General features: G+C 36.5%; 2 protein-coding genes across 7 annotated transcripts; both read right to left on the minus strand.

The window, feature by feature from the left end:
- Positions 1-2,046: 2,046 nt before the first annotated feature.
- On the minus strand, positions 2,047-53,770 carry SCFD1 (sec1 family domain containing 1). 2 transcript variants are annotated; one of them, XM_085061966.1, is made up of 25 exons: positions 53,680-53,770; positions 48,551-48,621; positions 47,766-47,854; positions 46,778-46,868; positions 45,909-46,031; positions 44,922-45,009; positions 41,285-41,374; positions 40,268-40,323; positions 39,214-39,299; positions 37,393-37,492; positions 34,245-34,384; positions 33,140-33,230; positions 32,722-32,795; positions 30,600-30,681; positions 22,886-22,982; positions 19,046-19,116; positions 18,020-18,099; positions 17,389-17,451; positions 16,284-16,359; positions 14,047-14,100; positions 9,402-9,454; positions 7,214-7,247; positions 5,865-5,930; positions 3,199-3,267; positions 2,047-2,261 (listed from the first exon to the last, which is right to left on the minus strand). In XM_085061966.1, exons 1-25 carry the CDS (start codon positions 53,708-53,710, stop codon positions 2,238-2,240), a joined length of 1,899 nt encoding a protein of 632 aa, XP_084918092.1. In that variant the 5' UTR covers positions 53,711-53,770; the 3' UTR covers positions 2,047-2,237. The 2 variants fall into 2 exon arrangements, with proteins under 2 accessions (XP_084918092.1, XP_084918093.1); XM_085061967.1 differs by lacking the exons at positions 2,047-2,261; positions 3,199-3,267; positions 5,865-5,930; positions 7,214-7,247; positions 9,402-9,454 and adding an exon at positions 9,461-12,741.
- Positions 53,771-54,269: 499 nt separating this feature from the next.
- G2E3 (G2/M-phase specific E3 ubiquitin protein ligase) lies at positions 54,270-76,895 on the minus strand. 5 transcript variants are annotated; one of them, XM_085061971.1, is made up of 17 exons: positions 74,944-75,736; positions 74,728-74,799; positions 73,986-74,041; positions 72,397-72,494; positions 70,356-70,457; positions 68,677-68,801; positions 67,421-67,586; positions 66,650-66,756; positions 65,990-66,106; positions 64,406-64,530; positions 64,169-64,301; positions 63,360-63,485; positions 61,907-62,217; positions 61,077-61,258; positions 60,755-60,927; positions 58,800-58,999; positions 54,270-58,226 (listed from the first exon to the last, which is right to left on the minus strand). In XM_085061971.1, exons 3-17 carry the CDS (start codon positions 74,020-74,022, stop codon positions 57,994-57,996), a joined length of 2,235 nt encoding a protein of 744 aa, XP_084918097.1. In that variant the 5' UTR covers positions 74,023-74,041; positions 74,728-74,799; positions 74,944-75,736; the 3' UTR covers positions 54,270-57,993. The 5 variants fall into 5 exon arrangements, with proteins under 5 accessions (XP_084918097.1, XP_084918098.1, XP_084918096.1 ...); XM_085061972.1 differs by lacking the exons at positions 74,728-74,799; positions 74,944-75,736 and adding an exon at positions 76,822-76,895; XM_085061970.1 differs by lacking the exons at positions 74,728-74,799; positions 74,944-75,736 and adding an exon at positions 76,827-76,874.
- Between the last annotated feature and the right edge of the window lie 67,284 nt (positions 76,896-144,179).

Raw genomic sequence — 144,179 nt, forward strand, 5'->3', positions numbered from 1 at the left:
TTTGAGGGACCTCTGAGGATATGAAGGGCACAGTGACACCTATAAACTGAACAAGCTTACCAAAGAGACAACTTGTTTCTGACATGGTTTGCCTCTAGATTAACCAAAGACTTCTTGCACAACCTTCCATGTTCCTAAATCCACAGAGGTACTTGGGAAAAAGGGCCATGCAACAAAAACTAGCACGCCATAATTCAGGTTACATTAGCAAGGAAGAAACATGAGGTATGGACACTGTTAAGAGAGACAGAGCAGTACATGCATAACTTCATGGTAACAGAGAGCTTCAGAACTACTCCTGCAACAAAACCAGAAAACTATTTTGGAGATGAAGGAGAAGAATGTTAGAAGCATAAAAACTGTATTCATTTTTCTTTTCAAAATCCAACCCCCAAACTGACCAGTGCCTGACCAAACAGCAGACCTGAAGATCCAATTAGAAAACTGGGCACAAGAAAAACCTGTCTCCAGAGATATAGTAAAGATAGAAAACAGATTTTTGAATGTAGCCAGCAAAGTAAACTCTGCTGTCTTTACACAATTTACTTCAAGAGCAAATTCTGTAAGCTCGGATTTAGGAGTGCTTCTGGTTCAAGTGAGCAGTGCCAAGATCTGGACAAAACCCAACCGGCAGATTTTTTCATAAGCTGGTTGTCAGCCGCAAGGTTAAAACCCTTTGCACAGGAAGCACAGTTGAGGAGGGATTATTTCAAGTGCCTGGAACAAACTCCCACAAGAAGTAATAAACACTTTAAACGTAATTTTCTTTTCCTGACACACTTTGACCTTGCTTTTGCTAACAAATATAGCATATATATGTATATTTAGATAGGGAATTAGACTAACAAACTGCATTTGACAGTGAGTCCTTGCTTATTGAAATCTTGGAGAGTGCTCACATGCAACAACTACAATGAACACCATAGTAAATATTATTGACTTGGCAAAATTAGAAGTTTATAGCAGTATCATGGAGTCGCTTACAACACTTCGCTGAGATAATTAATTTACATTATTACTTTTTGATAACATGGTCTAGATTATGTATATTCTTCTTGTGATATTTTTAAGGAATAGATCAACTGCATTTCTTGCACAGATGTTCTGGAAAACAATCTAGCTGGAGAAAGGGCATAGGGTTTAGTGCAAAACTAACATTCAACATTGAAAAACAGTGCAAAAAGCACTACTGAACAATTTACAGTAAGTCAGTAATTCTCACAGTTTGCTACTAAACCCACAAGAATTGTTTTCACTTTTTGAGTGTGTTAGACCTCAGTTTGAAGTCATGTTATTGCTTCACCAGTAGCAGAGCTGCTTCTAGAGAGGAAATTTCTAAAGGCAGAGACCTCCATCTGTAAAAAAGAATTTTGTTGCTTTTTCTCAATTCCTGTATGCGTTCTCCAGAGCTATCATTACTGGATTCTTTAAACTACTAAATTGCTCCTACCTAATGGAATTGTTAAAAACTGTATTTTGAATATGTGCTTATAAAACAGCTAAGAGCTGTTTTGTGAGTATGACTTGGGTTCTTCCCAAACATAATAGTCAAAGTAGTTACAATAAAAAGTGCAAAGAAAATTATTTAAGAGTTCAGTTTTACAGTTTGAAACTGTGACTGTGTTGGCAAGCAATTTTCTCTTAACCTTAAGAGAAAGGCTAAATTACTGTACCAGAAACTTGCACTGGAGGTATCTTCCAGTACATCTTTCGACCATAATGCAAAGACTGCACAAACCAAATAATGACTTTGGTAAAGTAAAAGGGTAAGAACTAGAAGTAGTTCTCTTGCACTAAGGCTATTTGTCTGTGGCCCTGAAAAGCAGTTCTGTTCTTTTGAATTTTGTTAAATAAAGATATTCTGGCTTTCAAGAAGAGCATAACTCCTAAAGACAGATTTGACCGTTTCTTAAAGCTATTGCCCTGTCCATTGTATCAGAAACTTACATATAAGAACTTGAAAATGCCATACTTTTCAGCCATGTCCCATAGCTAATACTGCAATTAAAATGTAATAATGTGAAACTGACCCCCACCAAAAACACAGCAGGTTTTAAGTTTTATTTCTGAAATGCTGATATACACCGTATTAATTACAGATTTTTTAAAAAAAGTTATCATATTAATGAAATGAGTTTAAGTTTTAATATAATGACAAAATTAAAGATATGAAGGTATCTGAATGTTGTAACAATTCTCTGTTGTCACGTTGCCATCCAGGTAATAGTGTTTCAGTCTTATTTCTGGCCAAGTTGGGACAGCTAAACATGAAGAGACAAAAGATCATTACATTGCTAATTTCATTTTTTCAGTCACTAATAGCCACTTCATACAGAAAATATTTCTGTCATATAAGCTTTGTTTGTCTCTGAGAACCAAAAGTATGCTGTAAGAGAATATTTAATGCATACTCTCAGAGGAGAGAACCTGAGCTTCAAATCTTCAGATTTGAATGTATCTCATGAAATAAAGGTACAGTGTACACAGTCAAGACAAAAAACAAACGTAAATTAAGCTGAGTGAGGAGTTAAAAGCTAGCCAGTACCATTTCTTCCCTTCAACTGCAACAAGAATTAATTTAGTTAAAATGTAGTTTTGAATAGCAACTTACTCTCATCTTGGACATAATACCATAAGTGGTGACAGCTACTGAAGGGCTGCTATTTGCTCAGCACCATGCATAATTTTTATATTTGTATTGGAATGAGGTGTAGAGAAGTAATGATGTTTTTAACAGCACTAAATGACAGATTTTAGTATAGGTATGGACATCAAGCTCCCACTAGCCCAGTATTTTTACATCTGCATGTCTATAGATATTTATAAACCAGGACAAAGGTTTAAAGATCTTGTAACTTGAAAAAGTTGCAAGAATACCCTGGAAAGACACGCTGTTTGTGAAAGTTCCAAGAACTGACTGAGATTTTTTCAGTAGGATTTATGTAAAAAAATTATTATGAACTTGTTCACGTGCATTACCTGTGAACTCACATTGATAACAGGCCTTCAAGAGCTAATTAAAAATAATTACTTCAGAACTCCGCTTCAAGCAAATGAAAATAGGTAACAAGAACATGTATTAGTCTTTCACAGATTAATTTGGGTTTTTCATAAAAATCCATGGAGATATAGAGTTATATAAATCAACTTACAGATAAAGAAGTAATAATTATTATAGAGGTTATCAAAGTTATCTACCTGTTTTATAAACTGTGTAGCATTAAAAAGTTCACTGCAGCCATACAGGACATGTTTACCTTGTTTACCCTAAAAAAGAAAAGTCTGTAAGAAATCAAGTGTTTAACAGAGTAGCAGAAGATTAACAAGCAGTATCTTTTTAAGCATCTTCAAAAGGAAATTAAAGGATATACTAAATTCTTTTGCACAAAACAGTATGCTAGCCTCCTCTTGGAGGCTCCCTATGCTTGCAATTTTGATGACACATTTTGAACATGTTGAATTGCACTTGGACAATACGTTTATTTTAAGGCACAATCTACCTTAATGACATTAAAAATATTGGCTTTTTGACATTGTGAGATAGTCCATTCTAGCACAGAACTGAAAATAATTGGATTTGAAGGTTCCCCTTAATTCTTCTACAAAAAAACTCCAGAATGTCAAAGCTGAATGAACATTGCTTCCTGTTTTAGAAAGTTTCAAAATACTTTCTCTGTGCTTTCAGAGGCATACTGGCAAAACGAATAGTGCTTAGAAAAATAAAGCAGTGAATAAAATCTCTGTGGTATCTGCTTGCAAGAACAGAGCTGTTGATTCTTCTCTTTTTTATTCTGGAGGAAGACTGATTGAATTTGAGAATAATTAATAAGCCACATCTGTGGAAACAATAGATGCTGGAAGTCTACCACATGGAAAAGCAAATTTTATTGGGTAAGACTGTAGGAGTCACCTGGGAGAGGCACACAAGCTTCCAGGTGGTGGGAGGTAGAATGAAGATTTTCATTAACCTCATTTTTTCAAGAGCAAAGGGCTAAGGGGAATAAAGGTGAGGGAATCTTCCCCCTTGGGAGGTCCATCTCCTACTGCACTAGTACACAGCCTGAGTGGAGAAACATACAGCACCTTTCAGCTGCGACAACTGTGATGAAAAACCTTTGTTCACAGGTTCCAGAAGAAAAAGTACATCCAACTTCTGACTCTGTAAGATCTAACATTACCATTTCCATAATTTTCAGTTCCTTCTGTCCTCTCCATCTGTTTATCAAGTGACCTTGTTTTCCCTCTTACTCCTCTGAAACTTCAGCTTCCTGCCACTTTGTATGAAGTGCTGAGTGTTTGTTATCTCACAAATGCCTTGTATATACACATACACAGCAAACCTCAGCTGCATCAGCATGCAACTACAATCAGAGAAGTGAACTAATCTCTAGGGAATTCAGAGATTGTTTTAGTAGGAATTAACAAATACTCATGTTGCTGGGCATCTTTCGGATTGATATGGTACCTAAAGTGGCTTTGGGTAGACTATGGAGCAAGCTAAACATTTGACAACACACTCTGCTACAGGCAGATGCCTCACTCAATTAATTACTGAGGATAGTGATGAGTGCTAAGCCAAACATACATGATTTCTTTAATTTACATTCCTCTTCCTATCCTTTCCCGTACCCAGACTAGCTCTGTTCCAAAATGCCTCCCTGTTACAGGGAGAAACTCAGCACACACATTCTGACTTCACATTCTTCAAGATCTACCTGGACATAAAACTGTAATGTGCTTTGTAGAAGAAGTGTTTTTCAGTGACTAATGCTCTGTATTTATTCTTTTGTGTGAAAAGCTCAATCCAATCTACCACAGGACAGGACAACCGTACCATGAACAAGATTGAGATCAGGAAGAAAGAATGGCATGCTGCTGTTCTTAAACAATTACCTTCTTCAAAATTTTACTAAGATTACTTCTGAATTTTTTTTAGTTCCTGGAAAGTGCTTGAATACCTCCCCTCCCTCCCAGGGACTGTAATGATTTAGTCATGGCTCTTCATCCACTGATTTTTGGTATACATGTGCTCTGCTAGTCTGGCCAGCTGGAACCAGAGACATTAAATATGCTACATAGTTGGTTACATATTTTCTTCCTTGTGCATATTACACTTTGTAGGATTTCTACACAGAATCAAATGATGCAGTTTAACAAAAATGAACTTCTATGAAATCAGCAGTGAAAACTTTTAAATGTGGGTAATAAATGCTTGGATATTGATGCCAATCTGATATTTGCTTTGACAGATAGCATAGTTTTCACATTATGTAGGCTTCGGAAACAACATAGTTTATGACCAAGTAAGATTGTTATAAAATAAGATGCTGTTATCTGCAGGTCTGACTTTGAACTGAATTCATACTGCATATGAATTCAAAGCTGCAATATGAAAAAGCACTGTGGTATCTCTTTGGCAAAATTTACGAAAACTAGAGAATTCTGAGCAGTTCCTTACTTTCAAGGTTATGATATTCTACAGCTGCTTTATTTAATACCAGCACATGAAAACTACTAACAAAACTCTAAAACAGGTTAATTCTGTTTGCTGCATCTGCTGACAGTTTTCAACCATGCTGGTGTGTATGAACACAAAATAAAACAGAATGCAGTTTATTTACTCAACTCCAAAAAGCAACATGAGCAAAATACCAGAAACAGTAAGTCTTTGTTGGTCTGAATTAGTAATCCACAATTTCTACTGATTTCTTACATTCCTTTTTTTTCCCAGACTCTGTATAGAATAAGGATGTTAAGGCTAATTTCATAGACTTTATCTTCCAAATACTAAATATTACAGAAAATATGCTCTATCTGGTTTTTATCAGTAAGTTAAGGAATACAACTGACAGAAGTGTACATACCTTAATGTAGTCAATAAGATTTTGATATTCAATATAATTGCCTCCTCCAACTACAAACACTATGGCCTAAAAGGCAATAGACACACTATTAGAATATGCATTCAAGTTCTTAAAATTTCAGTAATGAAATACCAAATTGTTAAACCCACAACAAAAATCATCACAACCACGCTGCAGTCTTAGAAGAACTGGATACAGAACCACTGCTTCTTATTTGAAAGAAGATATTTGAAGTTTTGGTAGGATGCAAATTAGCAAGCTGAGAGCTTTTAACATGTCACTCTCTTCTATTCACACATACCTGATACATATACAGTTTCAACATGTTTCTTTTTTTTGTCCAGAAATGCCTTCAGGGACCATAGGAACAGTTAAAATATTTCCATGGATGCTTAAGAATTCATTTGGGCCATAAATAAAATACTTCTGTCATAAAGAAATACACTTTTCCATTATTTTTTCCTTTCCCACCTACTACTGCTAATTATTTACGGTATTACAGGTAAAGGCCATCAGTATTTTCTGGGCTGTGTTCAAAAGAGAACAATTCATGACTAGAAAAAGGAGATTTAACAGTCGTAATATTGTTGTTAACATTCATTATCCAAAATTGTTTGACCATTATAAAATTATATTAATTTTATATAGCCTTTATGTTACTACTGATATTTTTGTTATGACCATCTGAAGCCATATATATATATATATATATATATATATATATGATACCACATGGTATTTATTTTGTTCTGGAGGATAATTAGGACATTTCATGAGAAACCTGAGACATTTCTATATTGCCAAGGCAAATATTTTGCTTATGAAACTTGGTAGTAAGATCAGATAAGACTTTTACTATTTACAAATATTTATGTAGAAAAATACTGAAAGTTACAGGCATTCGTATGAAATGACAATATTCATTATTTTGCTTTTTTCTTTTAATTGCAGAGACTCTTTAAAATAGTCCTTTACATCAGTGGTCAACCCTGTTGTTTAAGGTTGGACAAAGGATTAAATCTAGAGAGCATTCTGAAAATCTGGTGTAAAAAGAGGGGGTTTAAATTGCTCACCCAATTATGGCATTAGTAAATCCCCGTAAGTACCTTCAGAAGAATTTTCTACATTTTTTCCCCAGTATTGGTTAATGCTTACATAGTCCTTTGAAGATGAAAAGCCTTCTTCAGAAAAACAGCTAATTATAATTAGACTAGATATAATTAGTCTAAGTGCTTTTTTGCAAATAAGACCTCTCATTTTCTTAATCATGATCATCAAAAATGACTGTTCTTCAGCATTTATTTATTTTTAACACATGAACATTGAAAAGTAATTTCGATGTGACTTACCTCCTGGAATGGATTTTTATTTCTTGGAACTGAGCTATAAAAAGAAACACAAAAAATATACAACTCAAATTTTAATACACATTAATAGAATTATGCAAAATAAGCATCACATACCCATCATATTTATGGACTGCTATATAACATTAGGCCAAAATATAAAATAGAACAATAACTGCCTTTTTGCATTCATTCTGTGCATTCCATGCAAAGGCAGGTAGCAGGGAGAGGGGGAGAAACCTCTTTTCCTGCATCACCCTGCACCGTCAGGAGGAAGGGGAAAGTGAAGAAAAAGCTGTGAAGGGTCAATCTGCTCTCCTGCCCTTTGCTCACACACTACCACTGCCTTCCTGCCCTGTAGTCAAATACATCTAATGGTCTACCATAGATTAAAAGCACTGCATTTCCCCCTTCAATTTACCTTTTCTCCTATTTCAAGGTGTTTTCTCTGAGTGACTAAGAACAACTGACTCAACACAGACACCACTGTATTAGAAAAATAGGCTTTAAAAGGGAATGGCTATCTCTAATGTGCTGCTTTGTCTGTCATGAATACTACAGACTCTCCGTAAGTAGAACTGTTACTCCAGTTCTTTCATCTTTTGAGTATAATATAACAAATCCACATATATTTTGTGTTACTCTTTCAGAGGACAAGGCCTGTTTGCAGCTGACATAGGCTTTACACAGGATAGAAAGATGCTGTTTTGCTAAGACTGAATTAGTAACAACGCAGTTCCTACTCTATTTAAAACATAGTAAGTAGAAATGCCAGTATTTCTTAAAATTGGAGTAGACTAGAAAATAGAATTAGTCACTTTGAATCAAATCCATTAATTATACTATTCAATATCACTGTTTTGTCAAGACTTTTATTGTCTACATAAATATTTGAAGGGAGAATGAGAAAAACTGCTATATGGCTATATTAGAGTTTTGCTCTTATGCTTAAATATGATTTATGGAATATAACTTGAGTTCATGTACAAATTCCAAACAAGAAATTAAAAGCTCTTCCCTGTGATGATTATTATAGCTACACAGATTGGCACATTTATGAACTGCTGTAAATGAAGATTTTTACATTGCTTAGAGCAACGTAAGAACTATACACAGTGGGGAAAAAGGCACATTTACATGAGAAAGTCCTTTGGTTTGAGGTACATAAATCTTTGCACTGTTGCACAAAATCCACCAAAAATGCTATAAAAGCATCACAAAACAGTCACAGTTGAAATCAAAATGAAACATAAAATACTAGCACTTTTCTCTTTTGATCATTTAAAAATTTGCTTATCTTTGAAATTATCTAATCTGTAATACCTTCAATAAAACACACACATTATCTGAAATTTATGACCTCTTACTTTCCCTGTTTCAAGAACAGACAAAGCAGAGACAAGATTTTTCACGCAAATAATTAAAACCAAGCCTGGATCTACTTTATCCACATGGATCCTGTAACAAACTGGAACAATTAAATGAGATGATTCTTCTCCCACAGGTTTGATGAGAGTTATTTTTAGAAGGTATATAAAAATTAAGTATCTTCTCTGTTTCTAGGATATTCAGTGAGACTATCAGCCAGTTATTGGTCAAAGATACAAAGCAAAAGATAAAGGTTTATAAATTCAAGTGTAATTCCTCTTCCTCTCTTTTACTGGCAAAATAAACTATATCCAAGACTCTCTTCATATGCACATGAACAGAAAATGTGCACCTACCTATACAAAAGTGAATGCAGTCAACTTTTAATAATTTTTCTTAAAAGCTTATTAACAAACTACTAAAGAAGGGTTGTAATCAAATCAAAATTATAACTGTTTAAAAAGTAGCAAAGAAATTTTGGTGCTCTATCCAATGACTATTTAACAGTGAAAACCCACAAAGTTTCTAAGAAACCACAGAGTACAGCTATGAAGAACTCTAACATGTATGATTGCTAAATATTAATGCACATTCCTGTGACTAAATTGATGTACATGTTAGCATTTGTTTTTTTGGATTTTTTTTGCAGTGTTGTAAAAAGTTATCTGGTTGATCCAAGTTCTCATTGTGAATTCCTTCAACACCAACTGTCTTGACTTAGAATTAGTGATTAAAATTAATAACTTGTAGTCAGCAAGTAAAATAAAAATATATTTCCTGAGTTAGTCTTTTCACAGACTACAAGGAAAGAAGCAAAACTCACCTGTCACTGCCTCGTAGCATCTTGGGGTCAAAATAGCGGTAGTCATCTGTCTCCTATTAAAAAGTAGGTTTTTATCTCAAAAGATCGGAATTTTGGCTTATGTATTTTTGCTTGTATATATTACACTAAACATTGCTCAAATCAGTATCATTTCCCATCACATCATTCAACATTAATTGTGGTGCCCACTAATATTTATAAAGTTAGTATATAACTGAACCAGTACAGAATAAACAACAGTGAGAAGCTATGAAGGGTGCTATTGAGCTTTTTATTTCTGGTTCATCTAAAACTGACTATCATACACTTTCCAAAAAATACACTGGTTGTATAATAAATCCCAATAGAAAGACAGAATGCAGAAAGAAAAATTAAGTAGTTACCAGCTTTAGAAGAACACCAATGGTTAGTTACAAACACTAAAATTTTCCAGGTTATGGAGATCTGCTATTGATTTTACATTATAAAACAAAACACTTCTGCGGCAGAGTGCTAAAGACAAGACAGATCAAAATCTGCTACTGTTATGTAACTTATCCTTCTTATTTCATGATTTATGACTACTATTAAACCAAAATTAAGCTCTTGAAGAAGAAATGAGTTCCACAAGAATTTGAAAAGTCTGACTGTCTAAACTCTACAAAAAAAAAGTTTTTCTTCACACAGAACACTGAGACACTTCCAATATTTTTACTGGCAACAAGCAGGATTTTTGCCAGTTATTACAGATGAAAAACAAAACTTCTTAGTAACTCCTTCTGACAACTTCTTGGCTTTCTCCTGTTTCTATACTACATTTTCATCCAGGTACTGTGAAGTTAAGTTTGTTGATAAACTGCATGCAGAACTACAGTTGATTTCATCTGTGTGCTTACATGCAAAGACCTCCAAGTTTTGATGATTCTGTAGAGCAGAAATAATACTTCTTGAGTAGTAGACAAATTATCTGGGGAATTTACTAGAGCTCACAAAGCATAACTACCTCTAGTACTAAAAAGTATTTAATATGCATGTGGTGGTTACACACAGAGAAAAGAAATCTATTTGATATTACAGACTTTTATGTAATTACCTAAAATAAATCTCTTATCCTGCAGTTTGGCTTAAAAAAAAAGAGATCTAATTTCACACTGAATCTCTGTAAAATGCTTTTATATGCTCCACTGGGAATTTCAGCTACTGGAGTCTGCCAGGATGCATGATTGTGCAGCTTCATACCTGAAGGTGGTATAGTGACTTTGGGGTAATGAGGGAGCTGGGAATGGACAGATACTGAGAGACTAACACTGAGAGGTCTTTGAGAAACCTTCACCTGGGATAAAGAGCTGCACTTTCTCTGCTTATTAGAACGAATTACAGATTAATGCCAGAACTAAAAATCAGAGTTAATAAACACATTATAAACATTTACTCCTGAATGTATTACTGCTATGTTTTTTCACTGTGGGTTTGTGTAAGTAGACACATGAAAAGAGGTAAAGCAATAGAAATGTGATAACCTAGGGGTTTTTTTGTTGCTGTTTAAATACACTATTCCTGCTGAAATCAGTGCTGAGGGTGCAGGGAAAAGATACCCTACTAGATTTGTTTCCTTTAATAAATAGCTAGTCTGCCAATAAAAACACCTGTACAGCACTTTCCTTAACACACAACTGAATTTGTGACTTACCTAAGCAATTCCAGAAGAAAATGAATACTTCTGAAATTATAAACTTAGTTTTCAATATTTCAAATTAAAATGGATGAAGACCCATAGAAATGTCACTGACTTTCAGTCTATATTTGTTTTTCTGCAGAATCTAACAGGACTAATTTGAGTTAAGGAAACCTTCTACTTTCAGAATTTTTCTTTGTAATGCATGAGAGGTAATCCTACAATATATCCCAAGCCTGAAAGGTACCATATACACTGAAAGGACAGCATTAACCAAAATATAGTTTCATTAATATATATCACAAATAAGATCTATCTACCTCTTAAGCCAATACAAATGTACACAGTGTGCTGACAGAGGCCAAACCACTTAGTAAACCTTTACTAATCAAAGATTGTCCTCACTCAGTAATCAAACCATTTTCTAGAAGATCCTTAAAAGAATCTCGATAACTCCATAGGAAATGGTAGTCGATTTCGTAAATAAGGATTAAAATTTGTGTCTACTTGACAGTAAGATTTTTTTTTTATTTGTTTGTTTAGGAAGATTAAAGGTTTCAATCAAACTCTGTTTAATGATACCAAAACAAAGCAAGTATTAGTTCTATGACCAGAACACTCCTTCATTAAAATACAACCTCAAAAACAATTGCTTAAAAATGTGCTTTTAACAATAAATATTATTATTTAAAGTACCCACAAGGAACTGATTACTTTTAAGGTCATCAAGGAATGTTTCTGAATATGTATTTCAATAAAAGGTGTAACTATAGGTAAACAATCTTGACAAATTAAAAACATTACAAGATGGTATTATGGCTCATAAGAACTGTTCTAGCTGTTCCTGCTTCTAAAAAACTTGGAAAACAAAAGAAACAGCAGAGACAAGCACCACAGAATGTGATTTACAGACAACCCTACAGAGTTTTGCATAGGATATCATACTAAATAGGTTTAAGATTTCAACTGACAATAATACATGTGAATGTTTGTGGTACAAGCTGTATGCACATTTCATGTATTTCCTTTATTGTTGCAGTTAATATCTAGAAACTAATTTAAATGATTTACATTCATTGTAATAATTGCTTGACATCTCAATAATCTGCTCTAATTTTGATCACACTGTTCATCTGTGTGTACATTTCATACACTGATTACTGTGGTTAATAAGATTTCTTGAACTATAAAGAAGATTTTTTTTCTGTGTTGTAAAAAATAAAATCTTGAACTTTTCTTCCTCTCCCTTCGTGTTTTGCCTGCAGTGCAGTAGTTTTCTATTCTGGGGAACAGAAAAGGATCTCACACATCAGAAGATGAACAGAAGCCACAATGGTGTATTTCCACGCATTGACCTTTTCCAGATACAATTTCACTTCCGTTGATGGTACAGCAAGTCTAAACATATTCCACAATGGCTCTCTGGCTTGCTTCTTTTAGCTGAAACTTACTCCCACACTTGCTGTCCCTTTCCCTGCAGGTTAGGAGCATCGGTCTTTAGGGATTGCCTGGTCTCCTATGACTTGAAAAGTGGGACTCCCTGTTTTCTGTCATGAGTATCAGCCTCTGCCATGGCAGTGGAACAGGCCTGCTGACTGACAGACTGGCTCAAACGCTGCTTTTTTTAAGGGAGAAGATCAGTGTTTTGTCCAAATCATCAAAGTGCTGGTAGCTGCTTTCTACTAACTAAAATGCAAAAAAATGAAGTCAGAGAAAACCCTCATATGACCTGTAAACTTTTCTAAATAAACTCCTAAACTTGTAGCCTGAGAAAGCTAATGTTTATTAAAAAAAAAAAAATTTCACCTGCTTGTAAGTTATCTGTAGTTTTAATTTCAGCTTTCTGTGCTAAGTGCTCTGGGTGACCTCTGCTGGTTGACTAAATAAAGCTAGCCCTGTACATCTTTTCCAAGCCTTTCAAACAGGAACAGCAATCCACTGATATTAGAAACAGTGTCAATTCCTTTCTTTGTTAAGAGAAAGCAAATTATCTACTAAGAATCATGACATGTATCATCTATGAAGTACAGTTTAGGAAAATAGGATTACTTGCATGTTAATAATTTTCATATTTTACCATTATTTTTCTCCTGGTATATACAGTTAATACCTGAAGGTGAAAGTGGACTAAGAAAAATGTTTTAAATCTACTAACCAGTGTGAGATATTCCAATTGTATCTCTCTGACTAACGCTGATGGCATTAAAAATTGGAAGACTGATACAATGTGGCAAACATATTAAAGCTTTCTAAATTACTTTTAACAGGTGATTTTTTCAGGACAAGTATGTGCACAGGTTGGTCATAAATAAGGAACAAAATACATGGGAAGAAGAATGACTTTATGCATAAACAGACTCAGGGATACTTTTAGTTGTAAATTCTAGCAAATGCCTTGATTGTGTAGCTAACATGTCAGCATTTCAAAAGTTTGTAAAATAAAAATTTAAAATAGTCTGAGTAAATTTTCAGAGAAACAAGGCAAAAAGAGGACTTTTCTGACAAAAACCACCCTGCTTGCATACAGAATGACTGAATCAGTAAGAACTAAAATATTTTCCTCTACATAGCAAAGTTTAAAGATGAGGGAAATGTAATTTTCCCTAATACACCTCTCTCTAAATACTTCACTTCTGAAATTGTGCTCTTTAAGAAAACCTAAACACCTTGATGCAAAGAAAATTTCAGTCCACAGTTTAATGTAGAAATTTAGGAGCAACAGTAGTTCAGTAAAGCACAAATATAATAGAAGCTCAGAACAGGAAGAAACTAAAATTATTAGTTCCAGTAAGACACAATAAAGCGTCATTTTTAGAGACAATTTTAATGAAAAAAGTCTTGTTAGATATAAAAATGGTTCCATTCCTGAAGAACAGCATAATTGGATTTAGCTGCATTATCATGAAAAAAAATAGCCCTAGCATATCACATATCACAGCCTCAAGATTTCATTTTCTCTATCTATTTCTGTGTGAAGGCAGTTGTACTCACAGGGTTTGACTTCATCTCCATAAGGTTGTCCAAAATACGTGTGACTGGCAGATTCTGTAAAACAATGTGAAATTAATGGAATGCTGAAATGCTTACTAAGAACTATTCCCAGGCACATTATTACTTATGGAAGTGTTTACAAAGCATTTGAAATACTATTTGAAACAGTTTTATTTTATGTTTTGTAAAGGTTAAGCTTATTTATTATCACCTAAATTACTTTTCTGACCAAAAAATGCAAACATCTGGGGTGCATATAGCTAGGGGATGAACATGAAGTGCAAAAAAAAAGTGTGAAGACAGGAACAGAGCTGTATTTAGGTATTACCAACATATGCAGATGTGATCAAATATGGATTCTTATTTAAAAAGATAGTTTGCAGTTAAGCAAAGAATTTTAAAGCTGATGATGACAATTAAGGGTGTGATTCTAAAAAAGAACTAATGTTGTCAAAGAAATGTATGAAAAAGCAAACCTGGCAATAAATGTTTGGATGAACTGCCAAGGAATAAACTATGGTGAAATTCAAGATTACTGTTCCTTATTTAACATGGGAAATGTCAGCTTGGAAAAAAGATGTGAATATTAAAGAGTTAAACTACAGTTATAATAAACTGAGGGGCAGTTTACACAGCAGCAGGACTGGAATTGTGTCTTGTTGACAGAATGTATCAAAAGAGGACATTCCAAAGGATGATCTACATATTACACTGAAAAACCTACGTGAATCCCTGAATTACTGAAGGAAAAATAAAAAGTTAGCTTTAACTGAAATACCACAGACCTACACTAGGCTTACAGAAATGAAGAAGAAAGGCTTTTTATTTAGCTACCCTGAAATACCTGGAGAAGAAATCAAAGGCCAGAAAAGGCATATTCTGAAAACATTAGCAAATTGCTCTCTTGCTCTCTCAGAATGCAAAACAATGCAAGCCATTTTGTAAAGAGTAACATTAACTCTTCAAAGCCACACATATACAGACACAACAAAATGTTTAATGCAACAAGAAGAGAAAGTCTCCTTTAGAATATAATTATTTTCTATTATTACCAGTTAGTTTATCTGAAGAGGTCTGTATAAAATATAACACACAGGCATGCTGTATATTTAAATTTTCCTCAATCATATTTCATGATATACCACTGAGTTGTAACTGTGCAATGGAGCTTATAATATCTAGTCATAGTAAAATTCCTGCAGAATTAACTTCATTAACTACCTTACAAAAGTGAGACCCCATTTTTAAACTTTTGTGCGACAGCTGATACTTTTCATGTATAAATTATGTATAGAACAGGCTGAATAAACAAAGAATGACAATGATAAGATTAAGCAGGTCAAAAAGGTAAACTTTTAATTAAGATTTCATTTTATTTGGTTCTGATATGTCGTATTTGTAAGTCAAATTCTGGCTCTTCAACTAAGAATTATAATAAAATGAATGATCTTTTTCTTAGAAATCGTTACATCAAAATATTACAGAATTAAGATTTTAAACTGTAAATAAATATTTATTTATTGTCATCTGATGAAAGTACATATATTGGGAAAATAAAGTGTCCTCTACAGAGAAGCCGGTTTCTGGGAACCATAATTCAAAATTCCAGCTACAAGTTATACAACCAGTTTCTTTTTTGTTGCTGTTAGTTGTTTTACTTGGGGGGTGTACATTGAAATTTACATGCAAGTTATGCTCAGAAATATTTTATAAAGTTAAGTGAGTATTTGAAGGTAGTCATGACATTATAAACATACTTGCATGATGCACATTACAAGATTATGGTTGCTGTACTTTACCCTTATATGGGAAAACAAGAAATGCTTGAATTGCAATTGAACAGAGAACTAACACTTTCGGTCTTTTAATCACTCTAGAATAGATTCACTTAATACATACAGTTCTAAAGATACAGATAGTTAAAGTTTTTTGTTTATGAAGGTCTAGTCTACTTTGAGTATTCCACAGATGCTCTTTTTATAATGCTGGAATCAGTCTTAGTTGCGCATACTGGAATCTAATTCCTTACAAAGAGGTATTTAAGAAAATGTGAACATTATTTGTTACTTATCTGAAAACTGGAAGTTACAAAGTGATAGATCTGTCCATCATCAGTGATTTATGTTTACTTTTTTACTGTACAATGAATTCTATTAATATGACAAAGGTACTGAAATTTGTTTTTCCAAATGTTCACAATACTCATGACAGACTTTAAATTTTTTTTTTAAACTTACTTGTTGTTTCAGTACCAAGTTCTTCACTCCTTCCATTACAAACTGTGATCCTGTATTCATAACACGTGAAAATAGACTGAAAAAACAAAATAAAGATTATGTGTAAGACCTTTTTCTTTTTATTTGCATTCTTAAGCTTTATACTGACATCCAATTCCCACTAATGCTGATGGGACCTAAGTACCAAGTAATTCAGTTTGCCATAAAATATATTCTTCATATCACATGGCAAGCAAGCGTATGGGAATACACCTATAATCTACCAGATAGATCCTCACCTATCAATGGGAGTCTTGAATTCTAGTCTTTAATCCACTGAACAGTTTATTTTACACCTTCAGTAATGCAAGGATTTCAGTGTTTCTTTCAAGTGGGTTATCTGATCACCAGAGTTAACAGAGATGCTGAGCATCTCCAACAAATCAAACAGCAATTTTTCCAAGTGAAACAGCACTGGAATTCTCTCTAACCATACTGTGCCACGGATTCCTTACGTCAGTGACTGGGCACTCCTAGAAGTAAAGTTGGGAATGAGGACTCAAATCCTCTGAAGAATGGAAAGACCCAAGTCCTATATCCTGTATGGGATATATGGAACCGTAGCACAGTAACTTTTTTCTCATGTCTTGAAATAAATAACTACACGTTTCAACAAGCAGACAGACACCCAGTCCAGAGCATTCCAATGAAATAGCAGTGTGTTCTTGCATCCCTGACAGTCTCCAAACCCTGGAGAGAACTAATTTTGAATATACAGCACTGCTCTTATCTTCTGCCATTGACTACTTAAGGCTCAAAGTGATGGCTGTCATAGATTCAGTTCCTGGTGCTGAATTCTTCTCCCGTGAGAGTGCACTTAATGGGAAGGTGCAGATAGCACTGTATTAAGATAATTTGAGAATTTAGTCACAGATGCTTTTATTTTCCTCTCTGTATTATGCACTGTTAAGGGGAGATGAGCGCTTGTAATCATCTGTAACTTAAAAGTTTTACAAATAGGGAGATGTTTTGTTTTGGGCTGTGTATACCACTAACCACATTTTCAGCACTACTAAAATAAGATAAAAGAACCCAAAGGCTTACAAAAAATTAATTAAAAGCATACCCCAATGGTTTAGGTGCAGTGTTTCCATAGCTGGTTGGAGCTGAAGCCATCTTAGTGAAAGCCCTGTGAAAGCAGGGATAGAAATCAAATATTTATCTCATGGCACATACTGCTGCAGAATGTTCCACTCTAGTCATCTGAAAGTGAAAAAACTTCTGCATTTCAAACGCCTTCAGGAAGTTACTATTTATCAAATGCATTCCTCTTGTCTACCAATACAATAGGAATTAGATTTTACACATAAAAAACAAAGATTTCAATTGGATACCATATAAAACTAGAATAACTGATACGCAACATGACCCTTTGGTATGAACCAAAAACAAACTTTGTAGTCTGAACTAGAACAACTTTTCATTTAATTCAGTAAGTTGTTTCTGTCCTGGATCATTAAGGGCACTACTACATGTTATGTTCTATAGTGTTCTGGCACTACTGGAGTTTAGTTTTAAGATAAGATTTGCATGTATTACCATAACAATGACAGTAAAAATTTATACCAAATGAATGTTCAAGGATAATTTACAATGTAGAAGTAACACATAACTCCAGAATACAATAGTGGGTTCTGTAAAATTACCCAGGACCCAGGTAATTTCTCCTCATATAGGAGAAAAAAGAAATTACTTACTTCCATTGTTTTATGTAGCTCAAAGGAGCAAGATTACAACCTGCATCCATCAATGCTTTTTTATACTGCTCCAAATCAATCTGAAATCATAAAGTGGAGAGTTACAAAAGGTTTTGTTTTGTAACAAAAGTTACAAAAGTTCTTACAAAAGAAGCTATTCTTAACTCCATGTGAAAAGACAAGATATCCTTATCTAAACGCTAAATAAGCAGCGCAAAGTTATAGCATTAACCCAAGTTAAAAAGTAATTATGAATCTTAATCCCATTTCCTACCAAGTAGGGAAAAATAACTTGAAATAAAATTTGCCATGAGTAAATCTCATTAAGCTTAACAATGTTGGGGAAATTCAATCCTGTGCACTTTCAGATATGGGACCAATCATCTATACTAGCACCTTTAACAACAAACCTAACAGGATGCTGGTTTCTGTAGAATGTCAAAACAGTAGATAATAAACAATGAGGAGCTAATATATATTTATACAAATGTTTTCTATTTGCCTAACCAAACATTTTTTCCATCAGGTAATATTTCTACACAGTAAGAATTTTCCTTGAAATTAATCATCCTAAATTTAAAAGAAATATGAAGAAATTGTTTCCTGAATTATTCAGATATTGGCATTTGTCCTTTATTTACCTGCTAGTCATCTGACTCAATTACACTTGAACATATAGAGATAGAGTGAAATGAGTCATATTTATGTTTTGCTTTATCTACTCCTATTGAGCAGTGAGCAGAATAATAAAGGCCATGCTAAGATGTGTCTTGTAATAACTCTGATCTAAATATTTCACAATATAATATTCCTTCTTATTAGTCATTCATATCCTTTGAAATGGTGGCTGAAGAGTTGTGAGCAGATTTCCTGGTAATACGACAAAATTTATTTAAAATTTTAGTATTTCCTGGGTGTGTCATACTTCCCTTTGCAAAGAAGCAGAAATATCTACTCAGTGCTGAAAAAACAGAAAAATCCTTTGTGGTGTAATCTGGTGTTGGAGGCTGTAAAGAACATAGGTACCTCTGAAGGTGCCTGAGCTGAGCTTATGTAATAGATGAGAAATAACCGCATTTTGTCTTCTGGAGTTCCTGCTGCAGAAAAAAAAAAAAAATTAAAAACTACAATTGTAGCTATGGTGGTACATTAATTGCTCTTCAGCAGCCGTATATATGTACATGCAGACCTTTAGTTATGACAAGAAATGTTACCTATAACCATGGCCTTCTATGCTTTCCCCTTTTGTTTGTACTAAATATTATTCTTGACATAACATACTAAATAAGCTATGTAGAGAAATTATAGCTTATTTTACATGGAGATGGCAAGCATTATCTGGAAGTAAGTCCATGAAAAAGCAGACTAAAGAAAAATCACAGAAGTAAAACCCACAGCACATTATTTTTTAGCTCTACAACCTGCTTATACAGCTCTGTGGTTCACTGTACTGAAATACTCAAGGACTGCAAAAGCACTTTATGAACTTCTGGTCAGGAAAAAAACCCCTGAACTTCCAACTCGCCTTCAGAAAGGATTTCACCTCCTGAATACTCTTTTGTTGGAGAAAAACACTTCCCATTCTGGGGAAGCATTATTAAAATGCAATCAAAATTCATCTCTCCAGGTCAAAAGGTTGATGTAACCATTACTTAGAATACAAACTACTACAGCGGATTTTGAACACCATCTTTTTTTTCTAGAAGAAAATCACTGTTAGTAAAGACAATAGTTTCAAAAGAAGTTTTCAGAAGTACAACTTCTCAAAACTAACACTTCAAATTAAAATTCATTATAAAAGCCTGATACCTTTAGTACAATATTTTGTAAGAATGCACTTTCTTGTATTTGTGGGTAAGAAAATGACCTTTTTTTTCTGTTTTTCTTCTTCTGTTTTGTTTGTTTTGGGTTTTTTTCCGTACTATGGAATGTGGATCATGTCAGCAGGAGACCATCTGATCTAATCTGCAACTTTCATTTATAAGTGAGCATATATTTAGTTTGGCAGAAGTTAAGAGTAAGTGCTGTCATAATGAACATTTATGACTTGGTACAATCGTCTCTGGAAAGTAGGTTTCACTAACCTTTACCAAATACCAGTAAGTCAGAAGATCAAGAACTGAAGAAACTTTGTATTATCTAAACCAAAAGCCAGCTTACAAGGTAGAGATCCACCTGGAATTCACTTGGGCAAAAAAAGCTGTGATGAACAGCTATAAGACTCAGGTCAATTGCCTGTCAAATATTCACTGCTTTTTTCTAGACTACAATCTGTGACAACAAAAAGAGAAAAACTGCTAAACATTCTGAAGAAAACTTAGAAAACCTGGAACAAACAAATTCTATTTTCAATTGAAAAACCATTAGGCAGCCTTTAGCTCCCATTTTATCACTACTCCAGGATACAATAATATCCACTAAACTGGGAGGCAGCTAATAGTCTTGAGTGGTAGATTCGTACAACACAGTAACAAAAGGGAGGCTGGAGCCTGAAGCTGTTAAGTGGTCACATCTAAGTGCTTTCATAAAGAGCTCTGCAGATCTCATAGTCCACAAGACAAATATCCCCACACATAATGCCAATAAATAGTTCACCAGTGGAAGCACTGCAAGACTTGATGTATTATTCCTTCAAAATGTTTTCTGCTGGTATTTCTCAGTGAATCACACAATATGAGGCTGGACAGTTTTACAAGACAGCTTGCCTGGAAATAATCACTGTGATTTAACTTAAATCTTTTTCTTATATAAACTTAAACTTAGTCAATGCATGTAAAATGCTAACATACGACTATGAAAACCTGAATACTTAGCTTATGAAGAAAAATTCTAGCTTGCAAATCTAATCTTTCCCTTGTGGAACCTTGCTAATAGGAATGTTGATATGATACATCAGGCTTGGAAAACAATTTGCTTTACACTGCAATCTAAAAAGGCATAGAAAATGTGGATTCAAGTAAAAAGTAACTGATCCAGCAGGATATACAAGCAAGCAAAAAAATTTGTTTTCCTATCTAAGTTCATGCAAACATAAAAGCTGAAATCAAAATAGTATATGAAATATTAATTCTGAACATGGATGTCCTAGGTTGCAATATAGATGTAGTTAAGTATTCTATTACCACCAGCTGTGGGCCGTTAGCTGCTATCACCTGCTAATGACCCACTCTGGATGACAGGCAATGGGCCATCAGGGACCCACCGTGTGACTCATGGACTTATCTCATCCCATGGTGGGATGCTCTGCCCAGGAGGGAGGAGCCAGGTGTTCCCACCTGGATATAACCTGGCCTTGGAACTGCCTGAGCTAGCCCTGTCTACTGGGTTCCCAGAGGACAAGAGCTACCACTGGATCTTCAGCTGCAGACCAGACCTTCACAGGATCACTGCTTCAACTGGACTACTTCAGTTGGACTGCTACTACCACCCTAACAGGGTGTTACGTTGTATCTGACTTTGTCAGTGCTTTTCCTTGTATTATTTCACTTATTTTTAATTTCAAGCCTGACTTGTGATCTCCCACTGGTTTGTTTTCAAACCAATACAATGGAAAATGACTAGTTTGTATTGATGCTTAATAAAAGTACAGATTATACATATTCTTATTAACATCATATAAAAAATGAATGTACCTACTGAATTAGAGATTGATGCCTGACACTAGATTTTCTGAAAGTTTATTAGTTTCTAGCCTTGACCCACTATGAGATCTTTAAAATTTGAGCTCAGATTTCTACTAACTGTGCACTATTTCTTCTACTGCCTTTTATAGCAGGGACACTATTAAAAGTTTTTGTAAAAAGTCAGCAGGATGTATATATACTCTTTCTACAAATATGAATCATTATACGAACTCCAAGCAGGCATTAAGCCCAGTATGTAGCTATAAGAGTGCACTATAATCATGCAGCAACAAAACATTTTCTTAAAGAGCACATTGGGAAAAGAGCAGGAACCCTGCATCTCTAAGTGCTTAGGGTTTGCCAACATAATTGCCAGTATGCAGACAAGTCAAAGATCATAATTTAAGCTTTACAATTTTGCTCTGCATGTTACTTTGTTCCAGCCAACTGGTATCACATCACACTGAAATCTGTCAGAGGGTTCTGACACATGGTTGTGACAGATTGAAAGGAGAGTTGATGCCACAATACTACAAAAAGCTGAGAAGTCATTTGGGCCTCAGCCTTTCACAAAAGGATCCCTGGTGACTCCTGCTAATAGAGAACCTGAGCACACCTGGTGTGCTAGGCTCTGATATATATGACCCCTTTCTGGAACACAAGCTGGGATGCATTGCTCTTGCTCTTAGATGATGAAAACAGACATGTCACAGCTGCATCAATGTATGCAAAGCTTCAAGTGAGTCCCAGTGAACTGGCCAATTTACATCTTGTGTCTCTTCTCTCCACCTTGTCCCATTCATCTTTTCCCTCACACAAGCAGGAGCTACCTACATTACAGCCCCTTGATCTAATCAAATTCTATGAATTTTTCATTGTGTTAGTGAGGTATGTATATATTATAAATTATGCAGCAGGATTTTAAAGAATTAGCATTGTTCAGACCACAGAATGCTATGCTATACTACTAAATACTGGAAAAACAGAAAAAATAAAATATTTTGACTTTCAAAAATAAGGAGTTAGGAAAGGATTTTAGTGGAGCTGCAAAAGTTTCTAATATTTTGGATATTCACCAACTGAAGTACTAAACTCTCTAGACTGCTACTGAAGATCAAACAAAAGCTGTTTTCTTTACAAGTCTTGCGCAGGGTGCTCTTTACCAACCCTGAAATCCAAGCAGATATAGATTTATTGTGTATCTTAAAAATTTTTATACCAAGTTCAGATTTAAAGTACTCACCATCTGGGTCAGAAATCATGTCCAGAAGAGATTTATCCAGAGTGGATTTGCTCATTATTTTTTCCTCATATTCAAAATACACATCCAGCTTTCGACTCTGTTTAAGAGTAAGTGTTAGGGTTAACATCTTAAAACTGTGAAAGAATATTCATTTCCTCTTTTAAAAGGCATGTAGTTTTAGTTATAAAGACTGTTTAAAAAAATTTATTTTAAAATAAATTATCAGTAAAAGTAACTAATGCTTGTATTATAATATGCTTTCATTAACTCTCAGAAAGTTGATGTGTATTTAATTATCATACTAAAAGTGAAAATGCAAGTTAGGCAAGGATGTCTGATGTGAATATTGAACTGGAAGAGAACCTTTGTTTTCAACTATGGCTTTACCCCAGCTGAGAACTACATGCCGTCATATACAGTGTTATGTTGCAAAAAGAAAAAATAATGGTCAAGTGAATATTATGTCAAATTAATTCTGAACCTTCAGGCGCTCAGACCACAAGACAATTATTCAATGCAGATAAATGTGGGAAATTCCTTCATACATTAAGGCATCACCCCAAAGAGAAGTTGGCAACTGCCAGCTTGGGCTGGTACTGAAACACCACCTCAGATCAAAGGCTTGCATCCACTCACACCAAAGATGGAGAAGTTTATAATTAGATTATCTTGCTAACACTGGAAAAGAAGTTTCTCATTATACAATGACACATCTAAATGTTGTGAAAATCCTCTTTTTGGAAGGATGGCACTGGGACTATACAAAATTATTGAGGCAAAAGCTTTATGGAAGACGTCATGTGGCCATGCAAGTAATGACTGCATTGCAGCACATCTGCACAAACAGACAAGCTTTGCACTTATTGATCATGAGCTTACAATCTAAAAATAGAAAAATGCAGTCCAGAACTTATTTTAAAATGCAGTCCAGAACTTATTTTAAAATGTTCCATTACAATGCAGATCATTATGATTGTGTGAACATTAAAAGGTAGCATCACAACAAATGTTACAGCTACTCAGCTTACAAAAATTTGGTATCTGGTAACTAACTGAATCCTAATGCTTGAACACATTCAGCTCTGTATTGGCTCAAAAAGGAGACTGGCAGAGTCAATCTCCATCTCTCTGCTTTGGAAGTGTGTCAGCTCCACATCATACCCGCTGTGAGACTGAATTGATATTGCCAGAGTAAGGCAAGAGTCACCTGTGCTTTGCTGGGGTTAAGTGATTTGAGAAATTTTGCCTGATAATGCCAAAGCATTTAAAACTGATATAACACCTTTTATCCAGTACAGTGGTTGTTGTAATGACAGTACATAAAAATTTTATAAGTCTGATTTTCACATATTTCGGAATTCTACAATTATTCCTGAGATCACAAGTAAGAAAATTAATTTTAAGAAAGTTATTTTACCACCCCTCAAAAAAAACCCCATACTTCTCTAGCCTAAGAATATTAGGATATTTCACCTTCTGAGTACTGTAAGTGCCTCAAAAAAAGAGCTAGAGAGAAGAAAACAAAGTAAAAAAGATATGAATTACAAGAATAATTTTATATTGAAAGCATTTTGTGAACAGTTATGATGCAGGTAGCTATACAATGCTTCATTTCTCACTCACCACTTACTGAACTCCTTGAGAAGAGCAGTTACTTGCAAAGCAACAACTTAATTTAAAGCTTTTGTGGATACTTGCAATTACAGCTTATAAAGTAAATTACCATGAAGAGTGCTCAAAAATGACCCCCTGCTACTTTTAGGGGCAGAAGAATATCTTCTGTTGATTGTCATAGTAACTATGACTACATAGAAGGTGCATGAAATGAAAGAAAAAAAAAAGAGCTAGAGCTTCTTTCAAGCTATTATTTACCTTGAGCTTCTGTTAGAAGAGTAGTTTCAAGTCTGAACAGAACTGAACTACCAGCCTTTTTCAAGGACTTTAGATCAGATGCAATTTGATATCTGGTAAACCATCTGAAATCTCAATTCTACAGCATGTTGGAGATTATCTGTGTTATAGTTTCCTTAAATCTCTCTAGAGACATAAAGCAATGGCAAAGAAACTACAACAATTTTTTGAGTCTTTCTATTACAGTCCCTTGCTTTTTGTGTCTTAACTACATTTGTATCTTGTTATGTGAAGCTAAATTCAATGTTTTTAAGTTTAAAATATTTTTCCCACACAAAAGGCTTCCAATAAAAAAGGGATTGTCTTGAAATGTGGAAACTTGATCTTATAAAGTTAAATATATTACTGTTGAATTTGGCAAAGCCCGTATTATCTTAGCTGGTGATCTGTCTAACACAAATTTATTCAGATGGCATGTAAAAATGTACAACATAAAAAGATTCACTAATTGTCTGTATTTGTTTATAGATCAACTTCAAAATAAAATTATGTAATCCAAAAATTAATTACTTTCAATTTTAAGAACAGATTCACAATTGTTAACTTGGAGAACAAGCTAGGTAAAATTCCTCTCAGCTATGTGCAACTTTATGACTGTTTGACTAAGATTGCTGAACAAAACATTAACAGCAGCAAAGAAAATTCACTGGTTACATGTATGTGCTATACTTCGAGGTAAACTGAAACATTAATGATAAATGTACACTCACTCTCTTCAAAAATTTTGCACAATTACTTTTGAAGTGTAAAAGAGTGTTAGCACTCTTTGGGGAAAATCCCCGAACTGAAAATGCTAAAACTTCAGGTCCACATTTTTTTTCTGCTATCCACTTTTTTTTTCTATCCACAATAGGGACATCACAGGAAAGCAGCAATATAAAAAATTTGAGACTCTTTCTGATGTGACAAAACTAAAGAGATGGGTCAGTATGGTAGGTCTATTCAGCTTCTTCTTCACTAGACAACTAATGGAAGTTACCAGCAAAGATGCTAATTAGGGCAATATTTTTCTTACACTGGTTCAGCAATTAGATGGACACCTAATCAAATTTTGTATGGGTTACTGAATAGCCTTAAACACTACTAGTTACCTTTTGCCAGATATCCCAGATATGCCACATCAATGAGACAGTTACTTCCCAAAGAGCCAACTTGTCTAAGAGGTGCTGATAAGGAGCAGATCTCACATTTAATTTAAGTAAGTGCAATTTTGCTGACTCAATAGCAAACTCACAGACATGCCAAGAGGAAAAGCTAGGGAATAGGAGCTAAACAATCCTGTAGATTCAATAAAAAACACAGCAAAGAAGAGGTTCTTATGGGTGCCAAACTGGCAAACAATGTGAAGAAAATAAATAAAAATAAAAATAATAAAATAAAGATGCATTTACATTTACAGTTATTCCTTTTCTGTGTCCTGCTCTTGACTTTCTCCTACGACATCTTATTCCACACCATCTCATTCAAGAGACCTTTCTGGCTGCCATTTCATGGACAGGATTCTCTATTGCAGGTAAAGTGCCACACTTCAGCTTGCTTTTAAAAAAAAAAAAAAATATATATATATATCCGTGTGTGGCAGGACGACCCCCCTCCCCCTTCCCTCTCTCCCTGATAGCTGGCTAGAGATCATGCCTAAGATTAAGCTGATAGCTTAATCTGGGCTATCGAATACTGGCGCCTGGAAGCCAAGGTGAGACACTGAGAGAATGTGAAGAATTTTCGAGTAACCGCAAATACACACACTCTTTTCCCTATAAAACACCACGAAACCTCGGAAAGGTAGAAGCTTTTCTACATGGACATTGGAGCGTGAAGTAAAGTCTTCTCCCCTGGGCTTGGACGCAAGCTCTGTGGTTACTTCCCGAGGGATTGACAGAGGGCCTGATGCACCCACAGCTCCAGAAACTGGATTTCGTAAGAAGCATTAGTTTCCTAAATTGTATTCTTCTTTGCTAGCTACAATAATATTAATAGGTACCTTTTTCATTTTTAGCACTGTATTGTTTTTAATCTCCCTATATTGGGCAACATATATATATGTTTGTTTTAGCTATGAATAGCTTTTCATGTTTTGTGTAGTAAAAATTGTCTAGTTCTTTGTTCTGTTCTCACCTGTGTCTAATAAACCATAATCTATTTTACATTAGACATAAATCGGCTGTCTTTATAAGGACTTGTGAGTGAGACTGGGTTTTGGGGTGCTGGTTACTCTGAGTAGGTTTGGTCATTAGTTGTCATAGGCCTGGGCAACTGTAAAATCTATCCACCCTCTGTCTCCACTCGTGACACTGTGAAAGCTTTCAACTTATCATCTTTAGAAACAGTCTGTTTGTAAGCCAAAACTTATTTTAGGGAAAATTACTGAAGTGCATGGGAAAGTCTACTTGAGCACTGTACTCCAAAATGAACACCAAGTTCCTTCTTTTTAAAGCAAATAAGTGGAAGCAGGACCCATTAAAATCTCTTAGCAGGTCATTTTTGTAAAGACTTGCTGGAAGCTCTTCTATCCTGTTTCCACTACAAAAGTTCTTAATTTTAGAGAGAGACGAATATGCAGAAGAGAGAAGACTTTTCTAAGAAACTATTTGAGGTATTTCTCAAGGATGCTGACAGAAAACAACCAGAAATAACTGCCCCCAAAATGAGGGAAGCTGGTCAGGTAATTATAGTGTTAATACTATCAAGAGGAAGAGAAGTTCTCTGGAAGAAGGCTGGAAGTGGCAGCCATAACCAATTCCCTTTCACTGAACTGCACAGAATGATGATAAGAAGGTCACTATAACTGAATTCAGAAAAAGCTGTTTTTTCTAGAAGGTTACTGAATTATCAGTTCTGAACTACAGAAAAACAGCCTGGGCCACTGTGACGTATGTATTTCACAAACATTTCGCATTGTGTAAGATAAAAATGTACCCTTATTTGAAACAGAGTAGTTAAAATAGTGGAATTCCTTTACAAAGTATGAATTTGAAAATTTGAAAGGCTATTGTCAGTCCCAATAAAGGAGTCATTCAATGTATCAGACCTTGAGATCAAGCAAAAGTACATGTACATAATAAAATTATATATTAATTATAAAACCCCCCAAACCAAACAAATGTAAGTAATTTAAGAGAGCCAATATTCACATAAAAATCTGCCACTTAAATTCACATGTGTAGAATTCTAGCAGGAGGTTATTTAATCCAGCCTCCCCCAACTGTCATTTTAGACAAGTGTATGTGTACACCTTTTTATATTCATGATCTAACATATGCCAGTAATCCTATTCATATTAGAATGACATGCAAAGATAAGCGTTACTTGAAGCTCTAAAGCAGCTAGATAGGTAATTCTAGCCCTAAATCTGTTATCTGTTGGGTCCAGTCCTCCAGCAACTTCAACAGAGGAAAAACCAATAAATGCAAAACAAGGATGCATTTGTTCCAAGCACTGACAATAAATACTTGATGGTTTGCTTCATGAAAAAGTGATGCATACTTTCCATTATTTCACCAAACACTTAAGCCAAAAAACTGCCAGAACCCCTAAGTATGTGATTAATTTCTGGTTTCCTCTTGCTGTGTCTTAGAAAATGATCCAAGAGAATGTGGAAAGCAGCTGTAAACTGAACATTAAAATATGACCATAAAAAGATTTAAATTCACTTAGTATATCTAAAGCAGGTATTGTTGCATTCTTTGCATTGATTCTTATATATGTAGTGAAGAAAAATGTTCAAATAATTAATACAGTAAAAAACCATAACAGATAATTCAAATAGTCTATTTTAAAGTATGAATGCACTTCCTGATTATTTTAGAAGTGAAAATATAGTAACCTGAAAAAGAGCATGGTGCCTCACTAGCTCCTCATGACCTCAGCACTTGCAAAAAAATTTCTGTTTTATCCTAATCTGGTTTCATTATTTAACTGTTTATAAAACCTATTAACCAGAGTCAATGTGTCATCAGAATTTCTTTTAAAAGTACTGGCTGAGACACTATTTCTTTGGAGAGTATTTTTGAAGAATCCATTATGTAGCATTAACATCCTGCTTACTAAAATTCCACGGCTCAAGATAGAAAGATACTTTTTGTAACATTGGAGGGTGAAAAGAGAGGAGAAAATGCAGAGGAAGTAAGCAGTTGGAATAAACTTTACATTCATTCAGTTAAAAGGCTCTACCACAAGTCAATTCCAACAGAAAAAACATGTGTGTCTGCATTTGTTTAAGGCAGTTTCCTACATATCTGGAGATGAACTGATGCTTTCTAAATCAAAAGAAAAGATGATAGAGATGCACACATCAATATACTGAAGAAACTGCGGGGCCATTTGTCTCACAATTTTCTTTGACAGTTATACAGTAAGAAGGTAAAGAGCCTGAGCACTTTGCAGTACCAGAATTAAGAATCATGGACGAATGGATCACCACTCCTAGGGAATTCCTTAATAGCAGGCTCCTTGTCAGGGCAGAAAGCCAAGGGTAGTTGAGTGCCTATATAAGGCAATTCCTTCCACCTCTAGGTAACCAAGTGTGTTGCTATCATCTAATGCATCTTACTCCAGCCCAGTGCCAATAGGACACTGGAAAGCAAAACTGATGTTACTGCCATTCTACATTCTACATTCTTGCTCTGAAACTTGTTTTCCAACCTACAAACCATATATAAAATACTACTGGTCTATGCCTGCCATTATCATGCCAGTATCTTTCTTAGAAAAGTGAATTTACAGACATGGCATCAAAATATCAATATTGTTGGCTTCAATATTTTTCAGTGGTATTAATGTACTGCTTTTAAATTGTCAGATAAGAAAATTGACATGCCTAATAGTGCAAAAGACCATAAACTAGCCCCTACAGTAATGAGCTAAACATAGAGAGACACTTATATCTCTTCTCCAACTTTACAAATATGTAAAATTAATTTATTCATTACATTTCAGAATTAATCCTTTGTTGATATATAGTACTTTAAGAAGTTCAGTAGCAATAATAATGGAGGACAGATCTTACATCCTTTACAAATGTTAAAGCTAGCTTCAAAACACAGTGCCCTCCATGAATTATAAGTAGCTTGGGGTAAAACTTTTTAAGTATTTCTTTTCAGTGAAACTTGGTGCTTGAACCACTTTCCAAAACTGAAAAGAATGCCAGTGTGTCTGAAAGCCTCATCTACAATTTCTGTTTACATACTGTGAAAACTAACCCATTTTCCAAGTTATCCCAGCAGTAACCATGGCCTTCACTTGATACTAACTAACCCTCTGCAAGAGCTCTGACACAAGAGCAGCAGACTTAAAACAGAAAAAAGGACAAACACCCTTCTGAAGTGCTTAAACTATGCACGAGACATCTAACATAGACCTTGCTGGAAATACCACTTCAGGAACTTGAATTATTATTGCCACATCTCTGGGTATGAGTTTTGTTGGTGAGCAGTCTCTTGATAAACACATACAGAACAGAAGATTGATTAGACTGAAATAATGAATTGCCATGACACATCTCTAAAATAAATGAAACATTTCCATCATGGACTTATTTTAGAAAGACTTCAACCCACAATAACAGTTGTGGCTACCATTAAAAAAAATGAGTGTATACTAGTAAATTCTCATTAAAAAAATGGTGTTCTTTGCTTTCCATGCAGAGGCATTCAAAATTCATTCTCTCTCACCCTCCAACACTAAGTAATGCTACACAGTAAATTCTGAAAAAGTAGAACTACTGAGAAGGCTCACTTTCTTATCTTCACTGCCTCAAATCAATTACAGAGTACTACCGAAAACTCAAGTTAAAGAGCAATTGTACCTTTATGTGCTCCAGAACAGCTGTTGCAACATTTGTATGAAGATCAATGAGCCTCTTCTTTTCCAGAAGCTCTGGAAGAGAGCTGAAGAGATTAAATACAAACTAACCTGCTGATTTGCACTGTTAGTTGAAGTGTGTATTGTATGCAGTAGGTACTAAAACATTTATAGAATTATAGAACAGTCTGGGTTGGAAAGGACCTTTAAAGGCTATTAAAATCTAAAATTACAGAATAGGATTGGAACTAAAAAATGACAACATATAGATGTCATGATTCTCATAACCATAACAGAATAACATAACAAAACATTAGTCACATGGAATGTAGTAAACCAGGTTTCGACCTTGACTCTCAAAAAATATATATTATGTGGGCAATTCAATATTCCCATTGAAAGCTTGTGATCAAGAAAAGATATGTGCCCTGCTAACACGAACAAATTATCTATTACATTTAGTTTATTTCTGATTTACACAAAAGTGTCAATATCTGTCAAATAATACCTGTCAAAGAACATCAAATTATTATAAAATTACATTAAATAACAGTATCTGTAAAATAAATACAGAACCTCTGGATGTCCTGGAATTTGTCACAGGTGCTTCTGCATAAAACACAATTTTCCACACAGGATTTGTGATTGAAATCTTATCTTTTGTGACATAGGAAACTGAATGTTTAAGTTTACTTTATAGAAAAAATGTTAGTGTTGTGAACTACATGATTTTCACTGATGGCACTTAGGAATCATATTTATAAAAGACTTCTCAGCATCTATACATATTCACAACCAAAAGCACCCTGGACAGTCAGTGTTGTACTCAGTTTAATAAGGCACAGATGATCAGGCACTTAATGACAATGACTGCATGTCCTGAAGAACCAGGAAGTTAAGCAGCCATAGTTTCTTTCCTTCTTTAAGCAATTATAAAATCAATGTTACCTATGATGATTAACCATTAATGACCTTACAGCTGGAAGGTGACTAGTGCTGCCTTTGTAAAGGACTGCATTTAGAAAAAATAAAAAAAAGGAAAACCAAAACACGGGAGATCCTCAATATTAGAACCTCTGATTTCTAATTGCCAAGATAAACCAAATTTTTCTAGTAGCTGTAAATCCAGGAAAAGGATAACATTCCGAAAATGGGCAACAGAACAGCAACCTAACCTAGTTCAATTCTTCCAGTACAAACCTGCCTAAATGGAAGATCTTAATGGTTTCTAGACTTCTCAGCAAAATTCTAAAAACTAGAGCCAAAAACCAATGCCTTGACTTGAAGTACATCTTGAGAAGTACAAAACTTGAAAACCTTATAGGGGGAGCTTGAAAATACCTGCTTGCTTTTTGGAAAAACTGCCTGACCACACACCCTCTGTAATTCCAGTGCAATTCTAACTAGGGCGTAGCATACAATACAACTTTTCAAACTCACTAAGAGATAACTAACTAATGCAGGCATGCTGGATTTCACAGGACACTGGGCATACCACCCCATCCATCCTCAGAATAATTAACGTTTCTTCTTCCTTCTGACTGGGTCTTAGTGACTAAGGCAGCAAACTATATACCTCCCTTCCTGAAGGCATCAGTGGCATGAAAAACAAATTTACAATGAGAAAGAAGGTAAATCTCAGACTTTCACTGTCATCCATGGTGGTTACGTCTCCAAAAGCAGGGGAGTAAATTTCTCAGTGTTCTTAATGACTATAATCTTGCCAACAGATTTTACAGTAACTACATGAATCAAAATGTAATTAATAACACACTGTGCAAAGCAAGCAGCTAACTGAAGAAGTGGATTTCACTATATTTTTTATAAAAGAATGCAGAGGTTGGAGGTTTTGGAAGAGTGCAAGCAAATCTATGATGCACTTATATTACTTGTTGTTGCTGAGGAAACACTCCTAAGCCACACACATTGTGGAAGCTACATATGCAAGCATTGGTTTAGGACATTGCATTTAACTTTATCAGAATTATAAAGCATTTAAACTATACTATAGAGCTGAATAGCCTACATTTAAAGGTCTTTATGTCAAAAAATACTGAAAATGCAATGACAGAAAGGATTAGAAATTGTTCAGTTAATTTAACAATAGTGCATTATTAACTACTTACCTGACAGCCGAAGTTAGTTTAGCTGTATTATCTGAAAGCATACTTATTGCTCCTTCATCCTCCCCTTCTATACCCTGGGTTTTGAGGAAGGGTTTGAAAACAGGAATAAAAATAGTAATAATAAATACAAGTATCACACTTGCAGATACAATCAGTACATATAGAATCTATTTTCTCATAATGGTATTAATGTCTGGATTGCATTTTTCAGCTAGTATGGAAGTTATATAATTGCAACACCAATGAACAAGAAATTGAAACTTCCCATGAAATATGGTACTTCTACTTTTAAGATTGTATTATGCCTAAAATTCAGCATGCATTGATAATTTTTGTCCATGGGATGACAGAATGGGCTAAGCATCTCCACAAGCCCTATTACACTTTACATAAAGCCCATACAGGTGATAAAACTTACCATAATACTTTTAAGTCTTTTGACTTCATCTTCTTGGGCTCTGTAAGATTCCAGTTCTTGCTGAACAGACTCAGCCACCTCTGGAAAAGGACTAACGCAATAGTCTGCATTAGGTTCAGTTAAATCAACAAACTGAAATACTAGAACCAGACAATGAAAACTTTTTTGGAAGTAACAACACACAAATCATGCAGCATTATCAAATCACTGAAAAGAATGACATCTTGCTGTAGGTTTACTTAAACTTTCTACAATATATACACTGCTTTCAACAATTTTATGTAATTTTGGAAAGAAAAATTTTGAGCTCTGTTAGAAAAAGTTAATAGACAATTATCATGGACAATGAATACTGACAATGATCATTCCCTACGTAGTGGGTTGACCCTGGATGGATGGCCAGGTGCTCACCAAGCAACTCTATCACTTCTCTCCTCAGCAAGACTGGGTGGGGAGAAAGCAAGCTGGAACAAATCCCCAAACTCATGGGTCAAGAAACAGGCACTTGAAAAAGGCAAAGCTTATGTGTGAAAGCAAAGGAAAACAAAAGGTTTTATCCACTACTTCCCACCACCAGACAATGTCTGGCCACTTCCCAGGAAGCACGGCTTCAGCAGCCAGAGCAGTTGCTCCAGAAGACAAACATTTAAAAAAAAACCCATTGAATGGTCCACCCTTCCTCCTCCTTTCTCTCAGCTTTTATTGCTGAACAGTGGTATGGAATGGCATGGCATGGCAAGGTATGGAGTATCTCTTTGGTCAGTTTGGGTGAGCTGTCTGGCTATGCCCCTCCAAGCTCTTGTCCACCCTCAGGCTGCTGGTGAGGGGGAATGTTGGGGAGACAGTGCTGATGCTGTGCCAGCCCTGCTCAGCAGGAGCCAAAACACTAGTGTGTAACCAACACCTTTATTGCTACCAATGGTAGCACTGTGATGGCTGCTGTGGGGAAATGAACTCCATTTCAGCCAGACCTAATACACCTTACAAAAAAACTCCCAGATGTAGAAAATATTTTCAAATAATCTTAAAAATAGAACTACCATATATGAATACTTAGAATTTATATTGACTAAATTAATATAAAATGTGTACTTTTACAGCTTACCTGCCCTTATGCTTTTGCCAGAATTTATCAGATGTAGTTAAATCATAGGACTTCTTATTTTTTTTCTTAGGTCTAGCACCTGCTGGAGAACTTTCTGTTCCTGCTGATTCTTCCAAGTTAACTCTATTCAAATGGAAATCCTAAAATAAAGAGGAATCTTATGTAAATATTTGACAGTTTAATTGTTTATTCAGTCTTTTATACTCAACAAATTATCTTCTAGAATATATTCTAAAAAAATATTAAGACAGTATTTATTAGAACTTCTTGAGAAGACAGAAAACAGTTTACTAGTTAACTAGGTAATAACCACAGCAATATATGGACTCCAAAATTACTTACTGCGACCAGTTCAGTACTAAACATGGCAACAAATGTTAAGCAAAGACATTTGATTATCTTAGATGCAAGAAGTGACACTAAACTTTTAGCACTGTTTCCTGCACAGAAAATAAAGTATTTAGCACAAACTGTGCTCTAACAACTCTCCAAAACTCTGAAGTAGAAAAGTTTCCATGTTGCAGACAAAAAGTGTTTCTAAGGCTGAAGCTCACTTACACAACTACAACATATGTATCAAAGCTGTGAAGAAACTCATGACAACAGGAACAGAATTATTCACTGTGAGGACTACTTAGCTACACCTTCACAGATCTTTCTCTACTTTTTTAAACACTAGTAAAATAGTGAATGCATGCTGAAGCACAACTTTGCAATAAAGCTGCTGTTTTTCCATATAGTTTTTCTTCTTCCACAAATGCACGAACATAGAAACTACATCGCTTTGCTAGAGAACACAAATATGCTCACACGTCACCACACTGCTCCCTGTAGGTCTTCTAGTTCTTCCCCCATTGCCAAGGACTGCTCTGTATTTCTACAGCTTACTTATTCTCTCTGGTTTTCAACAAAGATTATTAACAAGTATTCCACTTGCTGACTTTGTCCTAGCCCTTTTCAAAAACATTTAAAACTTCAAAGGTGCTCTTTGTTTAGCAAATAATGATAGAGTCAAATATTAAACGATACAGAATTTGTTATTAGCCTTTTAGAACAGATATTTTTTCCAGAAATAAAACTTGACTTTATTATTTTCATTAAAGTATACAGAAATGGATCACCGTGAGTGAAACCGTCACATAAAGTTTTAAAATGTTTCTAGTTATCCCTTGGCAGAGACTTAAATACTACAAATGATCCATGCCAGAACAGAAACACAACCAAGTACCTACTCAAAGGAAACACATGCAGTCAATGAGCACAAACCTCATCTTACAAGAGGTGTTTAATGTTTCAGCAAAAAAATTTGTATTTTTCAAGTACATGTATTCGATAAAAACTTGAAAGAAAAAAAAAATCTGATTGCAAATTTAGCTTTCATTTTTAATGGAGATCTATGTTTTGGCTCATTTTAACTCAGCAGTGACCTGAGTCTTCAAGTCAGTTTTGGCATTTTTTTCCTAAAATAATCTCATTGATTAGAGTTCCTCCTTTCAATTCCCCACTTTGCTCTTCTAAGGCTTTCTATCCGTGCCTCCCATTTTTCAGTATCCACTGATGAAAATTTTTTTATTTAGAAATAGGAATCTCTTCATGTGAGCCTGTCCATGTGTAGAAATAGAACAGTTATAATCGCAATGGATGCAGCACTCAGCTTTGTGCCTGGGTTTGCATAGAGCTCAACACTGCACAGAATTCCTTGACTATTGTAGCTGAGTCCTTAAACAAAAACCAATTTGTTGGAAAGTATAGTTTTCATAATTAACATCTTAGTAATGCTTTCATGGTTAAAATGCCTCTTAAAAGACTACTGAAGTTATTTCACGAAATTATATGCTCAGTATGTGAAAAGTTTGGCAGGCTTGCCTTTAAGATGAATAACTTCACTGGTTTTGAAATTAAACTTCTGCCCTTGCCATGGAACCACAGACCACTTGGTTACAATTTCACTAAACAAATTCATAATCCTATGCACTTTTAAGATGCAGTAGTTAACAAGTTGTTCCAGGGAAACTACTGAAGCCTGATGCAGCAGAGATCCAATGATCCAATGATCCTGGAGTAAGTGTTCTAGTGATATTCTAATGCCCCACTGTGTTTGTAGCACTAGCTGTGCTCAGCTTCCAGTACATCTTTGATCACTCTGCATATTGATGAAGTCCTATCCCAACTCATGCCTTAGGTCACCCAACACTTCAAAAAGAAACCTGTAGAAATTCAATACTTCTATCTGCAAGTCTCTCACCAATTCAACACTTACTCGGTGCAAACTGCGTTTTTTTCAGATATGCTTTTCCTGAAGAAACTAGGCCAAAAATTTTTTACTTGTATAAAGCATCCTTAAGTTTAAGAGGAGGGGACTTGTCATAAGGAATTAATTACATAAAATAGAATTTACAAGTGCCCTAAAACATCCCATTAGTGCTGAAATATTTTCATCGTAACAATGCAAATTTCTGGACAACACCCTGACAGTTCACCATCAACTTATTATACCAACACATATGTACATGTGCATATTTCCTGTATGCCTCTAAGGGTCTCAATAATAAATCCAAAATAATTCTCAAAGATAGATATACACAAAATGCACAATTCTGAGGTAAAGAGAATGAGTAGTCATTCAAGTACATTTCTACTACTGGTTTCATAAAATGAACTTGAGGAAATGAAGATTATCTAAATTAAAAAAATTTTTTTAAAAATCTGTTTTAGATTCCTTACAGTAGGATTGTGTATCACACTGCACTGAACACCTACACCACCTTGTGGAGAAAAACAGGAAAAGGTATTTTTAGAAGCTCAAAGTAAACCCACAATTGGTTTTGCAACACATTAAAAGCATTTCTTTTTCAAAACTGAATAGCACTTAATGGAGTTTGGATATTATATACCATAGAGATCACGAGCTACTGAAGAAAAAGCCAGGATTGCTGAGTTAGTTATCTTCTGATGATATAAAGATTTCAACTTTTAAAATATTTTAGAAATTATTGTTAAGTAAACCTTCCAAGTTGTTTTTTACTAAAACAACTTCAAAATGAAACAGAGAAAAACAGATTTTAGATTAAGAGAAAATCTGGCAATAAGTTTAACAACAAACTGAGTGAAAAAATAGTTTTGGTAACAAAATCAGATTTATCCTTACCAGAACATCATGCACTAAAGCTTGGTATGTCCAAGTATGATGTAGAGGAGTTGCTAAATCTATGTTTCTGTCAACAAGGACTAATAGGGGCCTTTGGAAGCTGAAAAAATGACACTGTGTTAGTAGTTCTTTAAACATGGTTAAAACATGCTAGTAACATCCTGACTGGTATCAGCCACCATCTATATTGTATTTCAAGATAAAAGCAACACTGCCAACTGCTGAGCTCGTCCAGCCTTTCCCAAAGTAACTGGGGCTGATCACTATGGTAAATTCCATGAATCAAATCTCAGTCACGACAAAAAGATTATTTTATTTTGTACTAAGTAAAATTACCACTCTATAAATATTGAGCAGATGTCAAAACTCTGAACAACAACTAGCTTTTTAGGTATTAACCAATACATCTTTGTGTCTACAGACATTTGAGTTCCAAACAACTGTTTCAGTGGGTAATATTTGACCTTAATCCCCCTTATGATCCTCAAATATAAAATCTCACTATCAAGGGGTTTTCATTCTATTTTTCTCTTTGTTTGTATATGAATTCCATAAAAAAAGAAATTATGAACTTCTCAGATACATTGTGGTAATTACATTGATACTCAATTTTGTGGTAAAAGAATCCGTTCATGCCTAAAGGCCTTGGGTTACAGCTACATGAAAAATTTATAGTGAAGACATTATTACAACCATTTCTCTTAAGCATATTACCCCTACAAACGTGTCAGTTAAAGTGCATTTGAACAGAGTAAAAGCATTTAAATTCCATGCTTTGGATTTCTTTACAGTAAGTATATTTGATTAAATATAGTCTCAAGAGCCTTATCTACCTGATTCTGAAAACCAAACTAAAGTTCTGAAGCCATTCAACTGGTTGAAGTTTCCCATGTTTCCTTTACCTTGCATTTTAATTTTGGGGCTAATGATGCTACACTATCAGGAGAACAAGCCATGCCTCTGAAGGAAAAGCAGTGGTTACAATTCAGTTCCCATGAAAATAAAGAAACTGGTATTTGACAACTATTCTCTCTCCTTTCAATCTCATTCCTTTTGCCAGCTTTAATGTTTTTGCACCTTTCATCCATGTTCTGATCTTAATTTGAGATAAAAGTATGATGACAGTTTTATACCCAGTTAGGAGATTAAACATTTCTTTCAGCTACAGTCTTGCCAATACATCTCCTCCTTTTCACATACAGAATAAACTCCCATTAATACACCTTCCTAAGGCAGCCTGTGTAATATTCAGCTATCTGGGGGCAAGAGTATACAGGGATGCTACTGAGAACAGATTATCAGATGCATAAAAGCATCCATGAATGATCCAAATGGTCGTGACTTGACAGACCTTAATTATCCAAGTGGTAATAATCCTTAAGCAATACTCCTCTGGTCAAGATAGGGATCAGCTGAGAAACACTTGCTTTTGACATAACTAAACTGGTAAGTCTTCAGTGATAAAATGTGTCTTTCTTTCTTTTAAAGGACTAAGAATTGCCGACAGATAAGTTCAGACATCCAACTGCATTTCATAGTCCCATAAACACAGGGTATTTGCAGAAGTTTGGCTCCTGCTGGGTTTAGAGGGTGAACAAAATGAACTGGTTCATAACATAATTTTTGACTTACTGTCCTAGGACTGTACACTTATCAGTTATAAAAGTTTTAAAATGGGTTATGCTGTGAGATTGGAAAACTCCCTTAGGAGCACATAAATTCTTTAATATAGAATTTGAACCAAATTCTTGTAAATACAGCTTTCAGTACAGTGGGACTTACCCAGATAACTGAAATATGAAAAAATTACTAACACAATACCTGAACTGGCCAGCTCCAAGTGTGTCACCTGTAAAAAGACTGTTTCTGGCATCTCTTAGATTTTCTCTGAGCTTCTTATCCAATTTCTGAGGAGGGGAAAAACAAAACCACTTTTAACAAACTAATGGTTTCCTAACCTCTTTACATGATCAACATTAAAAGATTTATTGTGCTGTTTTTTTAGTTTATAAAGGTCTTTGCTGCAGGAAAACTAGGTCCAGTGCACACGGGAAAGAAAGAAATCTTACTTCTATTTTCTCCCTCCAGCATTTATATCTATGTCCAGGACTACACTGAAGATGTTTTCTTTAAGTCTATAAATCTCCTCCCAGGCAATGAACACCCTTTCCCTAGACATGCAAGCAGAAAATACCTGTAGGAGGCATCAAGAGGGAACCACAGCAGAAGCAGCAAACTGGGCTGTCAGACACTGCCACACAAGTATTTAATAAAATGAGATTATCCTCAATATGAGTGCATTCACACTGCATGTTTAAATTTAATTTTTTATTGTTTCACTGACAAAGAAGATGTGAAGAAGATGGAAAAAATGAACCACCGTGACTCCTAATACAGAAAGTTCATAGAGATTGCTAATTGTGATTGTTTGGTCACTTCATCCCCATTTGACGATCAAGTTCAACATCAGTTTAATTTGATAGAGTAAAAATGTCTTGTTCTTACAGGGTTTCTTGGTTAGATAAAAATTTCTTACTGAGACACAGAGAAACAGAAGCCATACAGCAAATTTGTAAACTATGTAGGTACAGCTTAATTATAATGGCTACCAGAAAATCTTGATAAACTCTAGATAGGAATAATTATCTATGTTTAAGTTTCTCATAATCGGATTCCCTAACATTACAATTTCTACAGAAGAGTTCCATGGAACTGAAATCAGAAAGGAAAATGGATATATCTCCTTTCCAGTTTCATTTCCTTCATAAGGGAAAGGATACAATGACACTAGATCTCTGCCTAGTACTGAGGAAAGTAAATGTCATGTTTGGAAAGTTTTAAAGCAATGACAGATGTTTAGAAAAACAGTTCTTACCACTGCCACCATTTCAGCTGCAGTTCCTCTTGAGCATCTGATTATAGGAATAGCGCCTAATAAAAGACACATTGACTTCTACGTGCATTGTAATTTTCAGAATATAAATTACTGTACTTTTCATAAACAATTTGACTAGCATTCTGAGATGAAATACACGTTTACATTAAATTTTTCTCTTGCAGTCTTTTATCTATGAAACAAAAAATACTACACAGAAATATTAACAAAGTTTTACAATGTAAGCGAATACCCCACATAATAATTTATGAAAAATACAGTGTATACAAGAAAGAAAGATAATGTCCTCTGGAGGTAACAAACTATCTCATACAGAAGCATTAAAAGCTATTTTCAAAAGCTCAGAAGTCCTTTGAACACAACAGTAAGTATTACACCACCATGTATCTGTTACAACTCACTGCATGGTAATTGTATTTTCAAAAGCACATTTTCCACTGGCTTTCAGGTTTCAAAATATTTAGCTACTGTTTTTAGGAAAGCTATGCCAGATGGACCAATTTTACTTAGAACTTAGATTACAAGTCATCACTATGAAAAGTGTATCAGCTAAGCATCAAGGAAATGCACAATAAGATACATAAACTTAATGTATCTTCCTATTACTTGAGTTAAATTTTTGCAGGGCTTGTGTGAGGAGCATTTTTCTTCTAATTCTATGGTGTTATGTCTTTTTTTTTTTTTTTTTGAGAATTACAAATCCAAGCTAAAAGCACGATTATCTTCTTTGCAAACTAGGATTTTGTTAAAACAGTGAATCCAAACCTTTGCATTTCAGTATTCTTCTCCCATTGATACTGAAGACTGACTCAACTCCCAAGACAGCCTTTATTGTACTTTGCAGTGATGTAAAGCAATAATTTGAGCAAGATCATTACCCCACTCTGTGAATTATTGATATTTTGGTCACAGATGTAATTCTGCTTTTGATTTTCTATATGAAATTACAAGACTTCTAGTTATCTATCTGAATATGGAAAACATTTGGAAACTTACCAAGTGTAACAAAAAAACAGAAGAGACTATCAACAATAGTGTCCATTATAGTTTCCATCTCTGTGTCTGTTATATCTGGTCGGTTAATGGCTAAAACAGTGTGGAAAAAAGTTAAAAATAGGGTTAAATAAGTTTATGCCACTTTTAAGAAAGCAACCCTCTTCTTATCTGGCTGTCAGTAGTCAACAGCTTTTGTTGCAGAAGAGACTACATCCTGAAATGCCCCTCTTAGCACACCTAACAGTTTCCACGCCTACTTTTTTCTTCTGAGAAAAAAATTGGGAGAACTTAACAATTGCTTACTGTATAAGGTCGAACACTACACAGTCATTTCCTGCATTTCCTCTGACCGCATACATGTCTTTGGGATTGTGTTAGTACTGCATTAACAAAAACCTCCTAAGAAACTTGTTATACAAAGCAAATGGCTGTCCACTTGCAAACATTCCTCAGGAAAAAAATCCTGTGTAATTTAATTAATTATAGCATGCAGTTATCTATACTTAACATTTCTGAATCACACCCTTTGTATGGAGATTCCTTCTTTTTTCCTCATAAATTTACCATCAGTCTCTAGATTAGGGATAATTCCCAAGTTGTAAAACATTTGATTTGACAGATAAGAGACTTCCCTCCCACATTTTGGTCAGAACAGAAGACATGCAGCAACACTTAAACAACTAACCCTGACAAGAATATAATAGCCAACAGGAAACATCAAACCAAATCTTATCACAGATCAAGATTCATGCAATAAATTCTGTCCTAGTTTGTTTCACTTTAGCTTTAAAACTTTCTCATGTAATTACCTGTCTTATCCACTTTCTTCAAAAATTAATTTCAAAGTTCTAAACATTAACAAGCCTTCCATCCTAAATTTATGCATGGCCAGCTATACCCATTCTCTAAAGGTGCTTTTTTTCCTGCCAGCTTTTCTCCTCTAAGAACTTCAGAGATATGGATCATGTTTCAGCAACTATACTTAGGAAGCCAAAGTTTTAACTAGCTGACAGCAGCAATAGAATTTTCAAGTTTCTGAAATATCAGCACCAAGAAAGGCAGACCATTCTGTATATCTGTATTTTTTGTAATGACAAAACTTCGAAAGTCACTGAGGCTATCATTCTGTAGTTATCTCCAGCTAAAAGTCTCCCATTTTACGGGAGGAAAAGACTCTTATTTTTACTATCTTGTCTTTTCCAATTTTAAAATTTAATTCCCATGCTGTTATTATGTTTAAACTACTCTTTTAAGATGTTCCAGCAATCTGTATACTGTCAGTGCCTTCTAATTTTGTGTATCATGCACATTTTATAAGCACATTCCTTTTCTTGTACCATACCAGCCAACACAGATATTCAGTATTATTGCTCCTTAGATTGACCTTCGAGAAACTTCACTAAGAATCTTTTGGTAAAATGTTCTACCATGTTTCCTGTATTTTTCTCTCTCTCCACTGTAACAAGCTTATGGGGAATGCACCTGTTACAGAAAAGTAAGTGTACATCTACATTTTCCTGTTGTACTACAAAATTCAACCAAATTGCAAAGAATGGTAAAGAAGCGTTCAAACAGCATGAAACAGGTTGTCTCAACTATTACCTTTTTACTAATATAACTCATTTATTCCTCCTTCTACATAATTTTAGAAAAACAGAACCAGAGGGAGCCTGAGGGATTACCTAGTTAGTTCTCTTTTCCAAAGATGAGTTAAACCCATAGAATTTCTGTATCTAAACCAATTCGAAGAGTTTTCCAGTCATGAAAATACCATAACATTTACAGGTAATCTAGTATTTCACTATTTTTGAAGTTAGAAAGTGCTCCTAATATCTGATCAGAAACTTTCTTGTTGCAATTTAAACTTATCACTTCTTGTTCATTACAAAACAGAGAGAATGTATTGCATCCTTTTTGTCTATGGAAGTCTTTTGCCTAATTCAAGGATTTTATATTGCTTATTTGACCTGACATTATCTCTCTGTAAAAGCAGCCATACAGCCAAGATATCAGAAAACTGAAAATTAACCTGTTTTGTTATATTTGTTCTTAGTTCACCCCTTCAGCTACATGCCTGGGCACACATGGCAGTGCTGCTGCAAGAACAGCAGATGTCTTTCATTACCCTCAGATTTACATTGACTTTTGCAGATTGTGAAACTGGCAGTCTCCTGCTTGGGTTACTCGCCACAGGCAAAAAAGCCCAATTCTTCCTCACCCCTGCACTCCTACTGCCTGTCTGTGTCAGATCTAGAACTCACACAATGAGACTGATCAGCTACTGAGCTCTATTGGAAAACTCATCACTCTCCGTGGTAGATCAGATTTCTGTTCAATGACCTTTTGGAAACAGTCCACCTCTACATTGGTTTAAACATGGTGGTAAATTTCAGCAAACCAAGAGAGGAAAATAAGCCAGACAGAAACTGATGGCTACAAAATACTTTCATTCATTTTAATTCAAATTCCTTGTTAGCATAAGGAATATTATGACAGTCAGTTAAGTACCTTTATATGCACAGGAACACATCACAAAACAATTATTATTAAAACTCTTAACATCAGGTTTTAGTGAAAAAAAAATCTGCTTTTCAAAGAAAAATGCCCTTTATTCTGCCAATGGAATCAATCCTGAGTGTGAGATATAACTCAGTATTATGGATCCACTGTTAAAGAAAGGTACTGACTTTGGATATTGGGCAAGAGAGGAGAAAAATGGCACTGCTAAATATTAGACATACAGAGACTTCTCATCTCTACCTAGTCATTAAGGACTATTCCACGTACCAGGAATCAGCTGTGTGACACTGTGACTACACTGAAGTAATGAGGAGATGCTGCAAATATAGGACTATCTTGACTTCTGCTTCTTTCCTTGCATTGCATTTGTAGATCCCACAAATGACCTGGTATTTTCTAAGGAATGAGTCAATTAAAGACATATTGCAGCTCTGAAATTACTGGTTCTGACATAAAAAGAGGAATGTTCTCTGTACATTTAGCATGCTGAATGGGTCAGAATAGCACAATGGAGGGAGGAAAATGATGTGGACAACTATGACAACTAGTATGTATATTAACTTGAGCTGCCACAGCCCCAAGGTAACTGACCTAAGGCAGCCACTTGGTTTTCTTCCTAGGTTCCAAACCAAATTGAACAGAAGTCTTGAGAAAAAAAAAAGTTCCATGAGGCTGACTTCACTTGTAACTCTGATACTTTACAAAGAAGCTGACATGCTTGGCTCACATACTTGCAGAAGCAAGCAGCATTTCTTATTGTCTAGAATGCCCTTTCCCACCCACAGTGACTATCTACAAGTGAAAACAACATGTAAGTTTTCCAATATTATCCCTTGTATAAAAAGTGTTATTATCCATGTCTACACCACAGTTCTCCTTTGTTATTTAAAAATATGTATTTATTTTCCAGTATCACAGTCATCATGTGATAAAGATGCTGAAATGAGTATCTAAGAACTGCTTCCTTCATGACATTTATACATCTAACAGATTATCCTGAATTCTGAGCAGAATAAAAATAATAAAAATAAAGTAATTGCTGGTTATTAGCCACAACTTCAAAAGTAACTTTCAACTTCAGACATGCCAGTATAATTTCTATATAAATTCTGCTTACCACGATATGAAACAAGTTCTTTGTTTTGGTTACACAATACAAACATGTCATCTTCCAAAGTAATAAAATTAAGATATTGATCAAACACCTAGAAATCAAGGAATAATGGTCAGAATAGTCCAGAATGAAGCATAAAAAAATCCTACATGTGATTTACTGCTACATTTTACAGAATTCAGTCTATTCACAGAAATAAACGCAAGACATTATTTATGAATTAAAAAGCCTGTGTAAGGATTGAGAGATTAACACAAAATATTAGAGCACTGAAAGTGCCAGAACTGTCCAACTTGAACAGTTTCTGTGGACAAATTTTTAGCAGCCAAGTATCACTGAAAAAACACATATGGAGGACATTTCAATATTATCAGTTCCCTTTTAATGAATATGAAGGACTACAACATAATCAGCACTGAGCTTTCAGGCAGGAGAGAGGAAAGAGGGCAATATCTGAACAAGAAGACATTACAGCTCTTGAATTCTAACTTTTCTGAAACACACCTGTACATTCAGGAAAAAAATGAAACTTCTCTGTATCATAAACTATTAATTAGACATCACTACTGAGAAAGAGATTTAAGAAAGTTAGTTTACAGTGCTACACCAATTTCCTGCAGCTAAGGACTTAAGGCTTAAACAATACTAGTAGTCATTTCATTTCTTTCTCTCATGCCAGTAGCACAGTAACAGGTTCTTTCTCTCATGCCAGTAGCACTAACTGGAGTGAGAAAAAGTGAATGTATTTAAGTATATTACTCACTAATTTACAGGTTTTGGTACAGCCATTCAACAAAAATAAAATCAGGAAAACCCTGAAACTACTGTATTTCCCCTCTTATCATTTAGCACAAAAGTCTTGCAGCACCTGGACTTTTGACTAAGCTGAAGTATGGTACTAAGCTGCATTACTGGGATGACTGCAGGTTCTGTTTTTTCCCAAGTATATCTGACAATAAGAATGCTGTAACACCTGGGGGACTTTCTTACCTTAGCCACTTGAGTTACTGCATTAGCACCTATAGCAGCATTTGCAATATCTTCCAGTTTACTTCTCGAAATGGCAGAAATAAAGTTTAAATAATAAGATTCATAAAGCTGGTTTCGAAGGTCCTAAAAGAAAGGAAAATCACAACCCTTTTCCTGAATAAGTACTAATACATTCCTGACTAATTAAAAGAAAAAAAAATACTTTTACTGTGATGTTACAGTTATCCACAGTCAAACTAAATTTTCGGAAGTGCTTTGCTGTCTGTTCATACAGCTCTGGACACAGTGTTTTGATTACTCATCCAGATATAAACAACCTGTCACAGAACTCTAAAAAACCAGGAAAGGACATTTAAGCTAAAAGACAGCAATTACTATTCCACACCTTACTGCTGACCAAAAATACCCTTTCCTCTTCTCCTTCCTTTTGCAAAGATGTCAACCTTCCATCTCCTCCCCAGGAATGTGAAACATTTAGGTTAGCCTAATCCAATCTTCCCACTCAAAGCAGTGTAAACCTGTACAGGTGGCTCAGGATTGTGTCCAGTCAGGTTTTGAACCTCTCCACAAACTCTCCAGGCAATCTATTCCAGTGTTCAACCATCCTCATTAAAATAGCTTTTTGTTATGTTTAAATGGAATATTTGTTCCCACTGCATCTTGTCTTTCCACTCTCAAAAATCTCTCTGAAACACATGAGACATATTTACCCTTCTACCTGCTGGGAAATTGAAGATTTGCATAATAATATTTTGGGTAATATTTTTCTGACAAATACGTGCTAGTAAGAGTCACACTCTGGTGAGTGCAGGACTACTTCACATACTGTGTTGTGTGGACCCTTTTGAAACATGAAGCATGCAAGTTACCTGGCACATTCTGTCAATATTTTCTTCTGTTGGCATTACAAAGTAAACAGCTGGAACATCTGGAATAGCATCCCGATCTGAATGCAAAAGCCTGACAGAAAGAAAAAACTCATCTCTAATGTGTTGTTTCTCTGATATGTGTAAAAATATAAAAGTAAAATAAATTATTTATTTGTACAGACAAATGCAATTTCCTACAATTTCTTTTTATATTTAGCTAGTTTAGCAAGAAAAACTCCCATTTGTATATTTTTTGCTGAATATATTAATAGATGTCTTTGAAGTTTCTTCAAAGCTTGAGCAAAGTCTTTACAAATCTTCAAAAGCAAACCATCTGTTCAGAGGAAGCTAAAATACTGCATCCACGAAGTTCGTATGTGAACTGTCAACATGGTAAAAAAACCCTGTATGTTTTGTTCTAATAAATTTAAATTTCCTGCTTGAAGACAAGGCCCTTAGACCTTTTCCTCTTGTTTCTGCGGATGTGTCAGCAGGTTAAACTGTTTCCATTTCTAGCCTTCACTTAGTGAAAGTTAATAAACTTGTAAAAAAATAAATGTATGTTCAAACTTAAAGACTTCATTTGTTTGACAGCAGTCAAGTAAAATCTATGTGTAAAAGGATAAGCAAAGAACACACACAGTCCCATGAAACAGTTTGTGTCACTATAATCTTAATGTGTATGATTACAGAAGGATTTGTAGAGACAAAATTCCAAAAGAATACCTACTGGATAATTTATATTTTTGAACAAGGGCGTCTTGTACTGAGCAAGAAATCCTACTGAACAGTGTTTGGAATTATCTCTCCACTCCCTGATTCTGAATAATGCCATCTGATTTTAAGAACAAGTGAGTTTATAATCTTTATTTTAGTAGTTATTTATTCAATGATTTTTCACTGTTTTGTTCATTATTTTGGGGAATATTACAATTTTAGAAATTAGTTCTTTTTAGAAAAGAACTCCCAATTTTTAAAAAGTACTTACAGATGCAAAGTGATCCCCATATCTCTCAGCTCTTTCACTGACAACAAAGGTGAGATTATATCTTGGCCAAATCTGTCATAAATGAGAACCTGAAACAGATAGAAATCATCTCATAAAGTGCTATAAAAGTGGATACTGTAGAATACAGTGGGTACAGAAGTTTAGGTTTAAGGGATTACTACTACCTTACTACTAACCTAAACATCTACCAACTTATAATAAAACATGAATTTGTCATGAACTTCCATTTGTGCTCATAAATAAATAAAAGATAAAAAAACCCAAAAAGAAACTCAGTGATAAAAGGGGGAAAAGAATAATCACTTCCATTTCCTGAAAAGTGTCTTGTCAAACAAGAGCCTGCTGTCAGAAATTTGTTACTGTATGTGCAGTTTTTCTGACTGCATTTGGGAGAAAACAACAGGAAAATCAGAGAAGAGAAAAAAGAAATTCATGAACAAAGACAACAGATGAAGAGGCAGAATATGTGCTATGCAGTAGCAAAAACGCCTCAAGAACTATAAGTTACACTTTAAAGGTAATAAAGCATGCTTGAACTCAGCTTGTTCAAGCTATCAAAAGTTCTTCCATTTGTATGGGCTTCTTTCTGACTCAGGTATTTTTTGAGCAGTTCTGATCTCAATTCTGTGTATTCATAATACAGGAAAAATATTTTGTACAAGTTAATAACATAGGGAAGATGAACTTGATTTAGTTAAAATCTGCAAATCTGAACTTTTCTAAACACTACAGAATTCTCCTATTAGGGTTCAAAAAGTTCTTACCTTCCATACTGGTTCTCCTGTGCTGTTTTTAACAGGAGGAACATTGAAGTTCAGCATACGTTTCAAAGCCACTGGAAAATAAAGCCAAGTAATGCTTTACTCTCTTTACGTTTCAACAACAGTGGTTAAAGACTTAAGCAGGATTTTACGATACATTTCATTTGAGAGGAAAACCATCACAAAATATAAATGTAACAAGTCACATTTTCATTATTTTTATGCGGCTTTGACTGACAAGTGGCTCTCATCAGCTAGAATTTATGGGCTCCAGAAGACACTGCAAAATGAAAAGAAGCACGTTCTAAAACATTAACTCTCCTTAGTTATACAAGCTCTAGTCTTACATGGTTTGCCATAAAAGTAATTCCACTATCTTCCTAAAGGTGCAGTCTGTCCAGAGGGAACTAGTTTGCTTTATTCCCCAATCTGCTTTTCCTATCCCACAGGAACAACACTGTACACACCAAACAAAAAATACCTTTATGCCTGACTAAAATTGATACACAGTTTGAAAGATTTTGAGAACTCATATGAAGAAATTGCTGGTTTAGGGGGTACAAAAATACCCTTAGTTTGCAGAAGGAAAACTCTTTGAAACAGCAATGACCTTTAATTTAACTTTCCAGTCAACACAGAAACCAAAGCAGATTGCTTCACCTATCTCTAATTTATAAATCTATTAAGTAATGAATCTTTCCTCATTTATCTGATTAAATAACACAGTGTGTGCTGCTCTCCCATCTTTGACTAGCAGCAAAAGACTATTCGTGTCATTATAAATTAGTTGCTCTTCTCTTAAAACTCGTAACAAAATCAGCACAGAGTTTTGCAAAGAGGAAAAACAAGGTATACCACTTTGCTCATAAATAGAGAGCAGTAGAAACAACTTCTGACTCTGGCTGACTGAAGCTTGGGAACATACTCAGTGCAGTTGCCTGGGATCTACAGTATCACAAGACATCTCAGGCTGGAGAGGACCTTGGAAGACCTCCAGTCCAACCTCCTGCTCAAGGAAGCTAGGCCAAGTTGCTCAGGGCTTTATCCAGTCAAGTCTCCAGGGATGGAGACGCTACAACCACACTGGGCAACCTATAACACCAACTGTCCTTGTGGAGAAAAAGTTTTTCCTTATATCCAGTTTGAACATCTTGTTTGTGTTATGCAATTTATACCTGCTGTCCCTCACCCTACTGCCATGCACCACTACAAAAGGGCCTGGCTCCATCTTCTCAGTGCTGCCCACAGGTATTGGAAGCCACCTGGAGACACCTCCAGACTGAAAAGCCTTAATGCTACAGCCTCACTGCAGCCGCTGACCACCTTGGTAGGCCCTCCTGCCTACCTCCATCTGATGGTCCACTGAGATGTCTTGCAGCCTTTCCAATAGAGCTGCTCTCCCATCTGGCAATCTCCCACACTGTTGCCTGTATGTGCAAGGGGTTCTTTTACAAGTACAGGAATTTACATTTTTGTTAAATTTTATAATGTCTCTGCTGGACCATTCCTCTTGCCCACCTAGGTGCCTCTACATGGCAGCTCTGCCCTCTAGTAGAAGAGACTCCTCTAGTCTGCTGTCATCTGCCCACTTAATCAGAGTACACTCTGGCACGTCCTCCAGGTGACTGATAGACATTTTAAACAGGAGAGGCCACAGAATACACTCATGCAGTGCTCCAGTTGTTACCAGCCTCTAGGTAATTACGTCTGATTAATTACAACCATCTGAGCTCGACCATCCAACTGGTTTTTGCAATGTAGTAGTTGTTCATCCATCTAGTCCATAATATCCTAACTTGGATATAATGCTGCAGTGTCAAAAGCTTTTCTGAAGTCAAGGTAAATGACATACTCTACTGTCCTGTTGCCTGCAAATCCAGTCATTTTATCACTAAAGGCAATTAGGCTGGTCAGGCATGATTTACCATACATAAATCCATGCCTGCCTTTTCCTTGATGTGATGAGAAGTATTTCCCAATAGAATACACTCCATGATTGACTCCAAAGTGACACTAAGGCCTGGAAGCATTCGTTGGTGAAGACTGAGGCAAAGGCAACAGTGATTACATCGGCATCTATCACCACTAAGTGAGCTGCTCCATTTAGCAAGGATCTGGCACTTTTCCTTACGTGCATATTTGCTACTAATGTTGCAGAAGCACTTCTCCTTTCTCTAGATACATCCTGCACGTTCAACCCCAACAGACCTTTGGCTTTTCTGATACCATCTACCCATGGTCAGGCAATGCTTCTGATGACCTGCTTTCTCCTGTTCACTGGTCTTTCAAAAGACTAGCAGAGAAACATGAATGTGGGAAGATCCAAGCTAGCACTGAGTGCTGAGTCTCGCTAGACTCCAGCCTTCCACTTGTTTCGTACTTTTCTTTCCTAAACACCATGGAGCAGCCCTGAAAGTTGATTACAGGCTGCTCCTGGATTCTTTGGTCCCTCACCGCTGTTGACATACAAGCAACTTTATATAAAGCTGTATGATTATGGACTTTGGTACTATAGGAGCAGAAGCAGCTGCATTGCAGAGTTTATCATCTAAAGTAAAACTTGACATAAGCTCTCTGCAAAGAAAGAGTAATCAGACTAGTAATGTGCTGTGACAATCATGTTAACATTCAGCAAGTGTCTGAGTTTCATTTTTATATTCATATTGCCATTTCATTTACATTAATGCTGAATGTTCTCTGGGGCAAGGATCAGGTTTTTGCTGTGCTTGCGCAATGATATGCTTTGGTTATGAAACGAATCCTGGTTATGAACCAGGATAAAGGTCACAACAGAGGGTGCACGTAGATGGTAATAGCATCACTAAATGATAAGAAACCTTTTCCTGAGTATCTTTTAGTTGTTGAATCTATCTCCTTGGAAAAGACCTCCACAATAGAAGACAACATAGATTCTGTTGTAAACACTGACTGAAATAATCAGTAACAATTGTTGGTGACATTGATAGTGGGACTGAGTGCACCCTGAGCAAGTTTGCCAATGACATCAAGCCGTGCGTAGTCAAAAAATCACAGAATCATTTAGGTTGGAGAAGACCTCCATGATCGATAAATCCAAACTTTGACTGATCACCATCTGGTTAACCACACCATAGCACCAAGTGCCATGTCCAGTTGAACACCTCCAGGGATGGTGACTCTACGACTTCCATGGGCAGTCCGTTCCAGCGTTTAACCCCTTCCATGAAGAAATTCCTCCTCAGTAAGCTGGAGAGAAGGGATGCCATCCAGAGGCACCTTGACAGGCTTGAGAAGTGGGCCTGCGCAAACCTCAGGAAGTTCAGCAAGGCCGAGTGCAAGGTCCTGCAGCTAGGTCGGGGCAATCCTAAGCACAAATACAAGCTGGGTGGAGAATGGATCTACAGCAACCCTGAAGAAGATTTGGGGGTGTCGGTGGGTGAGAAGCTTGACATGACCTAGCAATGTGCACTAGCAGCTCAGAAAGCCAACTGCACCCTGGGCTCCTTCCAAAGCAGTGTGACCAGCAGCATGACGGAAGGGATTCTGTTTTCCTCTGGTGAGACCTCACCTGAGTGCTGTGTCCATATCTGAGACAGTATAAGCAGAACTTGAACGTTGGATTGGGTCCAGAAGAGGACCACCAAGACAGTCAGAAGGCTGGAGTACCTCTCCTATGAGGAAACACTGAGAGACCTGGGCTTGTTCAGCCTGGAGAGGGCTCCAGGGACACTTTATGGCACCTTCCAGTACCTAAATGGAGTTACAAGAGTCCTGGAGAGGGACTTTTCACAAGAGCATGTAGTGATAGGACAAAGGGGAACAGCCATAAGCTGAGAGAGTAGGTTTAGATTAGATGTAAGGTAAAAATTTTTCCCTCTGAGGGTAGAGAGGCTCTGGAAGAGGTTGTACAGAGAAGTTGTGAATGCACCATGCCTGGAAGTGTTCAAGGCCAGGCTGGTTGGGGCTTTGAGCAACCTGATCTAGTGAAAGGTGGTCCTGCCCACAGCAGGAGGGAGTTAGAACTAGATGATTTTCAAGGTCCCTTTAAACCCAAACCACTCATGGGAACATGGGAAATAGAATAGAAAAGAATAAAGCTGCACAGAATATGAGCTCAAAGAAAATGGGCTTTATTAGATAGCAAAGAAATGAAAAGCAAACAACTGCAGAGGAACATCAAATAGCACTATCAATGGTAGATGGCACAAGAACAAGATTACAAAAATTAGACTGGTATAAAAAAATTGAAGCATACCAGTAAATATTTAAGGTCCACAGAGACTGTGACTGAGATTTTTAGGCAGATGATTTGAAACATTTCATGCTAACTAAATGCATCCAGAATCCTTTATACCACGAAAGATATTGCAGTTGTGAAGGAGAAAGTGACATGATTACAGCTCAACTACTGACTACAAGTTTGGCAAGCAAGGGAAGTATAGACAACGGAGCTGACATCCTCTGTGCCTTTAGGAGTATGTCTATGGCTTTACAAAGCAGCATCAAGACAGAGAAGAAAAAGTCAATTAAGGACTCTCAGCAATGTTTAAGAAGGGACGGAACAGCAAAATCTTTATGCACAGAAATTCTCATGCACAATTACTTCAGCTGTTAATATCGTATTCTCAGCTTCTTGAGGATCAGTACACGCTCGGATGCCCCTGTATTGTCTTAACACGAGCATGACAAGAGCAGCTTTATTTCTGCACCATTAAACGCTATTTCCCACGGGCAGAAGGAAGCCGAAAGGGAGGGTGCGCTCCCACGGCCACGGCAGAAGGCACCCCTCCCGGCCCGGGCCCGGCCGAGTCCCGCCCCGGGGGGGCTTCCACACCTCGGCGGCACCTACGGCCACATCCCCGGCTCCTGGGGCCCAAACAGGACCGGGGCCCCTCTGTGAGAACTGCGGCCAGAGGCGCCGGAGCCCCAGAGGAGAGGAGAAGACGGAAGAGGGGCCGCCACCCCGTTGCCGGGAGACCCAAGCGGGGTGAGAGGGCGCGAATCGCCGGCGGAGGCGCGGCGGCACCGGCAGCCCGGCCCGCGGGGACAGAGGCGGGCGCCGCGGCGGCAGCGTTCGGCCGGCCCGCTGCCCCTGCCCGAGCCCGGGAGGAGCCGGTGCCGGCGGCACGGCGGGGCCGCGGGCAGGCGCTCACCTGTCTGCTTCTCCCGGATCCCGGCCGCCATCTTCCCGCGCCGCCGCCGCCTGCGCAGCCGCCGCGACACGTGGCGCGCCCTGCGGAGCGGGGCGGAGCGGCTGCTTGCGATTGAACACAGCGGCCTGTGCTTCGCCCCGGCTCTGAACGCCAACAGGGCCGGGGATGGCCTGTTCCGCCTTCGTGCTATTGAGGAGCGGGGAGGTTATGCTCTCACGTTTCAGGAAGAGATAATTGAAACAGCTTTGATACGAGCAGCTCATGACTAAATGAAACACTGCTGTTTCAAAGCCGGGCATCTAGCTACAAATAAAGTGATGTAGTTATAGTGAGTTATCGCGACGGAAAATAGTTACAGGTGTGCTTTCCTCTCCCTCAGGTCGCACATGCCTTCGTGCCCTTCCAGCAATCCCCTACAGGGGGAAAAGCCCCACTCGCCCCAACTCGGCGTTGGATACAAGGGGATCCCGCTAGACATGCCCTCTACACCTTCACATAAACCTGGAGGTACACAAATGAAACGACAGAAAATAGTGATAACACTTCTAAGGCTAAAACCCATTAAAGCAACAAAATAAAACCACGGAAGCTATGTATTTAACCTTTTATTGCACTTTGAACATATACATGATATTTCCCACCATTACTGATTATTTCAACACTGATGCTACACCTGTCATGTAAAATGTTGCTTGAAGATGCAACAGTTCAGGCACTGACCGTGCAGTTCAAGTTAGAGCTAAAAGTATTTACAAAATTACATTTTCTTGCATAACATTCTAAATACCGTTACTTAAAAAAGACCATTGTTTATGTAATACAAAAACCAGAGGGTTAGTGTAGTTTTTACAAACATTACCTTTAAACAAATTATTTTACGTAGACACGATTTGACACTTCAGAAGTTTTTGCATGTTAATTTCTCTTTTGTCCAACTAGAAATTCCCTTAGGTAAAAAACAGTAAAGCATGAAGTTTAAAGATGTTTTACCATATAATAAAGAATCAAGATAAACTTGAAAAGTGTATTTTGTAGGCTTCAAAGTTGCAATTCCTCCTATTTAAATCAGATTTTTTCCTGATACTATTTTCAAAATGCATATGCAGAATGTGTGAATTATTAACTAATATTCTCAAAATCATCATGTTTTCAAATTCCAGGACTTAACATACTAACGGAAAAAAATAAATCAGAGCTGCAGCACACAATGGTTTAGACTTTTAGTATGAACATTTTTTTTCTCCTTTGGACTATATTTCACTCTTAAATCAGTTTAAAAGGCTAACAGCTTTTTCTGTTAAGCATCCTCTAAATGGATAAAAAAACAAGTCAGAAATTTCTTATTCTGTGGTTTTTCAAACATAGATCTAAAATAGTTGAGGGTGGTTTTTGATTATATATACATTGTTAAGGAGACCATACTAAACCCACTAATACTAATATATTATTGCTTAGTAGAAAATTATCACTCTAGAAAATAAATAGCTTATTTAATGTGCTAATTCCAGATGGAAGTTAAGGGTTTGATGCAGAATCTGCGGAGTGAAGTTCTTTGGCCAAACACAAAAAGGACTGCAATAGTTCTTTTTTGGTGCTGACAAATCTTATAAAAGATGCAGCTTCTCTAAGAATATATTTAATACACAACTGATGGACACACAATTATTCTCCCTGTATTACAGAAATACTCAAAGTAAGCAACCTCCCTAATTTCCACTTATGCCTCAGGTTATAGTCATGTAAAATGAAAAATACCCCATAATATTGCACTTCAGTGACCTGCTATAAAAATGAAAAACCGATGGTCCTTACCTTATAGCTACATATATTGCTCTTAAAATTTCAAGACAAGGGAGACCATTCTGTGTTTTGATGGACTGGGAATTAGCTTATTCAATGGAATTCTAACGAACAGCTCAAATAAATTTATGGTTGGTCTACATAAACAAATGCTGAAAATGAGGAAATTCCTTTCCATAGCAGCATTTAGGAATGCAATTTTAATATATCAAGTATTACATTGAAGTGTCTAGATAGAGCTGATTAAATCAAAAGAAAAGGAAATACAATTTGTCCTGAATGGGTACACATCAGTATTAGAAAACAGAAACTAATTCTGTGCAAGAAAAACCCTTCCAAGCAATATTACATACTATATGATTTTATAAATTCACTGTTTGAATACAGCATTGTATTGCAGATCATTTTAAAGTTAACAATTTTTACACCAGACATATAGGTTAGTTCTACCTTTATATAAAAGCCTTTCAACTGCTGAATTCAAAAGTAATAAGCAATAAAACGTGTGAACTCTGTTTTTGTAATTTCAGGTATGTTTTGAAGCCTTATATTCACATTACCTTGTTATTTCCTTCTCCACTGATGGTTTTAAAATGCAATTTATTTAGTTCTGAACAATTTCTCTTTCCACTGCAGATACCAAAAGCCCAAGAATTGTCCTTTAAAATTACTAACACTCTGCTTGCTACTTTTGTAAATTCTGTACTTCTCACATAGAAAAATAACATTACAGAACACATTTATCTCTAACTAGGCAAGAAAAACAAATACTGCACTGAGTACACCACTCATTTTTAAAGCATAATATTACATCTGCAGGAAACTCATATTTTAAAAATACAAACGTACAACATGAATCCTTATTATGTAAACGAATTTGTGCCAAACCACCCTCCCTTATAATGGTAGTAGAATACACTGAAGGCTAAGAATACAAAAAAGTTATTGGCAGAGTGAGAGTCAAAAATTATGCAAAGGTCAGAGACAGTATTATTGGAGAAAAGAAGACACTTAGAAAATGCTTAGTATATAAACAAGTCAAATTACATTTTCCAAGACATATTTTAAAGGAGACTGAAATATGCTTTTGGCCAAGAAGCAAAAATCACTGCTATTCCTGTCCTAATCTCTAATATTCTTAAATTTGTAATGACAAGATTTTGATGAGATTAGATTGTTTTGGATATTAGAAGTAGTGAGAAATGTCTGATCTAAGACTTGCAATGATTTCCTTAGACTTTTTATTATTTTTTCAGAAGCACACATTCACTTATAATGATTGGGGATGTACTTTCTTGCCAAGGTATTCAAACATAGAGCAATCCTGCTCATATTTTCAACTCAAACCAAGCTATAAAAAAGAGTATGATTAGTTTTCAGTATTTTGAATAATGTGGATACATACAGATATATACAGATACATATGTATCTATATTTCATCTATAGCACAACATGTTCAGGACATATAGTACAGGTGGTCAAAACTGACAGAGGGAAATAGTAATTTCAAAACAGAAAGCAGCATACATTTTAAAAGAATGTACTTAAATGTCCTTTTAATGTCATAGTTTTACCATTAGTAACAATAAAGTGCTGCTGTGTAGGAATTTCACTACATTTACAGCCTAATGGTATTTATACAGATACTGCAGCACTAACATATATTTTATACAGTGCTGAGAATGCACCTGCAATTGAACAGGAAGTGTTTAGAGCTACAAAAGTGTAAGGCCCAGACAAGCTTGATGGTAGACTGCCTTTAGTTTAACAAAGAGCTTTAGCACGCGTCTGTATGAAAACACTGACTTTAATGGAGGACAAGTTTACATGTCTTGTAAAAAGACTTTTATTCTTTCATACTCAGCAACATTAAGTCTTAACTCCTTTATTTCACTTTGGAAGACCCGTTATTGCTGGATGTTCAAGATTTACTTCTGGTTTTTACTATTTACTATTTACTAATTAAAAATTAATGCATGACAGTAGAATGCAGAAATGTGCAAATGTCAAAGATTTTGTTTAACAACAGAAACAAAAGTTCAACCTCATTTTGTTCTTGCACTGTATTATTTTGCCTATGTTTTCTCCAGACCTTTAATGCATTAGCCACAATGACCGTAAAACTACAAGTATTTTAACTTTCCTAGGTTCCTACAAACCATCAGAATGTAAACAAATCAATACCAAAAAATTACTGAAAAAAAATATACATGGAAGTGAAGAACTGCATCACAGTTTTATTCAAGACACTGCTCTCCAGCAATTATCTTCAAAATGTACCTGATTTGTTTTTGATAATAAGTTGCCTAAGTATTTGATACAATCCACATAACTTACCTGCTACAGAGTTTGGTAACATTTCATACCTGTCTACTGAAAAACAGACATTTAAACTACATCTGAAAGGTCAGAAAATACTAAAAGCATATTGTCAAAAAATACAGTGTCGAATTGAAAGGAGATGTTCCTGCAGAAAACTGAAGTTTCCAACATCCAGTTTAGTAGCAAAAATACTTATTCCCTTTCAGCTCTTAGTGTGTTTCCGATGGTGAGCTCCATTTTATTTTTAAACTGCTGGTATGTCTTTGTTTTAGGAAGCTCTAAGGAATTAAGAAGTTTGTTTCCAATGGGATACCTTATACGCAAAAATTTAATAGTGGGTTCAGGATCAAAACCAATGGATGGTATATAACAGGAGCCTGTTACGAAGAGCAGAATATCCTCCAATGTCACTACAGACTCACCACCTAAAAAAAACAGGATTAAGTTTTATTGATGTCTATTACACATAAACCATTACGCTGCATGTTAAGTACTAAGAGGAAAAGAATCCCACACAAAATCAAATCAATATGCTGAATAAATATGCAGTTATATGGCTAATTAAAAAAAGTTTAGCAAGAAAAACCCAGTTCAGTTAGTCCTGAAAAATCTTAAGTGAATACAAAAAACTTTTCTGTGAGATAGAAAATAGCAGTCTTGAAGACTTTAGACAAACTACCTAACAAAGGATTTTTCTGTATCACTTAGGTTGTGTTTTGGTTGGCTTTTTTTTTTTTTTTTTAAATTCACAGGAGTACTACATCCAATCTTTCAGATATTTACCCCTCTAAAGTTTTGGGCAACAGTTTCAGAAATTCTAATTAGTAAGAAAGAGGGAGAAGAAGGACCAATTAGGAACTGATAGTGACTATAAAATCTTCATTTATTTACTCCACTGAACTCTAAAAATCAAATCCTGTATGTATACCAGCAACTAAATAACCTGAATAGGGAAGGGGAGGAAATAAAAAAAGCCCCAAAATTAAAAAATTACTTACTTTCCACATCTTGCAAATAGCCCATCCAAAAATCAGCACCTTTGACTTTATTTACATCAGATGAGGAATGGATTGTAAAGAGATCACAAATAATTTCTGCTGAAAGTCTTTCGGGTTTGTGGCACAATACGCTAGAGAATGCATCTGGGTGCATTTGCATTTTCTCTAGAACACCAAGGGTTTTCAAACCCTGCCTAAAACTAGGAGGGAAAAAAAAAAAAAAAGAGTGATCATGCATCAGAACTCTGCATTTTATAAAGCTGTAAGATGGAATATCATATATCTTCCCCATCTGCAATCTCTAAATCTTGTCAAGAAGGTTATATAATACTCCCATTTTATCTTGGAAAATGAGTTTAACTCTCATTTTAAAAATCTAAATGTTTCTGTGGAGCTTTTTGGGGAGATGAAAGAAATACCAGTGATATGTAGAAATTAACTTTATTTCCTGGTACTTGTATGTATGTGCAAGGCTTACTTTTAACTTTTATATGAAAACATAGGAAATCTCTTTCTTACAAATAGCTCTTTGGAAAAGTTTAAATTCCTAGTCCACATGCAAAATGAGGTGTCTTTAAAATTAAACAGCCTTTGCTTGGCCTTTGCAGTCTGCATGTGTTTACATGCTATTACTTCTCCCTGTGGCAAATGCAGATAGCAGCATTCTGGGCTGTACTAGGAATTGTTTTGCCAGCAGTTCGAGGGAGGTGATCTTTTTCCTCTGCTTAGCAGCAGTAAGACCACACTTGAAGTGCTGAGTCCAGCGATGAGCTCCCCAGTACAAGAGAGATGTGAACATACTGGAGAGAGCCTGGTAAAGCGTGACTAGGAAGATTAAGGGACTAGTGCATAACCCTTTGAGGAAAGGCTGACTGAGCTGTGACTCTTCAGCCTGGAGATGGTTCAGGTGGAATCTCAACATGTAAAGCATCTGAAGAGAATGTGCAAGGGAGTCAGTGACAGGCTGTTTTCAGTGGTGCTCAGTGGCGTAGAACATTTAACAGCTAAAATAACCAACTCTAGTTACTCTCAATCCTTGATAGTGACAAGTAATTGTTCTACTCACTTAGGCACTTCTTAAGCCCATCTTCCAAAATGCACAAAACCACATTATTCATAAGCAAATAGGCTAATTACTATGTTTTAACTTATTAGTTTTAAAATATTATATAGTTTGTTCAAACATGCCAGAGGGTCTTCATTGAAAGACTAGTTACTCTGAACTTCATCCTCATATTCAGAATTAGTTTTCATAGCTGGAGACTGAGTTGATTCAAATTTGTCAAAGATAACACTATATATGAAGCTTAAATTAAGCCATGCTTGTTGGGAAAATGATCATCCAATATATTTTCACTGAGAAGATGAAGAATGTGAATTTGAAGTAAGGTCAGAGACCAATCAAAGAACAGTAAAGAGCTGCAACTTTTCCAGCTAATGAAGTAATCGCTACCTCACAGAAACTGCTTATGTTCTAAGCAGGCCAACTTACACTTGTTGACAGTATTGCACTCATAATGACACACACAAACTCCCTAATTAGAACTCAAAAAAACTCATTTATATTCTAAACATATGTTGAACATTTATAAAATGTAAAGATTCTAAATTCAAGCAATTCTAAATTAGAAATGAATACAAGCTAGACAATGTTATAGTGCAAAGGTCTTTGTGATGCTATAGTTTAAAACTGTAAATCTGCCCTTTTCATAAGGTTGAAAATGGAATGTGACCAAGGAGAGGTGGAACAGAGCATATATGTGGAGAAATAATCTCAGTCTTTCAGTTTAATTAACTAGTTAACAGTTGCAACTTAATCAACTAAAAATTGCAGTACACTTCATTGGTTTAAATAGAGAATAAGTAAGAACATGTGGAAGTTAGTTTTAGCAACAGCTTATTTAGTATTTCAGTGAGGGAGAACCAAGAAGTTTGAAAACGCAAACAAAACAAACCTTTCTAAGGGTACACTAGTTCTCTTGATTACATGATAGGTCAATAAGTCATTCACCAGCATGTTCTTATCACACAAATCTGTTACAGGTCTTAAACATTCAGCAGCAGCGAGGAATTCACAGCAGTCCTGTAGTGTAGACTGCAGGCTGGACAGATTATTTGCATATTTTATCTGCATAAAAAGATAAGTTAGGAACTTGTTTACTACATGCGTCATGCATATATGTGAAAAATGAGCTTTTTAATTTCAACAAAATTTAAATTCAGCAAATTCTTCTTTATCTCCAAATACAACCTTGAGTAAAAAATAAAACTCATTACCGTTTTTATTGTTTGTGCTACATCAACATCAGCAACATCTTCCAAAGTTGGCTTCACATTCTCTGGACCATAGACAAGACAATCAAACAGTGTTTTGGAGAAGAAACGAGGAGATGGACCACCATGAACCAGAGAAACTGCAATCATTTTACCAGCTTCAAAATAAAGATTTTCTTTTACAGCTGAAAATAGAAAAATATGTTTACTTTATAAGCATAGAAGTGATTTCTGATCCTCATTTTTTTATAGAAAATGTCATTATGCTATTTTTTCTGAACAACTTTTGCTATCTCCTGATGTTTCAAATGGTAAGACCATATTTTTACATTGGAGTACCACATTCTTTTACACCAACTTCTCAGCCACTATCAAGGTTTGGGAGATGTAACTTCCTCTTCCACTTTACACCCAATGCGTATTAAATTCTGAGGCATAAGAACTCAAAGAGGCTAACTTGGGGTCTTTGGGAAGCACACTATGAGAGATAATTTCTAGAAACTTGAGGAAAGGAAAATAAGAAGCAGAGAAAGTGAGTCAGGAAGAAAGAAGTTCACTTGAAGAGAACACATACACTCATTAAAAAGTTTCAAGTCTAGTTATATGCTGTATTTTTTTCCTTGGTTGTCATTAACTTTTCCAACTAAACCAAATTTTTTAATTACAAATCCACACACCATCCCCCTTTAAAATTGAAAATTTAAAAAATTAAAATTAAACCCCAGTTTTTATCTCTCAATTATATTCGTGAACTGACACTCACACTGGCTGAAGATTAAAAAATGTTTTATATTATATACTTCTCAACGCTTTTGAACAAAGCAATTAATTACCTTGCAAATCAAGGGACAAGTTCTTTCCAGAAGAGCCCTCAAACAAAGATGAATTCTGAAGGTGATGCATTAGTAATTGGAAGAAATGGTGTTTTGATGCAGTGGAAGTATTTGTCTTTGATCTACTTTTGCAGTTTGAGAAACTCACTTCAATGGTGTTTGTAGGACTGAAGTTGCGCTGTCTGAATCCTTTTAAAGCACTGCTCCAGATATTTTCTGCATTGATGTTAAGCCTTGTTGTTTTTGTTTGAACTTGTACCTTTAACTCCCTCAGTATATTACAAACTTCCCTTCTTTGCTCTCTTAAACACCTATGAGAAAATAGCATTTAGATGAAATATGATTCGTAATTAGCAACAGTTTTACAAAAAACATTTTAACAGTCTATTAAAAAGAACACTTATTTAAACATTCTGGCACATTAAGGTATTGCCTAAATTACATAAAACATTTAGTATAGATTTTTAAAATTTAAAATTTTAAAATTTTTATATTGTAGTGGCAAATTTTATAGTACTTCTAAGAACCAAAAAAAAGAGGTAGAAATAATTACCCTGGCATAAAACAAATAGTGAATTTGTTAATTCAGTGACACCAACAGAGTGCCAAACAATTCTCACATGAGTCGACATTTAAACAATGTGAAACAAGTGAGAAATTGAAGAGTTTATCATTTTACCAAATGCAACCAAATCAGGATAATCTTTGTCACTATAACAAAAAATTCATTTGAGTAGGAAGAAAGTTCTCATTTAAAAAAGGTGTCTTTTTTTGTTTTCTACCTTCCAACCAAAACTATTTCAAATACCCTACTACAAGAAATAACTAATTCCCTCATCAGAATTTTTAGCACATAAGGTAGAATCCAAAAATTAATACTCACAACAAGATAATAAATTTTATGTCCTTAAACTGAATATTCTATATTAAAACATAGTTTTAGCACTGATTTTAGTACAATCTTGAACTATTTCCTATGATACAAATACAAAAACATAAAAAATTTACAACATGTCTAATTGTAAGAAAGTAATTAGGATTCTCTTTCCCCCTATTTTCTAAAGGATGTTTAGCCATGCATCAGTAAGGACAAATATGCATTTTGGGGTTTTAATTCCCTTACTACCTAACCTAAAAGTTCTCAATAGGTTTCATTCTTTTCTCCTTACGCCCCTCTAGTGTTTATAAACAGTAGAAGCCTTTCTCAAGCTGTGACTTCAGGTTTTAAGTGTATACTCATTTTTGCAGTGCCTATATACATATGTAGTCACACACACACACACACACACAAAAATATATGGATACTGTATATACACATGAACAAAAATACACATGGGTACTGTATATACCCACACACATACACAGACCCTCCCCCCTGCATGTTCTGTAGGAAATACAGTATAAAGCCATGTGCTAGATTACTCTTCAAAATAAGAAAAATAGATGAAAATACTTTTGTGTCAGGGACCAGCTCCTGTTTGACATCACTGGAGTTAAAGACATGGTCACTCTGGTGGATGCTGGAAGTTCAAGATGTGAGCAAGGTGACAAGTTGTTCTGGCACATTATCTTTGGTGATCTATAAGCCAAAACAGTATTTTGAGAAGAGATACAATTGAAGAATGCATGAATACTTCCTATTTAAAGGTAGCAGTATAGTTTCCCCCTAATTCAGTACCGAATCTAATTTGTATCTTCATTTCCATGAAGTCCACCAGTGCCTGAACGACAAATTAAAAAATAACAATTCAGTTTTTTATTACATGGTGGTCTTAGGATCTGTTTTTAGCTGCATCTCATACATCAGACAAAAGTCCTGACTAATACAGTAAGTAAAAACTAAAATACAAGTTTCTAGAAACTTGAGAAGTTTTTATTACAGCAGAGGAAGACATTGATATAAACATCTCTAAGTCAGACTTCTAGAACACTACTAAAATGGAAAAACTACCAATAAGCAAACTTAAATCTTGCCATTTGTATACTCTAAATTACCACTAAATTGTTAAAAGTTCCTTTAACAAGGCTCTATCTTTACCCAACTAAGAAGTGGTTTACATGCCACCAAATCCAACCAGCTACAGCAAATTTCCAGAGTTCATGGCTTACTCAGAAAACTTCAATCACTAAACTTTATTCCAATTTTACTTGATTTGCAAATTAATGTTAAGTTTCTCCTACAGAATAAGCCATCATTTCCTCATGGTAAAGTATTATTTCATGCAATAATCAGCTTCTGCTAGAAAACAGAAAGTTACACACTGGAGTAGAAAATTGTGTGGCGACCCAGATGACTGCCGAGGGGACTTTGGAGATGGCTCTTCCAGCAAACAGTTTGTCCCATTGGTCTTTTCAGAGGTAGCCAAAGAACGCCTTTTCCGTTTCCTGTACTTCCCTGTATGATTACATTATAATAATTTAATGGATTTGCTAGTTGTAAAGTACACTTACATAACAAAGTGGTCATTTAAGAAATCACTGTCACATCCATAACTTTACCTGATTTTGCAAAGATACTCCTGCATTCCATGCACTCCCAGTTTTGCTCCCATGACTTCATAGATGAACAGGCCAAATGAGTCCCACGAGAACCGCAATACTGACAACGCTTTATTTCCCATTTACTAAAAGTAAAAACTTAGATATTTAGAATTAGACAAGAATGAGGTTAGTTAAAACAAACACTATTCAACAGTAAGTGCAATCTGGACACTAAACCAACAAAGCATAATTTTATCAGTCTATTAGAATTGATTCTAATCAAAGAGATTTTTTTCACACAAGATGTACACAGATCTGACTGCAACAAGAAAAAAAGATACTCTTCTTCCAGCACCTAGCATTGAATGAGTCTATTAGTGTGCTCCCCTGCCCTGAAGTCAAGAGTTTGCAGGCACTGTTTTCTTTTCACGCTGCTAGTCAGCAAAATCCCTTGTGTTTTATTGTACTCACCAGTCAGCTTTTCCAAACGGTAATTTTTTTTCAAAGGAGAGCTCTCTAGGGAAACATTCAAACTACTGGTGTGTTGAGGGACAGATTTTTTAGCAGAGCCTGTTGCAACAGGGTAAAGTTCCAACTCAAAACTATTTTATGATGCTATGATTATTCTCACATTCTGAAGAAGACTCTTCATTAATGATAGTATTTTAAGTATCCCCTAGATTTTTGTCTAGATTGCTTCAGTTTTGTTTCAACATACAATGGAACAATGCGACTGATTACTTCCAGTATTGGAAGCTTAAGGTACAAATTTTAAAGGCAAATACTGAGGTGTAAACTTACCATGAATGAATCAAGCAATACTTCGTCAAAACTGCATAAATCAAAGTGAACAGCTACAAGGAATAACCACCACAGTGCTACAGAAAAGTCTTCAAAGTAGAGGCTCTGACAGCTTTGAGTATACCCATGCCAATGGGTATACTCAAAGCAAACCATTTTCAGAAGCACACAAAACAAGAATCCATGCAGAAAATGAACTTTAAAAAAAAATTAAGCAAGTGGTAGAGCAGAAAAAGCCTTTCACATGGTCACTCAAGCCACTCGTTACACTATCAGCACTTTTCTAGCTGCCACTTGAATGCATGAGGACAGCTTTATAGCTAGATTGATTTTACTAGCTTTTACACAGGTGGTTAATTTTCACCTAAGTCTACTACTTTAACAATAATTTCTTGTAAAGGCTCTTAGTATTTTAACACTTATTAAATTGCTGAATTAAACTCTGAATAATAGATACACGACATTCACTTAGGCACATGCTATGTTGATGCATCAATTCTACTTCAGCCTGTATAAAATGAGGACAAGATAACCGGTAACCCATTAAATTTGATTTTTGTGGCTCTTATAAGCAGATTAAGTTAGAAAAATTTTGTATTGAAATATGATTGAGTAAAAAAAAAAGGTTATCTGGACAGTGTGTTGGCTTGACGTTAAAACCTGATGCTGCAAAATGTCAAAGCATTTACATTAATAATAATAATAAATTATTATAAATAACAATAAATTATAAATAACAATGAAAAACACACCAGAAATTGATTCCATCCTAAGTTATATTTTCCTGATAAAGTATCATACCTATCTGGTTCATTATAGTCTCTTCCTTTCCTGCAGAGACATCTTTGAACATCACAGTGTTGATAACAATGCAGTAACTCTTGATATGCATTTTCTTCAAGTTCCCAAGATGCATCCCTATAAACAAGACAGAAGATTGGACAGTAGAACTCTGTTTCTGATTGTTTCAATGGTTTACTCTATATTTCAAAAAAGACTATACTAAACATAACCTTTGCAATCCCTTGGCAGAAGACAGAAGCTGTATGGTTGAGTAATCAGTCAATTACAATTCTGTCTTGACAGAAATACAGATAATTAAAAAACCTGGGTAAAGAAAATACACCTCTCAGCAATCTCTATGCTAAGGAAAAAATATTGTATTTTAGAAGTGCTTTTATCTTTTAATTGGGTTTAAAGTTTAAGTTGAATCATGGCATTAAAAATGACTTTTCAGAGCTTCCTGTTTTATGTTTGAGATAACTAATTTGACCTTTGCCAATTTTTGTGCACATCTAAAGGGAAACAGGCTACTCCTTACTAAACGGAACAATTCTATAATTGAAGGTATAACTAACATTTCACATATTAATAGATGAAGTTCTGTAAAATAAATTAAAAATGTTTTTAACATACTATCAAAGTTTTCACATAAGAGGGATCATTAACAAAATTACTTACCTTTCTGGAATGTGTATGCCCATTCTCAGCATTTCTTCTTGAAATTTGTCCTTGTTATTACAAACTGTGCACCTAAAGAAAAATATCCCAGCACTCAAAGCTTGATACTGTGTCAAGAAAGAACACAACAGAAAAAACAGACCAATTATTGAATTTCTACCATCCTTCAGACGCCAATAAATTATGTCTTAATATTGGTAAGCATTATTCATGGATATTGTCCTGACATGGGCGTTAAAGCTGATATGATGTGACTTGACATTAAAACAAATGGCTTTCCTTTAAAGGAAAGAGCTCATATTCTACAATAACATTCATAAATAAAAGCGCCATCCCTTTCAGTCAACCTCTCCAGGTCCAAAGTTTACAAAAATAATGTTGTAACTTTTTCTACCCCTGGATTTAGGCAAAGAGAACTGATGATGGATAAAGGATATTGTTAGCATTCAGATTCTGCACATAACAACTTGCAAGAAAGCAACTACCTAGGCTGAACTTCAGTTCTGAAAAACAGTAAAGGCATAAAGTATATATCATGCATGCAGAAACATGGAGGGGCCACGGGGGGGAGAAAAAGTAATAGCATTAAAAAACCTCAATTCCTTTCATGTCCATAACACAATTTTTGCACTGTTTTTCAAACCTATGACCTAGTATATTTCATACCTACTACCTATGTTTAACAATAAGTAATTGTTCCATTATTTTTAAGCAGAAAAGAAATCAGATCTCCCAGCATGCAAAAAGAATGAAAGGGAGAACCTGTATTACCTGCAAGCATTCTCGATGAAACCAAGCATTTTTACAGCAAGGACTTTTCAATACAGTGTACACCGGAAGATGTTCAACCAAATCCAGGCATATTGTGCACTGTGAAGCTCCTCTAGGCTCTTTATCCGTAAACTGTTGGACTGGCTTATGTTCCCAACAGTAAGATCTAAAAATAATAATTTATGGTTCCCTTATCAAAATAACATTTTAAGAACCTTCTTCATAAAATTTGAAGACAGTAAAATTAATTCATTAATAAGTGCTATGCAACAAGCTAAAAAGGCAGACATACCGGGTTTGGCTAGCATAGGGTAAAATTTCTTAATAGTAGCTTGTATGGTGATATGTTTTGGATTTGTGATGAAAACAGTGTTGATAATACAGGGATGTTTTAGTTATTGCTGAGCAGATCTTGAACAGAGTCCAGACCTTTTCTGTTTCTCAACCCACACCACCAGTGAGCAGGCTAGGGGGGCACAAGGAACTGGGAGGTGAGACAGCTGGGATGGCTAACCCCAACTGACCTAAAGGATATTCCATACTGTGACACTCAAGAAATGCAGCTCTAGAAAAAACCTTTCTAAAAATGCCTTATCTTTATATGCACTTGACATAAAGCGAGTTGTTTTTTAAGTGCCTGCCAGACTTCAATCCATCCACCGTACAAACTCAGCTCACAACAAGAAGGATAATACACTCAAGAGTATTTTGACTACAGCCAAGATGCTAGACAGATGATAGTAAAAGAAAACATTTTTTAGACATTTGATGGTAAGCCCATTCCTCCTGCAGTCCATCTCTAATAAACTTGGAAACACAACAAAGTGGCAGACAGTGTGTTTTGACTGCTGCAAGATATAGGTAGCCAAACTGCCATTTCAACAAAGGCACAGGAGACAGGCAAACAAAAAACCCAAGTCGACCCTTATGCAGTTTATTTCAGAGTTTAGAATTTACTGCTCAATTTTATAAACAACTTACTATTTGTATAAACAAAAAGTCACATATTTAAAAGTGTTGAGAATTGAGTTTATAAGTATTAGGTATGCAATATAACTGTTTGACTTTCATGTCCTCCACAAATCGGGTATTTTTTTCCTAGATAATCTGATGTCATTACATCAGATTACACTGTTAGTTACATCAGATGTTAACTAACAGCTTATCCAATAACAAGCCATGAAGAAAACCCAAGTCACCTCCTCCATAAATGTAATAAACTGAAAATGGAAAAACAACAAAGCCCCAAAACTCACCTGAAGTCTTCCATAAACTGGAAAATGCATTCCCTTTGCAACCCACAAGGAAAATGGTAACTTCGTTTGCATTTAGGAGCTACACATCCAATCGAAGCACCCTTTTTCTTACAGATATTACATTTCTAGAAATAGTTTGTTTTGGAAACAGAATATTAACATCTTAAATACAAGTAAAATTACAGGAATTAAACTAAGAGAGAAATTACAAAAGGTGTGTAATAAAGAATAGCAGCTAATAGATTATAACTGTAACAAGACTAATGTGGTTTAGATCTGTTAAAAAGAGTAAACATATGCAGTTATTTCACAGACTTTATGTATTGGTTTATATGCATATTGTCTTGTGACATGTAAGCTAAAATACACATCATTTTACCAGTACCTGTAGTTTAGCTGCATCTATAAATTATTTACTGCCAGTTTCTGGCTCAGCAGAATGTCATGAGATATTATGAAAGTTTAATTCACTCTTATTTACCTGCAACGTACCCAGGGAATAAAAATAGTTGCCAACTGTAGAGGTCCAGAGAAGCTTAATAGCTTCCATCAATTGTGGGATGGATTGTAATGGAGCATCCCCAACCCCCAGGCCACACTGTGAACTCAGAAATGCTTGCTAGGCTTCAGCCTGGATGAACTGCACTGGACTAAGCCTCTCTTGAGATAATCACAAACACTGTCTGTTCCCAGGAACTAACAGGTGTCTAATGAGCTCCTGTTTTTTAACGAACAGCCCTGGAAACTTATTTTTCTTGCCTGAGTAACAACCCAAGTGGAATAGTATTTTTGTTACCGAAACTTCAAAGAAAGTTACCAACTTGAATTACAGCCAGGATGGAAAATTACTGTAACTAAAGCCCACTCTCTTGTGACCCTATAAACAGTGGTCCAAAGTGGACCCTTGGAGCTGTTGATTGCCAGAAGACAAGGGGCTAATGTGCATGTCTCAAACACTGGTAACCATATGGCTCTGGAGCCAACCAGGGACTGCTGGCAATAACAGAGAAGAATTGTTGGTGATAACCAAGGACTATTGATATTAACATGCTGCTAAAAAAGATTTGACTGGAACAAATCTTCTTCCAGGCATTGGGCCAGGCAGAGATCCACTCCTCTGTGAGAAAGAACCACAACACAGCACAGTGCAAGCACAGGAATGTGTGGCGGGAAGTGGGCATGGACTATAAGGGGGGACTAAGACACCCAAGCTCTCTGACCAATTTCCAGAAACACCTGAAAGAACACACTGCTCATGACAACTAATTTACACAGAAGGCAAGAAATCTATCTTTAGGGTGGAGAAACCCATCCCTAAAAAGGTACCTCCCACAAAGCCCAGGCCAGTTTCCAAGCCAAGGGCGTAACTTACTAATAAAACCTTCTGATCTCTTGTGGACCCTCTGACTTTTGTCACTCCTTTTGCCCAATGAACATTTACAAATCCTAGGTGCTTCCTTCCCCTTAAGGGTGGATAATTACAATTTCTGCAGGTTTTTTAAAACTTGTGGCTTCCACAAACCCAAAATACTTGTTACTTAAACGTAAAATTCAGATACTTGAATGGGTGGGCTCAGTACATCATTCATTGGAGAAAGAAAGCAAGCCCCACAGGCAAAACGAAGAGCACTTAGAAGTTACTTTTTTCACCTTGTAAAAAACAAAGACATCATTCTTACCAGTTTTGCAGCTCTATTTACTTCTTTTCTAATATCTTTAATTAAAAATCCATCTACACCTTCATCTTCTTCCCCTCTCTGCCAAATGCCACTTGACATCAACTATGAAAACAAATTAAGTATTTTAAAACATTCTTCTACCTAAAAAATTTAGATTATGTACACTATGCTTATCAAGTAAGAGTGAAGATTAGTCCAAAAAAGCTCATATGGAAACATTTTAATGATTAAAAACCTGATATAAAACATATTTTTCTTTGACATGACAATAACCAGTGACATGAAAGTAAATATTTCATAACATCGAAGTATTGTATAATACTGTAGGGCCAGAGACAGTGTATTTTGCCTTCTTTTTTGAAGTATACAGACTATTTGGATAATTGTCAAACAATTACTTTCAGCATATAAATCTTCAGAGGAAGTAAAATTAAATTAGCTTAGTTAATATGAATGACAATTGTGCTGTGGAGATAATGAAGCACAGTAGGAAATAACTGTACTGAAGTGTCACCTAAGAGGGAAAGTAATTCGCTTTGGAGGAGATTTAAATAAACATAGAATCAAGTAACTAGGCAAATCAGAAGAACTTGATGATAATTTAAAGTTAGGCAGCTACATTACAATCTTCAAATAACTGAAGAGTTTCACAACTTGATGCCGTCTGTATTCTTTACAATCTCATAATTTCAATGCAGCACCATTTAAACTAGTTTTATCAATATTTTAGTCAAATAAATGTAAGATTATATATCCAAAGCAATTAAATGTATTTTTCAAACTGTGAGACATTTGGCAAAGAATAATTAAACTGTATCACTAATGAGCCTCTTTGTAGAACTCTTTTCTTATATAACATACACTGTATTTAAGTAAAATCACAGGGCTTTGCTCATTTTTAAAAGACATAGAGACAAAAAAAAAGTAAAAGATACTGTGATGAGCTTCCTGCAGTTAAAACACCTTATAACTCATAAGGCTCAGTATTACATGCATGCCTTTTCCTAGCTGTTCTGCTCCATTGGGATAGGATTTTTTCTTATTATTTTATATGGCCTTATACAGGAGACAAAATTACCACTAACAGACCTGTATTTCCTCCCAGCTGCTTAAAATTTCTTCAAAAACAAGTATTTCTATCTTTATGTAACTTCAGAAAACCTCCTCTCTCCTTAGTCTTTAAAGGATTCAGTATCCAAGCTATTAAACCATCTGCAATCAACAGTCTTTAAAGAACTTGTTGAGAAAACATACCCCCTACATTACTTCTGATACTTGACATTTATTTTAAAATTGGGGAGAGCAATTCAAATTATATTTATTAACAAACAAAAAACTTTTTTTTTTAAAGTAGTCATATTATTCTAAAGACTTTCAAAAATTTAGAGCTTGAGAGGTAGTTTAAGTATACCTTTGAGAATACGAATCTTGGAAAATGTCAAGGGTGAGAGAACAAAAGCTGCAGGTTATATCCACAGCTTGTTTAAATTATAAACTCCTACTAATTAGTGATACTGTACTAATATGATCAGCAGGGTACATACAACTTAACTAAATTAGGACTAATTGTTACAATGTCCTATGTAGTATCAGAGAACACGTATGTAGTATCAGCCAACAAGAACTAATGAGAAATGAGAAAGAAGAAAACATTTCTGTACTTTTTCCACAAAGGGTAGAATTTTCACATTTCAAATTTTGAAACCACACTTTTTTTTAGAAGGAAATATGTAGCTGCAAAAGGTTCCTTTTGTCTTAACATGCACCTTCATTGCTATTTGCTATGATAGGTTGGAATAATTAATGAATTCCTTTAAATGGACCACAAATAGAATTTAGCTTGGAATAAGGGCTTGTTGGGATTTACTTATTTCATCTGAGGCACCTGACAAGAACAAGCCTTCAAGGCTACAAGTTAAAGCCCACAGTTCAAGCTTGACAACAAAAAAATTGTTACAACTGGACAGGTTATTATTATTAAATACTTGTTGCACCCTTTTTTTCAGATAAAACAGATAACTCCAAACTCCAACACACTTACCAAACAGTAATAATGAACAGTGAGATTGTATTCCACATAGGTCCGTTTTTCTCCATACTTTTCAGGGCAGTCATCTGTCCGTCCACAGAGAACACAGACTAAAATACAGAATCATGTTTATAACCACAGCAACTGTACTGGAATTACTATGGATAAGCTACAGAGCAGTAGCTTTCATCTATTTTAATCACATGCATCTTCAAGTAGATTATTGAATGAAGGACAGTAGATACCCCTTTCCTTAATGTTGAATTTTATAGTAGATACAGAAGAATGTACTATTTGTTCTTCCTCTAGTTACTAGGAAGAAAATACTTCTCCAGCCTACTGATCCAGGAGTGATCTATCAGCCAAGCTAAATTCACAAGCAGACTGTGCTCCCAATTAAAATATTCTTCTCAAAACACCCAAAGAGAATAATCAAATGGCTAACAATGTTCAGGTGCATGTGAAATGTCATCTAGCTGTTTTTAGGACAGTACATAAAATTATCCCCCTATCAGAATCCGTGAATCAACCATTTGTCTACCTACACGATAATCTTGGTGAAAACATGTGAATGGTGTGAAGTAATATGCTACCAGAGCTTTTAAAAACATTCAATGATTTGAGACAACTGTGCATTCAACTAAAACCTTGAGGACTTCCCATTACTGAAGCTTTAGCCCGCTAACATAGTTCCATGGACATTTAACAGCTTCCCTTTAATTCCCAGTAGATATATAAAATACATTTACAATATTCTAAGATCAAGAAGAGTCATAGTAGTGACAAGAATAGGGTTACTGCTTCAGCCTAAGAAAGTCTTGAATGGTACATCTCAAACACAGCTCTGTGTGATTTGGCTGCTTAATTCACAAGGTTACTTTCTTAAAACATCTGCAGAAAATACTATTTTTAAATATTCTAATTACAGCAAACAAATCCAAGGAAGTTTGCAAGTTATTTCTTTTTAATTTCCTGAGACAAGTGGTGGTTCCAACACAATTTCACAGAATGACTGGGGTTGGAAGGGACCTCTGGAGATCATCTGGTTCAACCACCCTGCCAAGGCAGGGTCACCTAGAGCACGTGACACAGGAACTTGTGCAGGTGTGCTTTGAATGTCTCCAGACAGGGAGAGTCCATGACCTCCCTGGGCAGCCTGTTCCAGTGCTCTGCCACCCTCCATGTAAAGAAGCTCTTCCTCGTGTTGAGGGGGAACTTGTGTTTAGTTTATGGCCATCGCTCCTCCTCCTGTCGCTGGGCACTACTGAAGGGTCTGGCACCAAGCTCTTGGCACCTGCCTCTGAGGTATTTATGAGTTAATGAAATCCCATTTCAGCCTTCTCTTCTCCAGGCTAAACAGGCCCAGATCCCTCAGTCCCTCCTCATAAGAGATGCTCCAGACTCTAAATCATCCCTGTGGCCTCTGCTGAACCCTCTCCAGGAGCTCTTTTCTTTCTTGTACTGAAGAGCCTCAAACTGGACACAGTAATTTGATTACTGGAAATTCAACTGCACTTTGAGCCCAAATAAAACAAGCTTTAACTAGTATTACATATGCAGATTAAGTATTTCTGAAATTACTTAATAAAAACTTTACTCACATGTACTTTGAACTTCAAAATCATTTGGTTTACTCATCCTGAGTTATTCTGGCTGTCTGTCATGGAAAAGAAACAAGATATTAAATACATTTAGTGCATTAATGAACAATATATATCTTTTGTATATTTTATTTAAAAATGAGAAAGTGCATAAGCTCAAAAAACTAAAAGCAGGATTATGATAAAAGAATATTATCATTCAACTGTTAATGTGAGAGATAGGGGGTTCAGAAAGCAGGATGCAAATGTCCAGAAGAAATATTCCTAGACCAATGAAAGATACAGCAACTTTCACCTATTTCGCCAAACTCATAAACAATATATTTTATTTTCAGAAGAGAAAATAAAAGACCAATGCAACAGCTGGTTATGTACAAACTCAATTGTACGGAAGAGTTCATATTTATTTTAAGCATCAGAAATAACGGTCCACAGATAAACTACGGAGCATCTATGACTTCAGCTCTAATAAAGATTGTAATAATACAAAGAACTTGGAAACAAAAAGTAACTGTGTAGAGTAGTAACTATGAATATAGTCTCCACTGTTTGGAGAAAATGCAGGATCCTGGCCTAATCAGAGAAGTCCTGATCCACAAAAAAGCCAAACAGAAAAAAACCCCCACGAAAACAAACAAACAAGGTGAGGAATCCAAAACTGGGACATGCATACAAGGGAATTTAGAACATGTAGGACTATGTATTTTACACTCTGGGAAGTAATTTATTCAGAAATACTGACCTAACTCACATTTCTTTCAGACATCATGTGAGCTGCCCTTTACTGTGTCCCATGCCATGCATCCTAGCCCATCTTGGAAAAAAAAGAACAACCCAAACCAAATAATCCGTTTCTTCACCACAGCACCAAGATGATTATTCTTTTTTAGAACCCGTCTAGGGACACAGCCGTAGGTCTTTGACTTGCCTTCCCTTAGGAAGCTGAAGAAATCATCACCTGAGTTCTGCAAGCCAAGAATCACGGGTGATTGCCTGCAGATCCAGGCTAGATCTCAAGCAGGCAGACAACTCCCTCTCACATGCTGAAGCAAGCAGGGAAGCAGCCAGTAATAAATCCAAGGTCCAAACCAGAAGCCTGACAGAATGTGAGCTGTCTGTGGTCAAAAATTTACAGTTTTGATGACTGCCAGGTGTCAGATTGAGGAGCAAACTTTAGGCTAATCCAAACTATTGCAAATAAAGCACTGCAGCAATTTTACAGGAGATTTAGGAAAGGAGGTATATTGAGAAAGAAAGGGAGGCAGAAAACTCAGGCAAAAGGCAACTGCCCTATGACATTGCACTGTCTTAGAGAACCAGAGAAGTAACACAAAAGACTTTTGTCAGAAAACAGTCTAAAAGGAAAACAAACCAGAAAGCACTGCAAATAAATTAGGTGAAGAGGCTCCTAAAAAGACACCACACTGACAGTCGGATGAAATAAATGATTACTGCTTCCCCAGAAATACACTTCTCTTTTTCTAAATGACAAAGAAATAAATACACTTAATCAGGTACAGAGGAGGCAAAAGAGAAGCACAGAGCTCACACACAGTCCCTTTCTTCACGATTTCCCGAGGATGGTTACTGTCAGTTTCACCATTCGCAAGCTCCTGTGGTAATACAACAAAGAAACTACCTATACACGGTCACACAAACCGAGATTCTTTTTGTGAAAAGCCCTACAGGTCGACAAAGCACATATGTGGCTGGAAACAAGAAAACCACCTTTCCTCGGCTCCAGAAAAAAAAAAACCAAAACCAAAAAAACCAACCAAACACCCCCCAACAGCAAAACAACAACGAAAACAAAAAACCAAACACCCCTACACCACCCCCACCCGCAATTCCTTCTCTTTTTCCCAAATTCTTTCAGGGAAGGGAACCCAAAGTTCAAATTTACAAGTTAAAAGATACGCGAGATCAACCATTGACGTCCCGTGCATAAGTCCTGTAGGGCTTTCCACAGGAACAAAGCAATTCCTCATCAGCCTGTTTGCAAGACAGGAACGAACACATTATGGCCCAGTGACTAGAAAACCGGTGTAAATAACATCTACCTACTGCGCCTAAGCAGGCTAGGAAAGCCCTCAGAGTATGTGTTTAGATTTTGCTAAATTCTGTAACTTTTTACTGCTGCAGAACGTAAGGCGTTTCAGGAGTCTTTTAACTGGAGACTGAAAAAACCAAACAACAAAGCCAGCTCCAAGAGACAGTATCAGGCGCACGCTTTCCCAGCACAGGAACAAAAGAACTCTCCCGAAGCCCATCCGTGCAACCTGTGTGTCCTGAATTCCCAGCCGGCGTGCCCTCCAGCCCAGCCCGCGGTTCCTCCCCGGCGCCGTGTCCCGAGACAGACCGGTCCGTCTGCATCCCTGCCGGGCGGGCGCAGCGCTCCGCCGCGTCCCGAGGAGCCCGACTGCCGGGGCTCAGCCGGCCGCGCTCCTCCGCGCCTCGCAGGGCTCCGCCGGCACCCCGCCGGCACAAGGGCCACGGCAGGTCCGGGGCGCGACCCCCGCCCGCTCCCGTCCCCTGCCGAGTCTCCCCGGGATGCCGCCCGCCTCCCGCCAGGAGGGTTATGCTCGCTTTGGTCAGTCACTCCCGGAGCTCCTGCCCCTACGCGAGCGGCGGGAGCCGAGCGGCGGGAGCCAAGCGGCGGGAGCCAAGCGGCGGCGGCGCCCCAAAGCACGGGCTCCCCGCACGGCGGGGCAAGGGCTCTCATCTCCCCGCCCCGGCAGCTCGCCCCGCTCCCGGAGCGCCCCGCCGCCCCTCGTGTCCCCTGTCCGGGCGGCTGGCCCCCCATGCCGCGGAGCCCCGAGGGCGGCACTCACCGGACCGGGCCGCGCCGCGCCGCGCCGCGCCAACCGACGGCCGATTCAAACCCCAACATCCGCCCCCGGCCGGAAGCGCCGTCCGCTCCGCCCCGCCCCTGCCCGGAACCCCCAGCCTGGCCACAGCCCTGCCTGGAGTACTTACCTGAGGAGACCAAAAGTTGGAGTTTTCTTGAGAAACCCACTTTATTTTTCAAATTTCTGCCTTCTGCAGCTTGATCTCAAGGGGCCTAAGCTGTTCACAATGCAAGGCAGCAGTGCTGACCCTTTTTCCCCATAGCTGCAATAAAATGGAGTTTCTCAACTAAGGCTCTGTGTTTGGTGTTTGTGCTGATGGCTTTCCATTGGAATGCCACTGGTGGTGCACTGTGTCACAAGGGACCTCATTCCGGCGGCTTTGGGATGCAGGCGAGTGCTCCTTCCGTGCCCGGTGGAGCTGGAGCGCTGCAGTGCCCGGGTCGGTGCGGCGGGAATGCTGAGCGGTGTCAGCTCAACTCTGCACGGTGTCGGGAGCGGCTCTGCGCTCATCCCCGCCCTACCCAGCCCGTGTCCCATGCCCGCTCCAGAGCTGTATTCTCCCTGGAGCCTGGCTGTTGAGCCCGGATTCTCTGCGGAGTCGGCTGAGGCATGCTAGATGCGGGATCAGTTGCCATGTTCCCCAGCTCCCCTGGCTGGAAGTTCTCTAGCGGCACACAGAGAGCTTGTCTGGGCACTGGAGCTGGTCAGGCAGGTGTGCTGGCAGCAGCTTGTTTTCACACAGCTGGCCCCATTGTCCCACTGCCCGTGCTTGTTCACCTATAACGTGCCTACATCACGCCCGTTCCCCTAAACATCCTGTAACACATTTTGCACTATCATATAAATACCCTACAATATCCCATAATGAGTTTCTTCTTTCCTGAAAAATTTGTAATCATCTTTCTCCCTGAAAGGAACGAGAGGGACATGTCTTTACCAACAAACTGTGAGGCCTCCTGGTACATAAGTCCACATATTGATAGGTGAAAGAAACAATGGGAGGAACCACAAATTCCATAGGAATTCCATTAACTGGCACAGACTGTTGCTCACCCAAGGCTGTGCTCAATCCCTGGACTTAGAACAAAGACAGAAAGACGAAAACAAAAGGGCAGGGGGGTGGGGGATGTACATTAGAAGAGAGTCTGTATTAGGCGATTCGGGAAGTCTGTACCTCTCGAGTACCTCAGCCAACGGGGAAAGAGAGAAGGAAATGCAGGTGGGAAATTAGGATAAAAAGGAGGCTGCGTCCTCTAACACTTTGAGAAACCTCATGGGAAACTGTCCCATGACCTCTCCCTTTATTCAAATAGAGCTACGGGACTCCTCTGTCTCCTTTCTGGACATAAACCTCTGGTGTTTGGGGATTAATTTTCCTGACACCCCTCATCATTTACAAAGTTCCAGTTTAATCTCCAGAGGACAGAATGGTTCCTTCAATGGCCTATCAGAGCCCTGGTCTTTGTCACTGTCTCTTTTATCTCCTGTATCTGGGGTTTACCTACTTCTCCTGTGTGTTGCCCAAGTTTTGCGTCTTAAACAGCTGTTAATCCTTCCAGGGTGTACTTGTGAAAAAAACCAGAAGGATGTCTATGAACAGGGTGAAAAGCAGAGATAGACAATTCTAGATAATAATTTTGTTCCTAAAAAAAAAAAAAAAGAAAAATAATTGTTAACAAATGATGATGTTTTTCCTAAATGAACCTCAGTGTGGTGGGTGTGCCATGACCTCCCTGCTATCCAGAAAAGCTTCTATTCTCCTACATGGATTCAAATGCACATTTTCTAGAAGTGTGGAATATCTCTCTCGTCTGTACCCTATCTGGCTTGCTGACTATTCTAATATATAAAAGGAATTGTCACACTGCCAATGGAAATGATAAGCCTTACTGTTGCCTTTTGAGAGTCTGATTCCAGTCTGCCACATTCTGGATATATCTGTCTCAAGTAATGGTCTACTGAATAAAGTTGTTATTATTCTACTGCCTCCATCTTTTGCAATATATACCACTATTTCTGGTATACGTTACAGAATATATATGTTGTATACAGTTATGTATGCTGTATGATTCCAAATACAGAATATTTCATTTTGGTTCAGCTGTTAAATTCTGTTAGAGTTATGAAAAAATGAAGAATTAACATTTGAATGTATCTGTGTGTACTCTTGGGTTTTATGATTTTTTTTTTAAATTTAATGAGACAGCCTCAAACATTGTTCTATATTTATATAAAACTCCAACAAGCAGTACATCCTCTAAACATTTGAAGGATGGTAAGTGGACTAAAACTCCACATCACACATGGAGATGCTCAGTAGCTCTGTCATAGCTCATGAAATTTTTAGGACCTAACCATGGTGTCAGCATGTTACACTCAATTTACACAGTTATAAGTTATATAATAATAAAATGAACATAGTAACTAATAAAATCCTTTTTCTTTAATTGTTTTTAAAAGAAAAGTATCCAGGTTACCGTAAAATTTATATATATATACATATATAAATATATATAAATATATCTATATATCTATATAGATCTATATATCTTTTGTTCTCACATGACCCTTTGAAAAGTACCAGCTTCCTATTTACCACAAAACACAAGTGTTTTGTTTTCCAAGTTCCCCCATTATATTTTCTGGTTCTTCTTTCAATGTTTGATCTGAAATCACTTCTGACTGTTCTCAGTATCTTTTAAACTCAAGCGTACAACCTCTTGGCAGCAGGAATTTCCTCATAAAACAGCAATTTCAGGCCTCCTGGTCCTGGGCTGCTCTGGTAACAGGTAGGTGTGTGAACAGCAGTGCTTGGGGTGATATTTCTCCTGCTGTGAGACAGTGGGGCTTCACCCCACATTGCTCATCTGCTGCCTGCATTACTGTGTTCATTCTGGCTCAGGAGCTTGATGGGCCTGTATAAGTGCAACAGCACAGTTTAACTCTGCAGCTTTTCAGATGGGACATAAGCAAAATTGCTTGCAATTTCCTCTGCCCCCGCCAAGCTAATAGGTATTCCCTTTTGTGTATCTGGACATTTGTGAGAATGGGGTGGGGGGAAACAACTACATTTATTGAGTGAAAGTGTTTGCACACACTATATCAGTTACCCTTCCTGAAGCTGACAAAGCACTTTAAAATTATGTTTCGACTCTGATGACCAGCTGTAATTTATATATCTCTGGTTTTTTACTTGATAGTTTGTTGAGATTTTTAGGTTCAGTTAAAAAATTTAAGAAGGTATTCCTTTTTTCATTCTGTAAATGTCAGAAAAACTTCTACTTCTCCCAATCCAAGTGAACAAACTCTAGCCTCTAAATACGAATGTGCTCTTTTACTTCAATAGTTCATTTTTTATGTTTGAAAGTTACATTTAAATACCAGCTAATACTTGCCTTGCAGGAGACATTTTGAATAGATCATGGGTGATGCTGATGAAATACTTTTGATTCAGAGATTTATAAAATATTCCAAAATAGAATTGTATCTGGTTTTGCACAGTAAGTAGCTTTAGAGAAAATAATTAGTTGGGAAGATGTTTGATAATCTACTGCCACTTAGTTCTTTGAATGGTGAAACCTTCCAGTATTTCTTAAACCTTTAAAATAGGTTAATGTTTCTTGTTTGAGCATACAAATATGTAACATAATTTGGGAGATAAGTAGCCTTGCTTTTGAAATTCCGAATCCACTTCAGGCAAGAATCTTACAAAGATTAAGTGGAATATAAAACATTTTCTTTGAGTATTTGAATAAATATTTATTTTAAAGGTGGACAAGGGTTGCTCCTTTAAGGGCTGGTATTTTCTGTTTAATTTATTGTGGCAATCTTACCGGCTTTATATAATAAGCAGAAGTGAGAAAATTAAGCTGAAATCTGCTGAACCAAAGTTTTTCAATCAGATAGACTGTAGCCAGCTTATTCGTCCAGTAATAACTAAACAAGAGCAGAACGAAATAGTTAACTTTAAACAATGCAAGAACACTCAGATGAGGGAGCAGTCAGTAGACACAGAAATGTGTCAAAATTCAAATATTGAAATAAATAAAAAATGCATGTTAAAAGATGATTTTAAAAAAAAAATCTAAGGGTTCTGTTCATTGTCTCCTTAGCATGTTACTTCTGCCAAAATCTTATGGAGAGCCCTACTGAAGAGGCAATTAGTACTAGCTTTCCTTTCTTAATAGTCCAGGACTTACTATTCTTTTTTAGCTCTTCAATGAAAATGTTGGAAAGAGACCCAGATTTTGGAAAGCATGGAAGCATTTGGAAACATAGCCCTGAATTGTCATTGAGGGCTGACTGTCATTCAGACTTGACTCGAAATTCCTTTCACCTAATATCCTGTCAATCGTATTTTCTTTTCCTTTTATAATAATGCCCTGAATATAATTTGAGATACAAGGACCAATCTTCACACACTGAAAAGGAATCTGCCCTCACAAAGTGAGTTGTTCCATTTTTAAAAAATACATGTTTTTTTAAGACCTTTGTGTTTAACTGTGACAATCAAGATTTTAATTTTGCCTTCTTAGGCAATGATGAATCATCCTTCAGTGCACCCTGCAAGCATTTTGTTTTCATCAGACCCAGACAAGGCAGAAATACAGGTCCACTCCCACATGAAACCACTGGTGTACCCTGAGGCTGTACGTAATTGTCCTGTGCAGCACAAATACCTCTGAATTACATATGAATGAGGATCCCAGCTCCAAGATCTAGAATGGCCATTGGCAACTTTGTTGATTTGTAACACTTCCATCTCTTTAAGACAGATTTGGATGCTAATATAGGAATTTCACCACAAAAGATTAGTTCTGGAGTCTGACAAAAGAAGAAGAAAAATGGTGATGGCCTCAGTGATTACTCTGCGGATATATTTTACTTAAGTATGTATGTGGTTTGTGTGGCCAGCTTTGGGGGCTGAGGATGGCTTCTGAGAGAAGCTGCCAAAAATTTCCCCATGTCCATCAGAGCCAATGCCAGCTGGCTTCAGGACACACCTGCTGCTGGCCATGGCCGAGTCAATCAGCAATGGCAGTAATGCCTCTGTGATAACATATTGAAGGTGAAAAAATTTATTGTGCAGATGTAACACATCTCTGTGGCCAGAGAAGAGCAGAGTGAGAATACGTGAGAGGAACAACTCTGCAGACACCGAGGTCAGTGGAGAAAGAGGGACAGGAAGTGCCCCAGCTGCCAGAGCTGATTCGCTGTGGTGAAGACTTTGGTGAGTCAGGCTGTGCTCCTGCAGCCCATGGAGGAACACGGAAATGCAGAGACCCATACGGGAGCAGGTGGTTGCCCAAGAGAGGACTGTGAACCCTTGGAAAGCCTGCACTTCAGCAGGCTCCTAGCAGGGACCTGCAGACCCATGGAGGGAGTGTTGCCAATTTTAGGAGCTCTCCAAACACAGACTCTAGTTGAGAAAGGAGACATTGCTTATTCTACGCAGCGTGCAAGGTGGGGGTTTCCACAAATGAAGCACACCAACTATCAAAACCTTTTACTATTTATATATTTTACCAAACAAAGGCATTCATGTTTATTCGCTCTAAATTTCATAGTTCTCTTATTAGTAATCTATTCTATTCTATTCTGTAGCGATTAATGATTCTCTTGCTTCTTTTGCTAATTAGTCTGCGTGCTCAGTCTTTCTCGTCTTTTGAGTCAGTGGGTTTCTTGGGTTGGTGGCTGCAGATTTCCCCCTGCTGGAATTACCTTTTGCCCAGTTGGAGCTGATTCAACACAGTTGCTGAAATAGTTTTATTAGTTCCTTTCTTATCTTGGATATTCTGCCAAATGTCCTTGTGGCCCATAAATTATGCATTCTTTGTGGTTCGCCCTTCTTCCTGAGTTTTGTTTAACCTCACTTGAGGTCTGAGATCATTAGAGCATGTCAAACCCTAAACAAGACCAACAAATAATTTGCCTTTCTAAAACTCAGACATCACTTAGAGCTTGCTTGCCAGCTGCTATCTGTTTCACAGACTAAATCTTTATTGTTGATTATGCTTGAAAGTATACAAGGATCAAACATCAAAGAACATCCATTCTTAAGAAAATTTTTACATTTTCCACATTTTGCAAGAATAATGCAGGATCCCGTTTCATAACCCCTTGTCATTCCCTGTAACTCTGGGCAAAATGTTAACCTTTTCTGTGGCTCTCGAGTTGTCAGCATCAAGGGGATCCCACTCTGACGCAGGTTTCCTGTTAAGACTTGTGACCCTGTGGGGGAGCCACACTGGAGCAGGCTGTTCTTAGGGACTGCACCCTGTGGGAAGGTACCCACATTGGAGCAGTTTGTGAAGAACTGTAGCCTGTGAGAAAGACTAACACTGGAGAAGTTTGTAGAGAACTGTTGCCCATGGGAGGAACCCCGCGTCGGAGCAGGGGAAGGACTCCTCTCCCTGAGCAGTAGCAGGAACTGACTGTAACTCCCATTCCCTGTCTCCCTGGGCCATGGGGGGGAGGATGAGGGGGTAGGAGATAGAACCCTGAGGAAGGAGGGAGGGTGGAGGGAAAATGTTTTTAAGATTTGTTTTATTTTCGTTATCCTTCTCTGCTTTTGATTGATAATAAATTTATTTAATATCCCCAAGTCGAGTCTGTTTTACCTGTGATGGTGTTTAGTTAGTGATCTTTCCCTATCCTTATCTCATCTCATGAACCTTTCATTATATGTTTTCCATCCCCTGTCCTATTGCAAAGGGGAGTGGAATGATAGAGCAGCTTTGATGGATGTCTGACATGAAGCCAGGGTTGACCCAGCACAAGTAAAAAGCAGGAAGGTATCAGGGAGGTCACGATACCTACATTTTGTTTGCTGCAGTTAAGAGTCTGGGGGGGAACAGCCTATGCACTGCTCTTATGAAATTCATGGATAGATATAAGGAAAATACCAGATGAATTAACAGCAGCCAAGGAAGCATCACTCGCTGGTGACAAATGAGTCTGAGTCCTGATTTTTGTCTTTGTCACCAATGACTTATTTTGTATTTACAGAGAAAGGAAATTTGATCTTAAACCTCTGTATTATTTCTTCTCAAGTGCTGAGGTGAGGTTAAACTCTTAGCTCTGAAATAGCTAGACAACCTGACATCTTGACTGTTTTAATGATTATGATATATTCTGCACCTGAATTTAGCTGTGGTACACTTACATAAGCATTCTGTGTTTAATTTACTATCCTCTATGGATTCTTCATCTTGAGGAAGACCTGCTTTGGAAAACAGAAATAATTTAAATTGAGATGTTGTCTCATAAGTGTTACCTCATTGCAGAAATTTAGAGCTGAAATTCCTAGCACAATCCATGATTATCCAGACTTTTCACATTCTGCAAATTGCCCAAGATCTGAAAATGGGCTAGACAAAAGGTTAAAAATAGCAGGTGATTACTTAATTCCTGGAATACATTCTTTTATTGAATGACTATCAAGGGAAAACAGCCTTTATTCTTTCTAAAAGTACAAATAGTTACAAATAAAGAGTTTTATTACAAAATGGATAGTTTTTAAACTAGAAGCATGGAAAATTATTCTTATTAAAAAGTCTATTCAGAAATTTTTTTTCTCTAAAGTATAATTGTAATAGGAGAAAAAGGTTCTAATATGCAGCTATAAGATCACAGTATTAGAACTGTGCACTGGGAATCATCTCTATGTTATAATTTAAGAGGGAAATAGAAAAGTGCCAGTACCTGACATTGGTATTTTTAATACATTAATTGTGTTGCTTACAACACTGCTGCATCGCTTACAATGAAAAATACAGTTACTGTATTTGTTTCAAGTACTACATTTATTTTGTTGATCTACATCTTATTTATTAATACCAAAATATTAATAAGATACTGTAGAGGATGTGATATATCCTAACTGACAGATCTCTTACGAGGCTGCAGTTAGCTCATATGAAGATCTGAAGACACCCTGCATCTCCATTAATTGAAAATTTGGAAAGAACTTTTCCTCTCGTTTTTGTATTGATAAACATGTCTGAGAGATAACTATTCTATGAAATTCTGCCGTTTTTTAACTGTTTAGCTATGGAGTCACTCTCAACTGTCTAGAGAATTATTTAAAGATGCTCTGTTCATCCACAGGTATTGACAAGGACAGCATGTAGGATACTTTGTCCTGGAAGCAGTGTACAGAACACTGAACACAATTCGGGAGAACAAGTGTTAGGAGCTAAGAATTTCTTCAATCCATTGAATTTTCACTAATACTCTTGTCAAAGAGAAGATAGGTTTGAGTGGGATGGGGTTTAGCTGTAGAAATTCTGTGAATCAGCTGTGGTTGATTAAAACCAGCAGAGGGGAAATGAGCTTCTTTATTGACATGTACGGTTGATTCTGCTCTTAGGAGAGCACTGTGCTTGCCAAGTTTACTCCCTCAAAATAATCATTGGCTATTTCACCAGTGAATGCTTTCAACATTCAAATTTTAGCTCTGAAAGCCCAGTTCACTATAATGTTTATCCTTTGCTAAGTGTCACAGATCTTTTTGGCTGTGCAGACTGTGGCTGACAAGGTAGTGTTAATCAGATCAAGCTAGAGTTGAACTCCAATCATCTTGCTTATGGAATGATGTTTATTCATACCAGTAGTTGATATTTTCCTCATAGTTGTGGACCAGTTCAAAATTTATTGTTAACTTTCCACATTATTAATTGGGAGGTGTTATGTATTTGATTTTACATAGACTAGAACAGTGACATTTTTGTTGCCCTGTCTTAGAAACTCTGGAGATGAATGCTGGGTCTCCTTCCTGGGGTCCACTATATTGCTTGAATTTACAAGTATTGTTGTAAAAACAGGAATAAAAATTAGCCTTTTTGGATGTCCACATTTCCCCAAAGCCCCAAAACTTCACAATGTTAAAATCACTTTTCTCTATCGTTCCTTTGATTCTGATCATTATGGACTTAATTTTTCTTTGAATGACTCTGAATAAACATGCGTCTTTTCACATCTCAGACTTCTCTGGCAGACTTACATATTAGTAGTTATATAAACAAGATTATCCAAAATTACTTCACCTGGATTAAAAGCTTCTGAAAATTTTTTGAAAAATGTCAGTTTGAAAAATTACAGTTATTGCCCTGGAGACTTGACCTGTTGTACATTTGTTTGTTTTTATTTTGGTTTTCTGTCTGTGTGTGTTTTGTTTGTTTGTGTTTTTTTTTTTGTTTAATTTTTATGGAATAAGGTAGTTCATCAGGGAGTTACAGTGTAAATTTCTTTATGACATACTGCCACTTTGATTAAACTGTACCCTGTGGCGGCTGAGTAAGCAGAGCGTGTTCTGAAGTCTGATTCTTTATATTGTCTCAGTGGGCTGAAAATGCGCTAAGGTGATAGTTGCAGAGGATATGCCTCCATCCTCTATGTTATGAAAAGGAAAAATACCATTTCATTCCATTTCATTCCATTTCATTCCATTTAATTTCATACAGAGTACCACTCACCAGTTTTTTGGTAATCTGAGGCAAAGACATCCAAGGAATAATATTGCCTCCCTTATCCTGGTTCTCTGGGGGACAGCCCTGTGGCTGGGGAAGCTGAGGTTCTTGTCCATATTCTGCTGCTGGCCAAAATTGTCTCATTTCCCTCTGTCTCAGCTTCCCAAACTATAGTGTAAGAAAAATGATGTTGACTTTCTTTGCAGAATATTTTGAGCACTGTTCTTGCAAGAGATGTGGGCTGATTTTCTCGATTGTTGTTATCTGTTGTTGACTTGTAACAAATTAAAATGAAAGTTTGGAATTGAGTTAGCTACTGAAGCAGTTGCAAGTGAAAATTACAGAAAATTACCACTAGATGGAGTCAATGATTTTCTAAATTATTCTTCATAGCTCAATGTAATAGAGTTGCAAAATGATTATGATCACTGAGTTAAGTGGAATATGATAATTTAAGTAGCTCACCTGTATCCTGTTATAATTGCATTATCTGTTCTTTGAACTTTACAATTCTATGATTTTTCACTTCATCTAAAAAGATTTTTTACAATTTGATGATGAATAACAATATCTTAATAGAATTCTTTATCAAACTTACAACATCCTGTATCAGTGCTCACTTTCCTTATTCATGTCTGTAAGTTGTTCTTATGATTCTCTTCAATCCTGTCATTTCACAGGGTAAGTTCAATTCTAGTGGTTTCATCCTTTCTATTAGCTAGAAATTGATAAGTAGGGTGAATTGCCAGACATAATTTTTAGTTCGTGTTTAACTGAAAGGACTGTTATACATTGTTCTGCAAAGCAGCTTGGATGTCATCATCATGAAATCCCTGTTGTTCGGAGCAAGCTGTGCTAAATTTACAAGCACAAAGATTACTCTGTTAGGATTTAAAAACTTCACCATAGACCAGGATTGTTGTAATATTTTTTCCATGTTCCATAACTTAGTATAGTATAGTTTCCTTATCTGAAGATAGTTAGCCAGTCAAAAATGTAATTCATTTTTTTTCTGTAAAATAAAACTTGTTTTCTCTAAAGAGTTGTCCAGATGTGCCAACTTTCTTCCAATGGACCTTTACTAATGTGTTATTGCTGAAATTATGCAGGATACACAACCATTCTTGACTTCATTTTCTGATCATTTTATCCTGCACTCAGACCCATTGTGGTTGTCTCTTCTACAGAATGAGAAAAGAAGATTTATTTCCCTTCAACATTGGACTACTAGTAACAGGCAGATTTTTAGTAATTTGTTGAAGAAACCACTGAATTTCTTGCAAAACAAATATATGACAGTACTTAAAAGGAACTCTTTTACCTTTTAGAGAATATGATCATTAGTTCAGAACTCTTTTACCAGCACTGAATCTCACCTAATATAGCTTAACTCATTTTGTTTCTTCTGATAGTAACAAGGAAAAGAGTAATAAAAATAAAAATCTCATCTTACAATTAATGTTTCATTTACTTGGCAAATTAGTTAATGCCTTCAGTATTTTACTTTTACCCAACTTCCAAGAATATTAATTTTTATTAATAAAGGAAATATGATACCAAAAAGAGAAGATTAAAATTTTCTATGTGTATAATACATAGCGAAAAACCCACACAAACAGAAAGATATGTGTTATTTAAATACTACAGGAAAAATGATGAGAAAAGTGTAATTTTAAAATCTATTGCTGGCTGTAAAAAAAATCAAAATTATTAGTACTTAAAGAAAGCAGATATCTTGTATATTTTTAAAAAAATTATCCTCATCACAAACTGATATTGAAAAGAAATGAAGAGATTTATGTGAATCCCTTACTTGCTTGCTTTTCAGTATCTTGTGTTTAGTGAAAAACATAGAACTAGTGAGGAAGAAAAGAAAAACAGATTTGTTTGATCCAAAACCTGTGCTTTGTTATATTTCTAAAATACGAGCCCTATTATACCTGTACAGTATTATTGTAGAAATCAAATAGTCATATTCAAACCTCTCTATAGGTAGCTTTTTCTACTCATGTTGCTAAAAACCAGACTGAGAATTTTTCTAAATTCTGCTAATTATTTTTCATAGAATCATAGGCCATCCTGAGCTGGAGAGGTCCTACAAGGACCATCGAGTCCAACTTCTGGCCCTGCACAGGACACCCCAAGAGTCATACCATATACCTGAGACTATTGTCCAAGCACGTCTTGAACTCGGTCAGGCTGGTGCTGTGCCCACTTCCCTGGGGAGCCTGTTCACTGCCCAACCACCCTCTGGGTGAAAAACCTTTTGCTAATATCCAACCTAAACGTCCCCTGACACAACTTCAGGCCATTCCCTTGGGTCCTGTCACTGTCAGCACTGAGAAAAGATCAGTGCCTGTCCTCCTCTTCCCCTCACAGGGAGTTGTAGGTTGCAATGTGTTCTCCCCTCAGTCTCCTCGAGGCTGACCAGACCAAGTGACCTCAGTCGCTCCTCACACAGCTTCCCCTCAAGGCCCTTCACCATCTTCATTACCCTCCTTTGGATGCTCTCTAACACCTTTCCATCCTTCTTACATTGCAGTGCTCAAAGCTGCCCCCGGCACTGGAGGTCAGGCTACCCCAGTGCAGAGCAGAGCAGGATAATCCCCTCCCTTGCCCAGCTGGCAATGCTGTGCCTGATGCACTCCGGGACAGCGTTGGCCCTCCCGTCTGCCAGGACACTGCTGACTCAGTTTCATTTTTGGTTAACTATTGTTGAAAGCATAATTATTTTGCAGACTAAATTAATGTTCTTTTAATCAATTACTGCTGCAGAGCTTTAGGTTTAAAAGTACAAAGTACAATTACTTTCATACAATGTAGCTAAACTTTAATAGTTTGTGGTATCTTTTCACATCTAAACAAGTAAATGGGTTTATAAAACTGTGTTGAGTAAAGGTGACACTAACAAATGAAATGGATCACACTATATAAGATTAATTTTGTAAAGTTTACAAAGATTATTTTTAAACCATATGTAGGCTCAGAGTCAGCTATATTGTGCATCTGATGATATAGTCACCTCTTGGAATAATTTGTTTCATTATCCAATCAATTTCAGAATTATACTGTATGAATTTGACATGTTTGTTTTATGCATTCATAGCTGCTATCAAGAACTTTAATGGCTTACTACCCCCCTCCTATGAATAAAGCTTTTTCTTTTGTAAAGCTGGAAGGATGTGGCAGAATAGAAGCAATAAGAGTTTTTACACCTCCTCTTGTCAGTCTGAATGATTCACTAGTCATGGTAGGCTCTATGCTCTATATCAATACAATTAAATAATCAGTACCTGTAAGTTAAATCACTTCTCACACCCACTAGTAAAAATATGACAATAAAGCTATTCCCACTGTAGTTTTTTTCTTTTAATTGAAAGTACTTGCCTAGTTTAGAGACTACTGCTACAAGACATAAAAAGATACCTAAAACTTCTTCTCTGCAGCTAATAAGTTAAACAGAAGAAAAGATACATTTCTGTAGAAGTGCAGTATGTAATTTTTACAGGGACAAGACACTGAGAGATGGTAAAGTATCTTTTGTTTATTTAATTGTAGGCCCTGTAAATGTCATTAGGATTCTAGACAAGCGGTATTTTGGACTTGAGAATTAACTGTGTGATGCAGTAGTTATAAAATGAACAGATAAAGCATTTTTTTAACAAAAGTGAAATATTAGTTTAAAACTTAAACTCATTCAGGAGGAAGAAGGTGCTTATTTTTACTGTGAGTTGCCTGGCTAAATCTTCTAATAGTCTGCATTGAGTCTTGACAGCTCAAAAGCTCTGCTAAATCTGTATAAAACCTATATTAGATTTGCTTTAGAAACACAGGGACCAGTGAAAGTTTTTTTTTTTCTGAAATGAAGTTGTTAGTAATGTGTTTGCTATAATATATAAAAGTAAATATAATTAATAAGAGTTAGTGTCTCTGAACTTGTGACTTTCTCAATCTACTCTCAACTATATTCAGGTGCCATGAAAAGTCCAGCTCACTGTCTTTTTAATTTGATCTTTAACAGTGTCTTAAATTTGATCTTAACAGTGTCTTTAATTTGATCTCTAACAGTGTCTTAAAGAAATAGTGATAAAAAAATAAGGTTAATTTCTATGGGTTTATGTTTTGCTCTAGTGGTGGCGCTGGTGGCTCCAGCCTTGGGCTGACTACCAGTAAAAGATAACTTCTACCTTTTGTTGTGTTTGAGTAGTGAGTACCTAAATAATGTAGTTGAGCCCTTTTGGCACCATCAGCACTGGTTGATGAAATAAAGCATTTCAGGGAAGCTGTAAGTATGAAATTTAGATGCTCAGTCCAGACAGGTAATACAATTGAGCATTAGTATTTTGACACCTCCTGTGGCATTCCACACACATGAAAGGTGATTATATATATATTATACATTGTCTTTTGGTAACTTACATTGTTGTTTTAATGGAGGGAGAGTAGTAAAAACTTTGAAGTTATGCAACTGGACATAAGTGAGGAAAGGATAGCAGAGGAAGAATTTCAAGATTTTTTTGTAGTAATGTTTCATTTTGCCTTGTAAACTCTTTTATATAACCCTGTCACCCCAGGAGCTTTTTAGTTTGAGAAAATATTGAAAGTTTCCTTTAGGGAAAATATTAAGTTTTGGCTTTTTAGACTTTCTGTCACTTTGCCACTTTTAGACTGAGCATAAATGGGTAATTAAAAAGCAAAAGAGTTTCTGTCTCATTTTGCAGTTTCTCAAACAGGGAAAGTATTATATGAAGAAGTTACAGAGCACAGAAAAAAATCTATACATCTTGATAGACACATTTTGGTGGCTTGCAGTGAAATGGACTGCAGACTTCATGTACTGAAATCTGAAAATAAACATAATTTGGCATTTATCCATGAAATTTAAGGAAGTTACCTTTATTTTATAGTATAATGCAATGCCTTTTTAAAATGCACAATATGTCTTCATTGTTAATAGAGTCATAGGACGGGAGCATGGCAAAACTGGAGGTTTTTGGGACAGACAGCATTGCTAATATTGATGCATTATAGGATGTACTTGGCTGCAGGACCTTATTTTTTTGGATGGGCATGTAGAACAAAAGCAGAATTTTGTGCTAATGTTAAAGCTGGCACTTTCATTACAGAGTTCACAGCTACTGTTAAGTGAATAGGGCAGAGTTTACATACCTGATAGATTACTGCTGGAGGATGTCTGCAGAGTAGCCGGAGAGTGCAGCATAGGTTACTCCAAGGCTGCAGAGCCCCTCCTGCCCTGCCCCCTCACATTTTCTGAAGCACAATTCTGTTACGTGTCTTTTAGTGCAATAGAGGAGCCAACCAGCCTGCATCCATGATGCTTTCTAAGACTCTTCTAGGGACCAAGCCATTCACATGTATGCTGAAAGTCTTCAACGTGCCCTGAGTCCATCCCAAGCCCTTCAGATCCTGCAAATACAGGTATGCTGAAATGGCTTTGTCCCTCTATAAATGGATGCATGATATTGTTCTGCAGTAGAGTTCAGTGCAGGGATGGTAGAAAGGAACAGAGAAGAGGAGAATGCTGAGAGTTTTTGTTCATGTCTATCGGAAAAGATACCTAGTGGTATTTCAGAGTTCTCTCAGCTGAGTTTATCAGCTGTGCTTCCAGACTGGCAGGGAGATTCACAGGTGTTTTATGTCTTCTACTGTGACTGACCATAAAAATTAGGATAAAAGGTCTTGTGACAAGAAGACTCATGACAAAGTGAGGGATGGCCTGGGGTGCCACAGAGAAGGCTGATTCCCACAGCTGAAAGCTGTGTCTGACTTTCTCTTTTTTCATCAGTTCTTTTTTTTTTTTTGGTGTGTGTGGAGAAAAGTGCTTTTTCCAAAATTGGTACTGATGGTAGACTACCCTTTGACACCCTCTGGAAGAAGTCAGGAAAGAGAAATCTGCCCAGTTCATCAACTATTACCTTGCAAAATGTCTTAACAGGTACAAATTGTACTTGAAATATGTTCAATTAACCATGACTAATAAAGTCTTTGTGGTTGGGTAGGATGTTAGATATGAGAGATTGTTAAAACAGGTTATGTGGAAATGGTGGCAAAATGTGCTGAAGCAGAGGCTGCAGAGGTTTGGGGCAGGGGGCAGAGGCTGTGGGACGTACGGCTAGCAGGTATTTGCATTCAGGCCATGCAAATACAAGGGTGACAGGCCTGCCTCAAGGCTGAGCATACATTGTGCTTTGGTTTGTGACAATGCTGAGTTCTGCATCGATGCTGTGCATCCCCCTGACAGGTATGCTACAGCTGTGGCAGCATGGGTGGTCCAGGGAACCAGTCCTAAAAACATGGAACATAATGGACTATAATTGGTGAGCTTTGTGAGTGCTGGGTAAATGGCAGCGAGTATCTGTTTTCTTTACATAGGTAGATGACTATAATGTCCCATTTCCCAGAGTAGCTTGAATTGAACTTTGGCCTTGGGACAGTTTTTTTGAACATTTGTCGTGATTTTTCCAGCATTAGCACAAGCAGCACTTGCATCAGAATGTGACTCATATCAATAATTAGATCCTTAGTCACACAGCTTAGTGAATACTCTGCTTATAATATTTAAGTCAACTGTTTCCTTTCTGAGACAGAAAGAGTACTTTGAAGAGTTCTGCTATGTGAATTCTGATTCTTTTTTGTAGGTACTTGAAGTAATTCCTCCACTGTATTTATATATCACTATTTTTCCTGATGATTGTCAAACTCAAGGAATGTCCTTATACATGTGAGACATATTTTGTATGTATCTCTTTGTCTTTTTATTTAACTGAACTGTTTATTCAACAGTTAATGTAAACAGAAGGCTATAAATGAAGTTTTTAGCTGGAGTGCTGATTGATGAGTTTTCCAAGAGAAAGACATCAATGGGATTATATATGTTTTTAAGATGCACAACACTGGTGATATTTATGAACACATGGTAGGTGTGCATAAATCAGTATGTTTGTGGCATTTTATTGAAGAATCTGAGGTGGGTTGTCATGGAGATTAAAAGCTTCAAAATGCTATTCATTGGTATTAGTTTGCTGGGCATAGGGGTATTCATTCTGCTACCCTGAAACTTTCGTTGTAAAAAGAGCTACATTTCTATCTGTATTGCAAAGGCTATTCTAGGAATGTAAGTAAATAAAGATGCAATGAGCATATTAAACTTAAAGAAAATAAACTGTTTTCTATTTTTGATCAACATCACAATTTTTGTTTTGAAGCCATTGAGAAGGTTGTCTTTTTCTGTGCAGTGTTTCAGGCTATTTATAAGATAGCAGAAAATTGTCAACTTCTCTGAATCCCCATACCACCCATCAAGAAAAAAAATAAAGTCCTGGTCACTGGTAAATGAAAATATTTTCTTCAGATGGAAATGTTATAGAAAGTAAAAGCATCAAATATGTTTTCCTGGTATTTGCTTTTACAGTAGTATACACTTTATATGAAAAGCTAGAAAATTTCTGGTGCTTTTTCCTTAAGTAATTAGAAAAAAACACTTACAGACCAGTTAACCTTGTTAAAAGCAATGTTGTTTTCTGCATGAGGTCATTGATGTGTTGCCATTAGTATGGCTGTTTTTTTAACAAATAAATCAATGAAAATGCTGCAACAAATGCTGCATGCATACACAACATCACACACACTCAGAATGAGTAATACAGTTTTCATAACAGACTTGAAGTGATGATTATTAACTAGAATTATATATATTTATATTTAAACTGACACTACAGAATTCTTTTGAGTCTTGACAGATCTGTGGAATATTTAAATGGAGTAATTGTAGTTACCAGACCTCCTGGGATTAACCTGCTGGAAAGAAAGTGACATTTTGCAAAGAGAAAAAGTGAATTTATAATGTGGAGAAAAAGCTATAAACGAGGTTATGGTATGCCTGTTTATAACCATTCAGGAGGAAAATATGTTTATATGGAGTCACTAATACACTGTAGGGATATACTTCACTTACACTTAATTAAGTGTAACAAAGAGGGGCTCTGCATATATCTTATTAGGTTCTATGTTTCCTGAAATAGAATAAGCCATGCTAAAAGGAAAATATCAGTTATTTTATTTTTGGTGCATTCGTGTTTAGGAATTGATTCTCTGCTATATGTATTTGCACCAGGAATAACTTTACTAAATTCACATTCTCTATGGTAATGAAGAGAGAACCCATCCAAAAGAGAATAATACAACCTCTCCCGCTGTAGAACAAACTACTTTGGATTAATCACACTCTTTCACTTATGAGAAGGACCTATTTGGTCAGGCATATTCAGATTTTCAATTAGAGTAGTTTTTTTCAACGGTAAACAATTCCTGCTGAGCTTTCCTGAGCTGAATAGCATCACAGAATCACAACATAATTTAGGTTGGAAGAGAACTTTTGAGGTCATCTGTCTCCACTTAAAGCAAGATCAGCTTAACTAGGTTACTCAGTACCTGGCCTGATTGTGTTTTGAGTGGTGGTGATGCCACAACTTCTCTGGGAAACCTGTTCCACTGTTTGACTAAGATGAAAATATTTTCCCTACAATCTAGCTGTAATTTCCCATGCTGCAGTTCATGCTCACCAGCTCTCACACTATAATCATGCCCCCTAGAAGGACTTCGGCTCTGCTCTTCCAGACCCTCCTAGTAAGGAGTTGATGGCAGCATGAAGATCACTAAGATATCTCCTTCGCTTATTCTTCTCGCTAGTGAACAAACCCACTTCTTTCAGCCCCTTCTTGCACACTGTGTGGCCTGATGGAATTGCTCTGTAGCAGAGTTCAGTGCAGGGATGGTAGAAGGGAACAGAGAAGAGGAGATGGCTGGCTGGAATTCACCGCCAATGCCCATGGAGATGGGTGGTTGCTAAGAGCAGAAGTGGAAACATTTAGTATTAAGGAGGTGGTTTCAGAAGAAGGAAGTGAATAAGTATGAGAGCTCAACTGTTCTCTCAGGACCTTGTGGAGACCTTAATGTCAAGTATTTGTCCAATGCAACAAATAAGGTCATCTATGAGCTGGCAAGGAAAACTAAGCCATGAGAACTTATGAAATTGCAGTTTGAGAGAAACCTGTCATTGATGGCTATTGAAGTGCCTTTAACTGATAATCTACCTATGTACTTTGATATTGCCTAGAGCATAAATAAAAGTGGGGCATGGTGGGTGACAACTATATCTTCTTACATTATAGAATTTTCATTTAATAATGTTTTTACATTATATAATAAATACCATATAAAAATTAATTTAACATATTTATCATATTTTGTCACCATCCTTTTATCAGTCAGGACACTAGGAGTAATTTTCTTCTCTCTAAATCTCCAGACTAATAAATTGATAATACCAAGATGAGGTGAAACTCACACAAGACCTTCCTTGACTGTTACATGCCATTTAGCAGCTAAAACCTGAAGTTCCTACCGTTGCTTTTTCTGCAACTATGGTTATTAGTTAATCTCAACTGCTATTAGTAGGAAAAAAAATGCTGTCACTAGTCTCTTTTTAGCAGCAAAATGATCTTTTTTTTTCCACAGTACAATCATTCAGCCTTTACTGAAAGCTACACTGAAAGCTAATGTCCAGAAATAGTACCTGCTACTATGCTCTTTAGTCTCTTTCTCCCCTTGACCAGGCAGCAAAAGAGGATTTAAGAAAAATACATCTACAATAATAATTGCTGTAATGGACTGTGCAACTTGTTAAATAAATACAAGCATTTCCTTGCAAGACTTTTGACCAAGTATTACTTGATGGTAACAACAACCAATTCCAATTACTGAATGATTACCCCTTCCTTGAGAAGTAACCATGGTAAACGAAGAGTAAATAAATGAAAAAAACCAAACTCCACAAACATGCAAAGTTTCCTTTAAAATATTTTACTCTGTTCTTACACTGTCTTGTGTCTTCATCAGAGTAGTGTTACCATCTTATAGTTGTGCATTAAGCTAAGTGTATAATGAATGGCTCATTCCGTTTCTTAGCTTCTCCTCAGGGGGAGAATTAAATGTGCACTCTTACTCCTGTTTTGGTGGAGTTTTATTTTTTAATTTTTTAGAAGATTTTTGCAGAAGGTGCCTGAATTGCAGAAAGTTGTCAAAATGAAGGACTCGGGGGACAGAAAATTATAGAGCAGAACACTATTATGTATCCTAGTAACTATTCTTTTAATCCTGTCTCAGCCTATACAGCCACAGAGGCGCAGAAGGAGGAATAAAGGCCTGTTTCCCTTATTTCTCAAATCTGCATGTGATTCTGCAAAGCCAGGCAAGCATTGAAAGGCTGAACTGCTGGGAGCTCGGCTGGACAGAGGCATCTTCTTGGTGTGTGGAGGAAGGTAGGTAGTGTCACCTCAAGCTGTTCTAGAGGTTCTCTTTTCAGGAGCTACATGCAGCAAGGAAAACCCATTTTGGAAAGGGGCCTGGACATAAGTCTTTGCTATCCAAGGGATAAGTACTACCTACCAAAAGAGAGGTGACAGGTGTGTTTCTGAGTTCCTCTGCTTTGAGGCCACTTTGCACAGATATTAATTCTTCATTTGAGATGAGAAGCTGGACAGGTATGGGAGTCAAAGGGCTGAAGTCTGTATAGAGTTCTGCAAAATGTCTGCATGCCCAGCACCTATATAGTAGAGAAGTTTTAACAAGATTTCTGTCTTTTTCTGTATTTTTGTCTTTTTGATTGTCACTGTGAAGGAAAGGAAATACTGTAGTCAAACTGTGTAGAATCTTCAAATAAAACTTAATAAATGTCTTATTTTCCCCACCTTGTTCTCTCTTGTTTTGCTGAATATTGGGTGAATAAAATACAAGTGAGAGAGAGGAATATTTTCCTAATATGAAAGAGAGAATTACAAAATGAGCATTCAACTTGAAGAGAATGTCAGGGAACAACAGTACCTTATACTGCACTCTGAAAAATTGTAAAAAGTACAAAGGTTCATAACATATTGTAAAGAAAATTCTTTAGAACTTGCTCTGTTATCTTGGAGGTAACAGACACACCATATGCTGTGTCTGGCAGTTGCTATGGCAACTACTTTTAAAATTTAAGCATGGGGAAATTATTGCCTAAAATCTCCACGACTTGGGGCCAAATCTTGCTTGATGCTGAACACCAAGGGACAGTAAAAATATGTATAAATGAAATATTAAAATATTTTTCTTGTTAGCTTCTGAAATTTAATCTTGAAATACTTCAATACAAAAGGAGATTGCAAACCTTGGATGCCTGAGGACATTGACAAAGAGAAGAATGGGATGATTGCAATATCTTACATTTAATACTGTGCAAACTGTTTGCAATTAAAAATAGGAAAAACCTATTTGTTTGCTGAGGCATTTTACATAAAAATTATATTTGTATGAGAGTAATCTGTTTGTCACTGTTTTATGTGTTTGAGAATTCTTGCTTAGAAATCAAAGAACAGTGAAATTTTTGAAGGAAATAGATGGGAAGAGCGTAGATCTAATTAAAATGTTAGTACTTATTAAAACTTAGTGAATGCAGATTTGTTTCCTTGGAAAAATAGTTTCAAACTTTGAATAACGCTGACACTATCCCACCAGCTGCTTGCATAATGCAATTCTAATGCAAAAGAGGCTTAAAATATCAAATAAGGATGCTTCTACAGAAAGAGCAGTACAAATCGTATTAAGCAGATATTATTGTTCTTCACCTAAAATGGTCTGTTAGACCATGGTACAATGAATGCTGTTATAAGCAAGTTCAGCACTTCAGGAAGTGGATTTCTGTGATCAAACTGCATTGCAAATTCTACCTTGGCCACATGCATTCTAGAAGGCCTCCTCGAGGGGTTTGCAAAGGTGGGACATAATTCAGCCAGAAACTAAAACTGATGTTCTGTAGCTCTTTAAAAAACCACCCATACAAATGTCACTGAAATTGGTGGTGTTCTCCCCATAGATGTCACCAGACTTTGTTTGAAGCACTGCCCATTCTGCTTACCTTATATTAATATTTAATGGATTAATCATTACAAAGAATAGCTGATGTTTTCAGCACATGTCACGTAACACTGGCTTTCTAAAAGTAATTTTTTAAAATGGTATTAAAAATTCTTAGATTATATGACATTGCAGAATCACAGAATATGCTGAGTTTGAAGGGTCCTGCAAGGATCATCAAGTCCAGTTCTTATCCCTGCACAGAACAACCCCAAGAGTTACTCCCAGTGCCCGAGAGCATTGTCCAAACACTTGTACTCTGTCAGGCTGGTGCTGTGCCCACTTCCCTGGGGAGCCTGTTCCAGTGCCCAATGACTCTGGGTGAAAAACCTTTTGCTAATATCCAACCTAAACCTCCTCTGACACAACTTCAGGCCATTCCCTTGGGTCCTGTCACTGTCACCACAGAGAAAAGACCAGTGCCTGTCCTCCTCTTCCCCTTACAGGGAGTTGTAGGTTGCAATGTGTTCTCCCCTCAGTCTCCTCGAGGCTGACCAGACCAAGTGACCTCAGTCGCTCCTCACACAGCTTCCCCTCAAGGCCCTTCACCATCTTCATTACCCTCCTTTGGATGCTCTCTAGTAGCTTAATGTCTTTTTTATAATGTGGCACCTAAAACTGCCCTAGTGCAGAGCAGAGCAGAACAGGACAATCCCCTCCCTTGCCTAGCTGATGATGCTGTGCCTGATGCACCTCAGGACAGGGCTGTCCCTCCTGGCAGCCAGGACACTGCTGACTCATATTCAACTTGCCATTGACCAGACCCCACAAGTTCCTTTCCATGGCACTGCTTTCCAGAATCTCATTCCCCAGTCTGTCTGTACATCCAGGGTTGCCCCATCCCAAGTTCAGAATTCAGCACTTTCCCTTGTTGAACTTCACATGGTTGGTGATTGCCCAGACCCCTAATTTGTCAAGGTGTCTCTGCAGGGCCTCCCTGCCTTCCAGGGAGTTCAACAGCTCCTCCCAGTTTTGGATCATCTGTGAACTTGCTCAGTATCCCTTCCAGTCCTGAGTCCAAGTAATTTATGAAAAGCACAGGGCCAAGGATGGAGCTCTGTGGAACCCCACCAGTGACCAGTCTGATGTCACTCCATTCATTACAGCCCTTTGTGCCCAACCCATGGGCCAGTTGCTCACCCACCACATGATGTGTTTATCCAGCTGTATGCTGGACATATTGACAGTTTTACTGAAATCCGAAAGGATTACATCAGCTGGCTTCCCCTGCTGAACAAGGTGGGTTACTTTGTCCTGGAAGGAAATCAGGTTTGATAATCAGAACTTTCCTCTCATGAGGCTGTGCTGCCTGTGACCAGTGACTGTGTTGCCTTTCAGGTGTTTTTCAGCGGCTCTCAGAATAATCTTCTAAAGTTTAGAATAATCTTCTAAACTTTATGAGGCACTGAAATGAGGCTGACAGGCCTGTAGTTTCTGGGGTCCTCTGTCTTGCCCTTGAAAATCAGGATAACATTTGCCAGCTTCCAGTCAGCTGGGACCTCTCCAAGACCACTCAAAAATCGTTGAGAGAGGGTATTTTTTCAAGATCCAACATCTTGCAACATGGCAGGATCCTTGCAAGAAAGTGTTATTTGTCTCAAGTGTACTTTTCTCATGCTGTTAGTTCTCACTGGGTTGAGAATTTTCTGTAAATTTCCCCTCCAAAATAATGAATCCTGTGAGCTGTGGCTCTCATAAGCCGTGACAAAATTATCAGCACTATTATTGACAAGAGAAAAACTTAAACACTAGTTTAGGCACTAGTCTACTCAGGGCTCTTGAAATTAATTTACATTGTAAAGAAAAATTTGTGTTTTAAATGCACTCTGTTCAGCTACAAGAATCATTATTCTATCTTCCTCTCTTTGCTGCTCATTAATTAAGGCACCTTAATTTAATTTCTTGAAACATTTTTTGATGGACAGCAGCAGTAGAAAAGGTTAAACTAAATTGCAAATAATGTGATATTGACTAGATCATGAAAATGACAAATACCTTCCTCATAAGAGAAATTAGTAATGTGCAGGGAATCTGAAATGAGTAGCAGAGATTGGAAGAAAGTGAGGAAAAGGCTTTGTTTGGGGCTGCCAATCCTGTTTTAAGTTTTAGGCAAGGAAATATAAAAGACCATGCTGAAGATGTGATTTAATTTTGCAGAACCAGCTGTTATAATCACAGCTGCTTTTTGGACCTACTATTAAAAAAAGTTTTAGCATGTTTTTGCTACTACTTCCTCTCTGGAAACATGGTGACCAGCTCCTTCTCCTCTGTTCCCTGTCCCCTCACATTTGGATCTGAAAATCACTGCCATGTCTTTGAGAAAGACAGCTCTTGCTGACTGGTTGTTCCAGTTCCTGTCCTCTGGCTCCATTCCTGTACTGTCTGTCCTAATAGAAATGTCTAATATTTTCTGGGCAGACCATTTCTGAAGGGGATATGCATGATTTTGCCAGAGATTTGACACTTCTTGATGTCATGTTAAGATATTTGCTTGCAGAAACTGACTTGGTGCTGAGTAGACACTAAGGCACTGATGTTCACAGTATAGCTGATAGCTGGTGGAAATGAAATAATCTGTATTGACACATTTGGAAGTTTCACATCTTTTTCCACTTAACATGCTAACGTGATAATTGCTAGACTGATGATTTTTCCAGTGACACGTCTCCTTTTGTCAATATTTAGACCTGTGTATAGAAAACTTATCTATCACACCTGGCTAATTTTCACTTAATTTAAAAATAAATGAAACATACTTAGTTTGCAGGGTTAGCAGAACAAAGTGAGGTTTTAATAAACATTTGCCTTGAATCATTATTTGAAAGATGGGAAAAGATAATGGCAAATGTGTATAAAATCTGGCTCAAATGAAAATAGATGCCGTGAATCAGGAAATTCTTTTAATGCTTAAATAAAACTAACTGAATATTGAAGTTCAGTTTTCATTCTGCTTACTATTTACTGCAAATTAAACCTAAACATAACGCCAAATAAAAATAGCAACAAATACCCAGTAACATCACTTTGATATACTATCCAGGAGACTGATGAATTTGTAGCCAAAGTGATTCTGTGTTCCACTGTACATTTGTCATAGGGTTCAAATATTGAATCCAAACAATTAATTAATCTAGGTTTCTACAATAGAATTTCTTTGCTGTGTGTGCCATGACTTTTGCTATTAGCCATTACATACCAATTTGTCAGTGAAGGAACATAGGCTGTAGTATTTTGAGTACCCCGACATAACAGTAAAGTTTATTACCTTTAGCTTTCTTCAGCTTTGGTGCTTTTTGCAGGACTGATCCTCAGGAATGAGTGTGACCACACTGTTCTGCAAGAATAGCTGTCGTGACCATGGAATGAATCACTTCACCATCACTGTGAAGGCTAAAGTCACAACTTTTCTTCTACATGCAATTATCATTCTTGCTTCAGTTCTTTTCTCACACCCATGTCTGGTAACTGTGCTCTACATGGTGGGGTGGAAAGTTTATTCCCTTTTCTTTGGTAGCAGCTGCTCTGTCTAAAGAAAGGTATTCACGTACAGCTCTTACTCCATAACACTTCTTGAATAGGTTACCTTATTGTGGTAAACACTGATATTCCAGTCACAGGACTGCGAATTCAGCCATGGTCACCTTTTACTTAGTCTGAATTGCTGTGAAGTCTTACATGTAGTACAGGTGCTTCACAAGGTTTTCAGTATTATACCTGTTCCACATATCATCATTTTGGATGTCATTAAGATAGTTAAGTGTTTTTCTTCCCCACCTTTTCCTTCAGATAATGAGAATCCACTTTGGGTTTTGCATTCAGAGACTTCTGTCTCACAATCTGAAGGATGAACAATATTCTAGAAAAGTGCCACTGTGAATTTACAACATGCACTGACACATAAAAGTGGCATAATTCATACCTTTTCCCACCAGGTCATCATATTTCCTAACCCTTCTTTGGTATTAATTTGCTTCCAATATCACAAATATGCAATCTGAAAAATAACTTTTGTACATTTTTGTGAAATCCAGTAAAGAATCTTTTTTTGCACAATTTGTCTTGTGGTTACAGGCTTATTAATACATTCCTGCTGTTCTTTGAATTATGTGGTGCAACTTGTGCTGAAACATGGAAGCTGACTGCTTTTACTGCATGTCACTCAGTGCTTCTTTGCTGAAAATCTCTGGAATTGTTTCCCCGTGTCTTAGAAACAAATTTGATATTTGCCATTTGACTATATTCATATTCTGCTTTAATGCCTATTTAGTGTTTTTCATTTAAAAGACATTATTTCACATGTTATTTCTCAATAGATGGTTTAAGTTTATCTTTCAAATAGTTGTGGTTGCTCATGAAATTTCTCAAATAGCTTGCCTTTGATCAGATATCAGGAATTCCTTAGGCGGCTTTTACATCTATTTCACTATTATTGCATAGGCCTTTAAAATCAGAAATGTGGGTAAGAGGAAAGAAAATGTGCTTTTGCAATCAATACTCTTGTTAGAAATATTCTGAATTATTCTGTCTTGCAAGCCTTGCAAAGGACTCTCATTCTACAGAAAGATTATGTCATAGCTTTCCATAACTTTCAGACACGGCTGAGTATCTGATTTCCTGAATGATTGTGCTTTTATTCCTCCTACAAAAATCTGGAAACATGGCCTTCATTTCTTTCAGTTCTCAAGTTCCTATCCAGAGTAAGAGACTTAGAGTTCTGATTTTTTTCCAGAATAAAAAGAAAATATCCCCAGTCCCAGCTAAGTGTCAGAATGCCAGTTACTTGAAAAGTCGGTATTATAATAGGTTTGTGCCCTTTCATATGACAATAGCCATAAACTTCTGGAAAAATGAAACTAAGGTGCAGCCAATGGATCCAGTATTGTCATCTTCCAGATCTTTTCACAGTCTTGTGATACATGGTGCATTTCTGTATGTTTCAACTGCTAAAATTCTGTGGATAGAGAGGGAATCTGAGGATTTTTAAATAAAAAGACAAATGAATAGACTTCGTGTTTCTGAAAAAATTAATGTATTATGTAGATCTTCACAAGGGTTTTCAAAATGAAAACTGTATAAAATTGTAAAATATATTATTAAATGCATAATCTTAAGTATTTTTAATTTTGATCCTAAAGCAAAGGATAGAAAGCCTTTTATGATGCTTGAATCCTGCTGTCTGATAATGTTGTGAACCAGGGCATAATTTTGCCAAATCCATGCCATTTTTGGAACTACCATTTTCTATATACGTTTGTTCTTTTGTGGATGTATTTGCACAGAAGGGGAACATTAGGATTTTGATAGGGAAATACAGAGAAACAGAGAGAATAATTTTGCCTTAAGACTAGTCAAGGTTATAATCACCTTCCACAGCTTTGGGAAACAGGAGCCTTGGTTTTGCATTTAAATCTGCTTGGCAGCGTGCACTATGTCTCCCAGCCACTTGGTTATTTGTAGTATTTGCTGTATTCAGGGGGTTTGAAATACTTTAAAACAAATTGAGCTGAATGGGCATCTTAAACCATTTCCTGATTGGTGTGTCTTCTAGCCCCTTATGTGCCTTTCTAGGTCTTAGTTATTTCCTTTTCATAAAAAAATAATTGCTCTTAAAAATGTCTGCTTGGATTTCTTTTGTAAAGAGAGCCAAACTGAGGAGCTCTAGGCAGATTAACTGGACTGCTTCGTTTAGTAGGCTCTCTGAGCTTTGAAGAATGCTTCAAAAGTATGGAATAAAGCTCTTTTTCTTCCTATTTTTGCATGGGCTAACAACTTCCCAGTCTTTTAATTTGCTGTCCTGTTGCATTAGAGTTCATTATCTTTGTGTTTCAGTTTAGTAATTCTGTCTGAGTTCCTATCCTTTCTCTCTTCTGAGTCCCTGCCGAAAATGGCAATACAAGTAACACAGCAGAAGCTTGTATATGGACAGAAGGTATAATGAGAAAAGCACTTCTCGTGGGAATTAAATGCTGCATCACAGGGTTTCATTTGTAAATATCTGCAGTGGAATAGTATGTTTAAAAGTGCATTCAGATGCACTGTTTGGAGTCTCTTCTCTTTTGTACTATGCCTGCACTGCTCATACTACAAAACAAGGGATGCAGCTTGTGCTAGAATTGAAAGTTAGACACGTAAATTTGGAGAAAAAAAGACCAGAAAATGGTTTTAAGGCATAGTAAAGAAAAAAAATTACTTTAAATGCACAATAGAAGCACAAAACAATTTGTACAAATATTGGCTGAGAGTAGTTTTATAAATGAGATATTCAAAGAACAAAGACTTGGAGAAAGTGACTTATTTAATGTTGTTTGGCCAGATGGTGGCAAAATGCAGGTCTTCAAGTGACAGTTCCCACGTGCTGACTTCTCAAGGAGATCATCACATTGGCTGTGAGCACACAGATTGTTTTCTGAGTGGAAAACCTGACCTGTCTTGCACCAGTGCAGAAGTCCTTTACAAAATAATACAAGGTGGGGAGAATGGAAATGGATAGTTCATACATGGAACTATTATTTACTGAAAAGGCTAGCTGTTGTCATAACTGAAAGAAAAAATATATTGTATGGAAAAAATTAGACTGACTCTTGTATGAGATTTATTCCCTTTGGCCTAGAAAAGATCTTCTATCAACTCCTTTGCTTTTTTAAGAGGAAAATTGGGAAAAGCTTAAAATGTCAATGTAGGTATTTTTTCTTTTAATAGGAAAGAATGCTCAGAAAGGTAATCTTGATGTTCAAAGAGATCTTGTCAGTTCTGTTGATGTCAGTATGAAAAGAAGTTGATAATTATCTGAAGAAAACACATTTCTCTTAGTTATTTTCTTTTTCATGAAAAATTTCTCAGGTTAATCATAGCAGCAGATCTGCAGGGGTATATACAGTGCACCTTCACTTCTGCAGCACATTGTCTACCAAGACTCATACAGGCAATTATAGCATTATACCTTCTCTGGCATGACTAAACTTATGTTGGATAGACTGCAAAGAGAAAAACCTAGTAGTTATCTAAACCTATATTTCTTGTACAGTGTAATTACACCAAAGGTGTGGGTTAGCTCTTTGCTATCTGTAGGTCACGTTTGGCCATGTTGCTTTTCATTTAAGGGGGACTATTACAGGTGCTGAAGGTGAACAGGTAGCTTATGGAGAATTGTGAGCGCATTTCACATCACCATAATTAGTGTTTATTTGAGGCAAATAAGCCTCTGCATTATTATTAAATGAGTTCTTCAGCCAGAATGGGCTGTATTCCGTGGAGCATTTGTCCTGATTTAATCTGCACACCACTTCTCCAAGAGTGTTAACTTGTGAAGCCACTGGAGGACTTCTCGACGACAGTTTAATTTCTAACTGAATTGCCATCAAGATCAGCTCTGAAAATCATCAAGATGATAAAAGAAATCAAAAGGCCTTACTGCAAATGAAGCCGACATAATTTTTTTCTTTCTTTATAAGGAACAAAAGAAGTTCTAATACAGTACTGCTTTTTGGATTCTCTTTAACATTTCCTTCAGAATGCAATAGCATAATCCTGTCTACAACTTCCATTGGCTGGGATCATACAGTGTGATTCAGACAATGACATCAATTCTGCTCAACAGGATTTATCAGCAGAATAGTGCACAGCAACATTTATTCATTTATTTATTATGTTCCATTTCACAGACTTTTTAAAGGTCTTATAGCTTAAAAAGACATGTGTTTTGCCCATTATGTTTCCTTCAAAGCTGCATCCACTAAAAGAAAAAGGAGCTAGAAAATGCTAGAAATTCAAAATTTCTCACATACTAATTTGGTGTCCTTTCGATTTTTCATAGAGACAAATCAGGCAGAACATTTCTGTGCCTTAGTTTCCTCAGCTGGAGAAGGAGAGTGAAGAAAAAGAGGCTATGATAACTCCCACATATGTTGGGAGGATACACGCTTTTGATATGCTTGAATGGAAAGCTTTACATGAGAATATTTGCAATAACGAATACTTTTATTTTGTCTGGCCTCTCATGAAAAGAAACACAGGGTTAATTCTGGAAGCTAATTCTCGGAGCTATGCTGTTGTATAAATCTAACTTTGGTATTATTCAGTGCTATATTCTAAAAAACACCACATTTTTTTTCTCTCTTCCCCCCCTCCCCCAAATAGTACTGCACCATAATTACAATTGCCATAGAGGCAGGAGCAGAGCAATTAAATTCCCCATAGGTGTCGCATGTAATTGTTCCTAGAGAATCAGAAGATTAAACATGGCAACAATGCACAGCACAAGATACCTTAAACCTAGTTTTCCTGCAGAACTGCAAATAGTAGCAAATCAAAAGACTGTTCTCCTTAATTACCACTGTATGAGGCATCAAGCTAAAAGCAGGCTCACTCTGTAATGTTTTCTATACAATTACAGTATGTACATACAATGCAAGCCCTTATGCACCACCTAATAGACAATATTATACACACAATTATTGCTAACTTTCATTTTACGGGGAGAAATCACTGGTGAGCCTAGGACATTGGCCTCTCAGCTTCCCCAGCAAGCAATGTGTTGACTAAACTAAGGGAACAGTTTTACTTCCTGAAGCCAGTAGAGACTATTTATACTTAAACACATTTCTTCACAACTTACAGCATGTTGTATTAGGTGAGAGCTTGTGAGCTGGATGGGCTGCAATCTCTGTGAGGTTTGCAAGCTGGAGCTTGTGGAGTACTTCACGAAGTTTACACATTTTCTCGCTCTGTATTCTGAAATCAGCTACCCTGCTGATCAGAAGTCCATTTGGGACTTGAACTCAAGTCAGCAAGGGTCAAAGAGCTGAAACAATAAAAACAGTGTCGGGGTTTGGGGAAGAAATTGTTGGTCTTGTACACTGATGTAACACATAGCAATCTGATCAATATTTTCTGTTGTTGTTCTGAGCCAAGATAAGTATTGGTACAAGCTGAAATATGTGTCATTGTCCTTGCTGTCACTTTTGCCAGGATTTTGTATAGTTCATGTCGTTATTTCTTTAATCAGCTTTTCAACTGCTGTAAGGCAGCAAGGTATACCAGTAATGAATTTCTTCCTATTGTAGTTTAACTGCTTGCTGAAATTTCCATTCAGTTGGAGAAACCATTTTGCTCTCTGACATGTTTTTACTGATTATCAGGGTTACTGCATACACTGTGCACTGAATTTTAATTGGCACCAAGATATATATTTTTAGTGAGAAAAATGGAAAGTGCTTTTCATTAAATTCTTGGAATTCAAGTGCTGGCTTTGAGGATAAAATGATTCATAAAATTTACTGATTTACACATCAGAAGCAGATTATAAATCAACCTTCACCTGAGGCATAAAGAAAAGAAACAAAATTGTGATAGTCCTTATTTAAACAATACTTATTTGTACAATTATTCATGTTGTAACAGCAAGTATTATTTACTTACTGTAAAAGGTCACCAGCTGACAAATGGATTTTAATTTCCAGCATATTCACCTGTTTTTATCTAGGAATTGAAATAACTCAATGATACTAAAAACTGTCTGAAAACAGTTGCATTTTACAAGGGTTTCTTCTAGCAATATTAGTGCACCAAATTAGTTGGGTTTTTTTTTTTTACATTAATAAAATTAACTGTTGGAGATACAAAGAAAGTTATCAATATTTTTTCTGAAGGATGGAAACTGAACTAAGCCTAGGAAAGCAGATTTGCATTGTTTTAACCAGAGAAATGCATGGTTTTAAATTTCATAAGAAGTGAATCAGAAAGAAATATACATGAGTAAGAATGCATCAAACAGTTGTTAATTATGGCATGGTAGACAATCTTGTCCATCTAGGAAGCCTAAGTGCTATCTTTCCAGCTCCTAGTTCTGAAATTCATCACTTCATCTTCTTGAAGAGAGAGAAAATATTACGTATTCCCTCAAATCATCACAGTCCAGCCAGCTGGGGGGCAAAAAATGGACTCTCTAAAATAGCTTGTGGTTCTAAATATTTGCCACCAGTTAATTAAGAGGTAATGTCTGTTATCCATGCTGTCATTTCAAAGGCGACAAAAGGATAAAGAGAAAGAAAAGAGAATAAGAAAAGAGAATCCTTAATGAGAATAGTTAAGAAATACTGTAGCTCAGGTAATATCATGTTTTTGTGTAAATTAGATACACACCTTTGAGACCATTTTATTAGTGCTGATTACACAAAAAAAAAGTTTTCATTATATATATTAGTAAAGAAGTTGCCTCTATTTTATTCCTTTAGAAATGTTTCAAACACTGCAGGATGAAGCAGCCTAAAGATGAAAAGCAATGTAGATTGTTTTCTGATATGCAGGAGATGATAAGCCACTGTTAAGCTACAAATAATGGAAAGAGAGGAAATGAAAGATATACTAAAGATGATGTTGTAAAGAAACTCTCTCAATGACTCCCTCAATGCCTGAGTCTATTTTCCTTCAGATGTGGTCTGATTTGTAGTTGTTTGTACAGTTATTAATAGTTTAATTTTATTAGTTCACTGCAGAAAAAACCTGATTTACATCTTGTGCAATTAAATGATGAGTCAGCCTCAATCACATACTAATCTCTATTTCTTGAACGCAGCATTGAAGGTGACCTCAATATGTTTTTGAGATTGAACTTACAAAAAGCATTCTGACAAACAAAATTTTTTATTGCATCTAGAGAAAAGTATAACCCAAAAGACACTGTGTCTTTCAAAATTGATGGTGGTAGCTAAATTCTGATTCCATTGAAACTGTAATTAATGAACTTCTGGTTTTACACTACTGTAAATTTTAGAAATGTAGCTGGTAGCCATCTGGTGAAAAAGGTAATGTTGCACATACAGAAAGAATATTTTAGGATGGGAAATATTCTAACTTGTGTGCTGAATAGCTATGTGGGAATGTGCTGCAGTAATTACCCTCCTATCATTAGTGACAAGTAATTGCTATAGCAACCCTGCTGCCACCTGTCTCACACACTCTTTTCAAACACACACACACACACACACACACACACACACACACACACACACACACACACTCACGCTCTCTCTCACTACATATTCATAGTTTTGAAACAAAAGCAGAAAAGCCAGTAGCTTAATGTCATTTATTGAATCACTGTTTTTTCTAATCATCAAAATATAACCTCTTTCTCCCCTGCCAACTCCTCATAAATATTTATTAAAAATAAAACGTTTGTGTTGTAGAAAATAGTGCTGTTCAACGAAAGTATCTCTATTCAACACTAATTCTCTGAGGGAGAGAAAAAAGAATTCTCACAGCTTGATTCCTTTTTTTATTTTATTGCATACATTGGGCCTGAGACTGATTTTGCAGATATGGATGTGAATTCTAACAAAGGCAGCCATCTAATATATGTAACTGGTTTGATATTCACAAGTAGGACAGCTGAGATTTGTCCTCTTTCATTCAGACACATCCCAAACCACCATGCGGCTCTGTCAGCACAAGGTATTTATTGCAGGCAAACACCTCCAATTTGCACACAATATTTTTAACTAGTTGGCAGTGGGTGAAGACTGAAGAACAGGCTGGCTATCAAGGTTTCACTATGGCATCATCTAACCCCGGTTCTAGTTTTTTATTTTGCTACTGCTTTTGACAATATTAGTGGAACCTGACTTTGAAATTCTAAAATAATGTACATGAATAACAGTCCCTTTGTGTTTGGAAGTACCAGAAGTTCGCTGTTCCCTATGATTAGGCAGTGAAAGAAGAGAATGGTTGCTGAGCCTTCTCTTTTGCAGCTTGTGAAATGCCAGCCTTACACCCGGTTGCAAGCATTCTTCATAAAGCGATGATCCTGCTGCATCAGCCCAGGACAGAGATCTGGCTGACAGGTTTATCACCACTAGATGTCAGCATAATATCAATAAACAGGGTTTACACGTGCAAATGTAAAACCACTAGGTCTCTCTAACCCTATCACTCAGTGTGCTATAATGTGAAGATGAAATAAAACAGCGTTTGAAATATGAAAGAACAGTAAGGAAATGCAGGAACAGCATGCCTCGACATCAGGCATTTGTGCCTGACATGCTTATTCCAACTCTTTTGATCAAAAGAGACCATTCACATTTAATTCTTAATATATGTATTTTTTCCTAAATAAGACAGATTTTCTCACGCTGCTCACTCCATCTAAAAATAATTCTGTGCTACAGCTTTTCATGTTGCTGAGGAAAAGAAGTGAGATATCTAATGAAGTACAGTGGTATTCAATTTTTTCAGATAAGCAAATTGTATGGAATATTATTTCAGGTAAAAGCTTGTACACAAAAAGTAAATCTTGTAATATTTTTATAGAAGCGAAACATATCCTTTTCATTGTTTTGTTGAATTAAAAAGAAGTTAAAATTTTTCAAATCAGCTGGGTAATAGTTTAAATTTTAAAATCACCTTACAGACTTTTTTAAGGGCATTAAAAGCTATGTGCCTCCTTAAATCTGCAGAACATCTCCCTGAATCTGCCAGCAATATGGATGTTTTATTTATTTGGTTTAAAAACTAGCAGGAAGAAACCTGCTTCTGATCAGCTCACTGTTTAGTGTGGAATGGTTGTCCAGCCATGTGAAGCATGGGTAGACTCCAGCTTTCAAGAAGGAAATCCATGTACTGTCCCTTATACAATTTGTCTCATTTATTTCTGATTAAATTATTCATTCTTTTTCTGACGTTCTATCTCAAGACAGTATGGCCTGTCAAAATACAGGGTTTGCAAGCAGAAAGTAGTACTCATTTCCCAGACATATGTAGTCCTTCTGTGCTAAATCTTTAAGCAGCATCATCAGTCTGAGGGATTTGTTGGTAAATTTTCCTGTATTTTGTCACCTGTTTGAATTGTTCCACATCTTTGAAGACTAAAGAACAATATATGTTGTTAGTGGGAATTTTCCGCCTCCTAACAACAGTGAATAATTAAAAGACAAATAATAACAAAAAAGAAATCTCTGCAAAACATATAAAACTTAAAATGCTGTCTTAAAAACATTATAGAAAGGGTTTATGAAGAAGAGGAGACAGGGTTTTTTTAATGTTCACCAGAAATGAATGAGTGCTATAAATGAGTTTCAGGGAGTTGTGGTGCTTTCTTCGAAAGTGCCAGGGGTGCCTTCAGCCAGAGCCCAATACTGTGATGTAACTCTGCTCCCCTGTACATTGAGACTATTTGATGTTCTACAGAAAATACTGGTCTTATAGATTCGGGTACCTAGTTTGAGTAATTCAGAAAAAAAAAGAATTCCAGGGATTTCCCTGAGTTTTACTCTTAGAACTGAAAAATTCACTCCATTATTTCTGTGCTTAATTCAGCCAACAAATAAGTAGTTTACTTTCAGCAATGAAGAGGCATTTGTACAACCTACCTCCTGAACATCAGGGCACCACAAAAGACAGAAACCTGTGATGGCGAATATTAAAATTCAGTAACTGCTCAAGACTTCAGTGTTTGATAGCACCTGAGCTTCTTATTTCATCTCTTCCTACCCATTTAGCAGCTCTTATCAGAGAAGGAGGCAGAGCTTCCTGGGGGCAGTTCTAGGACATTATACTCCCATAGGCTGGTTGATGTTTGTAAGAAAACCTACAGCAGTGCCTTCACATTTGCTGATGGAAATAGTAGACTGGTTATTTTTCTAATGTAATGGAAATAACAGAACAAAATATCCAGTTCACACCTGACTGTGGGTTCTGCAGACCTAAGGATCATTCTATTAAAGTCAAAGCCCATTAGCAGTGTGTAAACAACATCTTAGACACTGACTGTTCATGTTGAATATATTTTTACATGTTTTCAGTTCTCATTCAAGGCAGAAATGTCAACACTTTTGCCAGACAGTAAAGGGCAGACATTAAAGGGTGCTACAATCTTGAGGCTGCCATCTGTTATCCTTGAGTGCCAGTCCTGATGGAAAGGAGAGGTGATACTTAAGAAGGATGACAACGGAGAAGCAGTGGGAGGGATTCAAGGGGAGGAGGCTTTGTCAGGAATTTCTGTTGCTCTTTCACATTGACTTTTCACTAAAATCTTGCACAGAAATGATTTTTTTGGTTGGTTTTTTTTTGTTTTGAAAATGAAAACTGCTGTCCTCTCAAAATCTGCTTGGTATCTCATGAAATCTCAGTGCCTTATGCATGTGATTCAAATACAAATAAAGGATTGATGGCATTTATAACATCTTCTACAGAAGGCATATTGATGGGGATTCATGAGTCACAAACAAATTGCACATGTGAAAGCAAACTGTATTGGAACACATTGCACTTCCATCCAGAGGCTGTTTTAGGAAGCTAAATACTATGGCTTACTCATTATGGAGGAAAACTGCATTTTAAATGGTAGTGGAATATATTCTCTGACAAACAGATAAAGGAACTTCTTTTCCTTTTCCTCTGTTGCCAAAATAGGGAGAAACAGCATCGTCCCTGTAGGATGGCAAATATTTGAGGATCCAAGAGGATGTAGATTGTGCTCTTTCCTTCCCACTAGACTTATGCTCAAATGGAATTTCTAAGTCATTCCTAGGTAACTGCGGATGAAGGAGTCAGAACGTATTTTATATTTTCTGTCAAGGAAAATTACAGAAATGGTTTTATTTCCCATTCTGACCAATTGCTTCTATTTTTAAAATGTCAAATCTACATTTACATCCAGTAATCTTACCATTTTGATAAGATTCTAGATTTCTAGCTGTGATGACCGATATTTGGAATAATTTTGCCTGAAAATCACTAATTATCTATCAGATAGGTATAATAAGCATTCAGCTAATGAAGGTGGATGATTACCAAAAGACTAACTACATTCTAGAAAGTTGGTTTGTATTTTGAACCTCTATTACCCTTCATCCTATAGTATTCAGAATAAATTGTGCATCAGTAGACGGAGACATTTAACAGTACAAGTATATTTACACTGGTGTGCCTGAAAGCAAAGGTAGCAAATATGAAAAGCACCAGACCAAGAGGTTACTCAGATCAAAATTATGAGACTGTCTGGTGCTGCAAAGTCAACCATTAAACATCGAGGTTTCCATTTGGAAGTGTCACTCAGAATGTGAGTTAAAATATCTCCTAAGATAGGTCATGTGGAAAATGATGCCAAACTAACTGGTAAGTCAGTAGCAATCTGCAGATTCTTTCTATCCTCTTGCAGACTGATCGTATTTTTAAAGTGAAAAACTGGGGTGTTGTGTTCAGGGGTTCTCAGGGAAACATTCTGGCACAGGGAAAAGGGAAGTTGGCCAGGAATTCATAAAAAAAAAAAGAAAAAGAAAAAAGGGGGCACTCTATATCATACTTTCAGTGCTAGAATAGAAAACTGGGACACCTTGTAGTAAGGACAGGTTGGATAAATTTTTATCACTGTGTCACCTCTTCCCTGTCTTCACTCTCAACTTCATTCATTCACATCTAGCTCAAGCCTTGTCCTCTTACGTCAACATGCACACCATCAATTCTTTATGTAATTTGTTTTACATGTTTTTTCTATGCTGAATTTTGACAACATAATTGAACCATTTTTAGCTCATACTTAAGGTCTCCTAGAGAAATTAAGATCTGCCTTCAGAAATGTTATCCCATTTCATGTTATGATTTCCCTCCCTTTTGTTTGATCATTTTACACTCAGGACTAACACTTCAACACTGAAACTTCCATCTGACACTTTGAGGGTTACGGTATTACTCTTTTCTCTTTCCTTTCCTATAGTCTCTCTCAAGACCAAAGCTTTTCATATGGTTCAAAGCTCACTTTTCTTTGTATTAATGCCCAAACCTCACCATAGCCCTAAACCTCACATGTGCATAACCCATCCTGCACTAGCATTGAGGAGCCTGAGCATACAGCTGTAAAGGCAATGATGAATTTTGCATGCAGGAAGATTGCCTGTGCTCTCTACAAACAGACTTTTCTGCTTCTTCATTCTCCCCAAGACAATAGTCTGCTGAACTACTACAATATCTTTCACAATATTTAATCAGAACCAATAATTATTAGCTTTACAGGAAGAAGAACTTACACTTTATTACCGTATTTCAATATGTTTTTGAGCAAAAGACAGTAAGCAGTCACAAAACAATTCAGAAAACCTACCTAGAGCAATGATGGAAGAGGAATGCCTAAGAGTTATCCAGCAATAACTTGGAAAATATGTTAGACTTTTGAGAGAAAGTAGCCGGCAACCTATCACAGTAAGAATACTACTATCAATTTATAAATTGATAACTGTAAGCGCTCAAAGTTCAATTTTCAGGAAGAACAGATGTTATTCAACAAAACTGCTCAAAACATTGTTTCTCAGACCACAAACACCAGCTCTTCTACTATGGCAGAACAAGCATGTGAAACATGGAAACCTTGCAACACAGAAGCTTTAATACTTAGGGATTCAACAGAGATAAAATCCATTAAATTTAAGCATGCATTGCAGAGTAGAAAATGCAGACTATACCGTTTAAATCTGTATAGTGAATGGAAATCTGCAAATACAGAATAGAATTAAGTAAAAATCATGGTGTCTTTAATTCCATAAGGTTTCAGTCTACTACTGGTTATCAGATTTGGAAGGTACAGTGTTTAACTTGCATTTGATTAAATAAAGTAGTTGTCCTAGAAGTAGGTTAGAGGTTGATGAAAACTGATGAACATTCATCCTCAATATGTTATAATGGTATAACCTTTTAGTAGGGAGGACTTAAAGCAATTTAAGAGGGGGAAAAAAAGTAGAAATGAAGATAAGCTAATTTGAATACAGGTATTTTAGTATGGTGATGTCGTGGAGTCTTCATCTGTGGAAATAATCCTAACACGTGGCTGGACACGGTCCTGAGCAATCTGCTTTAGCTCACCCTGCCTGAGTAAGGGGTAGGAGTAATGACCTGTCAACCTCAACCATTCTGTGATCCTCCCAGGCTTATTTCTTTTATTATCTAGAAACAGCCAAATTTTTCTGCTAAAACTCTATTGCTGCAAAGTTGGATATACAGGATATATCCTGTTTATAAATATGATCTTGTTACCACCAGGAAATAAACTGTCAGTTAATTTAATTAATTAAAAAAATAAAAACACAGCTCAGATGAAAGCTAGTTTGGAAGTAGCCCAGAGGTCAGAAACTGAAATCTTTGATGTATGCTTGATTATCTCAGTCTTCAACATATGTCCTTGCATGATGCTGTCTGTAAGTTTCTGAAAATGGTGAAGACACTCCACATTTCCAGTGGGTGTAGGAACAGTGAAAACAAGCAAGAAAGTGAACTTCCTGGATAATGAAATGGAAATAGTATCTCTATGCCCATCTGAGTCTTCATTTAACAGCTAAGGTTTACAGTCAGTCTAACATTACAGTGCTAAATTCATTCAGAAGCTCAGTTGGCTTACTGCAAGAGAAAACAGTGTTGCAAGCATTAATGTATTTTCTGAATTTGACACTAGACACAGATACTTTGTTGGGTTATCGGTCATTTGAGTCCGAGCATACAGGTCTGCCTATGTAAGCTACATCAAGACAACAACAAAAAAATTTTTAAAAATCATAGGATGATTAAAACCTCAAGAAACTGTAAAAAAATTCTGCCAACATTGAGGAATCTGTGCAAGAAACTAAAGATTTGAAAGAGGTTAAAATTATCAAGTTTTCACTAGTATTTTGCTAATTGAATGCTTTTGGGCCCAATTTTTCAAAGCATTTTAAATAACAAGCATAGATCCAATTCATTTCAGTCACAGCTGTGATCACTTGGCACTTGTATGGATCTGCCAAGGATGACTCAAATAGGTACCTAGAAAATGTGGCCATTTTTAGCAGCCATTAGCAGCCATGCGAAAATTTTGATTTAATGTCTCAATTACCATGACATTAGAACTTTGTGGTAGATTCAGTTCTCACTGTCACAATTCAATTCCATCATCCTTCACCTGCCATTTCCAGACACACTCTGGTCCTAAAGACTTTCCTAGTTAAATGATGGATGAATCAGTTTTCTTGTGGTCTTTATTCTCCATCACAGTTTATCCTTGATATGTTTTCAGAACAGAGTGTAGTCTATTCAAGTAGGCAAAATGAGAAAATCTTCTTCCAAGAACAAATAAATGAGGATCTACAACCTATAAAACCCATGAAAGGCCTGCATTAACATTGCTGAATCAACTTTTATTCTTGGATTTCCTAAGTCTTGAAATCAGGAAACTAACATTCTTGCACTGCAATACATATAGTTTCTGATATATATCCTCTTTTGCCAGAAAATAAAAAGCAAAAATTAGTTGCAAAGTAACCATGCAAGGCTATATTGCATATAATCAGCAGCACAGGACTTTCGTAGCCTATCTGGAAAAACAGCCGGTAAGTAACAGGTTATTGTTTTTGGGCTGACATTGCAGCCATATTCCCAGCATGCTTCACAGGTATTTTTCTCACAACAGAAAAATTCTGGAGCTATTAAGATGGAAATAATATAGTTATGTGGGCAGATTGATGACCTGGAGCTAATGAGCCTGTGGTCTTAGCACAGGCTAAGTATTAGAATTTATGTGTAAGAATGGATGCAGTTTGGAGCTGACATACCTAAACCACTTCTGGACTCTTAAAATTTGACTGGACAAAATCAAGGTTTTGCTTCAAAGCAGCCATAGGCTAAGAACTCCTTATGAAACACTTTTAAGGTATTGGGAAATATTTGAAAGATATTCAACATCCAATATCTGACATGAGAATTTCAGTCCAGAGTTTGAAATTTTAGGACATTTAAATGCACAACAAATTTGAATACTAAAACAGTAAAGTGTTAGACAACCTAAAGGATAGATATTATCTAAAATTAGTGTCTTTTATGTGTAGGAGCATGTGTAAAAATGATAATATAAAACTGCTACTTTTTTGTTAGCCTACTGCTTATCTGCTTTCAAACAAACTAAAAAGCACATTATGGCTTCTATGATCCTATATTCTTTTCTCCCCTGTACCTTGAAACATGTATAATTCAGTTTTTATACGGCTTTTTCAGAAGTGAAATGGATGTTTGCATCTCTTCCCTGTGGTGGCAAGTATGGGACAAAATATTGTCAAAGATCTATGTATTTGTATAAGTAATTTCAATGAAAAATTAATGGGAAAACAATACAGATTAATCTCAATGTTTCAGCTAAAACAGATATATATTCTCCATCAGAAAAAGACAATCTTCCATGTTACTAACCATGCTATTGTGATTTTCTCAAATGATGAGTACCCCAAAGACTGGGAAGAAGTTTGGTATGGTTGTCTTTTATGGTATTACTAATATTTTATAATACATGGCAGTGATGAATAACCTTTCATGTATGTTTACAAAGTAATGGCATAATTGTTCATGCTTGCATGATAATTAAATGTGTTGATGTTTACAATTAGATGTAATAACGTAAAGATGGTCTGAACATTTGCCAATGTATCTACTATCTGGATCTCTAAAAAAAATAATGTACAGTAGCAACTAATTAGGTGACTAATCTTTATGGCAATTTACGAGGGGCCTGCATGATACACACATAAGCAGACACACATACACACATTTACATTCTCACCTACCTTCCCAGAATGAGGTGGATGAAGTCAGTACATTTTTAGCATAAGTGCCTTACTTCAGTCTAAGGCACATTATCCTTACAGAACACCTGACTGGGTTTGAATTGAAATGAAATAGGTGTAATTGCAAAGTATTTTATAATAAAGTTTACACTATCTGATGTTATAAAAAAATTCTTAGTGCTCTGATTTGTATGTATATTTTAAACTAGTAGCATGAATCAATCAGCTCCTGCAGACAAATGACAAAAGGGGTCTTTTAGATGTCTGACGTAGAATTTACATAAGAATAGATGGTTTTTGTATTTTGATAAAGGTGTTTCTTGTTCACTAAAATGAAAATTTTGAATGATTTATTTTCTTACATTATAAAGGACAAAAGGCTATAGGTATTATCATTTCAGAAATATGCACAACACAATCTCTAACCATTGCAGTTAGCCACAATTTCCTTACAGAAAAATGATTAATTATGGGCTAATAAAATACACTTAAATAAATACTAATGTAATTCTGTTTTCAAATGTACTTAGGGAAATCTTGGCTTAACTTTTAAGTTTTCAAGGGCTGGGCATTAATGTGGCCACACTTCTGAAGAAACAAACATTTTATTAAAACTAACCTGTAGGGAACTTAAACACAGCAGGAATCTAATAACCTTTGTCTGTTGCAGCTTTACAGAACCTAAAAAAGGGGGCAGTGCATAAGTTCTGCTTAACACATCTGATATGTTACAGTTGTAAAACTGTAACCATGAGCAGCAAATCTAATTTAAAAAAAAATCAGAATCGATTATTAAGCTTCAAGGGAGCTGTGAACAAGGGTTAGTGATTGAAGAATATATGGGACTTCCATTGAAACAGTCAAATTAAGTGTTCAGCCCCTATTTAGGAGCCTTTTCAATATATTTTATACCCTGGGGAACCTAGATCCAACCAAGAGCCATGGACTGTGGTTGTTCTGCCTACATTTGCAACAGCTTGAGGTATGCCATCTCACATGGTTTAGGGAAATTGCTGCCAGCATAAGACAAATAATTCCCTCCCTCTGGTCCTCAAGAATAGCTGAAAAGTGTAATCTCTCATTATCAAACCTTCTGCTTTATTCTGTCCTTCTGTAGCTCTGTGTCACTGGCCTTGTTCACAGTCATCTCATCTTTGTCACATATACATTTTTTTAATGTGACGGAACTGCATTTAGAAATCATGAGTTTGACAGATATGTATCTGTAAATAAAAAAATTATAGAGGGTAAATTTGGAAGTTTTCATCAGTTTAATGCAAATATATATACATTTTTCCCCATGTTGGTTCACATATTTCAGTTGAACACATAAAGCCTTGATTATGATGTAATCTTATATATTCTTAATTTAAATAATAAAGATGTCATCTTACTTGAAAATTCCTTGTATTCAGTGTTTATTCTTTCCATTCCAATAATTCCTTCAAATATATATATTTCAATAGCTTCAAATTTAATCTGTAAAATGAAACCTTGAATTTTAGATTTGTCAGGACCATTACTATATTGCTTCCTTATGTGTAGGTAAGTCTATGCAGTGTAAACAGATTTCTCTAAGGATAAAAAGGTGCTCATTTGCCACTGTCAGAAATCAGCCCAAAGGTACTATCTTACCATTTATACACTCAATCTTGGCTTTTGCATCCAAGAACTTACAGATGTAATTACTCTGACTTATTCAAACTACTTCACCTGACTCTAATCAGCAACAGGGGTGCCCTGTCTCGTAAGCTCTCAGCAATCTGAAAACATTAGGCTTTATGGCTCTCTGTACTGAATGAGAATATTGCTATTGCTCAAACTGGCAAGACAAGCATACAAGCAACTGAAAGTGTCATGGTCTTTTGGTGACTGCAAAAGCTCTCAAGCAGATCTCATCCCCTTGTGGTCTGTGGGAGGATATTAGATGAGTGTAATCAGTAGAAACAGGATCTTGATTTCTGAGTAGTGGGGGAAATGGCAGAGGACATGCTCCAACATCTTATAAGAGTCTCATAAGAAAGGACAGAAACCGATACTGGAAAATCTGGGAAGAACACTGAGTTTGATATTTTATAGCAAATCAGAGGCTGAATCAAGACTGATGTAAACATTTTAGAAGAGCTGTTCTATATCTAAGCCCTGAAAATTCTACGTAAGAGGATTTACACATATTTTTTTCCTAGTAACTTTTGTCTTAAGAGAGTTTATTAGATATTAGAGTGTAATGTAAGTATAATGCATAATCATAAGGAAAAAGAGGAGGAAAAAAAAGTATGCCTGAATTTACATATCCAAAAATATACACTGAGAGTTGCACCAAAGGGCCACTACAAGAAATTGTCTCACTTACACAAACTCAGTGCTCTTTGTTTTGAAGTGTGATACAAAATTTTTCTTTTCTGAAAAGATATCAAATGGAGAAGAAACAGAAAAAGCTTTACTAACAAAGTGTATCCCATCCCTTGAACATGATGCTCTTTCCCAACCACATTCTGGAACCTGATTTTATTTATTCCATCACAGCTACCTTCCAACTAATTCTTCTCAATGAGTGCCTTTAATAATAATTGGGAAAAGCTTCCCTCTTGCTCTGATTTCCAATATAACCTAGGTTATTTTCCTCAAAAGAACAAAAAGCACCAGCACAGCTAGAAAAAATTTAAAATTAGTGGGGAGTAAAGAATGGCAGGACTAGATTGTCTCTCACAGTCCAAACATTGGAGATTAACTCACTTATACTATGTATTCTTTCTACAGGTCAGTGGCCACCTAACCTTACACATTTTAGTTTTTGCAATAAAATTCAATTTAGCGGATGATGTTTTATACCTTCCAAGTCAATTTCCTGGACTTATTCTACTCTTTACTAGTTTTACTGCAGGAAGAGATTAGACCATGGGAATATTTATATGATTGTCACATTTATATTGGGAAGTCTTAAAAATACCAGCCATACTTTTCCTTGGGAATTCAGCAATACATCACTATCATAATTCCATGCTCTTACATTTATTCTTTTCTTAAATTGCACACACATAAATGTCATAAAAACCTGCCACCTATACAGGAAATATAATTAACACACTGTGCCCAGTATTGCAGATGCCACCCAATGTTCAAACCTTCCCTACTATGTCAGTCATTTCAAAGCTGCAATAGAAGAAAGTTAGATATTTTATATCAGAAGTCATTTGACCAACACATTCCCTTTTCTCAGCAACTGTTCAGAAATATTTTGTGCCATTTCATTAGTAATAGGACTTTGTTCAGCATAGAAAAATGACAAACTCTGATTGATAAAGAAGTTATTTTAATATTGGGGTTTGAGGTTATGCCTGATTAAGCTGAATTTTTCTAATCCCTATAACCTTTGAACACGCATGTATTCCTGGGTGGAGATACATGTAAATCAGAAATGAAGTCTAAGTTGTTTATCTCTGCTATTTCTAAGTTCCAAGAAGAACCTTGTTTCCATTGTGATGTCCCTGTTATGCATTTGCACAGCTCAGTAGATGACCTGTACAGACCTGCAGAAGACAAATCTGGCATTGTGTCTCACTATGACACTTAAAGTATCTTTATATGATGCAATATTTTGCAGTGACATCCACTACATTCCTCAGATGGCTACATTTCTCTGAGAAAATTTCTATCCTGAGCTAAATTTTACAATGTTTAAATGAGGTTTATGAACAATCAAACCTTAGACAAGAGATTATACGGACACTTGCAAGTTCAGCTTTCATATACATTTCTTTCTATCTGAAGATGGGTTTGATATTATTTTTTTAACACTTTTTTTAACTTACATTTTTTGAGTGTTTCTTTCAATGCAGGTGTTACATTGACAAGCTGAAGTGACTCAAACACCACCCAGTCTTGGGTTAACCCCATCCAATCCACCTGCTTATGCTGATCTTGTTTTAAATTTATACTCCACTGAAATTTAATCTAAATAGATGACAATGAAAAGATGATTTCAAACTTAAAAACAATTCCCATCTTTTTATTTCAGTGTTTTTTGTGAACCATATTTAAGAAGGAACTGGGGTCAGTATTTAATTTTTTTTTATGCTGTTTTAATGTTTTTATCTAAGTGGTTATTGTAAGCATCTCATAATTAGCTGTTAAGAATTCTTGATTATTTCCTTTTGAAGAAGGGTGAAAGGTAAATAATGTCTAGGAGAAAATAAAAGCTTACTGTTTTTCACAGTTTCAAGTGATTAAAAGGACATAAGCTAGGCCTTAGCCTACCTGATACTGTGTAAACTGAGACATGAAATAAAAGAAAACAGGTGAATAAAACTCATCAATAAGCAATTCCGATGGGAAGGTCAGCCAGCTTTGTTAGAGTCAGTGGTGGAAGCAGAAAAGAAAGAGAGACTGGTACAAAAACACTGGCAGGGATTTTTCAGAGGTTAAAAATAGCCAGAAGTTATCTGACTCTCAAATGCATTGGATTTAAATTATTTGTCACATGAGAAAAACTGGTGGGAACACAAAGATGTTCTTCACCCCTTGGGGAAAACCAGTGTTACTCAGCACATTGATTATTGTTTCAAAGCCTAGGAGTGCAGGATTTTTTTCCAAATCACCTAGTCCAGCTATTGCAACTTGATTTTGGGGTAGGGAATATAGGTTTGTGTGTTCACAAAATGTTTTTCTTACTGAGATTGTAATTTCATTACGTGGAACTTTGAGCAGGTGGCAACTTTTCTTTGTTTTACAGTGAACCAGTCTTGCGATAGGTACTCAGTAAGTGATGGCTATTGGTTTCACTGGTAACTATAATGCAAATTTTATCCTCTTATCCAGTTTTATTACTATTTTTTAAATCAAACAAGACAAACCTGTTCCAGTTGGGTTCTGGTTTCCTAAATTACAATTTGCTTTCATGCAACCCGTCAGTAATGACACTGTTCCAGTAAAATGATGAAGAGGTATTTTGACTTGGCTGTTAAAAACGCTGTTATCATATTTCATAGTGAGCTGAACAGAGGAACCCTACAGGAATTGGTCTGAAACAGAAATTTTATACAAACTCATTCTATATTGAGGGGAAAATAATATTCCTACAGCTGTATTGCTACTACATCATTTCATTAAAAACATGGATAAAAAGATCATACCTGTGCTCCACCTTTCTCTTTTGTTCTCAATTATGATAAGCTGGCTAAATTGACATCAAACTATGCATGTATATTACTCATTTTTTGCTAAACTTTTTCCTTGGCAAGTGACTTTTTAAACTTTTCTTCTCAATGTTTCAAAGCAGTTATTCTTTCCATTACAATTTTTCCCTCTTCCATACTTGAATGTCAGAAAGCTACACCCACTATCACATGACCTAAATATTCACTTACGGTGAAATATTTTCAGAGCAGTGACCCTCCACAGCAGGCTACAAAATTGATAGTAAAAGCCATTCTATTGATGCTTCTCTTTTCCTTTTTTCCTTTCTCCTAAGGAAAGTAAATTGGAAATACAGCAATTATTCTGCCTGGATATTGAAAGGGATTTCTGAGCAACCTTGCACAATTGAGCTGGCACATGTAAAAACTGTTTCTGACTCACTGAGCTGGCATATACTGCTAAATCAGCATTGGCAGGACTCCAGGCAGCCTGTCACCAACACTGGATATTGCAGTAAGTACCAGTTCTGAGTATTGTATCCAAATTGGTTTTATTGAGTTGTTTCATTCAATACTGCAAGGTCTGGCTTAAGAAACTAAAGCCTTGGACTAAAAATAAAAAGACCACAGTGGAACTAAACATGTGCCAGCTGAGCTATGGTAACTGAGTATGCTATTAATAAAAAGACTTTGCTTAAATTCATTTCAATGCCCATATTTTCTTACTCACAGAGACACTTAACATTTTACATGGTACCAATTAATTTACAAATTATCTTTATGAAATAGTTCAGAAAATAAAAACACAGACCAAAACACACAAGGAATGTTTATTAAGTGATATATCCATGGCTTTTTCAGCAATATTTTTTTTTTCTGGAGGGGATACCTCAGAAACTGTGCTCTGTTATAGGTAACTGGATAAATCTTGATATGGTACTCAGTCAATTTCTCACTTCAGTTTTAGTTGTGCCATATTTTCTTTAATTTTCTGCAGACTAGGGACATCCAGAGAGACAGCAATCACAGTTCAGCCACTCATACAGATTTACTAGTCTGTGACACTTCAGTTGAATCTGGGCCGTAGTCTTTGTGTATAAAATGTTACACCCACTGTGGAAAAGGTTAGTCCTACTTCAACTGAAGCACTCACCGAGAGCTTTCCAACACATTTGATGGAAAAAATATAACTAGGTCTCCAGTAATTAAGTAATTTATTAAATGTTGTTAACTTTAGAGAGAGAGACAATGTAGTAGAGGTAAAAATATCAGGAAATAGCACTTTAGAATAATGGAGCCTGAGATAATGCATCCTGGATTCCAGAAAGTCTGAATAGCTCTAAAAACTCTGTGCGATCTTTGTTGCTCTTCCTTTCTGTGTACATTGGATTAAAGGCAATCTCTTTTTATCTAGGTTTTTATACTCTTTGACTACATAGTAGGCATACTCATAGACTTTTGGAAAATAGGAAAGCGCTGCAAGAAATCATCTGAGCCACCCTTCTCTAAGACTCTTAGGAAATCTGGTCTTAAAACCCTCCAGGAATGGATTTAAAGATGGTCTGACAGATTCTAAACAATTTTTTCGGTTGACATAGAAAAACTGTTTGATTGTAAATGCCTACATTATCAGCTCTCCCATTAGAGCAGGGTCAATCTCAGCTTCCTATTAATATAATGAGAAATTCTAAAGCGCTTGATTGTCCCTACGTGCAGGTTCTGCACATACTTTGGAATGGAATACATCTTCTGTCACAGAATAACTAAATACACCTGGGTTGAGATACAGGTGAAGTAAGCATATTAATTTACAAAATAAAAAGATAATATAGCTATTGAGACAGTAGGTACAGAAATTAAAAGATTACTACAGCTCTACATAGTAAGTTCTGAAGGTTTTCCTTACCCTAGTTGTATCTAGCTGTCAAGCTGAAACATACTTCATGGTTTCTGGCTGAGGTACAACCCTGCATCTTCAAGGTGTATTAATGAAAAAGAATCTGTCAGGGGCATCATAATTGTTTTTATAGCAGATTATTTATGAGAGCTGTTCATACTCAAAATCTCCCTGCTTCCCAATCTCTCTGGTTTTCTTAATATTAAGTCAGTGGTGATAAGTTTTTCTTTCATCACTCCATTGCCTTCCCTTCCCAGCTCTGAAAATGCAAAGGTCTTCTGGGCATGTTCAGATGCCATAATAACTAGAGTTGCTTAAAGTTGCTCAGAGGTGAATCACTACCAAAACAAAAAGAAAAATATTTTTTCTACCCCCTAAAGCTTAATCATTGTTACCTTCATATTTATGAAGATAAATTGTACTTTACATTTCATGTACATGTATAAATTGACTATTAAACTCCTTCAATTTGGATTAGTGCTTTTAATTAAGGTTGGGTCACCTTATTGGTTTTTGATTAAGACTGAATAATAAAAACTGAATTTGGGTGAAATTGAGCTTGGGATGAACTTAGCCATCAAACCTGTCTTTAAGGTTCAAGTAGCTACTAGTGATTCTACAGTCTGCTGCATATATTTACAGCCACATGTTATTATAACTTCTATTTACATCGTAGTTTGTAAGGTTTTGTTTAACTCTTCTTTCCTACTATTTCAGACTATTCTCTCACATCATATCCAGCATATGCCATGTTAATAACAGATTTCCTTCCCTGCTGCCTTTTCTCAGCCTTTTTTAGCTACCTCCTGCAAACCTGTAATAATATGTCATGTTTTCCAGATCTCTGTCCATTTTACTTCCTCTTTTCTGGACTCTGTACATAACATTATTTGACTACCATTTTCCAAGCCTGGATGGAGTTCTGTAGCTGATATCAAGCAGACCAAAAGGATAATTCAATATGACTTGAACAACAAGGTATTAGACTGTTGTAGATTGTATTCTCCTTCTCTTGGTACTGCCCATACCTTGTCTGTATAGCTGGTCTTTGTTTCTAATAGGCAATACTTTGACATTTGCTCCTTTTGAAAAAGGATATATTCAGACAATGAATTTTAGCACACAAAAGTTACAGAATGTAAATGAATTCAACTATTTCTCAAGAATGAGCATTATTTTACTCCAAAAATACAGTTAAATTCATGTATATCTCTTGATACTAGAAAAGCTTCTTGGGAAAAAAACAAACAACAGTATATGAAAATCTACATTGAAATAAACTTCAATGTCTTAACAGTCCATAGATAACCAAATAGGCCTCAAGGTTTCTGAAAGAAAAATGCCAAGTTTTTCCAACTCCCCAGCTTTAGCCAGCTGGTTTTCTCTATGGCATCGCTATTTTTTTGCACCTTTAGCTCATGAAGATATGCATGCTGAAATCCCTTGAATCTGTTGCTCTTCTAGAACTGACTGACACAAAGGAATTTAGTTAGCAGCACAGCAGAATTTCAACCCCGGATGTAAGGAATCAGCTTTGGTTATCACTTTAACATAAACGGTTTCTGTTCTTAATGGCTGTGTGATGTATTGTGTAGTGTAATTTATTCTAAGAGGTTTGCTAAAAAATTCTATGGTTAGATAGTCATCAAAACTGAAATATTTGAATTGATTTGAGCAGATAGCTAAAGGACGTCTTCCTATGTCCATGAAAGAACACTGATGGTGATCATATATGGCACTCCAAATACCTTTGTAAGCCACTCTGTCAGGGATTATTCAATGATTTTGTTTTGGAAATCTTTGGAATTCCTATGACCTACACAGTTGAAAAAACCATGAACCCACAGCTCTACTTTTCCAAAAGCCGGAAAAGAGGAGTAACATACTTTTCACAGGGACTTGGCATTATCTGAAACGCTATAATAAAAATCTCATTCTGTTTTTTCAATTGATTATTTCAGTAGGTGTGCCTGAAATCCAATAAGTTTTAAAACAGCTGTAAAAAAAGATTTTATTCATTGAGGGATATTCTACTCATGGATCAACAGCAAAATTATTAAACACAAAAGAAAATCTGATGAATTACAAGTATTCTGATAGTAACATGCAATTTATCCCAAGACTATGATTTGCCAGTGATATTTGGGGTAACTGCTCCTTTGGAAACCATTACTATAGCTGAGGAATAATATATATTAAAAATCTTGCTTCATCTAGCTGCAAAGAGAGGTTTCTTTGCAAAAAGCTCTTGTGAAACACCATAATGTCTGGTTAACACTCATCTGTAAGTTTTAAAAGGGTGTTTACATAAATAAAATATCATAATAATTTGAGATGTACAGAATGTTATAGTTCAGATCAGCTATGGTAACCTTGCTAATACTTTGATCTATGTGTGCATTCTTGGGAATAAAGAATGTTTTTGTTGGAACTAGTTCTCAGACTATGAGATAAAGCTGAATGGTGACAGCAGTCATTCATGGTACCGTTTAAGAATGTTGTTTCTGGTGACAATAAATTACATTTCTCTCCTTTAAAGCATGGTGATTATGAAAGGGTTGAGAGTGGGGGAGGCCCAATATGAAACACTCAGAGAGAAACACTGACGTATTCTGCCGCACATTTCCACTTTCAATCACAAAATATTAATATTAATCTGTATGTTACAATGAACACAGATAAATGAACATTAAAACAGGAAAAAAACTACCAAGCAGGAAAATTCAGCAAGTTTCTTGATTTCATGTTTCCAAAGGCAGTGAGATCAGAAACAGAAAGGATGCAATATATTGGTGCAAAAATCAAGCTTCTGCTTCACCCTTCTGTAGCAGATTATTCTGAGCTTTATGGAATAAAATCAATCACACGTATACTATGAACTAGAAATTCTCTTCACTTTTAGTCCAGTTACTTCCTCTGTAAATTGGTGGATACTTCAGGGGAAGTCACAAAGGGCTCCACAGTAAGCATACCTGAAATAATCTAACTAGAAGAAAACAATGTTTTGTTAACTTTCCATATGCTGATTTATTTTCATTAACATGAAATTTTATATGGCTTTCTAATCTCAAATTCATCAGGCATTAGTAATATCTCATATAATCTGTTCCCTAGGTTGAATATCTATGGCATATATTCTTTTCCTTCATCTTGTTCTATGTGTTTTACTCTTTCCTTTTTTACTCTAATGAAACTGCTGATCTTTCACATTACTGAAATTTACCGAGCCATTTACATTTCTTCAGTAATGTGTTTTGAAACCCTTTTCTATTATTGATGTAATCCTTTTATTGAGACAAAAATGTCAGGACTAAATCAATTTAATGGGAAAGCATACTAGTAATTGATATACATTCAGATTTATTAATTTCTTATTCTTTGTTTACAACAAACTGTTTATTTTCATAGTTGGCTTACATACAGTGAATCCTCACCCTCCCCAAACATATAGTTTCATTTCAATGGAGATACTAGAGACAGGGCTTGATACAGGATCTTTAAATGCTTCCAGTTTCCAGGTCATGTAATTTTAACATCCTGTGCCAAATACTAGTTTCACTCATGCTAGCAGACATCTAACAACATTTTAATGTAATATCTGTGCTTTCTATTGATTTAATATGATGACATTCAACTAGTTCCCGGTGCTAGCTATTGAATGATTAATATCTGTGGAAATCTAGAAGCTGGTAGAGTTTACTTTCTCTCAGCAGCAGTAGATGTGAACTTATTTGAGAGATTTAATAGGGAATTGTGACACCCTTTAGCTCACCCTGTGAAATGTTTTCTCCATTCACAGTCTGTGTCTTCTCCTAAACTATATGCAATTTATAATTTTATAAAGTCATTCCATACTTTCCATGAAAGTAATTGAAATGGGGAATCTTTGTGTTCTTTCTAATGCAGATGCTGGTAGTTGTTACATGTGAAAGGTACTCCAGGAATAGCCTTGTCCTTGCTTGAGGGTTCTCTCCCACAATGCTCTCTTACATTCTTGTGGTAACACTTGGTTTTACCACCCACAAAATCACTCAGAATTTAATCTGAAAAGTTCATTTGCTGTCATTCTGTTACCAAAGAGGACAAGTGAAAGTTCTGCCTATCATTATTAATTAAAAATCAAAAGTGGTACATAGAGAAACAACAGCAGACTGAATTGCAAGAGTAAATATTGCAGGAAACCACATAAACACGATCAGATGATCTGACAGAATTGTGATAGGATTATCAGCAATGGCACAGCATAGTTTGGACACCTCTGTCCCAAATCCCCTCTAGGTCTGGAGGGTCTATAATCTGACAGCTGAAACTCCACTGGAACCAACACACCTTCTGTTTCCCACTGAGTTAAACTGTGTGACGGTCAATGAGACTTTCACTTTGCAAGCAAATTGCCTGGGACAGTTCTCTCTTGCTTCCTTAGTCTAAATATGCACTAAGAGTTTACCTCTAAATACTCAGGCAATTTTAAGAAAACTTCTGCTTCTATTTGTGATAATAGGTAACAGCCTTAGGAATCATTTATTGCAAATGATGACATTCTAATCCCAACTATTGCAAGATATGAGGGGAGTTGTCTTTATACGTGCTACAAGGTAAGCTACTGTTGCTACACAAACCCACACTGAAGGTCCAGCAGCTTTTCTGCAGTGTTCTGAGGATGATGTGTTTTGAGGATGCTTTGTCTGCTGAATCCTTTCCAATATAGCCTACTTGTAGAATCTATTATGTTGTGCTCCTCTGCATACTCAAATAAGCACAGAGAAATGATGGCTGCCACGGGACATTTGTTCCACACCCATCACAGAAGCCATCACCCAATCAAAGGCCCATCTCCAGGTGACCAGTGGAGCAAAGCCAAGTGAGAAATGCAAATTAGGGACTGAAAGGAAGAGACATCCTATCAAACCTGTTCTGGGAGCCTCATTTTCCAGGTGTGAAACCCCTTAAGTCAGTGCTAGAGCACCTCATATTCTGATGAGGTTTGCTGCCTAAAGGTAGGGGACATGAGATGAAGGAGAACATTTCAGATTGCACAGGATTTACTATGACATGTTTAGGGGAGGAACTAATGGCAGGAGAAGGAAGGAATTTAGGAGATTTGGGGAAGTGTGAGAAAAATGGATGAATAAGGGGATAAAGAGTGCCTGTAATGTAAATAGCTGATTGTTGGTATGTTTGTGTGGCCACGCCTTGTCCTGAAAAATGCAGTCTGTCCTGTCTTCTTATTCAATTCCTTCCCTACTCTTTCTTGGGTGAGGGATTCTCTATTCTGTGTGCATGTGTCTGTATGGGACTCTGAGAGCCCCAACGGGAGGCAGAGCGAGGGTTGGAGGGTCCATGTGTCTGTGGTGCCACACCCGGGGCATGTGCAGCCTCTGGATGAGTGAGGGAGCACTGGCAAAGATCACCCCTGACTAACCGGCAGGGAGTGGCATGGGAGCCATTTGTGTGCATGTCTGTCTGTCTGTCTGTCTGAGGGGGAGACCACAGGAGGAGCCGGCCATTGGAGGGAGCAGGGGACTTCCAACCTGATCCAGAGAAAAGCCAGAAAGACTGTGGGGTCTCCAGAGGTGTGAGCTGGTGCTTGTGTAACTCAGGGCTGTGAACAGTGTCATTGCTCACTGAGACTTTTCTAAAGTATTCTACTGTCCTTCTTCTGACTTCCCCCCTAATCATAGTCAATGAACATTTCACTTAAAAGGTCACTTAATGTCTTTCCAGTACAAAAGGTGATGAAATAAAATATTCTGCATTAGTATAATTTCAAGTCCCAGGGTAATGAAGAAAAAAATATTATCAGATATGTGCACAAGCGTGCCTCTGTCTTGTAAATGGAAACCAGATTCAATTCTGATGAAAATAAACATATAATAAATAAGAGACATATGTTATCAATTATATCCTGTATGTTATCTACAGTTGGCTCATAGTTCAGAGAACCATTTTTTTCTTCACAACTGTTTCTGCAGAGTTACTGTAGACTGAAGATACAGTGAACTGTCAACAGAATGACTATTGCTTTGACAGACACTGAAGACCTTCTCGTGTGAGGGTGATGATGGAAAAGCTAAATTTTCAACCAATTACAGTATCACCTTTACATTCCAGGCTGTCTGCAAATAAATGGCTTTCCCTTCATGCATTGTCTACATTGTCACTGTTAGAGTGAGGATAATTAAAGTGATTAAAATTAATTTTAAAAACTGTTTATTAGTTTCCAATACTTTTGAGGGTAATTTCCAAAGAGTTTGATACAGACAGTCTGAGATTTCTTTCCAGTTTTGAAATTAGAAACTTGCCTAGCAACAACAAAGTATCAGTGCTTTCCTGGCAATGCTGATATAAGAGCATTAATATTGTTTTAAGACTCTGCCTGTGAGTACAGCATATAGTTTATATTTAGAAAGAAAATCCTACAGGGATTCCACAAATCTGCAAAATGGTCAGACTTTCATGCTCTTAACAGTCCACTGCACAGCAGCATTTCTGTGTATGACTCAGGAATAAAAAATGCTGGGTCAGCTTCATATGGACAAGCCAGACATTTACTTTAAATATTGTTTTTTTCTTTATTATGAACGAAGATTTAATTTTTGACACTGCTTATTGATCTATCCTCATTTGTTCTTCGTTATGCTAGTGACTTTTACATAATAACAAAGGAAAATCAACCAGTTTTCTTTTCAATGAAAAGAAAATATTTCATCTTAGACACTCAGACTGAGGCAGCTTCTTTTCAAGATTTGTGGAACGGTGAGCTTTGGTAGGATTGAATGGTAAAGCACCAGCAGTTGCAACTTTAATATTAATATGTATTTTTGTGTAAGTGTCATGTAGTAATAGTAGAAAAGAATTGGCATAACTATGTTGCTACACATCTTTGCAGATATGTAGCAACACATAGGTGTAGATTCACACTATTGCATTCAATTTAAAAATGAAATATTGTTAAATGTTCAAATGGAGCACATACTTACTACTAATAAGACCTTTCTCAAGCTGGACCTACTTGTGTCTGGCAGAAAAGTTGCAATAAAACTTTTTAACAAGCAATATAGTTAGAGTGAGGACTCAAATACTAGAACCTGTTTCCAGGTTACATAAACCAGTATTAAAAAACCAAACACCTGCGATCCTCAAGGTCTCTCCATACAGGCACATATGTACAGAGAGAGGCCAGAGCACAGAGCCAGAGAGGAGAATATTGATGATATTGGTTAAAAGGCATCTTGAACATTTGGGTAGCTTTTGTTATAATTATTTATTCTATGCTGCAACACCAGCCTGCTAACCACGAAGGAATTCAGGTGCACACATAGCAAGCATGCGTAAACAATCTGCTGTTGCCATCCAGAAAGTGCAGAACTTGCACTATTTTGAAACACCAGCACAGCAGCCCTGTGTTCTCTTACGTGTTCTGGAACATATTCTGAGGCTTAAGAAAGCAAGAAAAGGACTATTCTGTCCTTAGATAAGACCTGTCTTCCTTTTTGCAGTCTTCAAGTGTTAAATAATTTTCAAAGTATCTGATTCATCAATAGATGTATATATTCTTCTTTTATTTATACTGCCTATGTCTGTTATTCCTGGTTTAAGTTAGAAAGAACATTTTGAAAAACTGAATAAGAAAAAAATCTATATTCTTAGATTTGGTACTCCTTACTTTCAAAAAAATTTTTCCAGTTTAAATTTATTTACTGACTGACTAAATTGCATGTAAAATGCAAACTGGGCTTTTTCAGTATGACATGATTCTCAACATGCCTTTCATGTTTCTGTGTCTCATTTAGAAAGTTTTTATAGTATCTAACTGATGAATACAACTGATTTAAAAGTCCACAAATGACACAAACTAATATCAGCATAAAAACTATTTACTGTAGTTCTTAGAAATTTTCAGGATCTGAACACTAGATTGCAATTTTTAAAGTGGTATTTCATGACACTAGCTGTAGCATCTGTATCTGAGTTTTGGTTTTAGCTTTTTATTATGATAGGTATACAAAAAACGGAAAGGACACTCATGAAAACACAGTTTAATTTTAGGTAAAAAGGAAATTTATAAATTGCAAACAAATAAGTGTTGCAGAGATAAATTAAGCACCACTCTTGGCAAAACAGTAGTCTTAGTTTCATGTAGGCAATTTCCCCTGTATTAAAACATTCTTAGCTGTTGGATTCTAAATGATGAGAAACAAACAAACAAAAAAAACCCCCATACACTTACTAGAGTGTGCTTGAGTTTTGTGCCAGAGCTTGCTTTAATTTAAAAGTCTCAACTTATTTCTATATAAATGGAGCAAGCTGGGACAGAAACAGTATGAATGAGGATGTTCATTTCGCCTTACTGCAGTTCTGTGACTGTATGCTAAGTTTATATAGAAAGAATCAAAACTGCTCATTCCATGTCTCTTTAACTTGCTCTGATCTACATTTATGATGAGATATCGAGACTGCATCTTCACAGCTACTACCGTGTCTAGACATGTTTATTATTGGCACTCAGAGCTTTGATCTAACATATTTAATTTCAAATAAATATGTTTAAAATGAGAGTAAAAACATTACCTATGAGAAGACTGGCATGTCAAAGTAGTGAGTTTTACCAGGGTCTCAGTAAAAGTACAACTTATCAACCTCTTCATTCATGGGCCTGCAAAATTTTAATGGCACTAATGACACAAAAGAAATATATACCACAAAGGATCCCCTGTGTTCCACAGAAGTTGAACACTAAGCTAAAACAAGGTTATGTTCTTCAGATGGTTTCCTCATTCCAGCAGCGGACAAATTCATAGTGGGCTCTGAGAGAAAAGGAGCAGCAGCAGGATGCTGTTCTGCTGGGGTGATGAGCCAGGCCAAGGGCAGCAGGGCAATGGCCTGAATGACAAGTCCCACAGCACCTGAACTTGGAGGGCAGAGCAGGGCTAGGGACAGCCAGCCAACAGTTTGGACAGCAGACAAGTCCAGAAGCAGTAAGACAGGTGCAAGGTGAAGCCAGTGCTGGCCAGTGAGTCAGGTTCAGGTCAGTGAGCTACGTGACTGGGAACTCGCATGGATGCCATGCACCCCAGAAAGGGAACAAGGGCAATTGCCCAGATTTAGTGCAGCTCCTGAGTGCAAGGGAATGGCCTCTGCTAAGGCTTCCCACAGCTCCTCCTCAAACAGCTCTCTGAATCAGGGCTGCACAGCTGCGCTGCTGTCAGTGCTGGCCCTGAGTTCAAGCAGCCAAAACCCCATGAAGGGGCTCTGGCACCAGCTTCCTCCAGTTCATCCTTTCTCATTCCCTGATTGCGGCCAGGAAGTGGGAAACCACAGATCTCACAGATTTGGGCACTGCTCAGAGAGTGATTTGTTGCCCCACTGAAGTGAGCATTCACACTGTGCCATTATTTCCCTTAGTGATCTCACATACCTATTAAATGGGATGTGACACTTTATATGGTCTGTACAAGTACATCACATAGTGTGAGAATATATTTTAAAGTGTCCTTATTATGTCTTTATGAACGTTTGGCTATTGTGCTGGTTTTGGCTGACCTAGAGTTAATTTTCTTCATGCTGGCAAGTATGGGGCTGTGTTTTGGATTTGTGCTGAACACAGTGATGATAATATAGAGATGTATTTGTTTTTGCTGAGCAGGGCTTACACAGAGCCACTTTTCTGCTTTTTGTAATGCCAGACTGGAGAGGAGGTTGGGGGTGCCTGGGAGGCTGGGAGGAGACACAGCAGTGACAGGTGACCCTAACTGACCATAGGGATATTCCAGACCTTTTGACATCATGCTCCGTATATAAAATGGGGGGAAGAAGGAGAAAGGGAGAGGGAGATATTTGGAGTGATGGTGTTTGTGTTCCCAAGTCACTGTTACACATGATGGGACCCTACTCTCCTGGAGATGGCTAAACACCTGCCTGCCCATGCAAAATGGTGATCTAATTCCTTTTCCTGCTTTGCTTCTATGTGCAGCTTTTGCTTCCCCTGTTAATCGGTCTTTAACTCCACCCATGAGTTTTCCAGCTTTTACCCTTCTGATTTTCTCCCTGATCACACTGGTGGAGGAGTGAGTGAATGGGTAGGATGTGTGGGGCTTGGTTCCTGGTGGGGTTAAACCATGACACTATTGAACTGGCCATCTCTAGACCAAAGGTTCAACTTCATTTCAAGCTGAGAGATGGTATTAGCTGCGCACACATCTTGTGTTCAGATTTGTCAGTCTATTTCCCTCCTAAAGCATACATACATTTAAAAAAAATTACAAGTATGTGTAATACCCACCTATTTCTTTTGGGTTCTTGCCTTGCTGTGCTCAGAATTTTTTATTAACAGAGTAGAGGTGTGTTGTGTGCAAACAAAGAGCTTTTATTTTAAATGCAGTGTGCACATTGGTAAAATATTATGATGAATTTGAATATAACCTGTCCTGCAAAATGTTCTCTGTCTCTAAAATTCAAGAGGTCCTATATTAATATTTAATTCATAAAAAAGTTACTACAGCCTGTCTCTTAATTTCTGAATGAGATACTGAAACTCTGGAGTAATTATGATTTTGTAATATGTGCTCATATATAAGTAATTTCACTCCTCTTTGCAGCCTATTAATCATCTTCCAGATTCTTCAAAGAAGTGTAACACTAAGTGCACTAGGGTCAAATTCACCTGAAAATGCCAGATATAAGTATCACATAAATCCTGGCTATTTGAAGTGACACCCATAGCTCAGGGCATTAGCACTGGATTAGAGTTACTATACAATATAAATGTTTATGCTGTTTTGCAGTGTAATGCAGACAAGAGAACACAATCAAAGCTTTCACAGACATAAACAGACATCACACGCTGTAATTATATTTGTCTGCAAGATTATAATAATCATAGATGGCAGGTATTATAAGGCAGTTATTTTTTTTTCTAGTTAACCCATTCAGTATACTCATCCTACTCCAAAAGCAATTTCCATTAATGGAATTAAAAAAAAAGAAAAAGAAAAAGAAAAAGAAAAAGAAAAAGAAAAAGAAAAAGAAAGAAAGAAAGAAAGAAAGAAAGAAAGAAAAAGAAAGAAAGAAAAGTTGGAAGTTTTGGGCGGAGGGGGAGGTCATTGTCTATTTGTCCCCATTTCCAACCTTCCTGCAAAAGAAAAGATGGTGAAAAGAATCACAAGGCATTTATGCAATAACCAGTGTGTGTTGATGTCCTTGCTAGCCCAGACTGCTTCCATCATGCTGCTGAACATGGGGCACAGCCTCATCACCTGAACCCCCGCAAGAGGAATGTCTCTAGCAGAGGACATGACACAGGGAAGAGCTTGTTTCCTCTTCCAGTTTATGCTGAAGATTAGTCATCTCTCCAAACTTAATGTCAGAGGTTGGTTATTTTGCTTAAACAGCAAATTAGTCAGGAGACTGATTAAAGCCTCTGTTTGTCGTGAATGAATTGTTAAAAGGCAAATCAGTCCCTTTTAAAGGCCATTTCCTGCCTTGAGTCATTCACATAGGACTCACATTGAATTCGAGGAGAATTCAACACACTCATCCAAGGGAAGAATTCATCCCACAATTTAAAGGCTGTGAACTTTTTAAATCCTTAAAACCAGCTTATATGCAGTAGAAAATGTACTCACCCCAATACAATGCCTACAGTCTTAAACATTAGAGTCTATGAATCTTACACGTTGAATTTTGATTGAAAACACATAAAAAAGAAATTTACATTTTAAGCCTTACTGTTGTATAAAGACAGAACATTAAAATAACCTGTTTTAAAAAAGGAATTCTTAATAATAGTCATGTGCTAATACTAAAAATCTTTTGAGTATAGTGAAAAGCCTTTGTATTTGTCATTGGTAAAGTACTCATAAAGTTTCAACAGGAAAGATGCATCATAGAAGTTATCACGTAGAACAAGTGGTATACACAAAATTATTTTATTTTGGACATGCAATACTGGTTATTTGTAATCTTGAAAAGGAACACAAAACATATATTTTCCTGAGCATAACAGCCAGGGTTCAGTTCATATTTTTAAGATAAAAAACCTATTTACTCCATGTATGTGAAGCAGAGAACGTAATTATCATTGCAAGTATTAATGTGTCTTCATATTTTGAAAAGTGGGTAATAAATACCTTTTCAAAACTATTTAATGACTCAATGATTTAACACAGTACTATTATTAAAGAACTTAAATCTGATATATTTTCGTATTGATCTGTTAATTTTCATGTCCTTAGTTCACACTGAGGCATAACAAGAACACAAGGACTTGTCTATAGACATGTCTGTAGACATCCCCTTTTCAACAGACTATTTTTAGGGGTTTCAGGTGAAAAGGGGTTCCACATATCAAGAAACACACGGAAAACAGCAGAAGTAGCTCTTCAGATTAGGAAGTAGCGGTTAAGATTTCTCTTAGTCTTTCTCTTAGAACCAAGTCTGATTGTATGCCAGTATGAAAGGCTTCTTAGAGATCACTCCTGTTAAAATCCCTTTCAGAGCAAGTAACTTGCCATCTGAGCCAAGCTGTATTTCTTTCTTGCACTGCTGGCCTCCTTGGCAGTCCTTACACTGAGGGCAGGCAGCTGCTATTATCTGTTCAATTCATGGAAGACAAGTTAACCCTATCCTCACCAGGCATTTCAAATGATCACAGGACAAAAAAGGAAAGACTGTATATCAGCTATTGCTCCATTGTGAGGTTCTGAGATCACCACCCAAAGCAAATATCCCATGCTTTTCTGAAAACACAGTATTATGTAACTCATTACCCACCTGGTAAATATATGTGTATGATATAACACATTTATCTGAGTTCCAAATATGTGATCCTGTATTTCAGGCCCACTGCAAGGATAGAGATCAGCTGAGCTGAAACCCTGAATCTGAAATTTTTACAAATTCGACTTGGATTTGAGTTGTTCTAGGCAGTTGGTCTGCCACCACTCACTTCTCTGTACTCTACACTCTAGTGGCTGAATGCTGGCCCTTTTTCTGCCTGTGTTTTACACTGAAGCAAAGTGGTGGTCCTGGTTTCCTCCTACAGTTACAGTACAGAAAACAATAAGAAGCAAACACTTAGGAAATATAATAGAATTTACATGCTATTGTATTCCATTTCTATTCCAGCTCTGTCATTTCTGTTCATGGAATTGCATTTATTACCAATGCTGTAATAACACAAGGATTTGCCAAACTTCTATTTCATCTATGTTGTTTATTTTCATAATCATAGCATTTTACAGCATATGAACTAATTGTATTTTAATGGAAGTATTTAACTGTATGGGAGAGTTTCTCATAACTATACCTGAACATAAGATAATATTGAAAACTGATAAATATAAGAATATTTCAAAATAGCAAAGACAATTTTACCTCTTTCAGTTACAATACAAGATACCAGCTGCTTAAATTCATATTTTTCCTTCTGCTTCATTTTCTTATGTTAGGACAGTTTGTGATAAGTAAATACAAGCATTTTCTGTTAAACGTGAAGCTTTGATCCTTAAAGACATAAAGTTCTGTCAGGAACAAATATTATAAAAACAGAGTATAGTTTTCTGCTCTTTAGAAATATGCCTACCAAGAAGGAATACCTGTACAGTAGGAATTGGCACAGGCAATTAAATAGTGCAGTGGTCATCAAAAATACTTAGCAAACTGAGCTGTAAGTAAAATATTCCACACATTCACCAAGGAGGTAAATTCAAAATGAGCTTTTATAATTTGCCTTATTTCACTGCAAAAGAGACTGATGTGAATGAATAGACTGATGAAACTAACAAGAATCTAATCAAGTCCAGCAAGGACAAATGTAAGGTTTTGCACTTGGGGAAATATAATCCAGGGGTGCAGCACAGGCTGGGATCTACTGGTCTGGGATGCAGTTCAGCGGAAAATGTTCAGTGTTCTGGTAGACAAGTTCAATATGAGTGAACAGTGAGCTTCTCTGTAAAAGAAAGCCAACAGGATGCTGGGTTGAATCAGCAAGGACATCATCATCAGAGATAAAGAAGTAATTATCCCCCTCTGCTCAGTGATTTTCAGGCTGCACTTGGAATACTGTGCTCAGTTTTGGTCCCTGCTATACAAAAAAGATGTGGACTGGCTGGAGATGGTCAGGAGGAGGGACACAAAGATGGGGGGCCTTTCATATGAGGAAAGGCTGAGAGAAGTAGGGTTGCTCAGCCTTAAGAAAAGGCACAGGGAAGACCTTATCACCATATTCCAGTATTTTAGAGGTGGCTAAAAAGAAGACAGAGACTCTTTTTTTTACAAGAAGTCATATGGAAAAATCAAGTTAAAAGATGCTCCTAGGCAAATTTCAATTTGACATGAGTAAAATTTTTCACAGTGAAAAAAATCAGCATTTGGAATAATCTCCCCAGGGAAGTGATGGATTCCCCAGCACTGGACATTTTTTAAATTTGGCTGGACAAGATGCTGGGCCATCTTGTCTGCACTGCAGTTTTGTCAAGAAAGGTTGGACCAGATGATCCTTGATGTTCTTTCCAACCTGGTATTCTATGATTCTCTAATTAAGTTATGGATGTGTATGGAAAAGCTGCATAATATTTCTTTCTCAGTAATTCCAAGGACTACTTCTGAAATACTCTTTCAACTAAAGCCTGGGCAGAGACTGTGAAAGAAGCAACTGGATTTCTGAAAAGCAAATGATGAGTTTTCTTAGAAAAATATAAAGGCCTCAACAATCAAAATTTTAGTTGATATACAACACTTCGCAAGTGATTTCTGAAAATAAAAGTAGCATGTTTTATTTATTTTTCAAGGTACTAAAGGAGGCATTCTCCCAACACTCAGCAATATAATTCCTGGTTCATAATACTTTTGGCTATAATCCTAACTCGCATCTCTTTAAGCTAGATCATGGGGTTAGCCTTCCAAGTCCTGAAAAATGCAACATGACATGAATAGGAGAGACTCCAAATTGAATATAATATCAACATTTATCATAATCATATGGAATTTGATGAAAGCAGCTTGATAATATTACACACATTATTTCATTGCTAATGAAAAAATGTATTTCTCTTCTTGTTTGTAGAAAAAAGAAATGAATCCAAGTGCAATGGAAGGCAGAGTGAGCTCCATCTAAATTAATGAAAAATAGAACACAACGCTATTATTGTATTTGTCTTGGATGCTGCTACATGACTGCTGATTAAGTTACACAGCTCAAAAAAGGCAAAACATCAAAACATGTAAATGCTTGAATATATCCAATGACATTTAATAAGGCTTTCAAGGATGCAGCTAATTTTAGTGCAGTGCACAAAGCCAAAAAGACTCGAGAAGCAAAAGAGGACTTGGCTAGAAAACACTTGAGAGATTCAATGGGATCTGAAAATAATGCCCTATCTACATTTTCAGGTGTGTTTTGATATCCGTCCTATATTAATTCTTATTCAGACATTAGTCTTCCATGAAAAAAGGTTTTTATCCTGTCCTTGAGAAGACAGAACATTCTAAGAATCCCTCTGAAGCAGGCCCCAATGGAGACATACAAATTTGAAATCTCAAATCTCTCACGGCTGATGCATTTAGGGAGAAAGAATGTATATGGGGCAAAATATGAAGATGTGGTGGCAGCAATAGATGGAAGGATCAAGAAATGGGGAAATGATCACTGGAAAGATCCAGAACCATCCTCTGTCTTCTGCTTATATAAGAACAATATTAACAAATTCCTGTTACAAAGGAATGCAGAATCTTAGGTGGTAAAGGGCACATATAACCAGTATTTTGATATCTGGCTTTGTGCTGAAAGGGCATTCCCTGAGGTTGCTGGTCAGCAGAAATCTGTTGACTGTGGTTACAGTTTAATAGAGCTCTTTCTCCACTGACAAAGCCACTGCACCGTGGCTTGTATAGCTGAACTTCAAATGTAACATAATTTACTAAAACATGCCTTGTTTTATTAAAACTGGTGGCCCAACTTTTGATGTCTCTGAACCAGATTCCCTTCCACCAGCAATCATTATATGAACAGCTGTTTACTCCACTGAAGTCTGAGATGAGTGCTTGTCCTGCATGTTCTGACCTGACTAAAGTGTCAGTTCTAGAAAGATGTTTTGTGCAAAACCTTAAATAGAGGTGCAGTTAAAATACATTGAATTATTGTCCATCCTATCATCTTCCTATCAAGCAAAACAAATTCCCACTGACAACAAACCTACAAATTAAATTGCAAAATTGAAGAATAAAATTGCAAACAGAAAATACATTACAATAAAAGAATAAATAAGGAATTTAAAATCCACAAAAATAGAAATATGGTGAAGAAAGTAAAATGGTAATTTGTGTGAGTGGCTCTGAGAAGCAGCAGGGAAAATATAAATCCATGCATGCTCTGATTGCAAGAAGAGCAAGTACCAACATACAACGTAAAATCTCCATAAACCCTGACAATTTCCTAACAGGCTGGGGATGAAAGCAGGATGTAATCTTAGTAGTCATTCTTGAAATTGAGACAGCCAACATGCAAACATGAAGTTGATACATACAATATAATGGTTATTGTATCTTGTTTTTAGTATGCTAGACTTACAAAACACAACAATGGTTTTACAGCCACATTTTCAAACTTTGTTCCCTGAAAAATTAGGAAAAATGTTTGTTTTCTCCTTGTGAAGAACAGCAATCATTTTTTTCCTGCCAGACCCTAGCCTTTCTTCTCATCCATCCTCCAATGCCTTTTAAGCAGTACAAATGCCGAAGTCAGAGCTGACACTCAAGATTTGTCCCCAAACAATGAAGATAACATTGCAGCTGAACTGTACAGCTATACAATTTTTGAGGTAATCGCTGTGTTTAAATTTATCTTTGCTAATGAATACAGACAATAGCATGGCAGATGGGACAAATCCACTTCATAGTTCAATGAGGAAAAACATAACCTGATGTTATAAGTGCTGAAATGCATCCACATGTGTGTTATGGAAGTATGTCTAGGAGAAGCTGGTCAAATACTTCAAGGGACTGTTCATAAGCATTTGTTCTATTTTTGTACAGCTATTCAAATTAACTATGCTTATGCACATCATTATGTGCTGTTTATGAGCACTCACGCTCCTATCAACATTCTGGAAGTACTATTCTTGAGCAAAAAAAAAAAAAAGAAAAGAATGGTGAATTGTCAGTAGTTTAATTTACTTCCTTGAAAGGTATTTCTGTTAAAAACGCAGACATTCAAAAATAGTGTAGAAACAAGATATTTTTACAGTATTTTTGCCACACACCCTAAAATATAAACAATTCATTAGCAGGCTTAGCCTGAACTTTGCTAGAATAAACTGTTGTTCAAGTCTTTTTAATAGCAAGTAAATTTGAACACTTCAATATCCAGTCTTTAGGACTGTCTAGGCTGTGCTCAGTTGAACAACAAGAAAAAATAGCAAGAGTGACTATTCCCCTATTGTGCTAATAAAGCCCTCGGGTTAATAGAGCCTGTTTTGACCTTATGGCACAAATTAACACTACCTCAGGGTTCCTTTAATTTAGGCCACCCTGCAATAGCCTCTGGCAGTCAGAGATTATTGGATGAAAGCAAACCAGTTTGCTGTGAACAGAGATTCAGGAGACCTTCAGTCAGTTCTTGACTACACCATAAACTCCTTGGGTGATATTAGGAAGTATTAAACTTTCTTTGCCCTCAGCAGCTGTATGATGAAGCAGCAGGAGCATTTACATACTTTATAAATGTGCTATTAAATTAATTTAACATATTTTTGGAAACTTTGAGCATAAACCATTAGAAGTCCACCCAGAGCTTTGTCAGTCTTTGGTTGTCTGTGGAAGAACAGTCCCTAACTCAGCTGACTGCTCAGGCTTCAATACATGAAGGACATTTTTGTTCCTACATGTCTTCTTAGCATGCAAAATATAAGAAGACATCCACAACCACCCATAAAAACCAGGTTTGTTAAAAATCCCTTGAGTATATCCTTCCTTGAAATAATACAATACCCGAATAATAGTAATAAAAAATATATTGTGAATGGATTTGCACATATGTATGGATTGCTTTTGTGGAATGAGACAGCTTCAAAGTCCAGCTTTTCTGATGTGTGGCAATCAACACACTGTTCAGGGAAAACTTCTGTATGAAAGAACTTTGATATAATGGGTTGCATGCAAATTCTGAAAAATATAAATGTGTATTTTACACAATTTCATCATTTAGATGTTTATATGGTTACAAAACTGTCAGTTTTAGCATACTGAATTTTGTATTACTCTGTAGTGAACTAATTGCTTTATTTCTAGTAATACAAAAATTAATTATGAAGTTTTGAATTTCATTGTTTTTCACTGAATTTTAAAGCAAATCCTCACTGATATTTCATCACACCTTGTATGCATGAATTCCATAAAAACTGAATGAAAATTTAGCTAACTGATTTTTTTTCCTACAGATTGACAAGTTATCCTTACTTATTTAGCACATACACTATTAAATATAGCCAGAACCTCTGAGGGTAATTTTCTTATTACCTATATTGTCTGAAAAAAGTAGCACATCACATTATGTAGGCAGACAAAAAGTCATAGTTGAGTTCTAAAAAAACTAGAGAGGATACATTGTGTACCTAATGCAAAGAAAACAGAAGAGGTGATGTTTTCAGGTATATCAAATATTTATGGGCTGACTGTAACATTGGCAGTAGTGACAAGTTGCACTCAAAATGCTTTAGACTTCCTTTGATTATTTAGTTGACATAGGTCCAAAATTCTGTGTACTGCTATCTAGAATATTATGGAATCTTTCACTTTAACATAAAGTTGGGAATCCTATTGTCTTTTTGTCTTGGAGAGAAATATATAAAATATTTTCTGGAGCTATTTCCGCATAGTGTCTCTCTCAGGGGTAAGAAGTAGAAGAATGGACACCATAGGAAAATCTTTCTGAGTTTAAGTTTTGACATACTATTCTTGAAGTCTGATTTGCAGATTTTGAGCCTGTTATCAGTTTATGAATACTTATGCAAAGAGTTTTGTGACCTTGTCTGTATCAAGCGAAGTCATTTTTGTCTGATTTCACCAAAAATAATCTAATCTCCAGTATAAATAGGAAAGGTATATGTGTGCATACCTGCATGCACATGAAGGTTGTTTTCAGTTTTATTCTTTCAATTTCTTCCCTGCAACAACTGAAATCACAGATGTTGCTCTGTACTTTCTTTATTTGTCACATTATATGAAAAAAGAAAAATAAGAAAAAAGTTTACAAGTCCTTGGTTCTTCAGTTACTAAAGCTCAGCAATATTATTTATGAACTCTTGCAAG

This window comes from Lichenostomus cassidix, chromosome 5, assembly GCF_008360975.1.
Source record: "Lichenostomus cassidix isolate B80296 chromosome 5, HeHo_3.0, whole genome shotgun sequence".
NCBI lineage: Eukaryota > Metazoa > Chordata > Aves > Passeriformes > Meliphagidae > Lichenostomus > Lichenostomus cassidix.

What these genes read in the sequence shown, in the direction of transcription:
- SCFD1 (XM_085061966.1), bottom strand. Translation starts at nt 53,710, where the DNA reads ATGGCGGCCGGGATCCGGGAGAAGCAGACAG. An exon ending in CAGGAGAACCAGTATGGAAG is followed by an intron (nt 47,855 to 48,550) that starts GTAAGAACTTTT and finishes TATCTGTTTCAG; the next exon opens with GTTCTCATTTATGACAGATT. An exon ending in ATGCTACGAGGCAGTGACAG is followed by an intron (nt 7,248 to 9,401) that starts GTGAGTTTTGCT and finishes TTCTTTTTATAG; the next exon opens with CTCAGTTCCAAGAAATAAAA.
- G2E3 (XM_085061972.1), bottom strand. Translation starts at nt 74,022, where the DNA reads ATGAGTAAACCAAATGATTTTGAAGTTCAAAGTACAT. An exon ending in CAGTTTATGGAAGACTTCAG is followed by an intron (nt 67,587 to 68,676) that starts GTGAGTTTTGGG and finishes TATTATTTTTAG; the next exon opens with ATCTTACTGTTGGGAACATA. An exon ending in AGCTGGTCCCTGACACAAAA is followed by an intron (nt 62,218 to 63,359) that starts GTATTTTCATCT and finishes ATTTTCTCATAG; the next exon opens with GTGTTTAAGAGAGCAAAGAA.